The sequence below is a fragment of the Macaca nemestrina genome, chromosome 18 (genome assembly GCF_043159975.1).
Source record: "Macaca nemestrina isolate mMacNem1 chromosome 18, mMacNem.hap1, whole genome shotgun sequence".
Lineage (NCBI taxonomy): Eukaryota > Metazoa > Chordata > Mammalia > Primates > Cercopithecidae > Macaca > Macaca nemestrina.
In genome coordinates, this window is record NC_092142.1 from 83,045,348 (window position 1) to 83,186,164 (window position 140,817).

General features: G+C 49.0%; 5 protein-coding genes across 12 annotated transcripts; 2 read left to right on the top strand and 3 right to left on the bottom strand.

The window, feature by feature from the left end:
• Nucleotides 1–461: 461 nt before the first annotated feature.
• Nucleotides 462–23,236, bottom strand: LOC105496767 (hydroxysteroid dehydrogenase like 1). The gene is made up of 6 exons (XM_011767355.2): nt 23,093–23,236; nt 13,709–13,770; nt 9,425–9,650; nt 8,312–8,757; nt 7,874–8,101; nt 462–2,950 (listed from the first exon to the last, which is right to left on the bottom strand). The coding sequence occupies exons 3-6, from the start codon at nt 9,642–9,644 to the stop codon at nt 2,852–2,854; spliced, it is 993 nt and encodes a 330-aa protein (XP_011765657.1). The 5' UTR covers nt 9,645–9,650; nt 13,709–13,770; nt 23,093–23,236; the 3' UTR covers nt 462–2,851.
• Nucleotides 23,237–23,307: 71 nt separating this feature from the next.
• LOC105496768 (dynein axonemal assembly factor 1) lies at nt 23,308–55,994 on the top strand. Its single transcript, XM_011767357.3, is given in 13 exon segments — nt 23,308–23,573; nt 26,759–26,894; nt 28,003–28,094; nt 32,345–32,566; nt 33,029–33,195; nt 37,498–37,619; nt 44,004–44,170; nt 47,721–48,221; nt 50,421–50,536; nt 52,511–52,564; nt 54,083–54,449; nt 55,810–55,870; nt 55,872–55,994. Coding segments are annotated over 13 exon segments (2,175 nt in total). The 5' UTR covers nt 23,308–23,449; the 3' UTR covers nt 55,918–55,994.
• Nucleotides 55,995–56,454: 460 nt separating this feature from the next.
• On the bottom strand, nt 56,455–65,425 carry LOC105496769 (TATA-box binding protein associated factor, RNA polymerase I subunit C). 4 transcript variants are annotated; one of them, XM_024797595.2, is made up of 16 exons: nt 65,275–65,425; nt 63,856–63,959; nt 63,232–63,280; nt 62,117–62,198; nt 61,830–61,927; nt 61,664–61,753; nt 61,496–61,569; nt 60,623–60,861; nt 60,365–60,481; nt 60,164–60,281; nt 60,009–60,080; nt 59,734–59,869; nt 59,449–59,592; nt 58,555–58,729; nt 58,331–58,468; nt 56,455–58,235 (listed from the first exon to the last, which is right to left on the bottom strand). In XM_024797595.2, exons 4-16 carry the CDS (start codon nt 62,133–62,135, stop codon nt 57,325–57,327), a joined length of 2,331 nt encoding a protein of 776 aa, XP_024653363.2. In that variant the 5' UTR covers nt 62,136–62,198; nt 63,232–63,280; nt 63,856–63,959; nt 65,275–65,425; the 3' UTR covers nt 56,455–57,324. The 4 variants fall into 4 exon arrangements, with proteins under 4 accessions (XP_024653363.2, XP_024653362.2, XP_011765661.2 ...); XM_024797594.2 differs by lacking the exon at nt 63,856–63,959; XM_011767359.2 differs by lacking the exon at nt 63,856–63,959 and having other exon boundaries at nt 58,331–58,465; nt 63,232–63,441.
• A 4,071-nt stretch (nt 65,426–69,496) lies between these two features.
• Nucleotides 69,497–75,817, top strand: LOC105496770 (adenosine deaminase domain containing 2). 5 transcript variants are annotated; one of them, XM_011767360.2, is made up of 11 exons: nt 69,505–69,980; nt 70,681–70,776; nt 73,107–73,247; nt 73,598–73,645; nt 73,732–73,857; nt 73,952–74,102; nt 74,187–74,354; nt 74,472–74,701; nt 74,783–75,026; nt 75,284–75,425; nt 75,519–75,817. In XM_011767360.2, the coding sequence occupies exons 1-11, from the start codon at nt 69,572–69,574 to the stop codon at nt 75,621–75,623; spliced, it is 1,860 nt and encodes a 619-aa protein (XP_011765662.2). In that variant the 5' UTR covers nt 69,505–69,571; the 3' UTR covers nt 75,624–75,817. The 5 variants fall into 5 exon arrangements, with proteins under 5 accessions (XP_011765665.2, XP_070941127.1, XP_011765662.2 ...); XM_011767361.2 differs by having other exon boundaries at nt 69,506–69,980; nt 75,305–75,425; XM_011767363.2 differs by lacking the exon at nt 70,681–70,776 and having other exon boundaries at nt 69,497–69,980; nt 75,305–75,425.
• Nucleotides 75,818–97,076: 21,259 nt separating this feature from the next.
• On the bottom strand, nt 97,077–116,385 carry LOC105496772 (potassium voltage-gated channel modifier subfamily G member 4). Its single transcript, XM_011767365.3, has 4 exons — nt 116,189–116,385; nt 115,602–115,810; nt 113,239–114,035; nt 97,077–99,602 (listed from the first exon to the last, which is right to left on the bottom strand). Exons 3-4 carry the CDS (start codon nt 113,992–113,994, stop codon nt 98,799–98,801), a joined length of 1,560 nt encoding a protein of 519 aa, XP_011765667.1. The 5' UTR covers nt 113,995–114,035; nt 115,602–115,810; nt 116,189–116,385; the 3' UTR covers nt 97,077–98,798.
• Between the last annotated feature and the right edge of the window lie 24,432 nt (nt 116,386–140,817).

The window sequence follows — 140,817 nt, forward strand, 5'->3', positions numbered from 1 at the left end:
ATAGACTGGAATAGGTTTTGAGGACATAACCACCTAACCCTCTGGTTCCCAAATGTGATTAGATTTTAAGTAATTGAGGTTGAAACACAGGAAAATCTCCTAGGAGCTGTCTCTATCTGCTCTCTTCCCTTTTTTTCTTCCCACTCTTTCTTGAATCCATTACAATCTAGCTTGAAGACTGAAATGGCTCATGGAAAAAATCACCAATGATCTCCCTCCACACAGCCAAATTCCACGAGCAAATCAATCTTCACCTTACTCAACCTACCAAGAGGCAGAGATCCAGAAGTCAACTCAGCAGCTTCCAAAGACTAGGTACATTGTTCTCAACAATTTTGTTACTGACTTGTCAGCTTTTAACCAGTTATGACCACTGGTGTCCATAAGTTAATTTCTTGTAATCACTTATAAGAAAAAAAAAATTCTCTCATTCCAAATTACAAACATCTGGAACAAAACACTTTCAAAGGAAACAGAAACAACTACTTTTATTGTTAAACTTTCGATTCACAGATTAAGTTTCAAAGGTTCATATTTCCCATGTTCTTTTTCTTTCTTTTTTTTTTTTTTTTTTGAGACAGGGTCTCGCTCAGTCTCAAGGCTGGAGTGCAGTGGCACGATCTTGGCTCACTTCAACCTCTGCATCCCGGGCTCAAACGATTCTCCTGCCTCAGCCTCCCAAGTAGCTGGGACTACAGGCATGCACCACCATGCCTGGCTAATTTTTGTATTTTTTATAGAGACAGGACATGTTGCCCAGGCTGGTTTTGAACTACTGGGATCAAGTGATCCACCCGCCTTGGCCTTCCAAAATGCTGGGATTACAGGCGTGAGCCACCGTGCTTGGCCCATATTTCCCACATTATTAATGAGACCCCATCCACAGTGGTCCAATCAACTTTCAGATTAGCTCTGGGGAAAAAAATATATTTAATGAAAGCTAGAAAACCTAGAGAAGGTCTTGCGCTTCATCTTTCACTACAGCTACGGACAGCTCTGCGCCACACTTGCACCAATCAGCATGTTTGCCCATGTCCTGCCAAGGAGAGAATTTTACATCATCACTGACACGGTGCGTTCACCTATTCTCATCACGTAACACTGATTCTGATTCCATACCTAATTTATCAATCTAAGACATTACTGGACCACGCAACCTTACATATAACTACCTCACAATATTTTCACACGAAGTTGCTGCTGCTTATGACACATCAAAGTTCACGTCAATGTGGCATGAAGTCAAGAGGATTCCAAGTTAACTCCATCAAAACCTTGGGGGTCAGACAGCATCTCCCAGTGTGTAGACGTTCACATCTAAGTTCTGAAGACATGATCTGAGCATGGAAGAGCTTCTGGAGTTGGCTGCTGATCTTCTGAGTGCAAGTCCCATCTGGAAATCCTGTAGGCAATGCCATGGGCAAAACTGTGTCCATAAAATTGTGCTCAGGTCTGCTTATGACAGATAATCATGCCACAAAAAAAATGCCACAGGAGTCCAGACTTTCAACCAATCTACCAGCTTCTGCATCAGTATCACAATGCCAAGCTCTGAATTTTAAATGTGCACATATTGTCATATTCATATAGTGATTTATAGTTTTCAAAGCACTAGGTACATGGTCCTCAAAAATGGTTGGCTTTATAAGACCCAAACTAAGGACATTTCATAGGTTTCAATGTTAACGCATATTGTGAGGGTTTGTGCATAATTATCTTCACACCAATAAAGGTATTCACTACAATACATAAATTCATTACACAGACCAAGAATAAGCTTCTAACTTATTGACAGATATATCATGTCACACACATAATTTGTCCATATTTTACTATTCCATAAATACTTACTATTTCTATCAATAATGCTACTGGAATGGAATAATATTACATAGAAAAATGTAGGAAAACCAGATATAACAAGCTGCAAAGGGCTAAATTTCAGTTATAAAATGGGTCAGAGGCTGAGAAATCACTATTTATCCACAAGGATTGCCTTATAAATCAAAAGATGACTGCAGGTTTCTCTTACATATCCAAATCTAGGAATAAGTTCATTCCATAGCAGATTTGAAAAAACAAAAATATAATGTAGGAAGTAATATTATTCACGGCAAACCAACAGCATGAAATTTGGTAGGCTTATCTAGGATGAAAAGGAATAATCTAGATTGTTTTAATACCCTCTAAGATTCCATGTTAAGTCATCCTGACAAAAAATCTTTTTAAAAATATGGTAACCATAAATAAAGTTGCTCAAAGACACCACACACGCACACACACACACACACGTACATACACACGGTTCTCTAATGAAATACCAGTTGAAGTGCAGCATTTTCATTACAGATAGTCAAACAGCTAGACCTATACAATACACACAGATTCTTCCTAATAGTACCAGCAATCTTAGTTATAAAATAATACTTTTCAGTAGTCTTTCTTGATGCACATTTAAAAACTAGTACAATTCCTCCAGTGTAATGGTCAATTTCCCTTAAAAAACAACATCTGAAATTATACGAGGTGACAAATCACATTATATTTCAATATTAGACTGCTGTGGCTCTAGAACAACAGAAAAGCGTAACTTTTGAACAGGTTAGGGAAAAAGCATGAAATGTAGATGTCTTCAATCAGCCTCAGGCATTACTGATCCTGTGGCATCCACACACCCTTGAGGTTTTTCACAGCATTCTGACAGTATGATGTCTGCTTTGCAAATGACGAATCAACAGTATGCTGAATAATCAGCAATAAAACACAGGAGATAAATTAAATGTGTTTTTCCAAATGTCGGAATACCAAGGTTCCCAGGAGTTGGCAAAACTTCTCAAGCGGCCATCCAGACTCAGGCTGTGCAGGACAAGGCCTCCTTACGTAGTGAACGGTTGAGAATATTTGCTCCCCACACCCAGAGCCATTCAGGCATATACTGTGCAAAAAGAAACTAAAAATGAAAGAGAAAAAGGTTGTAAGGTTAGAACCAGAAATCAACACTGAAGGAAAAAGTACACAGACCAATGCACGAAATCCACCCATCACAACAAATACTCACCAATCAATCACAACAAATACCAATCAATCACAACAAATACCCACCAATCAATCACAACAAACACCCACCAATCACAACAAACACCCACCAGTCACAACAAATATCCACCAATCAATCACAACAAATACCCATCAGTCACAACAAATACCCACCAATCGATCACAACAAATACCCACCAATCACAACGAATACCCACCAGTCACAACAAATACCCACCAATCGATCACAACAAATACCTACCAGTCACAACAAATACCCACCAGTCACAAGAAATACCCACCAATCAATCACAACAAATACCAATCAATCACAACAAATACCCACCAATCAATCACAACAAACACCCACCAATCACAACAAACACCCACCAGTCACAACAAATATCCACCAATCAATCACAACAAATACCCATCAGTCACAACAAATACCCACCAATCGATCACAACAAATACCCACCAGTCACAATGAATACCCACCAGTCACAACAAATACCCACCAATCGATCACAACAAATACCCACCAGTCACAACATATACCCACCTATCAATCACAACAAATATCCACCAGTCACAACAAATAGCCACCAGTCACAACAAATACCCACCAATCGATCACAACAAATACCTACCAGTCACAACAAATACCCACCAGTCACAAGAAATACCCACCAATCGATCACAACAAATACCCACCAATCGCAACAAATACCCACCAATCACAACAAATATCCACCAATCACAACAAATACCCACCAGTCACAACAAATACCCAGCAGTCAAACAAATACCCACCAATCGATCACAACAAATGCCCACCAGTCACAACAAATACCCACCAGTCACAACAAATGCCCACCAGTCACAACAAATATCCACCAGTCAAAACGAACACCCACCAGTCACAACGAACACCCACCAGTCACAACGAATACCCACCAGTCACAACGAATACCCACGAGTCACAACGAATACCCAGCAGTCAAACAAATACCCACCAATCGATCACAACAAATATCCACCAGTCACAACAAATACCCACCTATCAATCATAACAAATATCCACCAGTCACAACAAATGCCCACCAGTCACAACAAATATCCACCAGTCAAAACGAACACCCACCAGTCACAACGAATACCCACCAATCACAACGAATACCCACCAGTCACAACAAATAACAATGGAAAAAGCCGCCAGGCACTACTGTATTGAATATCTAGTTTTGCCTAAGATCTTACCCTAGATTCTACAGGGAATAGAAGCATGACCACCACCCACCTACCCTACTTTCTGTAATGAGGCTGGACTGTCCTGCATGTAAATACAATTCTATCTTTACTTAATGTGATACAAACAGAATGTTCACTGGTTAAGAACCACAAAATCGGCAGGCCACAGTGGCTCATGCCTGTAATCCCAGCACTTTGGGAGGCCAAGCAGGGTGGATCACAAGGTCAAGCGATCGAGACCATCCTGGCTAACAAGGTGGAGCCCTGTCTCTACTAAAAATACAAAAAATTAGCCGGGCGTGGTGGCGGGCGCCTGTAGTCCCAGCTACTTGGGAGGCTGAGGCAGGAGAATGGTGTGAACGCGGGAGGCGGAGCTTGCAGTGAGCCGAGATCGCGCCACTGCACTCCAGCCTAGGCGACAGAGCGAGACTCCGTCTCAAAAGAAAAAAAAAAATAAAACTCAAAATCATTATAGGAATAAATCCGTTGGAACAGACAGACGCATACGTGGTTAGTACTCTATGAGAAAAGTGGGGCTTGTCAGGTAGGATGGAACAAAGTTCAACAAGAAAACAATCAGAAACACCAGGACGTTGGGATGGTATCTTGACCTATGATGAGGGGTCTCAGGGGACCAGGGGAGGGAGTCCTGCTGATGCTGCTCTGCTTCAGGGTCTCATTCAGGGCCTTTGTGCTAGCAGCAGACATACAGCAATGTCTGAAAACAGATTTGGTTGTCACACTGGGAGTGGATGCTACTGGTATCTAGTGGGTGGAGGCCCAGGATGCTGCTCAACATCCTACAATACACAGGACACTCCCCATGACAAGGAATTATCCACTCTCAATGCCAACAGTGCTGAGGTGGAGAAAGCCCACACTCCTCTAACAGATTTGTCCAGAACTGAATGAAAGTTCTAATACCACATATATGAAAGAGAAGAGACAGGCCCTTGGCAAGTACTGACATTCTAGCCTTGAACTGAACTGATGCATGATAATAAAGGTTATCCAATCCTCTTGTCAATAAATGGACACAGGTTACTCTCCAGGGAGGACACACACACACACACACACACACGCACACACACTCACGCACTCTGTGAACAAAGAAAATCACAGCAGCAAAAGCTACCAGAGAAATATGCGACGGACAAAAAGCAAAGGATGAATCAAATCTTTGATGTAAAATTGGAAATAAAAAATGATAGTGTTGAAAATAATTTGAGTAACATAAAATGAAAACAGAAAGTTTTAACAACTTTATACAGAAAACTACTCCAGGAATTAAATCAGCTTAACAGAATTTCTTGGCAGAAAAATACATTCTCAAGGAAAGTTTATCAATGTGAACAAAATTTAATTGTGAGTAAAATGTTCGTGTTTTATAAATACAGTCAAAATATCTACTGCATCTAAACCCCATCCTCATCATATCTTTATTTCTAAAAAAATTTTATGGTCAGTGACTTCTAAGACTACTTTTTTGGTTTCTCTGCTTTTCTCAAGTAATTAAAGGACCTAGAAACAACTACTTAAATAAAACTACTTCTTTTTTTTTTTTTTTTTTTTGAGATGAAGTCTAGCTCTGTTGCCCAGGCTGGAGTACAGTGGTATGATCTTGGCTCACTGCAACCTCTGCCTCTCGAGTTCAAGCGATTCTCCTGCCTCAGCTTCCCAGGTAGCTGGGACTACAGGCGTGCGCCACCATGACCAATTAATTTTTGTATTTTTAGTATAGACGGGGTTTCACCATGTTGGCAAGGCTGGTCTCGAACTCCTGACCTCAGGTGATCCACCTGCCTCAGTCTTCCAAGGTGCTGGGATTAGAGATGTGAGCCACCGCCATGCCCGACCAAAACTGCTTCTTATTAAGCTCTCATTTTCATAAAAGTAATAAGTAACTGTTGATATACGTATATGTTTATTTGGTAGTGGTAAATCTAATACTCTTTATGCAAACAGTCCCAAAAATATCTGTTTGGTAATTAAGAAAACTCCGAATATTTTAAAAAAAAAATTGGACCAGGTGTGGTGGCTCACACTTGTATTTTATTTATTTTTTTTGAGACGGAGTCTTGCTCTGTCATCCAGGCTGGAGTGCAGTAGCACAATCTCGGCTCACTGCAAGCTCTGCATCCCGGGTTCACGTCATTCTCCTGCCTCAGCCTTCTGAGTAGCTGGGACTACAGGCACCCACCACCACGCCTGGCTAATTTTTTTGTATTTTTAGTAGAGACAGGGTTTCACCGTGTTAGCCAGGATGGTCTCAATCTCCCGACTTTGTGATCCGCAGCCTTGGCCTCCCAAAGTGCTGGGATTACAGGCATGAGCCACCGCACCCAGCCAGCTCATGCTTGTAATCCCAGCACTTTGGGAGGCTGAGGCGGATGGATCACCTGAGGTCAGGAATTCAAGACCAGGCTGACCAATATGGTGAAACCCCATCTCTACTAAAAATACAAAAAATTAGCCAAGCGTGGTGGCACGCACCTGTAATCCCAGCTACTCCGGAGGCTGAGGCAGGAGAATCGCTTGAACCCGAGAGGCGGAGGTTGCAGTGAGCCAAAATCGCACCACTGCACTCCAGCCTGGGCAACAAGAACAGAACTCTATCTCAAAAAAAAAAAAAAAAAAAAAAAAAAAATTCTAAACTAGGGCACAACTCTTTACTAGACCAGATAAAGGAACTCAAATATATTATAATGAATAATGATGCATCCTCATATGAATACTTAGGATCACAATTTCAAATATCTGACCCACTTACTTTCCAAAGTCCTAAAAGGTCCCAATCCTTTGTCACGCCTAAACGATAAACTTAAAATAAAAGTTCTATGCTGCTTGAAAAAATTAGTCTAAGACTATATGGATATATTATTTGATAAAATGGTTACATGAAATATAGCCCTATCTTGTGGTTTTGTGGTTTTTTTGGATTATATTTTTAACTTAGAGGTAGTCCTCAAGCAGTACTAGAATCTTTTACTTTGAAATTCCCATGTAAATACTTAGCATTTTTATAGTCCTACCATCCACTTACAGCAGCATATTTCTTTTTTTGAAACAGAGCCTTGCTCTGTCGCCCAGGCTGGAATGCAGTAGCGCAATCTCAGCTCACTGCAACCTCTGCCTCCTGGGTTCAAGCGATTCTCCTGCCTCAGCCTCCCAAAGCAGCTGGGACTACAGGTACACATCACTAAACCTAGCTAATTTTTGTATTTTTAGTAGAGACGGGATTTCACCATATTGGCCAGGCTGGTCTCAAACTCCTGACCTCAGGTGATCTGCCCACCTCAGCTTCCCAAAGTGCTGGGATGACAGACATGAGCCACCACACCCCGGCCAAAGCAGTATATTTCACCTTTGAGGTGCCACATAGATTGAACTTTGAAAGAATTTTGAAAATTCTTAATGTAATAATCTCACAAAAGAAAATTTAGTGTCTTAACCAAAATTATTAAGTGTCAGGCTTCAAAGTCAGAATTTATAATTCTCATCTTAGGCTTTAATCAGATTCCTCTGTATCACTGAGAAAGGTTCAGGATGCATTAATCTAATTATGAGACCTGAAGCACACTCCTACCTGAATAGAATGGGACCAGTACCCTGTGGTCCTTTTGGAAATTCCAAGAGTAGAAACAGCATGATGTGCATAGACTTTTGGCGAAGGCACCAACCATGAGCACCTGTGCAGAAAGCTGCTGGGTGCTGTCATGCTGGTGGCTACGTAGAAAGGGATTAGACTCTGTACAAAGATTCCTTTAGAGGCATATTCATACTGCAAGGCTCTGCTGAAGTGGTCTAAATAAGCCTGTTGAGACAGAGGGAAGGAAAAGACTTTTAATTCTGGGTGAACTTGAAAATCCAGGAGAAAAAAAGATTTGCTTATTATCAATTCAGGAAAAAATACAGGATAAGCAAATGTGAGTTGCTGACAAAGAGTTCAACAAATCAGACCAAACAATTGTTAATAAATGTTCTGTGGTATTAGGATTTCATCTTCCAGTAAGTAATATCTGACCTTAGAAGCAGAAAATGCAGCCAGCTGAGGAGTGGGTTTGCAGCAGGAGCCAGAAGAGATCGTGACGATGGCACCTTTCTTTCTCTCCACCATTCCGGGTAACACGACATGGACCATCAAACTAGCGGCGGCTATGTTCACATTTATGATGTCCCAGAGCTTGTCCTCAGAGAGCTGAGTGAAATACTGCGGGTACGGATAAAACACACCCACGTTATTTACCAAGATGCCAATGTCTCTGTCCTTCAGGGCTTCTCGAATTGGAAGGTAGATCTCACGGCCGCTGCTGAAGTCCGCAACTATAATATCAGTTTCCACTTTGTACGTGTCGGCTATGTCTTTAGCAACACCCTGCAACTTCTCCTCATTCCGACTAATCAGGATGATATTGAGACCTCGGCTTGCTAACTCCTCAGCGTAGGCTTTTCCAATCCCATCTGTTGCACCTAGGATGCAAGTCAGGAAAAGTGAGCATGCGCATTTCATGGTGTGACCCTTAAAATGGACCTGAAGTACCCCCTGTCAGGTTTAGTCAGAGAAAAATTCACACTAGACGTCAAGTGAGTTCTAATATCTACGAGTCAAGGGCACTGTTGCTGAGTCAGGAATGTGAAGGGCGCATGCTAAACACTCTCCCAGACATCCTGACACGCAGACAGGGAGTTATTTTACATTCACCATATTGATTAGGAGACACAGTAGGAATTTGTTTTCAAACTATTATCTGGCTTGAATGAGTGGCAGGAGGTGCTTTTCTGGGAAATCTTCATAAATTAAAATGAAATTCAAAATACGTGAAGCATTTCTGAAAGTGGTGACAGTTTCTAAAGACGATTTTAAAACAGAGAACAAAAAGGAAAAGCAAGTGGTAGGAAGTGGGTCTGGAGGAGGCCTGGGAACAGGAGAGAGCAGGATAGGAAGGATACCAATCATGAGGCAAGTTCTTCCTAAGATGAGAACAGTAAGAAAATGTGAACATAATCATGGCAGGAGCCATAAGTTTTATTTTTTTATCAGCATGTTCCCATAAAAACATCACATTAAATTCAATAGCTCCTTGAAAAATGCATCTGACTTCATAGAAAAGATTATTTTGATTATAAAGTAGGTTACCACTGACAACGGCCCATCTTCCATACTGCTTGATCAAGTCTGCTCTGCTCCCCAGGCGGGGGATAAAATGCAGCCTGATCAGGCTGTAAAAGTCACAGATGACAGTGATGCTTTTTCTGGCCGTATACCAGGCTCCAACCAAAGCTAGAGCTTCCATATAGCAATTGCAAGACCTGGCGATTTCCCTGTACAAGAGGTAGAAGCTGTCAACAGCAGCCATGGCAACCTGCAGGGAGAAGGAAAGAGAGAGAGCCTCTTTGGTTAATAAATTAAAGGAACATACACAGTCTGAGTGAAGACATCCAGCTGAGGGCATCAGATCTTGTCAGTTGTGCATTCAAATAACAATAACTTTTCAAATGCACGTGACCCATGGATTCAGTCTGTCTGTCTGTCTATCTATCTATCTATGAGACAGAGTCTCACTCTGTCGCCCGGGCTGGAGTGCAGTGGTATGATCTTGGTTCACTGCAACCTCTACCTCCTGGGTTCCAGCGATTATCCTGCCTCAGCCTCCCAAGTAGCTGGGACTACAGGCACATGCCACCATATCTGGCTAATTTTTTATTTTTAGTAGAGATGTGGTTGCACCATGTTGGCCAGGATGGTCTCGAACTCCTGACCTCAGGTGATCCGCCCCCACCTTGGCCTCCCAAAGTGCTGGGATTACAGGCGTGAGCCACCATGCCTGGAGATTCAGCCAATTTATGATCTCATCATTTAACATCTGTAGCTTATAAAGTTACTTTCTTCCAAGGAGACTAACCAAGATAACTACCAGAAGTTACCAAATTCCCACTAAAATCAGGTACTACACTACATGCTGTGGCTACAGAGACAAACACAATATGCTCTGCACCTGAAACACGCTCCTAGTCTAATAATAACAAACACAAAGCTTCTAATTCATACAGCAGAGGTACCTGTATTTCTTTGCTTTATTCACAATCAGCAAGTACGGAGGACCTGTGTAGGGACAAAGGAGATGAAACAGAGGTGGCACTAAGACATGGCCTTGGCCTCAAAAGCTTACAATCCACTGGAGACAAAACTCGGCTTTCAAAAACCTTTACATCAATTAAAAAAAATTTTTTTTTGTTTAAAGAGATACCCTCCAAGCCTGGAAAAAATGGCTTCTCAAATGACAATAGAGTGAGCACTCCTCCATCTTCTAACTTAATTTGTAGCCATCATGTTGCCTGGTCCCTTACATCTGAGGAAAGAAAAGTCCAACACAACTCTGGTGAGTGTCCACATAGCAAGCACATACTAAGCACCTACTAGGTTCTATGTACTGTGATTCGAAGGATTCACAGATGAACTAAATGACCGTCCCTAGGTGAAGACACAGACATTTAACAAAATAATGTAAAATGTCACATGATCTGGTAGATGTGTGCCTGCAATCAGAGATAACCCTGCAGAAGTGGACCAAGGCCAGGCATGGGGGGCCCTGGCCACAGACCGAGTGAGTGGACTTCATATCAGGCTAAACCAACTGTGTTCATCCTGTGAAAGACAAAATATCAAAACGACTGCAATAGACTACACTTATATTACAGGGAACTCAGATACACACAAACCCAAGGACACAGCTTATATTCTAAAAAGAACATTGATTTTAAGCCAAAAGAAAAAGAAATATAAAACTTCTGGGGGTGGCCACTTTTAAAGAAATCCCTTTAAAATAGAAAAAAAAAAAAGTCTGGAACCTAAGAAAATACCCAACAGTAGCAGCAAAAATTAGCATAAGTTTAAGAAAGAATGGGCGAATTACCTCCTACTCCACTGCAGTGTAATTTGAGCTCAACCAAGTTTTGCACAGTAAAAAAGGAATCAAGCAGAAGAAAACAAATTAACCACTGAAATGGAACACGCACAGGAACGGCACCATATTGTGACAAAAGGCATATAAAATAATTTAAAAACTGTTGAATAAATATATATAACTGTGTAGTGTTAATTACAAATCAACAAAACATACAAAATAAATATGACTGAAAACTGAAGAAGTGGAGAAACAGTAGGATTCCTAAATGCCCTACGGTAAGGAAACAATCTCTCAAAAACAGAAAGTTCCATAGTGGTACCGTGTGAAGTTGATATTGCTACCATATGAAGTTACCAAATTAAGCTAATGTGGCATTAAGTTTAAAAAATGTTTTCCTCGGCCGGGCACGGTGGCTCATGCCTATAATCCCAGCACTTTGGGAGGCCAAGGCGGGTGGTCAGAAGTTCAAGACCAGTCTGGCCAAGATGGTAAAACCCCATCTCTACTAAAAATACAAAAATTAGCTGGACATGGTGGTAGGCGCCTGTAGTCTCAGCTACTTGGGAGGCTGAGGCAGAGAATTGCTTGAACCTGGGAGGTGGAGGTTGCAGTGAGCCAAGATCGGGCCACTGCACTCCAGCCCGGGTGACACAGTGAGACTCCATCTCAAAACAAACAAACAAACAAAAAAGTTTTCCTCAAATGAAAAGTTGGGCCCCTTTATTCCCTACAGGTAAAATGCTGCCCACTGGGGCTCTGTGCACAGAAACTCACCTCCCGCAATGAGAATGCCAAAGTTCATCAGGAAAAGGAAACATTTGAAATTTGCCTAAGTACATAAGCCAAATACTCAAGCTAAAAACAACTAAAATAAATGCTCCTTTGGGGTAATTTTTCTTTATGAACCAGATTGCCTGAGATCACCTAAAATATGAGCTGTCTAGTTCAACGAAGTCTTTCTTTTTTCTGAGCAATCTTCCATACAGCAGTCACCAATACCCCTTACTGCTCCCAAATCCTTTGATTGACAATCCTTTGAAATATATTCAAAGTTAGGGCCCCCCTTCTGGGTAGCAAATGAGCATGCCTGTTTCCAGATGTGCATGACAGGAAGCCGCGCCACCGCCCCTCCCACAACCCTCCTGCTGCTGGATATGCTGATGACGGGGCAGGTATCAGAGTTTTCACACTGGCTGCAGCCCTTGAACAGTCATAATTACTGGATTCCCAAAGACATGCCCAAAACAGATTCCCAAAGACATGCCTAAAACATTAATATCCTATAAGACCAGTAAAAACTGAGATTTCAGCCAGGGACAGTGGCTCACACCTGTAATCCCAGCACTTCGGGAGGCCGAGGCAGGCAGATCACTTGAGGTTAGGAGTTCAAGACCAGCCTGGCCAACATGGTGAAACCTGATCTCTACTAAAAATCCAAAAATTAGCTGGGTGCGGTAGTGCATACCCAACTTGGGGGTTGAGGAAGGAGAATCACTTGAATCTAGCAGATGGATATTACAGTGAGCTGAGATTTCACCACTGCACTCCAGCTTGGGCAACAGAGTTAGACTCCATCTCAAAAAAAAAAAAAACCCAAAAAACAAAACAAAACAAAAAAACACCTGATATTCTATGTTAGACCATACTAAATTGTGAGTTCCAGAAATAACTCATAAAACATGTGTGTGCCTTTTGTCATAACTAATCAAACACATGGCCATGAAGAAAGTAAATGCAAAAACAATGACCTATATGTAATTACCTGTATGTACCAGGACTTCTCAAGCAAAACGTAATAAAACTGGGAATAACAAGCTATGACTAAAGAAACCTAGACACTTGGAACATTAAGCTTATTCTTCTAATAACAGGTAGGCATACATCTAGGCTGTTAAAACAATGTTTTCAATGAAAAAATAGATAACTACGGGCCGGGCACGGTGGCTCATGCTTGTAATCCCAGCACTTTGGGAGGCCAAGGCGGGCAGATCACGAGGTCACAAGATCGAGACCATCCTGGCTAACACAGTGAAACCCTGTCTCTACCAAAAATATAAAAAATTAGCCAGGCGTGGTAGCGGGCACCTGTAGTTCCAGCTACTTGGGAGGCAGAGGCAGGAGAACGGCAGGAACCCAGGAGGCAGAGCTTGCAGGGCACCACTGCACTCCAGCCCGGGCAACAGAGCAAGACTCTGTCTCAAAAAAAATAAATAAATAAGAAAAAAAAAAGAAAAAGAAAAAATAGATACTACATATCAAGATCAATGGGTTGTAGTCAAAGCAGTATTTGTGGGGAAATTAGTTGCTCCAAGTGTACAGAGTAAGGCTCTCGCTACAAAAAGGTCAGGCATGCCTCATGGAGGGACCCCACACTGATGGAAGCTTCCTCCTTCAGCCTGATTTTTTTCAAGAATCTGAACCTTTTTGAAGTAAATATCTAGCAAAAGGTGGCTGACAACACAGGGGGCCCCAGTTTCTCTGCTGAGGTCGTTACCAGCCCTGGGGTCTCTTACCTTCTGTCTGCCAGTTCTGGGTCGTCAGCAGTATACGGCTCTGTCCTTCTCTTAAGGCCAATCTGTGAATAAAACCAACAAGAAACAAATGCTTTTCTTTTCCTCTTAGTTCAGCTGGGAAAACTATATTAAACTAACATCCAAGTGCTCAAAAATCAAGAAAACACAAAAATTTTTACGCCATGAATCTCCGTACGGCAGCACACCATGTACTAAGCACCAAGTACCCTCCTCTCAGACTAAGAAAAGCGCCTGGCGTCTGCTGGGGACACAGTGCATGTGTCCTCAGGAACAGCTGGAGGATGCCCCCCTTTTCCTATGCCTTTTTTCTTAGGGAACATTTCATCGAATGGGACAAAAGCCCATTCCAATCCCAGGGACCCTTGGGGAACCACCACCCAGGCACCACGCCGGCGTCGGGGAAGGGAGCAGCCACAGCTGCCCTCGGTGCCTTTCTCTGCCTGGTGCCTGTCTGGGTTTCACATGGGCCTCCCGCTGCCTCGCTCTGCACACCCCTTCTTCAGTTCCACCTGCAGCGTTCCCTGGAACATCCACATTGCCACAGGCTGTCCTGGCCTCTCTTTCCAAATTCCTGGCAGGGATTCTGGCTGGCCTACCTGAGTTCAGGTGTCCACCACCTGTCTAATCTCCTGGCACGGTGGCAGGGAGGAAGGTGTCCCACTGTGTTTGGGCGCAGCCCCCTGAGGCTGTGAGTGGGTCAGGTGCTGAGGAAATGAAAGGAAACCTCTGGTCCACATTTTCCCTCTCCTCCACCACGCACACCGCGCTGTAACTGTTCTGTCTCTGACCACCCCAGCAGGCTGCAGTCCTCCAGTGCAGAGGCCAAATTCTACTCCTCTCTGTTTCTCCAGCACCTTCCACAAATCCTGGCACAAAGAAGCTCAAACTACCACATCTCTGGCTGCAGCCCACAGGCAGAGTCTTTTCCTGTCCGGCTCTCGGTCTCCGCACGGCAGGCTCCATCTCAGCCCCCAGCTCAGGAGCAGACCACCCACAAATTCCTTTGATCCTTTACAGAAAGAAAAGCTTGTGTGCTAAACCCACCAGGGACCTCCCACTCAGGCCAGCAGAGGAGACACACCCACTGCAGAGGTGAGTACAGGAACCTGGGGCTGAGAGGCTTCAAGCCCATCATAGCCCAGCTTCTCAACACCCCCACTAGACACCCCTCACCATCTTGTCAGGGGACGACCATCATGTGCAAGTACCTTAAACATGTGTTAATATTATGGTTGCCACGTATATTTTAAAAATCACAGACATCAGAGGGGGTGATGGCATTCAAGGTCTGGTCCTCAGCCTTGATGGACAGAAACGCAAGTTTTTCATTCCTCAGAGGCAGCTCAAGACAAAGAGATCTGACTCACATCCACAAAACCCACAAAAGACTGATACATTCAAATGCCGATTTAGGAATGGATAGTGAACACACAGCGAAGGGGCCTAAACACACATGGTCACTGGTCCCACAGTCTCTCGGGATCTACATGGAAAACCAAACTTCTAGAACAGCAATGAAAAATACAAAGCGTTAGAGACTGAGGACACCATCATGAATAAACCAGGACTCCGTGCCACCCGGTATACACGGAAGTCAGAGAAAGATACACCGAGCAACTGCAACATAAGGTGGCAAGGGTGCCACTGGGGTGAAATGGGTCTTGAAGTGTGAGTAGAATCTCTGGGCAGAGAGGAGGGAAGGGGCCTCCCAGGCCTGGGCCCACGGAGAAAGGCTCGGCACTGTCAAGGATCTGGCCTGTTCAGGAAACACTGGGAAGTCCCCCGCGCGGACAGCACAGGCTGTGCCATCCTGTGTGAGGCCCCATGTGTGCAGGCGTACAGGCTTGAAGGAGGCTGGGAGAGGCAGACTGGAGACGCCTTCACACCAGACTGGAGTGCTTGGACCTCCTCCTCGAGCACCAAGGGAGGGAGCTGGTGGGGCTTGTTTGGAGGTAACGCAGCAGGGGAGGGGAGGAGTCCTGAGCCCTTGTCGCCCAGCTGGGGATGAAGGTGGGCCACACGGAGAGCACAGGCTCTGTGGCCTCTGCTGCTCCTCAGCCTCACCAGACACTTCACATATTCTCTCACACCCTGATGGGCCAAAAATGTTAGAGAATTGGAAATTAAAACTCATTCCCTCCTCTCGATCTTCTTCCCTACCCTCTGTACATGATGGAAAACGTTTTTCTCATGACAAAAGAAAGCCACCACATTTCAAAAGCTCATGGCCTCTCACTGAAACTTGCAAAGGAATTTATCACACATTTAAGCCTAGAAGCCCACTAAGGCATATGTAGATATCAAGACTTGTCAAAGTTGCTTTAGGTGTCTGGCTCGTTACTGTTTTGTGGCTTGATTAGTGAAAGATATTAACCTGTGCTACGGTCTGGTCTGAGCATTCGGACCCACTACCCGATTCTTGGTCTTGAATCTTAACCCCCCAGATGATGGTTTAGAAGGGAGGGCCTTTGGGAGGCGATCAGACAATGAGGGCTCCACCTCCTTGATCTTGGACAATTCAGCCTCCCAAACTGTGAAAAGTGTTCGCTGTTTCCAAGCCACCCAGTTCATGGCATTTTGTTATAGCAGCTCAAAACCGACTAAGGCAGCCTACAACCTAGAGAAACCCATGATGTGGAAAGCAATACTAAAACACAGTAAAATTCTGATTCCTGTACAATCTACCTGCAAAAAGTTATTCTAAAGCTTTGTTTTCTTAAACAGAGAGTAGAATGGTGGTTGCTAGAGGTGGGGGCATGGGTGAGAAGTTTTGGTCAAAGGGTATAAACTTTCAATTACAAAACGCATGCGTCTGGAGATCTAATGTACAGTGCGGTGAGCGTAGTGAGCAATACCGAACTGTAGGCTTATAATCTGCTTAGAGGGTAGATCTCAAGTGTTTTCACCATAAAGAAATAAAAAAGCAACTGAGGAGATGAATGTCTTAACTAATTTGGTTGTAGTGATCATTTCACAAAGTATATACATATCAAATCATGTTGTACACCTTAAATTTATATAATTTTCTTTGTCATTTATACTTCAATGAAGTTGGAAAAATATAAAAAATTTTTTTAAAAAATTTTTAAGCTTTGTTTTCTCATCTCTGCAGAAAACTAAAACATCTGTGAACAAAACAAAACAAAACCAGAACTGTCTCCAAACTAGAAAAAGAAGAGCAATTCACTATTATCTTTTAAGCATTTTCTACTTCTACAGGTCAAGAGTCATCAAAAACCTACAGGAAACATTACAACTGCAAAAGCGTCATGGGACAATTATGGTCATAACTGCAAGGAGCAAAGTCACCTCTTCAAAGCACCACTGCTGTGGCCTGTAACCCGATCCCACTCCACAGTGAAGGGGACTCCGCTCCACCTAGCAGTGTAAAGGGCAATCCAATCAAATACAAAAACCTTCACGAACCAAGAGTTCTGGGAGGAAAGTCCTGGCTGAAACATGGACATCACCAAGCTATCCAAATGCATGTGACGTGGGGCGGGTGGTAAAAGAACACAAGGCAGACTGGCCAGGGTTTTAAAGAAGACAAAGCAAGTAGGACAGAAGAAAGACAATCAAAGCACCAGTGAACAACAGTGTGCTGGGCAGAGTAATGGCCTCCAGGGATATCTACAGCCTAATCCCCAGACCCTGTAAATACGTTACCTTAAGTGGCAAAAGGGACTCTGTAGATGTGATTGAGTTAAGGACTCTGAGCTGGGGAGGGTGGGTCCAATGTCATCATGTGTCCTTGTAAGGGGGGCAGGAAGATCAAAGACAGAGAGCAATGTGACTACAGAGGGAGAGGTCAGAGAGCGCTCGAGTTGAGGGCGCTCTGTGCCGCTGTTTCGATGATGGACAGACGGGAGGGTCACCAGTCAGGGACGGAGGGCGGCCTCTAGAAGCTGGCAGAGGCCGGGAAAGGGATTCTGCCCTGGAACCCGCAGAGGAAGACAGCCCTGCTGGCGCCCTGACTTTGGCCCAGTCAGAATGATCGCAGATTCCCGTCTCCAGGAGGAAGAGACATCTGGGTCACTTTAAGCCACTACCTTTGTGGCCATTTGTTACATCAGCCACAGGGGATAAGGACAAACAGTGGGAGGAAGGGATGGATGAACAGTCAGTTCAGCTTTCAGGACAGCGAAGAGACAAGCTGAAAACTCTGCAGCCTCCCTTAGGCTAAAACCACTATGTGTATTCAGGAGCCAGAAAGTCTGAGAGATTCCTGTCATCTTCGACTGACCAGGGTAGACCTGAGGTCCCGCTCCTTACCCGCTGGGATTATCCAGCTTTTCAGTAAGGCTCCAGGGCTATGGCTGTTTTCATTGAAAACATTTTTTCAAAGAAATCTTACTTTTTTTCAGAGTGTGAATCTGCCTTGTACTCAGCACTCCAAATCCTCTGTTCTTCCTAACCTTTCAAGTCCCATGCCTTCTCCTCAGTTCAATCACTTCCTGACAAGCACCAACAGCATGCCAGCCCTGGGGAGAAACTTCCTTCCTGTCTCTTCCCTTCCCAGGCCGTGGCACTGCCCCCGCCTCTGAGTTCCTCTCCATCTCTCTCACCCATGTGGCACTTAGCACACACTGCTCTGGATTCTATTTAAATACTCAACTTGCTTATATCTTGGTTTCTTGGTTGTCCAAGGAGAGCACAGGCCTCTGGAGGGCAGGAGATGTATAGAAAGCAAATCTTTCTGTAACCAAAAAAAAATTTTGTTTTTAGACAGAGTCTTGCTGTGTCTTCCAGGCTGGAGTGCAATGGTGCCATTTCTGCTCACTGCAACCTCCGCCTTCTGGGTTCAAGCAATTATCCTGCCTCAGCCTCCCGAGTAGCTAGGACTACAGGTGCCTGTCACCATGCCCAGCTAATTTCTGTATCTTTAGTAGAGATGAGGTTTCATCATGTTGGTCAGGCTGGTCTTGAACTCCTGACCTCAAGTGATCCACCCATCTTGGCCTCCCAAAGTTGCTGTGATTACAGGCGTGAGCCACCGCGTCTGGCAAAATTTTAAAAATATATACAGAAGTATGTAAAACGTATTATGCACAGTTCAAAGAACAATAAAACAGCCACTTAGCCACCAGTCTACTTAACAAAACCAGTGTCCTGGAAGTCCTGTACGCTGCTCCTCTGATTACAACCCCTCCTCTATCCTGGAGGCAGCCTCTCTCCTAAATTCTGGGGTAGTCACTCTGACTTTTTTAACAAAACAGCTGTATACCCCAAGCATGTATTCTGAAACAGTAACAGTACTGCCAAGTTTTGCCTGGTTTTGAACCTCACGTAAAGGAGCCACACTGTATGGACCCTTTGGTGACTTCTTTCTTTCACTCAACATTATTCCCAAGACTCATCTATGCCCCTGCAGCTGTAGTCCATCCTCCTCTGCAGCTGCACAGCATCTCACGGTTCGGATGCACTGCAGTTCACAGATCCCCCTGCTGCTGGTGCTGGGCACATGCATTGTTTCTGTTGGTTTTGACTTTACAGTAAGGAACAGCACTGCAGGGAGCACTTGTCCCCATCTCCTGCACACCTGTTCAAGAATTCTCAAAGGCATCTGCCCATGGTTAAACTGCTGGGCCACATGCATTCCACTGCCAAATGCTTTTGCAAAGCAGAACCCATTCACACTCCTGCCAGCAGCAGGTTTGTGCCACTCCTCAATGTCACTGGCTGGTAGCATCCAAAGCTTCACCTTCTGCCAACAGGGTGGCTGTGAAATGGTATCTCGTTATGGTTTTAATTTACATTTCCCTGGTTACTAATAAGGCTACAGTCCTTTTTATACGTATGTGCTGTCTGTGTTTTGTAATCTTTGAAACGCCCATTCCTATCTTTTGTCCTTTCCTTCTTTTTCTCTCAGAATTCTAAGAATTCTTTAAATAGTCTAGATACTAGCTCTCTGTATGTTTTGTGTCTCATTACAGTGTCTTTGATGAATTAAATGTGCCATTATTATTTTGAGACAAGGTCTGGCTCTACTGCCCAGGTTGATGTGCAGTGGCATGGTCACAGCTCACTGCAACCTCCGCCTTCCGGGCTCAAGCCATCCTCCCACCTCAGCATCTCAAGTAGTTGGAACTACAGACATGTACCACCAAGCCTGGTTTTTTGTTTTTTGTTTTTTTTCTTTTCTGGTAGAGATGGGGTTTCGCCATGTTGCCCAGGCTGGTCTCGAACTCGTGAGCTCAAGCCATCCACCTGCCTTGGCCTCCCAAAGTGCTGGGATTACAGGTGGGAGCCACTGCACCTGGCTGAATATCTTAATTTCGAAATAGACAAATGCATCAATCTTTCTGCTTTAGGGTTTGTACTCATTACGTTTTCTTTCAGAAATCCCTCCTTAGCCTCAGGTCATGAAGAAATTTTTTTGAATTATTTTCTATAAATTATACACTTTTGCATTTTCAGTTTAAGTCTTTAATCCTCCTGGTGTTTTGTGATGGTGTGAGGCTGGGATCTCACACAACTTCTTTTTTTTTCTTTTTGAGACAGAGTATCTCTCTGTCACCCAGGCTGTAATGCAGTGGTGCGATCTCAGCTCACTACAACCTCTGCCTTCCAAGTTCAAGCGATTCTTCTGCCTCAGCCTCCCAAGTAGCTGGTACTACAGGCGCGTGCCACCACGCCTGGCGAATTTTTGTATTTTTTTTTTTTTAAGTAGAGACGGGTTTCACCATATTGGCCAGGCTGGTCTCAAACTCCTATCCTCGTGATCTGTCCGCCTCAGCCTCCCAAAGTACTGGGATGTGCCCGGCCAGATCTCACACATCTTTATATTCCTCCTCAGCACCTGACACGCTGCTGTAAACAATTTTATTTAATAAATAGAACCAAATACTGCTTTGTGTTCAAAGCTTCAAATTTAACTCTTGAGAAAAAATCTAAGAAGCTTCTCATACTCTGTGTCAGCAGTTTGACAAAGTTAGTCATTGGTGTATCATGACTTTTTGGGATTTATTTGCCTTCACTGCCAATTTTTGGTATAGGACTAAACGCACAATGAAGCTGAGCCTAAGAGCAGCAACATGGAATCAGAAATCTGGAATCTAGTCCAAGATCCAATACTCCTCACTGTCATGTCTGTATTTGTGCAATAAGAATTAAAATATTCAGACTACCCCACTCCTAGGCGGATACCTAAGATAATTAGAAACTTTTGCTCACATAAAAACTCCTACTTGCATGTTCACAGCAGCCTACTCACAACTGCCAGAAGGCAGAAACAAACAAATTATCTATCAATGAATAAATGAATAAGCAAAATGTGGTGTTACCCATACAAAGGAATATTATTCAGCCATAAAAAAGCATGAAGTACCGATACATACTACAACATAGATAAACTTTGAAAACATTATGCTAAAGGACAGAAACCAAATACAAAAGGCCGTATGTTGTATGTTTCCACTTGTATGAAATGTCCAGCGTAGGCAAATCCACAGATAGAAGATAAATTAGGGCTGCTGAGGGACAGGGGGAGAAAAGGGGTATGACTGTTAATGGGGTTGGGGTTTCTTTTGCAGGTGATAAAATGTTCTGGAATTAGTTACCGGTGATGGATGCATAGCATTGTGACTATAGTAAGAACTACCTAGTTATACACTTTAAAATGGCTAAAATGATAAATTTTATGTCATGGGTATTTCATTTCAATTTTAAAAACCTACTTAAAAAAAAAAGTACCACCAATTTGTTCAACTCTGTGCCCCTGCAATATTCCTGCAGTAATTAAAACCAAAAACAGCCAGGTACAGTGGCTCATGTCTGTAATCCCAGAACTTTGGGAGGCCAAGGCGGGCAGATAACCTGAGGCCACGAGTTCAAGACTACCCTGACCAACACAGTGAAACCCTGTCTCCACTTAAAAAAAAAAATTAGCTGGGTGTGGTAGCACACGCCTGTAATCCCACCCAGCTACTCGGGAGCCTGAGGCACAAGAATCGCTTGGGCCTGGGGCGGGGGGGACGTTGGTAGCAATGAGCTGAGATCGCAGGCACCACCGTACTACAGCCTGGGCGACGGAGCGAGACTGTCTCAATAAATAAATACACACACACACACACATTCTGAAGGGGGCCTGCCTGGGTTGGAATCCACCTCTCCATTTAAGAGCTGTGTGTCCTGAATGAAGTTACTTTGCCTCTCTCTGCACGTTGCTCACATCACCTGTAAGAAAGGGGATAACAGTTTCTGCCTAAGAACTACAAGAGGAATAAAATGACGTGGTCCATAGAAAGCACTCAGAACAGTGCCCGTCCATGAGTGTTCAACAGACCTAAGCTATTAGCCACAATTATTGTGTTTGATATTAGCTACTGGATATCTGTGGCGGTCAGAGTAAAACTGAGAACTCGCTTTATGCAAAAGATGCTGCTAAGTGCTTTATTCCTATTGTCTCACTTTATTCTCTCATTAACCTTATAAAGCGCAGCCAGATTCTCCTGTTTATACATGGGGAAACTGAAGCTCACAGAGGTAAAGTAGCACACCCAACACCCCACAACTCAGAAAGGGCTGCTTGCAATTCAGATGGAGGTGTAGAAAGAAGCAGAGTCCTGGCCAGGAAGCCCACTGTGAGACCCCTAGACTGCCTCGCAGTCAACTGTACACATCCTGCTGGGATCACCGAGGGGCGCTGCAGCGATCTGGTTTCTGGGGCTGTGTCTGAGTGGCACGTTTTCAGAACAGGGACCTGCCTGGTTCGTCTTCCAGCCCTTCCCCTCCAGCACCCGGCAAGGCCCAGTCAACACGAGCAAACTCGGAAATCCTATCTGAACCCAGGACCGCTGCATGAGGAATCGGCGTGCCCTTTCTTTAGGAGCTCAATTCTTCTGAATTATTTCCATTTTAGAAAAACACGGCAACAACAACTCAAACCAAATCGTTTAGAAAGGAGAATAAAGAAGCACCGACAAAGGAGGCGATTGCTGGGGTCGCTCGGGGGAGGAGCCGGGTGAGAGGCTGCAGGGAGGGCAGGGCACCCGCCGGCGACAACGGGGTTCGGGGTTTGGGGGGAGAGGCCCGGGGGAAGGGAGAGTATGGGGGTGCAGCGCCGCGGCGGGGGGCGTGGGGATGAAGCCGGCGGAAGGAGGGCTCTGAGATGTGAAGGGGCGGGGCTGGGGGTGTTTGGTCTGAAGGAAGGAGTCTCATGGGACGGAGGGACGAAGATTTCCCGGGGTCAGGGGCGCCGAGGGGCTTCGGGGCCGGATGCCGCGGAGGGGGCTCGGGGCCTGGGGGGCGTGGTGAGAACTCAGAGGGGTCCGGCTAAGCAGCCGGCTGGCGCAGAGGGGTCCAAGGCGGGGTCTGGGGCGGAAGGGCCGCGAGAGGGCGCCCAGGGCGCTGGGGGCGCGGTACCTGCAGGACGGCAAAGTCTTCCAAACGGGTCCCGCCAGACCCGCGCGGCCACCGCCCACGTCTCTGCCGCCGCAGCTACTGCCGCTCCGCGCCCTCACGTGACTCGCGCACGCGCCGGGGGCGGAGGCGTCTCAGGGCCCCCCCGCCCGGCGTCCCCAGCGCGGCGGCCCGACCCGAGTGCGCGTGCGCGGCAGTTGCCTTGGCGACCGGGGAAGCGTTGGGCTGCAACGACTAGGGCGCGAGCCGCTGGCGAAGAAGGAAAACGGGGAGTCTCTGGCTGGGCTAGGGCCGTAGCGACGTCCACCGCGGACCGGGGCTCCCCACAGCTGCAGGGCGTTCGGTGTCGCCGAAGTAAACATGCACCCTAAACCCTCGGAGCCTGCGGCAGGTGGGGCAGCAGAGCTGGATTGCACGCAGGAGTCCGGCTTGGAGGAGTCTGCGGGTGACCACGGGAGCGCAGGCCCAGGGGGCTGCAAGGAAGGTGCCGACTGCCCCCCACGGAGGGTGGTGGGCAAGGGGCCGACACGGCTGGGCGCTCCAGTCCCCTTCCCACACCACATACCCGATCTTCACAGCCAAATAACAACAACAATAGTAACGGTAGCAGCCAACGCTCTGCAGTAGGGGCTTCTCTCCCCATTTCGTACAGAGGAGGAAAAACTTAAGATACTTAAGGGGTTATAAAACTTTCTCCAAACAGATAACCCTCGGCTAGTCAGTGACAGAATAGACTCGGCCGGGCGCGGTGGCTCACGCCTGTAATTCCAGTACTTTGGGAGGCCGAGGCTGGCGGATCATCAGGTCAGTCAGGAGTTCGAGACCAGCCTGGCCAACATTGTGAAACCCTGTCTCTACTAAAAATACAAAAAATGAGCTGGGCGTGGTGGCGGGCGCCTGTAGTCTCAGCTACTTGGGAGGCTGAGGCAGGAGAATCGCTTGAACCCAGGCGGCGGAGGTTGCAGTGAGCCAAGTGGGACGCTGAGGTTGCAGTGAACCAACATCACACCACTGCACTTCAGTTTGTGGGCAACAGAGCAAGACTCCGTCTCCAAAAAAAAAAAAAAAAGGAAGGAAGGAAGGAAGGCCGGCTTCAGCTTCTGCTCCCACTAGACTAGACTTGGTGCCCTAAGGGAAACCTTTCAGTGATTAGATTAAAAAGCCACTTGATTTGTGTTCCAGTTTCTGACCCCAGGCAACAAATAAACCAGCTGATTTGTGTTCCAGGGGACAAATGTATCTTAAGCATCAACTGTCCAGATGAACCTTGTATGAGGAGCCATAGGGAACTGGCATTGCTCAGTGGAAAGACACTGACCTTGGAGCCATTGACACTGGGTTCAGGTTGAGGCTTAGCAGTTGGTCAGTTTTATGGCCGTTGGCCCAGAGCTTAACCTCTCGGAGCCTTAGTCTCCTCATCTGTAAGCTGGGATAATTATACAGGAGTATATGGAGAGAATTGCAATTAAATGCTCCAGCATATAGTGGGCCATTATTAAATGGTAGCTCTTGTTATTAATTACATATTAATATTTATATATCGAGCGCTTATTCTTTATTTTTTCCGCAAACATTTATCTGTTGCTTCCTGTGGCTGGGCATTCTATGCAAAATTGATGAGTTTAAGAATCAGTCCCCCCACACACAGCCTTTAGTCTTGTTCAATAGACCACACAAACACAGAAAGCAGTAGACAACCGCTCTTAAAGTTAAGTGCAGTTGAATTGGCCAATTTTGAATGACCTTTAAAAAAATTATTCATTTGAATGTGCTTATGTTATTTTTATCAAAGATATTCTCACTATTTTTGTTTCTTTTCATGTGATTTTCCTTTTGAAGATTTTTTTTAAGAGATAGAATCTCACTGTGTTACCCAGGCTAGATCTTCCTGCCTCAGCCTCCTGAGTAGCTGGGACTACAGGCATGCTCCACTACACCTGGCTTGAGAAATTTTTTAAAAGGCAAAAGAACAAAGAACATTAAAACAAATACCCATGTTTTGCCAGCAAGAACTGAAAATGATTAACATTTTATCATATTTACTTGAAGTCTTTTTTAATTAAATAAGTTCCCCCCAAACAAAAAATAAATAAAAATAAATAAGGCCGGGCACGGTGGCTCACGCCTGTAATCCCAGCACTTTGGAAGGCCAAGGCAGGCGGATCACCTGAGGTCAGGAGTTTGAGACCAGCCTGGCCAACATGGTGAAACCCTGTCTCTACTAAAAATACAAAAAAATTAGCTGGGCGTGGTGGTAGGCGTCTGTAATCCCAGCTACTTGGGAGGCTGAGGCATGAGAATTGCTTGAACCTGGCAGGCGGAGGCTGCAGTGAGCTGAGATCCCAGCACTGTACTCCAACCTGGGGGATAGACCAAGACTGTCTCCAAAAAAAAAAAAAAAAAGAAAGAAAACATTTCACATAAAGTTGGTGTTCCTTTTGTCCCCTGTCCCCCACCTGATTTCTAATCCCATTCCTTTCCTCCCTTGTCCAGAATTTTATATGGATTCTTGCAAGCACTTCTCTATACATATATACCCTGAAACAATGCGTAGCATTGGTTTGCATATTTTTACTTTATATACGGTATCCTGTGCTTATTGTGAAACTTGCTTTTTTCACTCCTTATACGTTTCTGAGAATTATCCCTATGGATAGATGTAGTTCTAGTGCATTCTTCTCAAAGGTAGAAAAGCAAGTCATTGTTTTTTGTAACCAGTCCCTATGGATGGACATTTACATTGTTAACAGTTTTTGGCTTTTACAAAAAATGCAGAAACAAATCTCTTTGTCCATGTTTTCTTGTGCACCTGTACAAAAGTTTTTATAGAGGACTACCTACAAGTGAAATTTACATAGTCTTTGCCAGTGCTTTAAAAATTGTTATACCTTTAGGCCGGGCATGGTGGCTCACGCTCGTAATCCCAGCACTTTGGGAGGCCAAGGTGGGTGGATCATGAAGTCAGGAGATTGAGACCATTCCGGCTAACACAGTGAAACCCCATCTCTACTAAAAATACAAAAAAAAAAAAAAAAAAAATTAGCTGGGCATGGTGGTGAGCACCTGTAGTCCAAGCTATTCAGGAGGCTGAGGCAGGAGAATGGCGTGAACCCGGGAGGCGGAGCTTGCAGTGAGCTGAGATGGCACCACTGCACTCCAGCCTGGGCGACAGAGCGAGACTCGGTCTCAAAAAAAAAAAAAAAACAAACAAAAAAAAAACAATTGTTATGCATTTAAAGATTACTAGTGTTCTTTTTTTTTTTTTTTTTGGAGAGACAGGGTCTCATTTTGTTGCCCAGGCTGGAGTGCAATGCTGTGAACACAGCTCACGTAGCCTCAACTTCCCAAGCTTGAGTGATCAACCTGCTTCAGCCCCACAAGTGGCTGGGACTACAGGCACGCACCACTACATCTGGCTAATTTTGTATTTTTTGTAGAGATGAGGTTTGCCATGTTGCTCAGGCTGGTCTCAAATACCTGGGCTCAAACAATCCACCTGCCTCAACCTCCCAAACGGCTGGGATTACAGGCATGAGCCACCATACCCAGCCGCTAAAGGATACTGGTGTTCTATAGTAAAAGTGGATGGTCATTAACCAAGCTGAAGTTGGGGGATATTTTTTGGTATATATCTTGATCTCTACAGACCTGATCTCTTTTATTTTACAGAAATTAATGATCCTAAGGAAATATGTGTGGGTTCTTCTGCCACATCCTACCAAAGCCAGCAGAAACAGAGTGGTGATAATGGGTCAGGTGGTCACTTTGCACACCCAAGAGAAGACAGAGAAGATCGGGGCCCCAGGTATGTGGGCAGGCTGCCATGTAGTGCACATTTACGGAGTAAGGTGGATGATGTAATCTCTCCCTTGTACAATAAGGAAATAGAGGCTGGTAGAGGTTGAATTGCCTGCCTGGTGTCTGAGAATGGAGTGAAGATGGCACTGCTTCTGCTGCACAGCTGAGCGCATATTCTATTCAAGTTTAATGCCAGACCTGCAGAGAGGAACAGCAGTAGTTCCTGATGACACCATTTAAAGTATTTTTTATTAGAACATACATTGCGATTTTTAGGCTGGGCACAGTGGCTCACGCCTGTAATCCCAGCACTTTGGGAGGCTGAGGCAGGCGAATCACGAGGTCAGGAGTTTGAGACTGGCTTGGACAATATGGTGACACCCCGTCTCTACTAAAAATACAAAATATTAGCTGGGCATAGTGGCGGGCGCCTGTAATCCCAGCTACTCGGGAGGCTGAGGCAGGAGGATCGCTTGAACCCAGGAGGTGAAGAGTGCAGTGAGCCAAGATCGTACCACTGTACTCCAGCCTGGATGACAGAGTAAGACTCCATCTCAAATAAAAAAAAAAGAGCATACATTGCAATTTTTAAGAATGCTGAAAATAGGCCAAGCACAGTGGCTCATGCCTGTAATCCCAGTACTTTGGGTGGCCGAGGTAAGTGGACCACCTGAGGTCTGGAGTTCAAGACCAGCCTGACCAACATGGTGAAACCCCATCTCTACTAAAAATACAAAAATTAGCCGGGCATGGTGGTGCATGCCTGTAATCCCAGCTACTTGGGAGGCTGAGGCAGGAGAATCGCTTGAACCCAGGCGGTGGAGGTTGCAGTGAACTGAGATTGTGCCATTGCACTCCGGCCTGGGCGATAAAGTGAGACTCCGTCTCAAAAAAGAAAAAATGCTGAAAATAATACTGGATGAGGCCCTAAAATCTATATAAAAAAGAAGAAGAAAAAGAAAAGGAGAAAGAGAAAAAGAAGAACTTAAAATAGGTATCAGGCATATAGGATGTTATAGAATTTTGGGCAGGAATGGATGTGGTAAAGAACTGTGAGAATATATTTTACAGCTGACAATTTGCAGTAAGCTTATTCATATTTTACATTTTAACAGAATGACTAAAAGTTCCCTGCAAAAACTCTGCAAGCAGCACAAGCTTTATACTACCCCAGCATTGAATGATACGCTGTATTTACACTTTAAAGGTAAGGACCTAAGAGAGGAAGTGCTTCATGTCAGGTGGAAGGATTCTGTCTAGCGGTATAAAAAATTACTTGCAGGGATCATCTTTAGTTCTCAGAATGTATCTAAGCAGCAAATTTCAGAGTTTAGTGGAGATTTATGGAAAAGGAATAACTTTTATTTCAAGAAAAAGTCTTGCCTGACCAGAGTTTACAAAGGAGCCACTGGCTCTAGGAATACCAAGGAAACACATTATCTTTTATTGTTGTTTCCTAAGGAATTTCTTTTCTTTTTTCTTTTCTTTTCTTTTTTTTTTTTTTCAGATGGTGTCTTGCTCTGTTGCCCAAGCTAAAGTGCAGTGGCACAATCTCTGCTTATTGCAGCCTCTGCCTCCAGGTTCAAGCAATTCTCCTACCTCAGCCTCCTGAGTAGCTGGGTTGCAGGTACCCGCCACCACACCTTGCTAATTTTTGTATTTTTAGTAGAGGCGGGGTTTCACCATGTTGCCCATTCTGGTCTCAAACTCCTGAGCTCAGGCAATCCACCTGCCTCAGCCTCCCAAAGTGCTGGGATTACAAGTGTGAGCCACTGTACCCAGCTAGGACTTTAATTTTTCATACCAGAAAGTTAGTTTGTAAGTACTTTGGGCTTGGGAAGTATATGTTGGGAAGGATTGCAGCTTGATGTTGGAAACAAATAATGAGGATCTTTGGGTGCCTCTTAGAATGGAGAGGCATGAGCAGGAGCCTGGGTTGGAGTCCAGTATCACATATAAATGGAAGCTCAGGTTCACAGACAGGGCTTTTCCCAGCCTGAGGGCTCCCAGCCTGTGCTGATGGGGTGACCAACTTGCTCATCAGTCCTCTCATTGTTCATTTGTTTCTTCGGTAGCTGTTTGCCGAGAGTCTACCGTGTGCCCAGCACTGCTCAGCACTGAAAATGCACAGAGGGAACCGGCAAATGTGTCTTTGGTGTCCTGGGGGATGGGAGCAGCTATTATGAGGATGGTGCCCTGGCAGGGAGACGCCCAAAGGGATCCAGGAGCACAAATGCCTCAAGGGATCAGAACAACTCCTATGGGTCTCCTCACCTCCACTTTTGCCCACTCCAAAATTCCCCATCCAGCATCCAAGTGTAGCAGTGAGTAAGATGATATAGGCGGACAGACCCCCGGGGGACTGATACTTAAGAGGCGGGAAGGAAAAAGGAACCAGTAAGTTTGACTAAGTAGAGACAGTCAGAGAGGTAGAAGAGCTAGGAGAGAGAGGTGCCCATATTAGTTATCTATTGCCACATAATTAACTACTCCGAAACTTAGCAACTTCAACTCATGATCTCACCCAGTTTCTGAGGGCTGGGAACTCGGGAGTCATGAGCTGGGTGGTTCTGGCTCAGGGTCTCTCATGAGGCTATAGTCAGACTGTCAGCACAGCCTCACTCATTTGATGGCTTGAGTGGGGCTGGAGAATCCGCTTCCAGGCTCTAGGCCTCACCCTCATAGCTGTCAGCCAGAGGCCTTAATTTCTCACCACATGAGCCTCCCCATGGGAGCTGGCTTCCCTTAGAGCAAGTTACCCAAGAAAGGAAGCAAGGCCAAGACAAAAGTGGAAGTGACACTTCATCACTCCATTGTATGCTGTTGGTGTCAGGATCCACTCCTGTCTTACTGCATTGCTAACATGAAGGCATCGATACTAGGAGGGTGATCCAGAGAGCCTGAGGAGGAAGCTGGGAAAGGGGTGCAGGGCCCATGGGCCAGATGCGTTGGAATGGTCAAGGGCTAAGAGGACTGCCAATAGCATGTAGCAATTAGGATCTTAGGGAGACTTTAGCCAGGTGGTTGCAGTGATGGGGGGATCCAGTGGGTAGCAGCAAGTTGGAGATGGCTTGAACAGCAAAGAGGGAGGAGATGGGGTGAGAGCTAGAGCAAAGACCAGGGAGAAAAACTAGAGTGTCAGAAACCAAGGGGAAAATAATCCAGTTTCTTCAACAAAAAACTGCAATGGAAGAAAGAGAGAGACACACACACACTCTAGGTTAAAAGTGATGTAAGGCCAGGCGTGTGGCTCTTGCCTGTGATTCCAGCAATGTGGGAGGCCGAGGCAGGCAGATCAGGAGTTTGAGACCAATCTGGCCAACATGGTGAAACCCTGTCTCTGCTAAAAATACCAAAAAAAAAAAAAAAAATTAGCCGGGTGTGGTGGTGCGTGCCTGTAATCCTAGTTACTTGGGAGGCTGAGGCAGGAGGCGGGCTGCAGTGAGCTAAGATTGTGCCACTGCATTCCAGCCTAGGCAACAGAGCAAGATTCTGTCCAAAAAAAAAAAGGGTGGCTAGGCGCGGTGGCGCACACCTGTAACCCCAGCACTTTGGGAGGCCGAGGCAGGCAGATCACCTGAGGTAAGGAGTTCGAGACCAACCTGGCCAACATGGTGAAAACCCATCTCTACTAAAAATACAAAAATTAGCCAGGTATGATGGCAGGTGCCTGTAATCCCAGCTACTCAGGAGGCTGAGGCAGGAGAATTACTTGAATCTGGGAGGTGTAGGTGTAGGGTATAGTGAGCCAAAATTGTGCGATTGCACTCCAGCCCGGGTAACAAGAGCCAAACTCTATCTCGAAAAAAAAAAAAAAAAAAAAGTGACTTAAGAGACATCCACTAATTACAAGGTTCGGACCTTATTTGTATGTTGATTCAGACAGTAAACAGTTTGGGAAAAAAAGATAACAAAGAAGTGTGACCAGTTACTGGCTATTTGATGACATTGAGAAACTGTTGTTTAGACGTCACAATGGTGTTGTGCCTATCTTAAAGACGTAAAGACAAAAAAAAAAAAAGTTCCTATCTTTCATAGATACTGACTTCAGCATGAAGACCTTGGAGCAACATGACAAACATTTTCGCTACAAAAATTTTTGTGGAGAGTTTACAAGGAGGGAGAGCATCAGGAAGAATAGCTAATGGATGCTGGGCTTAGTACATAGGTGACGGGATGACCTGTGCAGCAAATTACCATGGCACACACTTACCTATGTCACAAACCAGCACATCTGGCACAGGAACCCATGAACTTAAAATAAAACTTGAAGAAATAAAATAATCAAATTTTTTTGTGGAAAAAAGATAGGATTAAAAAAGTCTATCTATACAATACCTATGTTTAAGTGTATTCTGTAACTATTTTAAATATTATGTATGCTCATAGCAAGCTTGGCAGGCGAGAGAGAAAAATGAAAACGATTATCTGTTGGCAGGAACATGGGTGCATTTTTGCTCACCACTGATATGAAAAATTTGTAATAAAAACTTTTTCAGGCAACAAAATAAAGAACTTTAAAAAGTGTTGGTAATAGTAGGTAAAGCGTGAATTACACATTGATGATGAGTACTACACATTGTGAATTACACATTGATGATTACTAAAGGAAACTAAAACGTTTGTTTTCCTAACCCTAAATTTGGCTCATAAAACTGAGAAAGAGAACAAAAGAAGGCCTACAGTTTGCACCAGGGTTAGGCCTGGTGGGGACATTTTCAGGGCAGGTTTACCCCCACTGCACCCCCACCTCCATCCACTCCCTACCATGAAGGCAGCAGTAGGCTCCACCCTTTCAGGTGGGTGATTCCAGCAGAAAGACTATCCGTCTTTTCAGCAAGACCCCCTGGGCTGCATCAAAGTTGGTCTTGCTTGGCTAAGTGTGGCCACCCCCGAATGAGTCCCCATGACTCTGACCGGCTGCCCAGAGAGCCATCATGTGGTATTAGGAGAAGGAAGGTTCCTCCAAGAAAAGTTGGTACTGGAGGAAGGAGGTGTGGATGCCAGGTAGGCAGGTGTCTTAGTCTGTTTTGAGCGACTAAGATACAATAGCCTGTGTGACTTGTAAACAACAAAAATGTGTTTCTCACAGTTCTGGAGGCTGGGAAGTCCAAGGTGAAAGGACTGGCAGGTATGGTGGCTGGTGAGAGCCTGCTTTTTTATTCTCAGATAGCACTTTCTTGCTGTATCCTCATGGAGTGAAGATGGCCAAGGAGCTCTCTGGGGCCTCGTTTATGAGGCCACTAATCCCATTCCTGAGGGTTCTTCTCTCATGACCTTATCACCTCCCAAAAGTCCCACCTCCTAATACGATCACATTAGGGGTTAGGATTTCAATGTATGAATTTTGAAGGGACACAGACATTCAGTCCCTAATAGTAGGCAAAAACAAGGGTGACCATGACCCCTCTGCCCTGTGAGTGGGAGCTGAATTCCCATGTGCTTCCTTCTTGTTAGGTTTTGATCGCATTGAGAACCTGGAAGAGTACACAGGGCTGCGCTGTCTCTGGCTGCAGAGCAATGGAATACAGAAAATCGAAAACCTGGAGGCGCAAACCGAGTTGCGTTGCCTCTTCTTGCAAGTGAACTTGCTCCATAAGATCGAGAACCTGGAAGCTCTGCAGAAACTGGATGCTCTTAACCTCAGCAACAATTACATCAAGACCATTGAAAACCTCTGTAAGAGTACCCAGCAAGCAGTGTGCCTATTTGCCATATGTCCATCACTTTCCCCTGAGGGAGCTTCTAAGATTTTATATTATGGGCAAGAAGTGGTTTTGGTTTTGTTTTGCTTTGCTTCTTTTTGAGACAGGGTCTTGCTGTGTCACCCAGGCTGAAATGCGGAGGTGCAGTTACAGCTCACTGCAGCCTTGACCTCCTGGTCTCAAGCGATCCTCCCACGTCAGCCTCCCAGGTAGCTGAGACCATAGACGCATGCCACCAGACCTGGCAAGTTTTTCTACTTTTTATAGATATGGGGTCTCACTGTGTTGCCCAGGCTGATCTCAAACCTCCTGGGCTCAAAAGATTCTCCTGCCTTAGCCTCCCAAAGTGCTGGCATTACAGGTATGAACCACTGCACCTGGCCCAAGAAGCATTTTTATGCCTTTGTTTTTGACTTCTGCTGACCTTACCTTCCAGCCTGCCTCCCAGTCCTGAACACACTGCAGATGGCCCACAATCACCTGGAGACCGTGGAGGACATTCAGCATCTACGAGAGTGTTTGACGCTTTGTGTCCTTGACCTTTCACACAACAAGCTGAGTGACCCCGAGATCCTGAGCATTCTGGAAAGCATGCCCGATTTGGTAAAAACAAAAAAACAATGAAAAAGCACCACAGGAAACTACTTCTATTATTTTCATCAAATATCAAGTCCTTTTGTCTTTTTTCTCCTTCCTGGCTTCCTTCCTTCCCTTTTTCACACTTTTTTCCTCTTTGTGTTTTTAGCTGGAATATCTGAAATGCCAGATGTCATATTATTTTACCCTCAAATAGTTCAGTGTGTACCTCTGACAGATAAGGACTTTTTTTTTTTTTTTTTTTTTTTTTTTTTTTTTTTTGAGACGGAGTCTCACTGTTGTCACTCAGGCTGGAGTGCTATGGCACAAACTCGGCCTACTGCAACCTCTGCCTATGGGTTCAAGCAAATCTCCTGCCTCAGCCTCCCAAGTAGCTGGGATTTCAGGTGCACGCCACCACACCCAGCTAATTTTTGTATCCTTAGTAGATTCAGGGTTTCATCATGTTGTCCAGGCTGGTCTTGAACTCCTGACCCTAAGTGATCCACCCACCTCAACCTCCCAAAGTGCTAGGATTACAAGCATGAGTCATCACGCTCAGCCACCACTCAATTGATTTTTCAAGGAAACCAGGTCCTCTGTCTGGTGTTATCCACATTCTGGATTTAGCTGATTGCATCCTTGTGGTGCCACTTAACATGTTCTGCTGGCCCTGGTATTTCCTGTAAAATGATATCAGAGTCAGAGACTGGATGGTATTCGGGCTGAGTATTTCACCTTGAGGTGTGCCGGGTCCTTCCACTGCCGGTTCCTCACATCAGGGAGCATGTGATGCCTGCTTGCTTTTCCTTTTGTCATTTTTTTTTTTTTTTTTGAGATGGAGTCTCGCTCTGTTGCCCAGGCTGGAGTGCAGTGGCCGGATCTCGGCTCACTGCAAGCTCCGCCTCCCGGGTTTACGCCATTCTCCTGCCTCAGCCTCCCGAGTAGCTGGGACTACAGGCGCCCGCCACCTCGCCTGGCTAGTTTTTTTGTATTTTTTAGTAGAGACGGGGTTTCGCCGTGTTAGCCAGGATGGTCTCGATCTCCTGACCTCGTGATCTGCCCATCTCGGCCTCCCAAAGTGCTGGGATTACAGGCTTGAGCCACCGCGCCCGGCCTCCTTTTGTCATTTTAATTCACTAGTGGGTTCAGATGTTGTCAGCCTTGTCCAGCCATTATCAAGTTTCTCATCAGTCCTTCTCCCAGTTATTTCAGCAGTCACTGATGAAAGTTGCCTAGATGAATTATTTAATGAGGAGTCACACAATGACAACTTTCCAGTTCTCTCACTCTCTCAGCATTTGTCAGCTAGAATGCTTCAGCTAGAATGCTTCAGCTAGAATGCTTCCACAAAGAGCTTTCACTCACCAACTAGCGGTTCATGCAGTTCATGCAGAAAAGGCCAGGATCAATGTTTGGCCCTTTTATTTATCAATTTTCTTTTTTTTTTTTTTTTTTTGACAGGGTCTTGCTCTGTCACCCAGGCTGGAGTGCAGTGGTATAATCATGGCTCACTGCAGCCTCGACCTCCCGGGCTCAAGCAATTCTCCCACCTTAGCCTCCAAGTAGCTGGGAGCACAGGTGCACACCACCACATCCGGCTAATTTTTATATTTTTTGTAGAGATGGGGTTTTGCCATATTGCTCAGGCTGGTTATTTATCAATTTTCAGTAAAATGAATTGAGACCCTAGCAACCTTTCATGGCGACAATGAAGCCTTTCTTTTTTTAGTATCATTATGAATGCATGCATTTATATATACAGTATTTGACAAGATTTAACTCTTGCAGTCACTTTAATTTTTCATGTTCAAATTTTCCCATCCAGGTGAGGTATGGTGGCTCACACCTGTATCCCAGCACTTTGGGAGGCCAAGGTGGGCAGATCACTTGAGGCCAGGAGTTTGAGACCAGCCTGGTCAACATGGTGAAACCCTATCCCTAATAATAATACAAAAATTAGCTGGGTATGTTGGTGCACGTCTGTGATCTCAGCTACTTGGGAGGCTGAGGCATAAGAATTGCTTGAACCCGGGAGGCGTTGCAGTGAGCTGAGATCTCACCACTGCACTCCAGACAGAATGAGACACTGTCTAAAAAAAAAAAAAATTCTCATCCTTTGGCTTGCTTCCCAAGTCCTTTTAAGTCCTCTCTAGTACCTTTGACAGCTTCCTTGCTTCTTAGTGTCTATGTGTTAACGTGTACTAGGAAAAAAATACTAAAACTAGCACACAAAACCCTTGAGTTTATTGTATACCGCTTAGTGCATTGATAAACACGGAGAAAAGCGAGTCAACTGAAAGCAAATCATAGTTCAGGAACAATCTGTAGCATGTACCATCAAAAGACTAGTTTAGAACTGCAGTGCATGGTGAGAATAGAAAGCTCTATTATATTACAATCCTCCCATTTGTTCGTTTTTGTTTTGACTGGGGTTGCCATAAGTACCCGGTGGCTTAACCAATAGAAATGTACTTTTTCGTGGCTGTGTGTGGTGCCTCATGCCTGTAATCCCAGCACTTTGGGAGGCCGAGGCAGGCAGATCACAAGGTCAGGAGATCGAGACCATCCTGGCTAACATGATGAAACCCTGGCTCTACTAAAAATACAAAAAAGTAGCCAGGCATTGCGGTGGGCACCTGTAGTCCCAGCTACTTGGGAGGCTGAGGCAGGAGAATGGCGTGAATCTGGGAGGTGGAGCTTGCAGTGAGCCGAGATCGCGCCACTGCACTCCAGCCTGGGCAACAGAACTAGACTCCATCTCAAAAAAAAAAAAAAAAAAAAAAAAAAGAAATTTATTTTCTCATAATGCTGGAGACTGAACGTCAAGAGCAAGGTGTGGGCAGGGCTGGGTTCTCCAGAGTCCTCTCCTTGGCTGGTAGAGGGCCGTCTTCTCTCTGGGTCCTCACACGGTCCCTCCCTATGTGCTGTGTCCTACTCTCTTCTTCTAAGGACACCAGTAAGATTGGATTAGGGCCTATCCTAATGGGCTCATTTCAACTTCATCATGGCTTTAAAAGTCTTATCTCCAAATACAGTCACATTCTAAGGTGCTGAGGGACTTTAACATGTGAATTTTGATTAGGACACAATTCAGCCCAGAAGGAAAGCAGGTTGCTTTATATTAATAGTTATTTTGTGACTGCATTTAAATCCTCCCCACACCGTGTACCCCTTTATTGCTGTCTGGGTGTATTGCTCCCACCGCCCCACCCTGTGCAGGGTAAGTCACTTGAAAATAGAGCAAGAATGGTAAAGACAGCATGAGAATGAAGTTTGGGAAATGCTAAACTAACTCGTTTATGATATCTTCAACAAAGAAACACTTTAGATATGAAAAATATTCCATCGGTTTAGGCAGACAGATTTTGAAATGGTTCACCCTCATGTTGCCTTAAGCGTTCAACTTCTTTTTTTTTCTTTTTTTTTTTGAGACGGAGTCTCGCTGTGTCTCCCAGACTGGAATGCAGTGGCGTGATCTCGGCTCACTGCAAGCTCCACCTCCCGGGTTCACACCATTCTCCTGCCTCAGCCTCCCGAGTAGCTGGGACTACAGGCGCCCGTCACCACGCCTGACTAATTTTTTGTATTTTTAGTAGAGACGGGGTTTCACCATGTTAGCCAGGATGGTCTCAATCTCCTGACCTCGTGATCCACCCGCCTCGGCCTCCCAAAGTGCTGGGATTACGGGCGTAAGCCACCACGCCCGGCCAACTTCTTTGAGTTTCTTAAGGCAGTAGAGGAGGTGACAGTATTTAAAAATGGGGGAGGACGGCAGGTGGGATTGCTGAACCCCTTCCTCCTCCCTGGTCCTAACTGACAGCAGGGAGAGCTGTAAGCTGAGGGAGAAGGGCCCTCCATCCTGTGGCACTCAGCAGAAGTAAGCGGGCACTCTCCATCCTTTCCCTTAGTCACTGCTGCTTCTCTGTCTAGCAGCTGTGTGCGTTTTCTTAAAATGGATCCTGGCTGGGAAGAAAAGAAAACAATCAATTAGGCAGAGATTCATTTCAGTAAAAGAGGTTGGGTAGCAAAACTAATATAATCAACTGCTCTCAGAAAAAGCCTCAGAAAATGTTTTCCAGTATTGTTCTGGAGGGACAATGAGATCTAAGATCTGAAGTTCAAGTGGAGGAAAGGGCTGCTGAATGATCTAGACAGCTCTGATAGCGTGAGAGCAATGGAAACCTTCTGATTTCTCCCATCAAGTCACCAGGATGTGATATCGGCACTTCTCTAGATTTTGTTCATTTATTCTTAGTGCACAGCACATATCAAATAATTCAGTCGCATCCTTCAGTAATCATTTTGGTTCTGCTTGTCTTCTTGCAGCGTGTACTGAATTTGATGGGAAACCCGGTTATCAGACACATTCCTAATTATAGAAAGACAGTCACTGTACGACTAAAGCACTTAACATACCTGGATGATAGACCAGTGTTTCCAAAGGACAGGTAAGAAGAGAAAAGCCTTCTGATCACATTTTAATATTTAATAGTTGACCATGCTTAATATTAAACTTTTTAAATTTCTGATTCTTGAGCAATTTCACATATCAAAAACGTTCTTTGGAAATAGGCTTGATGGCGACCTAATTGACTATAATGGGAATTTAAGCACTTATTCATAGATTTTTATATTCCTTTGATAAGTATCTTTGTATTGGTGGTTTACCTCTTTGCTGATGAGTTCCTTGGAATGGAATTTTGGGAGTAGCATCACTGCATTGAAGAATGCGGTTTCAGACTTTGTAAAAACTCTTACAAATATTTTCTAGTTGTTTTCTAGAGAGTTTGTACCAGTTTACAACCTCACAGAACATAACCATGAAAAGAAATCTTTGCCAAGTTAGTTAATGGGTGAAGATAGTACCCTGTTGTTTTAAATTGCCATTTTTGGATAACTGATGAAGTTGGGCATTTTTTTCATTGTTACTGGACACTTATATTTCCTTCTTTATGAATATTCTGTCCATGACTTTTTCCAAGTTTCTTTCTGAAGTGATTTTCTGACCGATTTGTAAGAGCTTCTTTAATATTAGGAACATTGCACCCTGGACTGCCATGTTTATCGTCACTGCTTTTATCTGTGTTTTTAACTTACTTTTAAATTTAGATCAATTTAGTAATTCTAATTAGAATAAAATATCAGTCATATAGGCTACTTGATGAGAAGTACAATCTGAATTTTGCATTATACAACATTTAAGATCAATGTAGCTTGTAATATGTTTTTAAACTCACAAATTTAAATCAAACTAATAAATATTTCCAATAGAGCTTCCACTTTAGCCAGGTAAGAAAATAAGACCTGCTTCTGGGAGGTTCAACAGAAATTGACCCAGCTCCCTGGGCCCCAGGTCTGGGGGTGGTGAGGACGGGGAGAGCAGCCAGTGTGCAGGGGCCTGACTCCCAAGCCAGCTCTGCAGCCACGTGCTACATTATGACCTTGGGGGAGCTCCCTAACCTCCCTGGGCGCACGTTCCACATCTGCAGAGTGGGGATGAGAATATTGTTGCCACAGGGTCCTTGTGAGTGCCTATGAGCAACATGCAGGACTCTGAGCAGGTGCTGGGCTCCTAGGAGTGAACCAGTGGGAGCAGCTGCCACTGAAGAGGCTACCCCCACCCCGGGGGCCATGCTGAGGAAAGTAACGTGGATGTGAGCAATAGGAGCCACCGTCCTTTACAGCATAGCCCAAGACTCCAGCTCAGGAGTCAGATTAACCTGGCTTGAATCTTTTTTTAGAGACAGGATTGTACTCTGTAACCTGGGCAGGAGTGCAGTGGCACCATCACTGCAGCCTCAAACTCCTGGGTTCACACAAGCCTCCCAAGTAACTGAGATTACAAGTGTGCATCACCAAACCCAGTTAATTTTTAAGTTTTTTGTAGAGATGGGGGTCTCACTATGTTGCCAAGGCTGGTCTCAAATTTCTGGCCTCAGGTGATCCTCCTGCCTTGGCCTCCCAAAGCTCTGAGGCTCCCAAAGCCTCACAGGCATAAGCCTCCACACCCCTGGCGTTGAATCTTAATCCAACCACTGACTAATTGTTTGACACTGGGTACTTGCTGTCATCTAGGATACAGCAGGCATCTGCTCATCTGTCATTAATGCACTCTCCATAACGCATGTAAATAGTGCCTTCTCCACTTGATGTCTCTTCAGCCTGATTTAATTTCCTCTCAGGACACATCAGCCTCTAACATACACTCATTTCTTTGTTTAGGATCTGTCTTCCCCAACTAAAAGGGCTCCTCTAACAGAGATGAGCTCTTACACTCACTGCTGGGTCCCCAGCCTCTAGAACGGTGCCTGGCACATAGCAGGCAACAGATAGGCCTTTGCTGGCTGTCTGCTCTGAGATCAAAGGGTCTGAGGTTTTCTCACTGAGTGGTAAATGGACTGGAACATGGTTTATTTTCCTTAGCATTTTCTGTCTCAGTGACTCGTGGTCTTTCTCTGCTATAGTATACTTTGCAACACCCTGTCCGACTATTTCCAAACACCTGTACCTTTGATTTTACAGCAGGGATCTGCTGCTTCTCTCTGAAGGTAAGCCTCCTGTTTTTAAACCACCAGACTTTATTTTTCAAATAACAACTTTGTTGAGGTATTATTCACATACCATACAGTTTATGTATGTATGTATTTATTTATTTATTTATTTATTTATTTTTTTTTTGAGACGGAGTCTCACGCTGTTGCCCAGGCTGGAGTGCAGTGGCGCGATCTCGGCTCACTGCAAGCTCCGCCTCCCAGGTTCCCGCCATTCTCCTGCCTCAGCCTCCTGAGTAGCTGGGACTACAGGCGCCCGCCACCGCGCCGGGCTAATTTTTTTTTTTGTATTTTTACTAGAGACGGGGTTTCACTGTGGTCTCGATCTCCTGACCTTGTGATCCGCCCGCCTCGGCCTCCCAAAGTGCTGGGATTACAGGCTTGAGCCACCGCGCCCGGCCAGTTTATGTATTTAAAGTGTACAATGTGGCTGGACGCAGTTGCTCACGGCTGTAATCCCAGCACTTTGGGAGGCTGAGGTGGGTAGATCACTTGAGGTCAGGAGACTCCCTCTAAAAAAAAAAATAAATAAATAAAATAAAAATAAAAATAAAAAACAAAGTGTACAATGCAATGGCTTTGAGTATATTCACAGAGTTATGCAACCATCACCACAATCAATTTTAGAACATTCTCATCACCCTAAAATGGAAACACTGGGCCAGGCATGGTGGCTCACGCCTATAATCCCAGCGCTTTGGGAGACCGAGGCAGGTGGATCATGAGGTCAGCAGATCGAGACCATCCTGGCCAACATGGTGAAACCCTATCTCTACTAAAAGTACAAAAATTAACTGGGCGTGGTGGTAGGCGCCTGTAGTCCCAGCTACTCGGGAGGCTGAGGCAAGAGAATCGCTTGAATCTGGGAGGTGGAGGTTGCAGTGAGCAAAGATTGAGCCACCGCACTCCAACCTGGGTGACAGTGCGAGACTGTCCCAAAAAACAAACAAAAAAACAAAAAAACACCATCCCCATTAGCAGCCCACCCCCTATTTCTCGCTCCCTGAAGGCCCTGGCAGCTACTTCTCTCCTTTTCCTCTCTGTTGATTTGCCTGTTCTGGACATTTCATATAAATGGAGTCACCCACCATGCGGCCTTTTTTTTTCTTTCACTCAACGTCGTGTTGTCAGGGTTCATCTGCGATGTGGCATGCTCCATCCAGTACTTCACTCCTTTTTATTGACACATGATACTGCATTTTGATACACTACATTGTATTTGTCCATCAGCTTTTGGAAATTAGGGTTCTTTTCACTTTTTGGCTATTGTCAATAATGAAGTTTTTGTGTGGACAGCTGTCTTCTTGTGGGTACGTATCTAGGAGTGGAATTTCTGGGTCACACAGGGACTTTATGTTTAATTTTTGAGGAGACACCACATTGTTTTCCAAAGCAGCCGCACCATTTTACATCCCCATCAGCAGTGTAGGAGGGTTCCAGTTTTCCCGTATCCTCACCAATACTTCTGATTGCCTGTCTTTTTCTCTCTTTTTGTTTTTTTAAGATGGAGTCTCACCCTGTCACCCAGGCTGGAGTGCAGCAGTGAGATCTCAGCTCACTGCAACCTCCGCCTCCCAGGTTCAAGCGATTCTCCTGCCTCAGCCTCCCTAGCAGCTGGGATTAGAGGCATCAGCCACCATGCCCAGCTAATTTTTCTATTTTTATTAGAGACAGGGTTTCACCATGTTGGTCAGGATGGTCTCAATCTCTTGACCTCGTGATCCACCTGCCTCGGCCTCCCAAAGTGCTGGGATTAAAGGGGTGAGCCACCGCACCCGGCCCTGTCTTTTTATTTCTAGTCCCCTGGATGGTATGAAGTGGTGTGTCACTGTGGTTTCCATTTGCTTTTCCCTGGTAGATAATGATGTCGAGCATCTTTCATGTACTTATCGGCAGTTTTTATGTCTTCTTTGGAGAAATGCCTGTTCAGTTTCTTTGCTGATTTTTAAAAAATTAATAGACTTCTAACAGACTTTTTTTTTTTTTTTTTTTTTTTTTTTTTTTTGGGACAGCGTTTTGCTCTGTTGCCCAGGCTGGAGTGCAGTGCTACAATCATGATTCCCTGCAGCCTCCACCTCCTGGGCTCAAGTAATCCTCTCACCTCTCAGCCTCCTGAGTAGCTGGGACCGCAGGTGTGCACCACCACGCCTGGCTAGTTTTTGTGCTTTTTGTAGAGATGGGGTCTCGCCATGTTGCCCAGCCTGGTCCGGAACTCCTGGGCTCAAGTCATCTGCCCACCTTGGCCTCCCAAAGTGCTGAGATTACAGGCATGAGTCACTGCACCTGGCCTAGACTTTATTTTCAGAGCAGTTTTAGATTTACAGAAAAATTGAGCAGAAAGTAAAGAGAGTTCCCATATACCACCCACCCTCACAGTTTCTCCTATTTGTAACATGTTACATTCGCGTGGGACATTTGTGACAAGCGATCAACCAATGCTGGTACCTTATTATTGACTGAAGTCCATCATTTCTTTAGGGCTCATGCTTGGTGTTGCACATTGTATGGATTTGGACAAAGGTATCATGTCATGTATCCCCCATCACAGTATCTCACAGAATAGTTTTACTGCCCTAAAACCCTCTGTGCTCTGCTTATTCATCCCTCCCACCTCCTCAGCCCCAACTCCTGGCAACACTGATCTTTTTGCCGTCTCCGTGATTTTGCCTTATCTAGAAAGTCACATAGCTGGAATCATACAGCATATAGCCTTTATGGACTGGCTTCTTTCACTTAGCAATGAAGTTAGGCTTCTTCCATGAATTCGTGTGGCTTGACAGCTCATCTCTTTTCACTGCTGAGTGATATTCCTCCATCTGGGTGTGCCAGAGTTTGTTTATCCATTCACCTACTAAAGGATATGTTGGTCGCTTCTAATTTCTGCCAATTAGAATAAAACTGCTGTAAACATCCATGTGCTGGTTTGCGTGTGGACATAAGTCTTCAATTCATTTGGGCAAATAATTAGAAGCACAATTGCTGGATCATATGGTGAGAGTATTTTTAGTCCTGTAAGAATCCGCTACACCGTTTTCCAAAGTGGCTGTACCATTTTGCATTCCCCCTAGGAACAAGTGAGAGTTCCCAGCACTCCACATCCTCATTAGCACAGCATTGCCAGTGTTTTGGATTTTAGCCATCTTATAGCCACATCATGTTATCTTATTGTTCTAATTTGCATTTCCCCAGGACACGTGATGTGGAGCATCTTTTCACAGGCTTATTTGCCATCTGTATATCTTTTTTGGTGAGGTATCTTGATCGTTTGCCCGGTTTTTTATTGGGTTGTTTCCTTATCTTTGAATTTTAAAAGTTATTTGTATGTTTTGGAGCCAAGCCTTTTTTTTTTTTTTTTTTTGCAAATATTTTCTCCCAGTCTGTAGCCTGTCTTCTCATTTTTTAAAACTTTGCTCATTTTTTTTGGGGGGGGGTAGAATCTTACTCTGTCACTCAGGCTGGAGTGTAGTGGTGTGATCTCAGCTCACTGTAACCTCTGCCTCGTGGGTTCAAGCGATTCTCCTCCTTCAGCCTCCCGAGTAGCTGGGACTACAGGTGCGTGCCACGACGCCCAGCTAATTTTCGGATTTTTAGTAGAGACGGGGTTTCTCCATGTTGGCCAGGCTGGTCTTGAACTCCTGACTTCAGGTGATCCACCCACCTCCTCTTCCCAAAGTGCTGGGATTACAGGTGTGAGCTACCATGCACAGCCTAAACTTTGGTCATTTTGAAATTGTGTCATCTTTCTATTAATGAGTTGTGAGGCTTATTTATATTTTCCAGGTACAAGACCCTTATCAAATATATGATTTGCAAATATCTTCTCACATTCTTTGAGTTGTCTTTTTACTTTTTTTCGGTAGACACAGGGTCTCGCTATGTTGCCCAGGCTGATCTCAAACTCCTGGGCTCAAGTGATCATCCCACTTTGGCCTCCAAAGTGCTAGGATTACAGGCGTGAGCCACTGTGTCCTGCTGGCTTTTTTTTTTTTTAAATAATACTTTATTTATGGTATTCTTTGCATGACAAACATTTTTAATTTTGATGGAATCCGATTTCTCTATTTTTTCTCTTGTCACTTGTGCTTTTGGTGTCATATCTAAGAAGGCTGTGCAGACTGTTCCACCTTAAATAATAAAATTCACACGTGTAACTTTCATCCTTGCAGTCACATGTCTGATGCTCACTTTGCTTTGATTTTGAAGAAAATGAGCAAGTTGATCAGAGAGTGTATGTTTGGAGTTCACCTCCCCTATTTATGTTTCTTTGTTTTTTTTAAACAGAGCTTGTGCGGAGGCCTGGGCTAGGGGAGGGTATGCAGCTGAAAAGGAGGAGAGACAGCAGTGGGAGAGCAGGGAGCGGAAGAAGATCACAGACAGCATTGAAGCCTTGGCCATGATCAAGCGGCGGGCGGAGGAGAGGAAAAGACAGAGAGAGAGTCAAGAGAGAGGTATGCGCTGGGTCGAAGACAATAGCCCCAGAGTTCCTTTGAGATTAGGCGAGTCTAAGCTGTCAAACTTACTCTTTAATCTTGGGGATTTTTTTTTTTTTTTTTTTTTAAGACAGAGTCTCGCTCTGTCACCCAGGTTGGAGTGCAGCAGCGTAATCTTGACTCACTGCAACTTCTGTCTCCCGGGTTCAAGCAATTCTTGTGCCTCAGCCTCCCCAGAGCTGGTATTACAGGCACGTACCACCATGCCTGGCTAATTTTTGTATTTTCAGTAGAGAAGGGATTTCGCCATGTTGTCCAGGCTTGTCTCGAACTCTTGACTTCAAGTCATCTGCCAACCTTGGCTTACCAAAGTGCTGGGATTACAAGCATGAGCCACTGTGCCCAGCCTTGGATTTTCTTTTTTCTTTCTTTCTTTTTTTTTTCTTTTGGTGGGGACAAGATCTCACTCAGTTGCCCAGGCTAGAGTGCAGTGGCACAATCTTGGCTCACTGCAACCTCCACCTCAAGTGATCCTCTCACCTCAGCTTCCTAAGTGGCTGGGACTACAGGTGTGCACCACCATGCTTAGCTAATTAAAATTTTTTTTTTTCCATAGAGGTGGGGTCTCACTATGTTGCCCAGGCTGGTCTCAAACTCCTGGGCTCAAGTGCTCCACCCACCTTGGCCTCCCAAAGTGCTGGGATTATAGGCGTGAGCTGCTGCACCTGGCCAGGGATTTTTTTTTAAACCATTTCCTCAACCTGCAGATCCATCTGCAGTTGGCCTCACCCACCTGCCAGCACCAGTGAGAACCTGGAACGGTGATGAGCTGTTTCCAACCACTTTTACTGATTGAAACACAGATTTTCAAAATAAATGACCTATTAGTTTTCTGCGGCTGCTGAAAGTAGGAAAACTCAAATAGGTTGTTTTCTTCTACCACACTCTCAACACCCGGCAGACTTGTGCTCACCAAATGTGCAGGGTGTCCCCACACCCACCGGTTCTCTGACACCAGCCGGGTGTCCTACAATTCATTTCCATCCTGATACTAACCCCACAGGTGATGGACAATGGTCCTGTGAGCTTACTCCCCACTTCTGATGCAACTGCGAGTCCCAGGGTGTCGCCTGTACTTCTAACAGAATGGCCATAAAATTAGGGTTCCCGTGACACTCCCTTTGGGTTTGACACTTTGCTCTGATGGCTCACAGAACTCCAGAGAACACTTATATTTTCTGGGTTATTATATTAATAAAGGATACGATAAGGGATGCAGATGAACAGTGGGATGAAGCGGAGCTTAGGGAAGGGCCTGTGTGAAGGGGCGGAGCTTCACGCCCTCTCTGGCCACACCCCACTCCAGATACCTCCAGTGTTCAGCAACTCGGAAGCTCTCTGAACCCCACAGTTCAGGGGGTTTTCCGGAAGCTTCAACACGTGGGCATGATGGATGATTAACTCCATTTCCAGCCCCTCCGCCCTCTCTGAAGGACAAGGGTGGGGCTGAAAGCTCCAAGCCTCTCATCACGACTTGGTCTCTCTGGTCTGGAACCACCCCGCCCCCAAGGGCCCCTTCAGACAAAAGATCTCCCTGTCACCCTGGATGAAGGTCTTAGGAGCTCTGTGCCAGGACCTGGGCTCGAAGATAAAATATTAGAACAAAACAGCCTTCTAGCACCCCTATCTACCGGGGTTTTAGGAGCTCTGTTTCAGAGATAAATGTATCTTGTAATTTCATAGCAGCCACAACAAATTACCACAAAATTAGTGGCTTAAAAAACACAAATTTGTTACCTTATTGCAGTTCTGTGGGTCAGAAGCCCAAAATGGGTTTCACTAAGCTAAAATTGAGGTGTCTCAGGGTTGTGCTCCTTCTGGGGGCCCCAGGGGAGAACCCGCTTCCTTGCCTTTCCCACCTCCTAGAGGCCGCCTGCGTTCCCTGGCTCGTGGCCCCTTCCTCCAACTTCCAGGCCAGCAATGTGGCATCTTCCAGCCTCGTTCTGGCTCTGACACGCCTGCCTCCCTATTCTGAGGGCCCTTGTGATTCTTTTGAGTCTGCCTGGATAACCCAGGACAATTTCCTGATCTCAGGGTTCTAGATCCTAATCACATCTGCACAGTCCCTTTGTCCGTGTAAGGTAACATATTCATAGTCTAAGATTAAGGTGTGAACATCTTTGGCTAATATTTTTGTATTCCTTTTTTTTTTGTAGAGACAGGGCCTTGCTGTGTTGGCCAAACTGGTCTCAAACTCCTGGCCTCAAGCAATCCTCCCGCCTCAGCCTCCCAAAGTGCTGGGATTATAGACGTGAGCCACTGCACCTGGCCACATACACATTTTTATGTAAAAATGGCATAATTATGTTGCTTCCTGTCTAGTCTTTTGAATTAGCATACTATAACTATTTTCCATACAATAGATATTTTCTTACTACATATATTTTGTCTTTTCCCAACTTTTTGTTTTGAAATGTTAAAAATTTTCAGAAAAGCTGAAAGAATAGTAAAACATAGTTGTATGTCTGCATTTATTAATAGATTCTGTGGTTTTTCATAATTTGCTACACATATTTGCCACACACACACACACACACACACACTTTGCTTTTCCCCTGAACCATTTGAAGATAAAGGCAAACGTCATAGCCTTTAAATCCCCAGTGCTTCAGCATGCATCTCCTAAGAACTTCTTGTGTTCTGTTTTCTTGATGGCTGTGACTTGTTCCATTAAAGGGCTGTCATTATCCACTGTAAACAACACTAATGAACATCCCTCAAGGATACTTCTTTTTTTTTTTTTTTTTTTTTTTTGAGACAGAGTCTCACTCTGTCACCTAGACTGGAATGCAGTGACTCACTGCAACCTCTGTCTCCTGGGTTCAAGCGCTTCTCCTGCCTTGGTCTCTCTAGTAGCTGGGATTATAGGCATGTGCCACCCCACCCAGTTATTATTATTATTATTGTTATTATTTTAGTAGAGACGAAGTTTCACCATGTTTGCCAGGCTGGTCTTGAACTCCTGACGTCAAATGATCTGACTGCCTGGGCCTCCCAAAGTGCTGGGATTACAAGCATGAGCTACCATGCCCAGCCCCTTGAAGAAACTTTTTAAACTTTGTTCCTTATTTATTATTATTGTTTTGGACACCGAGTCTTGCTCTGTCTTCCAGGCTGAAGTGCAGTGACACGATCTTGGCTCACTGCAGCCTCCACCTCCCAGGTTCAAGCAATTCTCCTGCCCCAGCCTCTTGAGTAGCTGGGACTATAGGCGCGTGCCACCACGTCTGGTTAATTTTTTGTATTTTTAGTGGAGAGGGGGTTTCGTCATGTTGGCCAGCCTGGTTTTGAACTCCTGGCCTCAAGTGATCCACCCTCCTTGGCCTCCCAAAGTGCTGGGATTACAGGTGCGAGTCACTGCACCCAGCCCCTCGAGGACACGTTTTTAAACTGTGTTCCTGGCCTCTTTCCTGGTCTCAGAAGTTTGCTGTGAGCCCTTGAAGTATGCATGAACACCCTTGTCCTCCTGGGACACTCCCACATTCACCTTTGCATTTTCCGCCAGTAGGGGAGACGACATCTTCAGACGATGGCGAGAACGTGCCTGCCAGTGAGGAAGGCAAGGAGGAGCCTCCCGGGGACAGAGAAACAAGGCAGAAGATGGAGCTATTTGTTAAGGAAAGCTTTGAGGCCAAGGATGAGCTCTGCCCAGAAAAGCCAAGTGGAGGAGAGGAGCTGCCTGTGGAGGTTAAAAGAGAGGATGGAGTTCGAGAGCCAGAGGGAACCCTCCCAGCTGAGACCCCACTACTGTCGCCACCTGTGGAGGTTAAAGGAGAGGACGGAGATCAAAAGCCAGAGGGGGCCCTCCCAGCTGAGACCCCACTACTGTCGCTGCCTGTGGAGGTTAAAGGAGAGGACGGAGATCAAGAGCCAGAGGGGACCCTCCCAGTTGAGGCCCCACTACTGTCGCTGCCTGTGGAGGTTAAAGGAGAGGACCGAGATCAAGAGCCAGAGGGGACCCTCCCAGTTGAGGCCCCACCGCCGCCGCCCCTCGGAGCTGCCGGGGAAGGTAACGTGAGCAGAGAAACACACACAGACATACACGCCCCTCAGGGAGCCCCAGCCTTTGACGCAGGCCTCTGTGGGACCTGAGGCCTGAGTTTCACTTCTTATGTATTGCTGTTTCTAGAAGATAATGTACGCAAGTTGTCTTGTTATCTAGAACAGTGCTGCTCAACAGAAATGGAATAGGAGGCTGGGCGCGGTGGCTCACACCTGTAATCCCAGCACTTTGGGAGGCCGAGGTGGGCGGATCATGAGGTCAGGGGATCGAGACCATCCTGTAACACGGTGAAACCCCGTCTCTACTAAAAACACAAAAAAGCTAGCTGGGCGTGGTGGCGGGCGCCTGTAGTCCCAGCTACTCAGGAGGCTGAGGCAGGAGAATGGCACGAACCCGGGAGGCGGAGCTTGCAGTGAGCTGAGACCGCACCACTGTACTCCAGCCTGGGCAACAAAGTGAGACTCTGTCTCAAAAAAAAGAAAAAGAAAAAGAAAAAAAGAAATGGAACAGGAGCCACTACTAGATTCTCTAGTAGCCCTATTTTAAAAAGTAAAAGGAACTTTGGGAGGCCAAGGCAGGAGGGTTGATTGAGGCCAGGAGTTTCAGACCAGCCTTAGAAACATAGTGAGACCTCATCCCTACCAAAACTACAAAAATTAGCTGGGCATGGTGGTGTGCCCCTGTAGTCCCAGCTGCTTGAAAGGCTGAGGCAAGAGGATTGCTTGAGCCCCGGAGGTTGAGGCTGCAGTGAGCCAAGATTGCACCACTGCACTCCATCCTGGGTGACAGAGTGAGACCCTCTCTCAAAAAATAAATAAATAAGTAATTTAAAAATTAAAAAGAAACAGTAAAAGTATTAATGATATATTTGATTTAACCTAATATATAAAAAATACAATCATGTTAACATGGAATATAAAAATTATCAATGAGATATTTTACTTATTTTTAAAAAATTAAGTCATCAAAATTCACTATGTATTTGACATGGCCGAATGGTAACTTTTTAATGGTGAAAAGTGGGCCATTCATCTCTGACATAAATGAAGCCCAGAGAGCAATGGCGGGATCAGAGTACAGGAGGACCCAAGGATACAGCCTGGGGGAAGAGTAGGGGCAGGCCCTGCGAGGTGGCTCACTCATGTAATCCCAGCACTGTGGGAGGCCGAGGCGGGCAGATTGCTTGAGGCCAGGAGTTCAAGACCAGCCTGGCCAACATAGTGAGAAATCCCCCTCCCTGCAACCCCTGAGCATCTACAAAAAAACACAATAAATTAGCCGGGCATGACGATGACCACTTGTAGGCTGAGGTGGGAGGGGTAGGGGACAGGAGGTTGAGGCTGCAGTGAGCTGAGCTCACACCACTGTACTCCAGCCAGGGTGACAGAGTGAGACCCTGTCTCAAAAAAATAAAAATAAGTAAATAAAAAGGAAAAGTAGGGGCCTGGACGAGGACGGGGCCCATCACGATTCCACATTCCTCAGGCGATCTTGCAGTTATGAAATTGCACAAGCCCTGACCCTTGTGCAGCAGGAGGGGCGTGTGCCTGGCTGAGGGACCGGCCGGCGGTGGGCTGTGAAGCCTGCCCCTCCGTCTCTGAGCGAGTCGCCCCTGCTGGCATCACTTGTCGCCCCACAGCGGCTGCCGTTTCCAAGATTCCTGTGGCTGCTGCTTTGACTCCTGGATGGTGCTCTTCATCTCATGGGATTCGCCTCCAGGTTATAGAAAGGGGTAGCTGTTCCATTCTTTTCCCAGCAGACGGAAGCCTGTCATGAGCTGAGGCCTCTGTCATGGAGGCTGGCCTTTGGGCCCGGAAGAGGGTTTTTGTCTTTTTTTTTTTCCAGAGGAGTCTCACTCTGTCACCCAGGCTGGAGTGCAATGGTATGATATTGGCTCATTGCAACTTCCACCTCCTGGGTTCAAGTGATTCTCCTGCCTCAGCCTCCCGAGTAGCTGGGACTACAGGCGCCCGCCACCACACTCAGCTAATTTTTGCATTTTTAATAGAGACAGGGTTTTTGCTATGTTGGCCAGACTGGACTTGAACTTCTGACCTTGGGATCCACCCACCTTGGCCTCCCAAAGTGCTGGGATTACAGGCATGAGCCACCGCGCCCAGACCCTGGGAGCCCTTCTTCACCGTGGGCTTGTCCATCTGCCTGCTGTGTGTTCAACTAACTCCAAGACTTGTTGTTGCTCTTTAGAGTGGACTCCCCAGGCTGTGGCCGCTGAGGGTGGATTCGTTACAGGACCTGATGGGACGAGAATGGAAGATTTAGAAACCGTTAGACTGGAGACAAAGGAGACATTCTGCATCGATGTACGTGAAGTATTTAATCTTGGAGATAAGTATCAGTTTTACTGTTAGTAAAATAGGTGATCAGATGCAAACTCTGGAGATCCTCGATACCCCAAGTGTGGTCCTTGGGCCGGCAGGCCTGGCATTGCTGGGGCGCTGGTTAGAAATGCAGACTCCCAGGCCTCACCCCAGGCCCACTGATCAGAATCCAACTTTAATGCACTGCCCTAGGTGATTCGTGCACGTGCATGCTCAAGTTTGGGGAGCCTGGGCCCAAATCACTACCCTTGAGCCATGTCTACCACAATCGATTCGTTTTTGCTAAAGAAGCTACCTTGCTAAGCAGTTCTGACTAGTTGCCTTATCCAAATTGGTGGTGAGAGTTACATTGTATCATCAGAGTTACATTGTATCATTATACATTGTATCTTTTTCCTCCTCCTTGGACACCACCCGGCAGGTAGCTCAGGCTCTCACTGGCCTTCTGACTCATGGAAGTGTGACGGTTCAGTGTCCCATTCCTTTGAGTGAATGTTTGATCGCAGCCTTGCCTGTCACTCTTCCCTGAAGCTCTTCCCATTTTGATGACAGTACTAAATGCTTAGGCCCACAAGAACGGTACCATGGGAATTCACACATTGTGTCACAACCCCTCAAGAACTGTCCTTTGATGGGGCAGGAATAGGAGAGGCATTTCTGGGCACCTCTGACCTCATACCTTGGAGAGGTGGCCCCCTCACCACTTCCTTGTTAAACTTCTCCTAAACTGGTGTTTCTAATGTCCAAACTTCAGGACTTCACATGGCCCAGTAAGAGTTAAAGTGATCACAGTCAGAATTCATAGTGGGTTTCTAGTTTTCTGGAGCTATGTAAAAAAAGAAACAAAGGCCAGGTGTGTTGGCTCACACCTGTAATCCCAGCACTTTGGGAGGCCGAGGTGGGTGGATCACATGAAGTCAGGAGTCAGCCTGGCCAACATGGTGAAACCCCATCTCTACTAAAAATACAAAAAAAAAAAAAGAAAAAAGAAAAAAAATTACCTGGGCATGGTGGCAGGTGCCTGTAATCCCAGCTACTTTGGAGGCTGAGGCAGGAGAACTGCTTGAACCCAGGAGGCGGAGGTTGCAGTGATCCAAGATCTCACCACTGCACTCCAGCCTGGGCAACAGAGTGAGACTCTATCTCAAAAAAAAAAAAAAAAAAAAAAAAAAGAAAAGAAAAAGAAAGAAAGAAACATAATTGGGCAATTTATCTCTAACATTTGAGAACTGACCATATAGATAACTACAACACTAATAGCTAATATTAGTTGGTTTCTTATTATATGCGTGACACCATTCTAAGTACGACTTGTATTGATTGATGTAACCCTTCCTACAACTCTAAGTGGTACATACTATTATCATCCCAATTTCCCAGATGAGGAAAATGAGAAACAGAGAGGTTAGGCAACTTGCCCAAAGCCACACAGCTAGAAAATGGTGGTGGGGGAGTAACAACCCAGGCAGCGTGGCTCCAGTTAATGCATACAACCACGCACTGGTTTTTATGGACAAAGACACCAAACAAACACCCACAATACAAAAAAGTCCTACCAGTTTTGGGGAGATACAAAATATATTACTTTTATACCACATAGAGTTTTTGGACTAGTTTGTACAGAGGTGCATTTGGTTTGGGTCCCATTATTTCCCCTAAGATGAACGGACTGTATCTCTTAATAAAGAAACAGAAAAAAGATGTGGAAATTCTTTAAATATGTCACACCTTGCAAGTTCCCTTTCTTTTATTAGATCCAGACACCTGAAGTGGCAACGCTTGCTTTGTGTGTGCCTAGAGTTTCTTTGGGTGGGGAACAGGCAGAGGAGTCACCCGAGTGATTTGAGTACCTTTAACTAAGGCTGGGTTGACTGTGTGTTTGCCTTTATCGTGCCTATCAGAACGTTGACAGCGCATGTGCCTCCCTGCTGATGTGCGGCTCACTTGCTCTTTCAGGACCTACCTGACTTGGAAGATGACGATGAAACAGGCAAATCTCTGGAAGACCAGGTTAAGGTCATTAGTCCATTTTCCCACAGTCAGCTTAATTCCACCTTCATTCTTGTCGTTTACAGTCTCTCTCCAAAACTTGAAAGTAAAATGTTCCCTGTGCATAAAGCATTGAATCCCCCATATTCTCTTTTTTTCTTTTTCTTTTCTTTTCTTTTTTTTTTTTTTTTGAGACGGAGTCTTGCTCTGTCACCCAGGCTGGAGTGCAGTGGCCGGATCTCAGCTCACTGCAAGCTCCGCCTCCCGGGTTCACGCCATTCTCCTGCCTCAGCCTCCAGAGTAGCTGGGACTACAGGCATCCGCCACCACGCCCGGCTAGTTTTTTGTATTTTTTTTTCAGTAGAGACGGGGTTTCACCGTGTTAGCCAGGATGGTCTCCATCTCCTGACCTCGTGATCCGCCCGTCTCGGCCTCCCAAAGTGCTGGGATTACAGGCTTGAGCCACCGCGCCTGGCTTTTTTTTTTTTTTTTTTTTTCAGGCAGAGTCTGGCTCTGTCACCCAGGCTGGAGTGCAATAGCCTGTTCCTGGCTCACTGCAACCTCCACCTCCTGGGTTCAAGCGATTCTCCTGCCTCAGCCTCCCATGTAGCTGGGATGACAGGCATGTGCCACCACGCCCAGCTAAGTTTTGTAGTTTTAGTAGAGATGGGATTTCACCATGTTGGCCAGGCTGGTCTCGAACTCCTGACCTCAAGTGATCCATCTGCCTCAGCCTCCCAAAGTTCTGGGGTTACAGGTGTGAGCCACCGCACCCAGCCCACATCCCCCATATTTTCACCTTGCTGAAGGAAATGCCATTTGTTCTTGTTCAATTCTTTAAGATTTTATGATTAACCCCTTGAGAATCTATTGCTGGTTTGTAACAGCTGAGCACGGTGCAGAGTTACCTGAAAGCACTTTCTGTGGTTAAGATGTATTTCTGTGTCCATCCTATGAAAGTCTGTCTGAATATAGCTACACGTAGAGGGAAAGAAATGAAAACAGGAGAGAGGAAAGAAAGGGGTGAGTCTGTGAGGCACGATGGGGAATTCTCTCAGAGTGGCGTGACCCTCTGCCCAGAGGCCATGACTGGGATTACCAGGAGCCCATATGTGCCAGACCCGTGCCCTGAGGGAGAAGGCGGCATCAGCCAACATCTCTGTGCGCGAGCTCGGTGGCAAAGAAAACAGACACAGTTATTGTGGGGGGGGCTGCTGTCCAAGGAGCTAATTCTAGAGAGTCTGAGGGAAGCTGGTTTCAGGGGTGTGCCCTCCCGGGTAGCAGGAGGGTGTGGAATAGCCAGTGGCTGGGGGAGCAGAGGCCGGAGAGAAGGGCATGGACATGAGCTGTGCCCAGGGAGTGGCCACCCCACCCCCAGGCCTAACTTTCAGAGTCCTGTGTTCCCTTGGGCCTTTCTTGGATGTGGCAACAGAACAGTTTGTGACATTGGGTGAAAACGCAGAACTGGCGTGGTGCATTGTAGAGTGACTCTGCTGTGAAAACAGAAACTTTCAAACACATCTTTTCTTCTGTGAATAGAATATGTGCTTTCCGAAGATTGAGGTCATCTCGAACTCGAGTGATGACAGTGACCCTGAACTGGACTACACGTCACTCCCTGTGCTGGAAAACCTGCCCGCAGACACTCTGTCAAATATATTTGCAGTCTCTAAAGACACCTCAAAGGCGGCTCGGCCGCCCTTCACAGGCATCTTTATAAAAGAAGCTAAGAGGGACTTGGAAATCCCAAAACAAGACACCGAGTCCCCACGGCCCCTGATCCAGGAGCTCAGCGATGAGGACCCCTCTGGCCAGCCACCGATGTCCCCCACCTGCCAAAGAGACGCCGCACCACTCACTTCCAGTGGAGACGGGGACAGCGACTTCCTTGCAGCCTCTTCTTCAGGTAAGAGCATGGGGCCAAGAGCACAGTGGAGATGGTGTTGGCTCCCCGGCCTGGGATGGGTGGGGCAGGGCAGTCACTCAGCCTTACCCCAAGCTTTCATGTTCCTGGAGGGGTCACCTAGGACAGACCACACAGATCCTCTGAAGGTCCCATTCCTGAGTTCACGGCTCTGAAGCTGCCACTTGCTGGTAGCCAGCCTGGGCCAGAAAGCTGCCGAGCCAGCCTGTTCTTGGGCAGCCAAGTCTGACTGTGTGTGAGGGTCACAAGGCACCTGTGGTCATGCAGATCTCCTGGGGCGGGGGCCTAACGACCCTGCATTTCCACCCCCTCTTCACCATCCCTGGCCTCAGCCTTTCTAGACCAAGGCTTTTGGAGGGGACCACCGACACCACTGCTGGGGAGTGTGGGGCAAGCGAGGTGACAGCCGCAGAGGGCGTGGCTGCTCCACAGTGACCCAGGCCTGGGTGAATCACAGGCCAGTCCTACTGGCCTTCAAGGTGGGGAAGGCAAAGGGGCACCAGGCAGGGAAGGCGGCCAGAGGCCTGGCTGCAGAAGACCCAGAAAAACATGCTGAATGTACTGAGGCCTCCCCTCATGCTGCAGGCTGGCACATACGCCTGGCAGATGTGGTTTGGGGGAACAGCTGGTTAGTGCTGAGGACAAGCAAGCTGGGCTGTTTTTCATTCAGCACCTGCCTTCAGGTGCACCCCCAAATCAGGGGTTGTGTGGTGCCTGGACCATTCTACTCTCACCCAACACGCATCAGTGGCCGGGCTTTTTTCTGAAGACAGCTGCCTGGCTGACTCCAGACTTGCAGGCAAGAAGCAGGGAGGGCTTCAGTGCATTTCCCGGGAACACTGAGTGGCCTTCTCTTTCACTCTAGGAACCAGCACAGAAAAGAGAAGTGCAGTCTGAGCTGGAGCCCGTGGAGCCTCGGGTGGGGGCAGGCCTGGAGGACACGGAATAATTTTTGTTTTGTTTTGTTTGAGACAGTCTCGCACTGTGGCCTAGGCTGGAGTGTAGTGATGTGCTCTCGGCTCACTGCAACCACTGCCTCCTAGGTTCAAGCAATTCTCCTGCCTTAGCCTCTGAAGTAGCTAGGATTACAGCGTCACAACGCTGACTAACTTTTGTATTTTTAGTAGAGACGGGGTTTCACCATGTTGACCAGGCTGGTCTTGAACTCCTGACCTCAGGTGATCTGCCTGCCTCGGCCTCCCAAAGTGCTGGGATTACAGGTATGAGCCACCACGCCCAGTCAAGGACACTGAATTTGGCCTGGACTGAACCCCAAGGCTGCCCCCCTGTCCTTGGAGTCACAGTGACAGGGAGAAAGCACAGGTCACCCTTCCTTCCACAGTGCCGACTGAGAGCGCCACCACACCCTCAGAGACGTGTGTCGGAGTTGCCCAGCCCAGCTCGGCCCACGTGGGACCTCACTGCATTCCCAGCACCGAAAGCATCATAGTTCCCCCCAGTTATATGTAGCATAAATGGTTTAATTATAAATGTCTCCTTTAGGCATGATAAACATTTTAACACCCACGCGAGTCGATGTATGGTTGGGCTATCTCCTATTTGTGTGAGTCACATGCAATTCCTTTCACCAGCCACCCTGAAAAAAGACTTTTCTCTTACTGTGTCATCAGAAACCAGACAGACCCAGGTCCCTGCAAAATCTCCAGTGGGCCTTTTCCCCACAGGAAAGCAGAATCTTCCACTGCAGCTAGAGAAACTCAGAGGATAAGGGACTTAATGCTTCAGACGTCAAAATGAGAAGGGGAGAGAGGAAAGAAAGGGGGGAGTCCGTGAGGCACAACGGAGAATTCTCCCAAAGTGATATGACCATGACCCTCTCCTCAGAGGGCACTATCAAGAGCCCACAGGTGCCAGACCCACGTCCCGAGGGAGAAGGAACATCAGCCATCATCTCTGTGTGTGAGCTCAGTGTCAGATAGTTACTGTGGCGGGATGCTGTCCAGCCTAAAAAATGTGACCATTCCAATTCATCTTCAGCTGACAAGTTTATTTAATCCCTGAACCTGGATCCAAGGCATCTCCCTGTACAAAACATCAGACCGTGGCAGAGATTGACAAAGCAACCCAAAACAGCAGCTACCGACGGCCGCCGTGCCCACCTCAGCAGCAGCTCTGTGGGGGCCTCACTCCACCCTCACCAAACACAAGGAGGAGCCAGCACTACTGACCCATTTCACCAGACAGGAAGGCACGAGAACTGAGACCTGCCTGAGGCCCCCACAGCTGGGGGGCAGCGGAGCCCTGTCTCCCAGCACAGACTAGAATCCCAGTAACACAGGCCTGCCAGCACCTCCAACCTGCCTTTTGGGATGATCCTCAGGCGAATATACAAAATACAGAAGAAACTACTATTATATTTTGTTGCCCTATCCCTTCAACTTGGCTCCAACTTGCTTGGCTCATCATCACAGTGGCCTCCAGAAGGTGGCGAGCTCTGCTTTTTTTTTTTTTTTTTTTTGAGACAGAGTTTTGCTCTGTCGCCCAGGCTGGAGTGCAGTGGCCAGATCTCGGCTCAGTGCAAGCTCTGCCTCCCAGGTTCATGCCATTCTCCTGCCTCAGCCTCCTGAGTAGCTGGGACTACAGGGGCCCGCCACCTCGCCCGGCTAGTTTTTTGTATTTTTAGTAGAGACGGGGTTTCACCGTGTTAGCCAGGATGGTCTTGATCTCCTGACCTCGTGATCCGCCCGTCTCGGCCTCCCAAAGTGCTGGGATTACAGGCTTGAGCCACGGCGCCCGGCGAGCTCTGCTTCTTAAGTTTCAACTGTGGAAGGCACATCTGGTCCCGGAGGAAGGATGAGGGGCTCTCTGGGGCTTGAGGGCAGGCCACCTTGTGTCCTCAGAAGCCCATTCGAGGCTTCTTCCGGGGGCGCTGAGAGCCAGAGAGGATGGGTGTGTGCTGCTGGGAGCGGGTGGTCCAGACGCTGGAGGCCTGGGAGGAGGGGGGTGTGGCGGCACATGCTGGGGTGCCCCTTTGGGGTGGCAGCTTAGCCATGTAGTCATGGAGCATCTGCCGCCGCTCTGCGGGGACGCCCTGGGCACACGCATCCGGAGTCAGCTCCTGGGAGGGTGGGGTCACGGGGGGCTGGGGCAGAGCATCAGCAGGTGGCCACTCAGGGCTCTGAGGGGGGCTGGTGTCCTCTGAGGGGTCCACATGGCCACTGAGCGAAAAGGTGCTGGACAGCTGGGTCCGGCGCTTGGGCCGCCTGGGCTGTCTCCCGGGCCCTGAGGTCCTGCCCTGCTGCCTCTCCCACCAGGCAGCCCCTCGGCCTGCCCAGGCTTCCCCCAGGCGCTCACTGAGCTTGTCCTCTGGGCCCGACTCGGGTGCAGGGGGTGGCTCTGCCGCAGGGAGGGAGCCCAGGTCTTTCTGCAGCAGGAGCCGCCCTTGGGCCATGGCCTTGCGGAGCACGTCCGGCCGCTGCCCTTCCTCTTCCTCCCGCCGCAGCTCTATGCTACCCAGCAGCTGGCGGTGGGTGAAGGTGGGCGCTGTCCACACAGGAGGAGCCAGGGGCACTTTTAGCAGGGCCTTCAGCCACTGGCTGCAGCCGGCAGTGTCCTGGGAGGTCCAGGAAGCAGTGGGGGCACGACAGTCAGACTCGGTGTTGCCGCGAGGCCCGGAGTCTCTGCGGTGGTCGGAGTCCGCCTGGGGGCGGAGCTGCTGGTAGAAGACGTCTCCCGCCGCTGAGAGCTGGAAGAGCACCAGGCCTGGTGTGGGCGCCGAGGGCAAGGGTGGGACGACGGCAGCCAGACCTGGTGACGGGAATGACAATGACCTCCAGGGACTGGCGGGGAGAGCGGGTATTTTCCACTGCGCCCCCCAAGCTCACTCCCCTGCCCCAGCACACCTATGGTTGGTGCTTTCAGGCGCTCCTGCAGCCGCCACTGGATCTTAGGCTCCAGCAGAGGAAATGCAGGGAGGGAGTCAGTCCTGGAAGGAAGAGACTGGGGGGGACCTGCCAGGCGAGGCACCGACGCCCCTTCTCCTGAGGAAGGACAGACAGCTGAGGCCCCATCCAGGCTCCGACCGCCCCACCTCCCACACGCCGCCCACCCTGGCCTAGACCCTCACCAGCCAGGTGCAGCAGTTGCAGCTGCCCACCCTGGCCTCCGAGGAGAAGGGGCTGCACGCAGCCGGGTCGGGGCGGAGGCAGCAGTCGGGCCAGCAGGAGTGGGGAGGGGAGGCCATGGTTCCACTTCAGCATCGGCACCAGGGGGAGGCGCTCGTCCACTAGGTAGAGAGAGAACTGGGGCCCGAGAAAGAAGGGGGATGTGGCCGAACCTGGGAGCTGAGCTGTGTAGCGGCCCTCCAGGCCCCATGTGGCTCTCCGGGTGAGTACAGAGCCCTGAGGGGCAGCAGCATCTCCCATCAGCCTCCAAGTGCCTCTCAGACCTCACCTGCCAGCCCTGAACAGGAGGTGCTTCCCGAGTGGGTGGCACCTTCACCGATTCTGACCAACAGCCAGGTGGACAGACAGAACAAGTGGGAAAGGTGTGCTCGGAAGAGGTGTGGGGGAGCCTTGCCAGCAGAAACCTGCCTGGCCTTCCCGCAGCCACCCCCACACTCTCCTGACCCCAGAGCCTATGCTGGAGGCATGCCTACAAACGTCCCCAGGAGGGCAGGGGGAGGACGGACCTGCTCCCTCAGAGCCCCTGCCTCCTGCACAGCAGAAACTGTCCAGCTCTGCATGAAAGCCCCACCCCGAGGCTGCTCCTCCCCCACCGCTCCACCCCTGGCTGTACCTTGAAGCCCTTACCAAGGGGAGGCCCTGGGAGAGCTTCCCCACCTGCCTGTTAGCACCGGCTGTGGGATCCACTGCGTGCTGGGGCCACAGATTCGTCCAGGGTTGAGTCTGGTTTGCTGGGTGGTTATCTGGGCCCAGCAGAGCCACTGGTAAGCAGCAGCCTCTAGTGCCCATCTGAGACAGAGCAGAGGTGGGGCGGGGCGGTGGTGTGTGCCACTCACCTGGGTACAGACGAGATGGAGAGTAGGGGGCAGGCATTCAGAGCTGGAGTGCCCCAGGTACTGGGTGAGCAGGACACGCTCCCCTTTCTGGCACGAAGCCTCTGCGCCCACACGAAAAAGCAACAGACCACAGCCCGGCGGGCCCTGGAAGAGAAACACAGGGTCAGCCCTCCCCACAGTCCCAGGCCCATGACGCCATCCTCGCCCAGGCCGCAGCCAGCCTGGGACTCACTGCTCTGCGGCTGCTCCCGCAGTCAGGGCAGATCTCCTGCCGCCACCCCATACCTGAGTGTCAACCATCTTCACTCCAGTGCGGTCACCCACAGTCAGCACCCGAGGGTGGGCGGTGAAGTCTGCCCAACGCCAGGAAGAGGAGTCCCGGAACACAAGGGTCTCGGGGTCCTTGTAGACTTGTTGCAGCCTTGGGGAGATGGGCAAGCCATGGGTAGGGGGGACAGGCTGATGTGGAAGGGAATCAAGGGTCGCGACATGCTGAACAGGGAGTGACGGGCCAGAGTTCAGTGTGTTAGGGTGGGGGGTTTCATGGGAAGTGGCAATACCCATCCTCAGGGCTCCACAGGCAGACGGCTCCTGAGCGGCTGCAGATGGCCAGCTCCCCGGGCAGGTGAGGGCTACAGGGCAGGAACGCATTCACATCAGGCTGCTCGCCCCTGCCCCCAGCCCCTCCTCACTGACCAGACTGACTCCCCCTCACCTGAGGCTGATCCCTGTGGCCCCCTTCTCCACCTGCATTGCCTGCAGAAGGGTTGGCTGCCACTGTTTACCGAACTTCCACACGGCACAATGGTAGTCAGAGCGGACGGCCAGCAGAGCTGAGGAGGGATGGAAAGGGTCAGGGGTCAGGGGTCAGGCAGCAGGTCAGCCAGTGAGGGAGGAACATGTGTAAGGGCCTTACTTTCTCCCTGGACAGTGCATGTCACCACCTGCCGGACAGGTCCCTGGAGCTGGATGCGTCCAGGGTTCCCAAGGAATTGGGGACTGTCACCTGGGCTCAGAACCACCTCTTGAAAATCTGGGCCTCTCACTAAGGATCAGTGCACGAGCTGTGGCCACTGCAAGCCCCACATTCCTGCCCTTCCCTGGACCATGCCAAGAGCACCTCCTCCACCAGACGGGAGCCCGCTGGGATCGCCTGTCTCGCAAGAAAGGATACGCAGCCTGTCCAGGGCGCCTCCAGCAGGGTAGACCAGCTGCCCGAACTGGGGTGTCCTTCCAGGCACCCAGGCCAGCGCACCCCCAGTGCAGGCCTCATCCAGAAGCAGCTGCTCCCACCGCAGCACCAGCTCCTCGTGCAGCAGCTCTGCCAAGTGGCTCGCCACCGATGTGCCCAGGATGGGGCCCCCAAGGATGGAGAAGCGGCGCTGTCGGTTGCTGAGGTAAGCCCAGGGACACCTGGGGACCAGAGAACAGCAGGAGGATCACTCAGTGGCACTCAGGGGAGGACAGGTCCCATCCCAAGGAGGCCAAGTGCAGTGGACACATTTCTTATTTACCTAGAATTTCTTCCTTTGGGAAACCACCCCATCCTGTTCCCATGCCCTGGAAGCAATCATGTGACCCAGACCTGGCCATCAACAATATTCCATTGCCCTTGCCACAGCGACTGGTTCACAGACGGGTGTGAGACCCAAGCCAAGCCAACCAAACTCCTTTCTGGGACTTCTGGTGCCTCAGGAAGGACACTGGCTCTTTCCTTAGATCATAAGCCATCTTGCTGCTACCTACAGACAGCCTGTCTAGGAACTGTGCAGGAAGAGGCAAGTGGACGACAGAGTAAAGAGAGACACAGCTCTACGAATATTATTTGAACACCTGGATGCAGCCATGCCTGAAGCCCACAAATTTAAATCTGCTTTCCCCTGAGATGATTTGGAGTTGGAAGTCTGGTATAAGAAAGTACAGCTCAGACTGCATGGAGCAGGTGGGAAGTGGGTATGACAGAAACCTGGATGTGTGTCCTAGCACCTCCTATATCCCCACCACCAGCTACGTCTATCCATCTCCTCCTTTCTCATTAGCCACTTGCCCCCAGGGCTGGTGTCCACCGAGGTCCTGGAGCAGTTTCTTCACACTGACCACTGTCGTCTTCTTAGTGCGGCTCTGCATGGAAAGGCCTCGTCAAGCTCACACACCCTCAAGTTCACCCCTGAAGGACAGCAGGGAGTCCCTACCCCTGGTGTCATGGGCCACTCACCCCTGCTCCCTCCAGCTTGAAATTCTCCAGCATCAGCTTCCCCAGGGGTGCAAAGGCTACGTCTCCATGATCCCAGAGGAACCGGCTGATCTGGGGAGAGGAGGAGGCCAGGTCACTAAGCATAGTCTCCAGGCTACGCAGCACTGTCCCCCGTGGGCCCACTCACCTGCTCAGTAACATCCAGCACGACTCGGGGTCGCCTCCGATACCGGTACCCTCCGCGGAAAAGCAGGTCCCGGGCAGTCAGGCCAGGGTCCCAGGGATCTGAGGAGGAGGTTACGGAAAGGGCTGGGGAGGGCACAGGAGTGCAGCCAGATGCCCTGGGCGGCTGGAGGCATCCAAGGGCCCTGAGCGAGCACAGGCTTAGCAGGGAGAGGAAGGTCTCAGGAGTGGGAGCTGCGGGAAGAATAGGTGGAGCAGTGTGGAATGAGCCCGGAGGAATGAGACTCTCACCGATGAGGGAAGGCAGCATGGGGAGAGGCCCAGGGGTCGCCGGCTCCCACAGCAGGTCCTTGGTCACATGCAGTGCCCCGTTCTGAAGGGAAGACAATCACAACGACAGTATCATGATGAGTGCCTTCCCCGGGCCAGGCTCTGCGCAGGCATTCATCTTTTATCAACTCATCCAATCCTCACAACAATCCTGCGAAGTTGGGATGACTGGCATTGTCACACTACCACCTGCCCCAGATGACAGAGCTGGTAAAGAGAATAGCTGGGATGTAAACCAGGCAGCCTGACCCCAGAGTTCACGTTTCTGACCTCCGCCTGTGCTGGCTCTCAAAGAAGGAAGCCCCTCATGCCACCAGTGGCTGGTCCACATCCCACTTAACCTCACTTCCATTCAGGAGACCTTGCAGTCACTCTGGGAGCCTGGCAGGCGGTTCCACCTCCCTTTGCTGGGCTGGCCTGAGATGTTTCAGCTCAAATGACACAGATCTAGCAAACCAGACTCCTCGAGGAGCCCCAATTTGATGTCAGACCTTCCCTCATAAGGAAGCTATCCCTGACCCCTGTTCCCCAAGCCCCCACTCCACTCTCTTTTTATTTGCTCATCCATTTGCCTCTGCCAGGCCTCATTCCTAGACAGGGTGTTTCCAAGGGGAACTAGGGGGCTGAGGATTCTAAGCAAAGGGCCAGTGTCCCTCCAGAGGCACCAGAAACCCTGGCAGGTCTATCCTCCCCTCTCCCAATCCTACTACGCTGTTTCAGCATCCTTCTGGTTTCATTCCAAGCTCTGATCACATTTTGTAAACACCTTATCCATTGGATAAAGTTCACTTGTTTATTCTCGCTCAACTCAGCTCTCCGTTCCAGGAAGGAAGGGGTCAACCGACTGATTCAGGCAGCATTTCCAGGGTCTCACATGGCATCTGGCATAGTGGGGGCATCCGTCTAGGGATGGCAGGGTAGCCCACGTGCCCCAGAGGAGGTGGCACAGCCTGTGTCTCAGCAGACTTGTGTGAATGCCACCCCACTCTGTGGCCTTTCAACCGGTATGAATGTGAGACAGGGGACCCAGGAAGGGGTGCCCCTGGAGCTGCCAGGGCCCCTGCCTCCATCCTCACCTCTGAGTTCTGGGGCTGGGTCTCTGGCAGAGTCAGCGCATGTTGCCAGCTGCACATGAAAGAGAGATCAGGGATGTCGCTCAGACCAAGGGGTCCAGTCATAAACAACGCGGGGCGGAGGGAGTGGGGGAAGTCCATCCCGGAAATAAGGACCAAGCACCACACTGGCCACCTCGAGAGACTGGAAGCTGGTAAGGGGCGCCAGGGTTCCTGCGGAGAGAAAAGTGCACGATGGGAAGCACATGCTCTTTGAGGAAGCAGATAACAAACAACAAATATGTAGCCCAATGCCAAGCAGTAATGAGAACTGTATTAAAGCAAACCACCCGTCCAGGAGAAGGGGATCTGGTAATGGGCTGAGGGCACGGTTTCAGCAAAGCCCGCCAGGAAAAGCCTCGTTGAGAAGGTGGCGTTTGAGCACAGCCTGAACCCAGTGAAGGAGAGAACCACGTACACAAATGGGGAGAGGGTTCCAGGCAAAACGATCAACAACTGGGAAAATCCTAGAGCAGTGAAGTGTGTGAGAAACGAGGCAGCCAGAGTGAGCGAGGTGGAGAGCGGTAGAGATGGAGTCAGATAGACGGCAAGGGGCAGCCTCTCTCACAGCTCAAAATGTCATCATACATTTACAGACTACACCCCCAAGACGCTGGAGTTACTCCACAGCCACGGACTGCATCTCAGCATTGTCTTCCTACTGTCAACCACAGTGCCTCCCAGAAAATGCACTACGGGTTGAAAAAAAATAAATTTCTATCACAAGAGGCCGGGCACGGTGGCTCATGCCGGTAATCCTAGCACTTTGGGAGGCCAAGGCGGGTGGATCACCTGAGGTCGGGAGTTCGAGACTGGCCTGACCAACATGGAGTAACCTGGTCTCTACTAAAAATACAAAATTAGCCAGGAGTGGTGACGCATGCCTGTAATCCCAGTTACTCGGGAGGCTGAGGCAGGAGATTTCCTTGAAGCCGGGAGGCGGAAGTTGCAGTGAGCTGAGATCGCGCCATTGCACTGCAGCCTGGGCAACAAGAGCGAAACTCCATCTCGAGAAAAAAAAATTATATCACAAGGCTTTGGTAAATACAGTCCTCTAGAAGTATGAGCAGCCATAGCATCCCTCCTTTTTAATTAACAAAACAAAACAGGGGCAAAAATAACAGCAGCTCTCACTGACCAAGCGCCAGCATCTATCTGCCAGGCGCAAGCTAAATGCTGCACTCTTCTACCGCAGCCCCTGTCACGGAGTTCAGGAAACCAAGGCTCAGCAAGAACTTTAATTCAACAGCTCTTAGCTGCCACATCCAAGACTTGATTCCCATCCGATTCAGAGGCAGAGCTCTGAACCACTGCTCTCGCATGCACCCAAATGCAAACGCTAGCATTAGAGTCTCGCGAAACAAAAATCTTTTCCCTTCGGCCGAGTGCGGTGGCTCCCGCCTGTAATCCCCGCACTTGGAGAGGCCAAGGCGGGTGGATCACCTGAGGCCAGAAGTTTGAGACCAGCCCGGCCAATATAGTAAAACCTTGTCTCTACTAAAAATACAAAAATTAGCAGGGCGTGGTGGTGCACACTTGTAATCGCAGCTACTGAGGAGGCTGGGGCACGAGAATCGCTTGAATCTGGGAGGTAGAGGTTGCAGCGAGCTGGGATCATGCCACAGCACTCCAGTCTGGGCGACAGAGCAAGACTCTATCTCAAAAATAAAATAGAAACAAAAATATTTTCTCTTGGAACCGCATAGCCTGAAACGATCCTAGGCAGGCGGAGAGGGCTGGTGGAGCGCACGACCCCACAGAAGCCCTCAGACAAGGCAGCCTCGACATCCCCGGCCGGCTTCCCGCCCTCGCTGCGGGCTCTCCAGGCCCCTTTAAACCTCCCAGGCTACAGGACTCAGTCGGGTCCGCACTAACGACAGGCCGGGGACTGCGAAACGTGAGCCAGCCGCCAGGACGGGGGATTGAGGGAGTCCCTCCCCTCCTACATCTGCGGGTCCACTCCTCTCGAACATGCCCAGTCCGCGCGGAGGGGGCGCATGCACTTACGTGACCCCGGTCTCGTCGTGGTCGTCTGGAAAATGGGCTTCGGCGTGATGCTCGCCGGACCCTGACACCACGAGGGAAATTTTAAGCAGAACCCCAGCTTTGGCACTCAGGATGGGTCAGCCCCGCCGCAGCTACTCACGGTCTTCCGGTTTGGACCGGAAGTGCCTGCTGGTGAGGCAGGAAGTCCCACCTCCCAGCCAGGCCTCTTAGGGTCCTGGCGCGCCCCCTCCCGGGAGGAGAGGGAACGGGCGTGCAGGCGGCGCGTGGGCTGCGGAAATAAAGCTCCCTCGAGTTCCAATAGTGGAGGCCGGGTGGACTTAGGTTCGAATCCCACATCTGCTTCATCAATTTCCTCAGCGTTGTATTAAATTAATCATTTAACGAACTCTCACGGAGCACCTACTATAAGCCAAACACTGTATTAGTCAGTAGGTATCCTACTGATTGTCCTTAAATCCCAAGAAGCGGGCTTCACAAATAAGGGTACAAATAACTCCTAAGAGTGAGGCTTTTCCAGGGGTGGTCGTGCAGGGAGAGCTTTAGGCAGCGGTCCTCAAACTCTAGCTAGTGTGCGTCAGCATTAGCACCTGGGGGGCTTGTTAAAACACAGTCTCCAATTCGGTGAGTCTGGGGTGGGACCTGATAATTTGCCTAAGTTCCCAGGTGATGCTGATACTGCATATCTGGGGCCCATGCTGTAAGAACCGCTGTCCAGTCATAAACCTTACCATTATCCTAACATAGTAGTTCTCAAACTTGAGTGAGCCTTAGAACCACCTGGGGGACTTGTTATAAGTATGCTGGGCTCCACCCTACCTCTGCCCCCCGATTTGCTAATTCAGTAGGTCTGGGATGTGGCCCAAGAGTCTGCATTTCTAGCAAGTTCCCAGATGGTGCTGGTCCAGGGGCCATACTTTGAGAACCGTTGCTTCAAATAATCAATTTCCAAATTCTCAGCTGTCATCTGTATCTTTATTTATTTATTTTTTTGAGATGGAGGCTAGAGTGCAGAGGCGTGACCTCGGCTCACTGCAACCTCTGCCTCCTGGGTTCAAGCAATTCTCCTGCCTCAGCTTCCCGAGTGGCTGGGATTACAGGCCTGCAGCACCATGCCCGGCTAATTTTTGTATTTTTAGTAGAGGTGGGGTTTCACCATGTTGGTCAAGCTGGTCGAACTCCTGACCTCAAGTGGTCCGCCTGCCTTGGCCTCCCAAAGTGCTGGGATTACAGGATGAGCCACCGTGCCTGGCCTATATATTTTTTTTCTGGAAGTTTTTACCTGGACTAAAAGTGTCAGCAGGGCTGTGTTCCTTTTGGGAGGTTCTAAGGAAGAGTCCACTGTGTTGCCCTTTCTGGCTTCGGGAAGCTGCCTGTGTTCCTTGGCTCATGACCCCTTTCCATCTTCGAAGCCAGCAATGCCAGCTGGATTCTTCTCATGAGGCCATCTCTCTGGTTTTGAATCTTCTGTCTCCCTCTTTCCCATGTAAGGACCCATGTGATTATAGTGGGCCCACCCAGGTAATCCAGGATAATCTTCCTATGTTATTTATTTTTTTGAGACAGGGTCTCACTCCATTGCCCAGGCTAGGGTGCAGTGGTACCATCATGGCTCACTGCAGCCTCAACTTCCCAGGCTCAGATGATTTTCCCACCTCAGTCTCTCGAGTAGCTGGGATTACAGGCACGCGCCACCATGCCTGGCTAATTTTTTTTTTTTTTTTTTTGAGACAGAGTTTCACTCTGTCACCCAGGTTGGACTGCAGTGGTGCAATCTTGGCTCACTGCAACCTCCGTCTTCCAGGTTCAAACGATTCTCCTGCCTCAGCCTCCCGAGTAGCTGGGATGACAGGTGCCCGCCACCACACCCAGCTAATTTTTCTATTTTTAGTAGAGACAGGGTTTCACCATATTGGCCAGGCTGGTCTTGAACTCCTGGCCCTTTGATCCACCCGCCTCGGCTTCCCAAAGTGCTGAGAATACAGGCGTGAGCCACCGCGCCCAGCCTAATTTTTGTAGTTTTTGTTGAGATGGGATTTCATTATGTTGCCCAGGTTGGTCTTGAACTCCTGGGCTCAAGCTACCCTCCTACCTCGGCTTCCCAAAGTGCTGGGGTTACAGGCATGAGCCCTATTTTAAAGTCAGCTGATTAGCAACCTTACTTCCACCTGCAACCTTAATGCCCCCTTGCCAAATAATATACTCATAGGTTCTGGGGATTAGGCTGTAGGCATCTTTGGGGGAACGATTATTTTGCCTACCACACTAATATTCTATATTACCCTTATAAAACACCTATCCAGCTCTGGCACTGGGAGGCCAATTCCATTTCTTCCTTCCCTCCTTTCTCTGAATAAGCCATTATCAATTTGCTTTTGTAACTGACATATACTTAACATGCAGTAAAGCACACAAGTCTTAAATGTACAACTCATTGAGTTTTTATTAATACATACATAGAAACCCACATAAACACCACCCAGATCAAGACAGAGAACATTTCTATCACTCAAGAAAGTTCCAGCCAGGCACAGTGGCTCATGCCTGTAATTCCAGCACTTTGGGAGGCTGAGGTGGGAGGGTTGATTGAGTCCAGGAGTTCAAGACCAGACTGGGCAACATAGCAAGACCCCCATCTCTACAAAAAAAAATTTCTTTTAAAGAAAATTCCCTGGCACCACTTTCCGGTCAATACTTCCTTAAAGAAGGAACCACTGTTTGGACTCTTATCACCATAGATTAGTTTTGCCAGTTCAAGAACTTTACATAAGTGGAATCATGGAGAGGATGTGTCTGGCTTCTTCTGCACCCTGTGCCTAATAGATTCACCTGTGTTGTGCACGCAGCTGTTGGTTCCTTTTTAAATTACTGAGTCGTGTTCCATTGTATGAATATACCACCATTTACTTGTTCACGCAACCTCCTGTTGGTGAGCGCTTGGGGCATTATTGGGTTTGATGACTTTGTGGAAGTCTCTCTGTGGATATGTGCAGCCCTCAGTCCATTTCTGGACATCTGCTGTGCTGTCCCTTCACTCTCCTGGGCCTCATCCCACTCTCTGGGCTGCACACACACACAAAATAGAATTGTTCTTCCTGATGTCAATCCTTGACATGTTGAGGAGGCTGACTACCCAGCCCACCACACCTGCTCCTCCCAAGTCAAAGGTTCTGGGAGGATTCCACCACCTGCTCATTATATGCCCCAGCATGCTCACTGTCACAATCCTGGTGAGCGCTGATAGGCCCAGCTTCAGCAGCAGCAGCAGCAGCAGCAAGCACTGTGACAAATCTTACAGACAGCGGTCATGCTTTCCCAAGTAAGTGGCTACTGTAAGACTCAGTTAAACGTGCAGCCTCCTTCAAGCAAATACGCGTTGCATCACAGTAAGCCTCGTGTAAATTGTCTTCATCCTTGTATTCATCTTATTTTTCCTATTTCTCTTGATCTCTAGCTCCTCACTTTAAACAATTGTTATCTTGTGGTATTTTTATGAATCAACTCAAAATCCCTTCTTGGGGGGAAAAAGGCAGAGTGTCAAATGGCTATTTAATTTTTTTTTTTTTTTTTTTTTTGAGGCGGAGTCTTGCTCTGTTGCCCATGCTGGAGTGCAGTGCCACAATCTCAGCTCACTGCAGCTTCTGCCTCCCAGGTTCAAGTGATTCTTCTGCCTCACCCTCCTGAGTAGCTGGGACTACAGGTGTGCGCCACCACGCCAGGGTACATTTTGCATCAAATGGCTAATTCTTAGCTTGAGAGCACTTCTGTTTGACTTCAGAAAGGCCTGCAGTGAAATTTTATAGCGTGGATTCCAATGACCCTGCTGACAGTGTGAACCCGAATTCCTGTGTTGAAGTCTCCAGGCTCAGCCAGTGAAGCAGCTGAGCAGCCTATGATGTGGAGGTCCCTAGGGGCCTACGGCAGGAGCCAGAGAGTGGAACTGGACCTGAGGCCCCCAGATCCTCCTCCCCCGCCTTCAAGGCTCCGCGACCACCCACGGTTAGAGAAGCAGCTGCTAGAGCAACCCCTCACCCACCTGCCGGAACTTCCGTTCAGGCAGTGAGACGTTGGCCTCAGCCATAAGCATCCAAGCCGCCGCGGTTGGGAGACTAGCTTTCCCATTGGCAGGATGCACTGTCCGTCAGAGACCTAAGGGCTCTCATTGGCCAGCGGTGTGGCAGGGGTGGAGCGCACCATGCTTGTCCACGTGGTCCCCACGTGAAGGAACCCGCCCTGCGCGTGTGAAAGGGCGAGAGCAGCGCGAGATAGGGCCCAGCGCCTCAGATCTTTGTTGGCGACCATGGCTTCGGCTTCTCAAGGCGCTGACGACGGCAGCCGCAGGAAACCCCGCCTGGCTGCCTCGTTGCAGATCAGCCCCGAGCCCCGCCCCTGGCGACCGCTACCCCCTCAGGCCCAAGGTGCCTGGGAGCCCGCGCCCGCGATGGACCACGCGGAGGGCGGGCAGCCCCAGGTCTCGGTGTTGAGGGACAGTGGGCCTGGGGCAGGGGCCGGAGTCGGGGAACTGGGGGCAGCCCAGGCGTGGGAAAACTTGGGGGAACAGATGGGGAGGACCCCGAGGGTCCCTGTGCCCCCCGCAGGGCTGAGCCTGCCGCTCAAAGACCCACCTGCCAGCCAGGCCGTGTCCTTGCTCACGGAGTACGCGGCCAGCCTGGGCATCATCCTGCTCTTCCGGGAGGACCAGCAACCAGGTGAGGCCGGGCCGGGGCGTGGGTGTGCCAGAGGACAGAGCCGCGGAGGGCTGGGTCCCAGGACGTGGGGAGGGGGTCTGAGGAAGGTGGGCCTTGGTCCCTATGCTCAGAGACACCGCCAGAGCAGGACCTGGCCTGAGCCTGAGACCTCGGGGTGGACCCTGCTGTGAGCAGCGGTCTCCAGGCATCACCAGCCACACCAGATGCTCAACTGTGGCAGGGTCACGGCAGGTGAACGTTCTCTCCACCTGAGGTCCAGGGAGACTGAGGCCCCTTGGTATTTCTGCATACGTTTTTAGAGCCACTTACACGCAATTTAAGTTGCCATGCCGGCATTGGAGATACTGGAACGAGAGCCACTCCCCTGACTTAAAGTTAAGCAAAGCTTGGTAAATGTAACACCGTGTGTATGATACAGAGGGAAACCGTTATTTCCTCTTCTTCAGTACATACCCCTCAAACTCCTTGACTCAGTGTTTGTGTGTGTGTGTGTGTGTGTGTGTGTGTGTGTGTGTGTGTGTGTGTTTAAGCTGGGGTCTTACTCTATTGTCCAGACTGGAGTGCAGTGGAACCATCTTGCCTCACTGTAGCCTCTGCCTCCTGGGCTCAAATGATACTCCTGCCTCAGCCTCAGCCTCCCGAGGAGCTGGGACTACAGGTGGACTCCACTACACCTGGCTAATTTTTTTTTTTTTTGTAGCGATAATGTGGTTTTACCATGTTGCCAAGATTGGTCTTGGAAATCCTGGGCTGAAGCTATCTGCCCGCCTAGGCCTCCAAAGTGCTGAGATTACAGGTGCGAGCCACCACACTTGGCCCAGGGTTTTAATTTAAAAGTTAATTGCAGACATTATGCTCCTTACCTATAAGACATTATGCTCCTTACCTGTAAATACGTTCACGTGTTTGTGTGTGTGTGTGTGTGTTTTGTTTTTTTTTTTTGTTTTTTTTTTTTGATACGGGGTTTCACTCTTGTGGCCCAGGCTGAAGTACAGTGGCATGATCTTATCCCACTGCAACCTCTGCCTCCCGGGTTCAAGAGATTCTCCTACCTCAGCCTTCCAAGTAGCTGGGATTACAGGTGTCCACACCAAGCCCGGCTAATTTCTTTTTGTATTTTTGGTAGAGATGGGGTTTCACCATGTTAGCCAGGCTGGTCTCAAACTCGTGACCTCAAGTGATCCGCCCACCTTGGCCTCCCAAAGTGCTGGGTTACAGGCTAGAGCCACCTTACCCAGCCCTCTTTTTTTTTTTTTTTCCTTTGAGAGAGTCTTGCTCTGTTGCCTAGGCTGGAGTGCAGTGGTAAGATCTCAACTCACTGCAACCTTTGCCTTTTGAATTCAAATGATTCTTGTGCCTCAGCCACCTGAGTAGCTGGAATTACAGACTTGTGCCGCCGTGCCCAGCTAATTTTTTTTTTTTTTTTTTTTTTTGAGACGGAGTCTCACGCTGTTGCCCAGGCTGGAGTGCAGTGGCGCGATCTCGGCTCACTGCAAGCTCCGCCTCCTGGGTTCACGCCATTCTCCTGCCTCAGCCTCCTGAGTAGCTAGGACTACAGGAGCCTGCCACCGCGCCCGGCTAATTTTTGTATTTTTAGTAGAGACGGGGTTTCACTGTGGTCTCGATCTCCTGACCTTGTGATCCGCCCGCCTCGGCCTCCCAAAGTGCTGGGATTACAGGCTTGAGCCACCGTGCCCGGCCGCCCAGCTAATTTTTTTGTGTTTTAGTGGAGATGGGTTTCACCACGTTGGCCATGCTGGTCTTGAATTCCTGTCCTCAGCCTCCCAAAGTGCTGGGATTACAGGAGTGAGCCACTGTGCTCGGCCTCATATATATTTCTTAAGAACAATGGCATCTATTATGTAACTACAATACGATTATCAAATCCTGGAAATTTAACATTGATATACTACGATCTTCTAATTTCTATTCACATTCAAATTTTGCCAGTTGTTCCAGTAATGACCTCGTGGCCATTTTCTCCCACCCCAGTATGACATTACAGTTAGTTGTCATGCCTCTTTAATCTCTTACCTGAAACAGTTCCTGTCTTTGTCTTTCACAATATTGATGTCTTTGAAGAGTAAGGGCTGGTAGTTTTGCAAATGTCCTTCAGCTTGGGTTTGTTTTCTTGGGACTGAGTTCAGGTGATGTGTTATTGAAGTGATGTCGAGTCCTTGGCCACGCATCTCACCGGGAGGTTTGTAATCTTGGTTTGTCCCCTGGCTATGTGACCTGCGGGGATTTGACTCGGGTTGCATCTACCAGGTGTCTTCACTTTCTTCTTTGTGCTAAATAAGTCATCCAGGGGCATTTGGAGATCTTGTAGATATCCTGTCCCCATAACATTGTCACTTGTGGTTTTAGAAAATCATGCTTTGATGGTTCTCCCCAGATTCAGTCGCTGTTAGGATGGCAGCCACGTGCTGGTTTTCTAAGGTCAACATCCCTTCCATGTCTGTCTGTGGTTGCTGGTTGTGATGCCCGTTTAGAGCAGAGAGATCTCAGTGCTAGTGAGGAGTGCTGAACTGGGCTCCCTTCCAAAAGGGAAGTCCCCAGAGGGGCAGTGCTTGGGAGAAACAGTTTAGCAGCAAGTACTGTAAAATTAAATAAGCCTGCACCTTTGACCATGTGATCCCAGCTCCAGATTTTTCATCTATCTCTTTTGTGTTATAAGTAACACCCAAAATGATACTGTTTCATAGAAAAGGTGTTCAAATACAGGGCCACTGGAGGAGAGGAAATAAAATCAATGTGTGTGTGGCAGGTGGAAGTGCTTGGTGGCTTCCTCCTGAGAACAGGGTGGCGTGGGCTCTGGAGAGGGGACCTGGATATGGGTCCTGACACAACTTGGGCAAACTGCCTGCCCTTTCTGCTCATCTGTGAAATGGAGTCACGCATCCCTGTTGTAGAGGAGTTGGGCGAGGACTTGGTTGAGTCAGCGATGGGTCACAGCCTGCAGAGGCACTCAAGGGTGTGCGGGGCATGGGGTGGAGTAAGGGAAGGGCAGTCAGGGTCTCGTTACTCTGGCTGTCCTCAATGTCAGGTGTCAGGAGGAGGCAGAAGTGGTACCTGTCACAGGGCCAAAGGCCGGGTGGCTCCTTCCTCACCTTGCTCCTTCCCCAGGTCCCTGCTTCCCCTTCTCTGTGAGCGCGGAACTGGATGGGGTGGTCTGCCCTGCGGGCACTGCAAACAGCAAGACAGAGGCTAAACAGCAGGCAGCGCTCTCTGCCCTCTGCTACATCCGGAGTCAGCTGGAGAGCCCAGGTAATGAAGGGAGGGCCAGGCAGCTGAGCCGCAGCTGGGGACAAGAGGCCCGAGGCCGGCAGTCCTGTGGGGAGGCTGAAGTGGCTGTGCGTGTGGGCAGGAGGTGGGTTGCTGCACGAACCATCTGGGCATCAGGACATCCCCTGCAGGGAGCTGGGGCGGGGGACAGGTGCCGGTCCCTGCTTTCATGTCCTCTGGGGACACTGGGGGTAGGGACTGCTAGAAGAGCAGCTCATGGAATGTCCTGTGTCTGGAAGATGAAAACTTCCTCTCCCCTGTTCCTCGGCTTCCTGAGGGATGGAGGGTGTGCCTTGGCACCCACACCAGCCCATCCTCCTTGTCTCTTCCAGAGTCCCCCCAGACCTCCAGCCGGCCTCCACCGCCCCCCCTGAGCGTAGGTAGGTGAGCTCTTGCGGACACAGGCTCTAGTGTTAAGGGGAGTGGCGTGGGCTCCCTTCTACTGCACTCTCTTGCCCCGGCACAGACAGCATCCTGACCCATGGGCAGCGCTGCGCAGCCTTGGTGAGCGCCGGCTTTGACCTCCTGTTGGACGAGCGCTCGCCATACTGGGCCTGTAAGGGGACTGTGGCTGGAGTCATCCTGGAGAGGGGTAGGGATCGCCCCAGCCCCAGCCCTGGTCTCCTGGGAAGGGCCCCCTTGAGCTGCTTGCCTTAGGCTGGGCCCTCTCTGCCCTCCCTGCACAGAGATCCCGGGTGCCAGGGGCCATGTGAAGGAGATCTACAAGCTGGTGGCCCTGGGCACCGGCAGCAGCTGCTGTGCCGGCTGGCTGGAGTTCTCGGGCCAGCAGCTCCATGACTGCCATGGCCTGGTCATAGCCCGCAGGGCTCTGCTGAGGTGAGGGGCTGTGGAGTGGGCGCCTGACAGCAGCCTTTGCCAGGACAAGGTCGTCCCCAACCACCCTCTACCTGTCACTCCTAGGTTCTTGTTCCGGCAGCTCCTGCTGGCCACACAGGGGGGCACCAAGGGCAAGGAGCAGTCCGTGCTGGCCCCCCAGCCGGGGCCCGGACCCCCATTCACCCTCAAGCCCCGCGTCTTCCTGCACCTCTACATCAGCAACACCCCCAAGGGCGCGGCCCGTGACATCTAGTATGCAGGGCCCCTGGGGCAGGTGGGGGATGGGGTGCCCTCGGTTGGGCTGCTGGGTGGGGGCCAGGGTCAGAAGAGTGGCCCTGATGCTGGTGTCTGTCCCCTCCCGGCCTGCAGCCTGCCCCCCACCTCAGAAGGCGGCCTCCCTCACAGCCCGCCCATGCGCCTGCAGGCCCACGTGCTCGGGCAGCTGAAGCCTGTGTGCTACGTGGCGCCCTCACTGTGTGACACCCATGTGGGCTGCCTCTCAGCCAGTGACAAGCTGGCACGCTGGGCCGTGCTGGGGCTGGGTGGTGCCCTGCTGGCCCACCTGGTGTCTCCACTCTACAGCACCAGCCTCATCCTGGGTGAGCACGTGGCGAGGGCTGGAGGGTGGGAGGGGAGGGCAGGGAGGTCACTCACCTTGTCCTGTCCCTTCTGCCCTACAGCTGACTCATGCCATGACCCTCCGACTCTGAGCAGGGCCATCCACACCCGGCCCTGCCTGGACAGTGTCCTGGGGCCATGCCTGCCACCTCCCTACGTCCGGACCGCCCTGCACCTGTTTTCAGGGCCCCCAGTGGCCCCCTCTGAACCTACCCCTGACACCTGTCATGGCCTGAGCCTCAACTGGAGCCTGGGGGACCCTGGCATCGAGGTTGTAGATGTGGCCACTGGGCGCGTGAAGGCCAAGTGAGAAGGGCTCCGTGGGGCCGGGCTGAGAAGGGGTCCTGGTGATGGAGGGCTCCATGCATGAACTTCCTCACCTCAGGTCTAACCCCAGCTCAACCCCTTAGCTCAGCCTCTTGGCTCAACCCCTTACTAGCTCCGTAGTGGTGGTGACACCACTGCCTGTCCTGTGACTCCTGTGACAACGTCACAGTGTGAGAGGAGGTAGTGTGAGGTGTGTGGCAGGCCTGCTGGTCCAGCTTGTATCTCTCTTATCTCAGTGGCATCCTCTCTTCATCCAGTGCTGCCCTGGGGCCTCCCTCCCGTCTCTGCAAGGCATCCTTTCTCCGGGCGTTTCACCAGGTGGCCAGGGCTGTGGGGAAGCCCTACCTCCTGGCCTTGAAGACCTACGAGGCTGCCAAGGTCGGTCCCCATCAGTCCTGGTCCCTCTCCAGCCCTGCAATCCCTGCCCCCTGCAGGCACCTTCTCTCACCCACCTCTCATCTCCTGCCCTAGGCTGGGCCCTACCAGGAGGCTCGCAGGCAGCTCTCTCTCCTCCTGGACCAGCAGGGCCTGGGGGCTTGGCCCTCGAAGCCACTGGTGGGCAAATTCAGAAACTGAAGCCGGCCTCGGCGGGCCCAAGGTCCCGGAGCCAAGCTGTACCCCTGTTGGGGGAGTGCCCTGTCTGAGGAGGGTTGTGGGGGAGAACGTGGGTTGTGCAGGGTGAAACTGGGGCTGGAGGGAAGGAGGAGCCTGCTGTGGTTGGGACGCTGCTGCTGCACATTTGGGCTTGAATAAAGAAGTATTTCTGGTGACTGTGTAGTTGGCTGTGTGTGTTTTGGGGTGGCCAGGGGCCTTTTGTTTGTGGGTAGAGCCCCTCACGCCTCCTTTGGGAAGCCCTGTGTTCACTGGGCTCCCACCTGGATCCTCTCACTGAGCCACTGAATTGTCACCCCAGCCCCTGTTCACAGGGCTGGAGGCAGGTTTAGGAGGGGAGGTGACCTCCCCTGGTTCCTCCTGTTTTCCAGCCTGTGTGCTGGGGGAGGCCACTGAGGCCATGGGTTGTGGGGGTTGTAAAGGGCGGGAGGAGGGCAGGCTGCTTGGATATGTGAGCATTTTGTCCTCTCGCCACGACTGGGGCTCCAAATCCTTGCCTTTCTGGGCCCCTAGGATTGGGGGGAGTGGCAGAGAACACCCTTCCCTGGTCAGAGCTTCAGCTGCCGTGGCCCTCGATGGTGCTGTGGGTGTCGGGGCAGCCCCGTGCTGAAGGATGTGGGGAGGGCATGAGCAGAATCAGTCCTTTCCCTGGACTGCCTGACTGTTTGACCTGGGCAAGTCATTGGACTGCTAGATCCTGTGTCTTCCACTGTGGAGAGGGACAGTGCTCCTGCCCGGTGTGGGCTCGGCAGTTCTCTCTCCTTTTCCCCCAGGGTAGCATAGTAAGCCCACATGGCAGTCAGGCACTCTGTTGACTCTGGATGGGGAGAGAAGATGGTAACACTAAAAGCATGCGCGTGTGCGTACACATACACACACACCCCTGGAGCTTCGCCGGCATGGGCATTATATCCGTTGAGCGAGGAGCACAGCAGCTTTGAAGTCCAGGGACCTGGGGCCAGGGATGGTAGAGGACCATGGCCAGCCCTGTGACCCCCACCCCGTGACTCCCTCCCTGCATCTCCAGCAGTTGCAGGGTTCAGAACCACAGGCTGCTCTCCCCTGTGGGCCTTGGGACACTGGTCAAAGATGGTGTGATGGTTAATTTTGTGTTAACTGGGCTAAGGGATGCCCAGATGGCTGGTAATGCATTATTTCTAGGTGTCTGTGGGGTGTCTCTAGGAGGGATTGACACCTGATCATTGGGCTGAGTAAGGAGATTGCTCTCCCCAGTGCAGGCAGGCACCATCCAATCCATTGAGGGTCTGAAAAGAACAAGCAAGCAGAGGAAGGTGAATTCACTCTCTCCGCTGGAGCTGGGACATCACAACTCCTGGGTCTGTGGCCTTCAGACTTGGACCAGGACTCACCATTGGTTTTCCCAGTTCTCAGGCCTTTGAGTGTGGGCTAGAACACCATCACCCGGGCCCCCAGCACTCACAGCAATTGGTGGGGCTGCTTAGACTCCATATCGTGTGAGTCAATGCCTCACAGTACAACTCTATATATCCTGTTGGTTCTCTTTCTCTAGAGAACCCTGACCAGTGCAGACAGCCCCCTCCAGAGCTGTCACTCAGGGCCAGGCCTGATGTTGAAGTCGTGAGATTGGGTCCTCTCCCTCCAACCTCTCTTGTCTCTGCCACTGGGCATGTGTGGCCATGGCCATGGCCATGGCCAGCCACTTAACCTCCGTGCATGTGCGTCGACTCTTCTAGAGAAATAATCAGAGGGCTGGTCCCAGGGGTGTGTTCCTGGCCAGCCTGCCCGTCTGCAGGCCTAGGCTTTCCCTCTGCTTTCACTGGGCTCATGCTGTCTTCTTTTCCCACAGTGATGATGACATGGGAGAATCTGAGAGAGGTGGGGTGGAGGAAACAGCACCAGTGGACAGATCAGATAGCTCCAGCAGGCCTCAGCCAGAAGCGTGGTGTATCTGTGCTGTTTTAACCTCCCACAGCTCGCCATGATAGATGCAATCATTGCCTCAGTGTACAGGTGAGGAAACTGGCAAGGTGCAGTTAGGTAACTTCTGGAAGAGCACCCAGCACCTGAGGTGGGCTGGAGCTGTGGTAATGTGCAGGCCAACGGCCTTCCAAGCCGTTCAATTGCAGTCACCACCCACAGCTGAAGCTGGATTTCCTTACATGACCTTGGATGAAACTCTGAGCCCCAGTTTGCTCATTTATAAAACAAGGACTAGGTGATATCCTTCCTAACGTTCCCTCGTGTTCTCTGCTCTGCTCTTTCCCGACTGCTGCAGGAGGTCAGGAGGATGCCCAGAGCTGCAGGCTGGCAGGCTGCAGGGGGGCGAGGCTGGAGCTGGGAGCATCAGGTTTCGAAAATGGCAGCAGGGAGGGCCGGAGAGGGGAGCTGAGGCAGGAGGAGCTGCAGTTCACATGTGCAAAGGACAGGAGGTGAGCCCTTGCCGAGGGAGGAGGACTACAGAGAGGTGTTTGCACCAGCAGGAAAGGTCCGCAGGGCCTGGAAGGCCAGGAAAGCACCAATTTCTTGTTTGAGAAAACAAAGATTTTTACCTTAGGTTTTGCTTTTTTAAAAAAACAAAAAACAAACAAACAAACAAAAAAACCACTTCTCAGGCCAACATTGAAATAATTATTTCTCACTCTTTTTTTTCAGGGATGGAGCAGGGGGTTTAAAAACACCCAAACCTATTAATTAGCCTGTGTATTACACATTGTTTTCCCCAGGAAATAATTTAAATTGATTTTCTTTCTGTACTGCAGTAGTAACTACAACCAGATCTGGAAATATACCAGCCATTTCAAACTTCAGTTGGATGCAATGAGCCTTTTGGTGTTCATTAATCACATAATCACTGGGTAAATCAGTTATTCAAATTGGCATTAACTCTGTTGTGTTCCGCCAAATAAATAATATTTGTCCCCACATTGCATAAATCTGCTTGTCCAATCCTTTCCTCCCAAGACAGTCTTTTCACGACACCAGAGTCGCTCGGTTCTTTTGACTCAGCTTGTTCGTTACTGCGGGGTGATGATGAAAGCTACTTTTGAAATGCAGATCTGTTAATGCCTAGTTGGCCGTATCTCCTCTGGGTGAAGTTTTGCCAACAGCAGCATATTCAAATTGGGAAGTGATGTAATTTCACTTGGCACAAGTCAAATTACCTCCGAGTGCCATCCTGTCACTCCATCCTTCCTCCTGCAGCCCAGGGCACCCTCTGTTCCGTGCTGACCCGTGCGTTGTCTTCACTCCGGGACAGAGTGTGCCAAGTGGAAGTGTGGACCTGGAAAGTCTCTGGGAGGCCAGGGCGCCGCTCTGTCTCCCCAATCCTCAGTTTCCCCACTTGCCAACTGAGACGGGGTCACAGACATGCAGCCTGCAAGGCCATGGTGAGATGAGGTGGGAAGTGCACGCTGCACTGTTCATGGCTGTCTCGGCAGCCCTCAGCAGTGACTGTCATCAGTCCTGTCTGCCATTAGCTCCTAGCATGGGGCCTTGTCCATTTCTCTCCATCTCCTCCTGTGGGGCCTCCCACATAGAAGGTGCCCAACAAGCAAGCACTGAATGGAAAATTAGTTAACTAGAGGATCAGTTGCAGGAGTGTAACCCACCCCTATATAGAGAGAGACCAGAAGCCCTGTCCTCAAAACCCTTTAGAAGACAATTTGAAAATTTCAGTTGTGCTCTGAGCCCTTTTCCTCTGCCCTGGAGCAGTCAGTGAGGACCTAGAGAAAAATTAGTGAGTGTCTAGAAGAAAGTAAATTGTTACCTTGCCTCATGGTTTAGTGGTGAAATTACCTTTTAAAAATTACAGTTTTAAAGATACATATATATTTTCTGTCACCCAGGCTGGAGTGCAATGGAATGATCTCATCTCACTGCAACTTCAGCCTCTCAGGTTCAAGTGATTCTCCTACCTCAGCCTCCTGAGTAGCTGGGACTACAGGTGCCCACCACCATATCTGACTAATTTTTGTATTTTTAGTAGAGATGGGTTTTCACCATGTAGGCCAGGCTGGTGTCAAACTCCCGGCCTCAAGTGATCCACCAGTCTTGGCCTCCTAAAGTGCTGGGAGTACAGGCATGAGCCACCATGCCTGGCCTAAAAGATATTTTTTAAATCGATTTTCCTGGGTCTCCAGAGGCAGCAGGATGAAGTACCCTTCCCTCTGTGCCATGCAGAAATATTAACTCAAATTGGATCGCACACCTGATGCAAGAGCCCAAACTGCAAAACTCTCAGAAGAAAACACAATAGTACAACTTTATGACCTTGAGTTAGGCAAAACTTTCTTAGATATGTCATCAAAAGCATCATGACAAAAGAAAAAATAGAAAAATTGGGACTCCATCAAAATAAAAACCTTTGTGTTTCAAAGGGCATCATCAAGAAAGTGAAAAGAAAACTCACGGAATAGGAGGATATTCTTGCAAATCATGTATCTGATAAGGGACGTATGTCTACAGTATATAAAGAACTCTTACAGCTCAGTAATAAATTCAACCCAATGAACGGGCAAAGGATATGAATGGACATTTCTCCAAAGAAGATACTCAGGCCAGGCACGGTGGCTCAGGTTTGTAACCCCAGCACTTTGGGAGGCCAAGGCAGGTGGATCACTTGAGGCCAGGAGTTCGAGACCAGCCTGGCCAACTTGGTGAAACCCCATCTCTACTAAAGATATAAGAAAAAATTAGGGCCAGGCGCGGTGGCTCAAGCCTGTAATCCCAGCACTTTGGGAGGCCAAGACGGGCAGATCATGAGGTCAGGAGATCGAGACCATCCTGGTTAACACGGTGAAACCCCATCTCTACTAAAAAATACAAAAAATTAGCCAGGCGTGGTGGTGGGCTCCTGTAGTCCCAGCTACTTGGGAAGCTGAGGCAGGAGAATGGTGTAAACCCGGGAGGCGGAGCTTGCAGTGAGCCGAGATCACACCACTGCACTCCAGCCTGGGCGACAGAGCGAGACTCTGTCTCAAAAAAAAAAAAAAAAAAAAGAAAGAAAGAAAGAAAAAATTAGCCTGGCGTGGTGGCAGGTGCCTGTAATCCCAGCTACTCAGGAGGCTGAGGCAGGAGAATCACTTGAACCTGGAAGGCAGAGGTTGCAGTGAGCCGAGATCGTGCCACTGCACTCCAGCCTGGGTGACAAGAGCAAAATTCCATCTCAAAAACAAATAGTATTAACAAAGAAGATACTCCAATGGCAATAAACACATGCAAAGACACTCAGCACCATTAGCTATCAGGGAAATGCACATCACCATGCTAATGACAGCTGGAGGTGTTGGTGTGCACATGTGGTCCCAGCTACACGAGAGGCTGAGGCAGGAGGATCACTTGAGCCCAGGGGGTTGAGGCTGCGGTGAGCTATGATTGTGTCACCTTGCACTCCAGCCTGGGTGACAAAGTGACATCCTGTCTTTAAAAAAATGCAGTATCACTTTACCCCCACTAGGATGGCTATAATAAAAAAGGCAGATAATAGCAAGTGTTGGTAAAGATGTGGAGACATTAGAATCTTCGTGCACTGCTAGTGGGAATGGAAAATGCTGCAGCCTCTGTGGAGCACTTAGGCAGCTTTTCAACTGATCAAACATGGTTAATATGTGACCCAGCCATTCCGCCCTTAGGTGTAAACCCAATAGAATAAAATATATGTCCACTCACAGATCTGCACACCAGAGTTCACAGAAGCACTATTCATAATAGCCCTCAAATGGAAACAATTCAAGCGCCATCAGCTGATGAATGGATAAAGGAGATGCGGTTCATCCATATCATGGAAATTATCCAGTCATAAAAGGAGTGAAATAGTGACACATGCTACAACATGATTAAACCTTGGAAACTTCATGCTGAGTGAAGAAAGCCAGATACAAAAGGCGATGTATTAGATGATTTCATTTACATACAATATTCAGAGTAGATAGACAGATTTGTGATGGCCTAGGTCTGGGGAGAATGCAGGAATGGTGTGTGTGTGTGTGTGTCTGCTAATGGATGTGGGATTTCTTTTTAGAGTGATGAAAAATGTTCTAAAATTGAACATGGTGGTGGCTGCACAACTCTGAATATGCTGAAAACCATTGACCTGGAGTTCAAGACCAGCCTGACCAACATGGAGAAACCCTGTCTCTACTAAAAAATACAAAAATTAGCCTGGCACAATGGCTCACATCTGTAATCCCAGCACTTTGGGAGGCCAAGGTCGACGGACCACGAGGTCAGGAGTTCGAGACCAGCCTGGCCAATATGGTGAAACCCCCATCTCTGCTAAAAATACAAAAAAACTAGCTGGGTGTGGTGGTGCATGCCTGCAGTCCGAGCTACTCAGGAGGCTGAGGCAGAAGAATTGCTGGAACCTGAGGCAGAGGTTGCAGTGAGCCGAGATCGTGCCACTGCATTCCAGCCTGGGTGACAAAGAAAGACTCTGTCTCAAAAAACAAACAAGGCGGTGGCTCACGCCTGTAATCCCAGCACTTTGGGAGGCCAAGGCGAGCAGACCACGAGGTCAAGAGATCAAGATCATCTTGGCCAACATGGTGAAACCCCATCTCTACTAAAAATACAAAAATTAGCTGGGTATTGTGGCACGCACCTGTAATCCCAGCTACTTGGGAGGCTGAGGCAGGAGAATCACTTGAACCCAGGAGGTGGAGGTTGCAGTGAGCTGAGATTGTGCCACTGCACTTCAACCTGGTGACAGAACAAGACTCCATCTCAAAACAAAACAAAACAAAACAAACAAACGAAAACAAAAATTAGCTAGGTGTGGTGGCAGGTGCCTATAATCCCAGCTACTTGGGAAGCTGAGGCAGGAGAATCACTTGAACCTGGGAGGTGGAGGTTGCAGTGAACTGAGATCATGCCACTGCACTCCAACCTGGGCAACAGAGCAAGACTCCATCTCAAACAACAACAACAACAACAACAACAACAACAACAACAAAAACCATTAGCTTGTACACTTGGGTGAATGGTATATGAATTATATCTCAGTAAAGTGGTTGTGTGAAACATCTTAAAATTCCATTTTCTTGAAAGTCAGGGTTTCTATTACCACGCATTGCTATGTTGAAAGACCTGATCTGGGCCGGGCGTGGTGTCTCATGCCTGTAATCCTAGCTCTTTGGGAGGCTGAGGTGGGCAGATCACCTGAGACCAGCCTGGCCAACATGGTGAAACCCCATCTCTACTAAAAATACAAAAATTAGCTGGGTGTGGTGGCACATCCCTTTAGTCCCAGCTACTTGGGGGCTGGGGCAGGAGAATCACTTGAACTTGAGAGACGGAGGTTGCAGTGAACCAGGATCACACCACTGCACTCCAGCCTGGGCAAAAGAGTGAGTGAGACTCTGTCTCAAATTGAAAAAAGACCTGATCTTCCTGATGTCCTTGTGCCCGCCTTGGCTGCATGCTCAGACGCTATGGCAACAAAAGCCAGGTGCTGCGGCTCTCATAGGAGTTTACTCCCCACAAGGCAGTCTGGCGTAGATGGCCCGGGACTGGACGGGTGTCTGCCGCCCTCACCTCGAGGGGAGGTGGCCTCCTCTTGTAACTGACCCACAAGTTCCTCATCCCCTCTGCTCACTTTCCTTTTGGTCCAGACTTAGTCACAGGCCACACCTCACAGCAGAGGTGGCTGGGAAATGAGTCTGGCTGCAGCTCCCTGTTTCTTTACTAACAGGTCGGTGCGGGGTGGTGGGGAATGGTGGTGTCAGGGTCAGTGGCCTTTTTCACAGGGTGCTGGGCAGGACCGCCAGGCCCCACCCCGCTGTACCCCCGAGAAAGGCCTGGCCATGGCAAGGGAGCCTTCTGGCTGCATGGACCCAGGCCACATGCCCAGCATCACCCTGGGGAGTTCCACCCTCTATCCCCTCCTGCCCTGACCACATCTCCTTACTCTGCTCTGTCACTTTCTCTGCTCCAGACATAATGGCCGCCATGATCAAGTACGTTCCTACCTCTGAACCTTTGCATGTGCTGTTCCTCCTTCTCCAAAGTGTGTCCTCCAGAGGCCCTCACACCTCACTGCCCCTCCCTCCTCCAGGAATTCTCGAATGTCATGGCTCAGTGAGGCTTTCCAGGGTCACCCTCTGCAAAATTGCAACCTCTCCTTAGCAACCCCCACGTGCCCCTGCTTTCTTCCTCATGGTTATTTGTCTCTTCTGTTCCTGGCCAGACCACCCAGGACCTGGAACCATGTCTGGCACAGTGAAGACTCTGGGTGAACGAATGCAGAATACATTTGGGAACACCACCAGCCAGCAGTGCCGGGAATGCCGCAGCCCAGTGGCCACAGCCTTACACCCCAGCCACTTTCTGCAGCCTCACCCATACCCAGTATCCTCTTCCCAATCTGGAGTCCTCTTGCCAGCTAGTCCTGACACTCTTCCAGGGACCCCGGAGCAGGCTCATTTATTTTCCAAAGATCCCAGGGTCTCCAACTCAAACACAGGCACCTAGCACGCAAGAGCGTGTATGAGGCTTCCTAGGCAGGTGGGTAGGAAGGCAGGGGCCAAACACTCCTTGTGAGCGAGACCGTGTCCATCCCCCTGTTCACTGCCTTGTCCCTGGTGCTGACCACGGGGCTGGTGCACAGTGGCACTTGGCAAGATGAGGGAAGCAAGTACCTCTCCAGGGAAAGGATGGGCACGTACGTTCACAGCACACCTCCTGCGCGTTGGGCCCTGAGGGGAGAAGGCTTTAGGACACATACATAGGGTTGAACAATGATTCCCAAGGTCACTACGAAAAGGAGATGTTTCACTGCATTATAGAGGAGGTGTTGGCTGACAAGACATCAAGTGTGGATGTCAGGGTGAGGTGGCGACTGGGTCTGAGTGTGTGTTTCTCTCTGTGAGTATTTGCTAATGCACTTTGGGTGCAGATTCTTCCTCCCAGGATGGCAGACCAGCAGGGCGGGCCAAGGCGGCTGGAAAGCCCAAGCTCCTCACCCCCCCAGGGCCGGAAGCCAGTGCTGGTCTGGATGGCTCTGTGTGGCAGGCCAGGTGTCACTAACGCAGGCCTCCATAACAACGGTTTCGGCACTGACCGAGTGGTTCCGTGAAATATTGGAAGCTGAGAGAGCCCGTGCCCTTCTGCAAAGGCTGGACTGTCACAAAAGCCCCCCGAGAGCTTTGCCTGGGCTTTTCCTGGGCCTTGAAGCATGACAGGATAATGAAGGAATTCTTAACGGGACCCGTTTAGATTTAAACAAGTGTTACTGAGGGTCTGAAGAAGCTCCCCAGGCCTCCACAAACAAGCCTTATTGGGGACTAAAGGAACTCCCCAAACCTCCATGATTTAGCAGGAAAGATGAGGGTAATCACCCCAGCACCTGGACCCATGTAGATTAAGTACATTTACTGAGGCTCCAGAGGAAGAGCTTCAAGACTCAGATCTTAGTTATACATTAAAAGAAGTTAATCACTTATGTCTTTAGATGAATGCACACTTACACGTAGACCTATAGCTGAGAAGGTGTATAAGGTCTGGATAACTCTGTAGTTTTGAGTTGGTCTGGCGATAATTTCCAGGCTTTCTCTCTGTAACTGGTGACAGAAATAAAAATTCCCTTCTCTCCAGTTCATCTGCATCTTGTTATTGGGCCATGAGAAATAATCAGCCCAACGCGTGGTTTGGTTTGGGAGCACTTGGAGCCTCTGTGGGATGTGAGCCCTTTATCCATGACATGCAGGGTCACGCTAGTCAGGGTGGACCAGCTGCTGCAACAGACAGCCCACAGTTTCAGGGACTTACTACAGGCGTCATCTTGCTCAGGCCACCCACCAGCGCAGGGGATCAGCAGCCAGGCTGCCGCCTCCCTCTTGCAGCCCTCCTCCCTTAGGGCAGGCCTACAGACGTTTCTGTAAAGGACCAGAGAGTAAACTTTTTCAGCTTGCAGTGTAGGCCATAGACTCTAAGTCGTGACTGCTCAGCTCTGCCAATGGAGCGCAAACATAGCCAAAGACGATACCCAAATGAAGAGCCGGCTGTGTTTCAAGAAAGATGTATTTATAAAAACAGGTTGCAGATGGGAGGCAGTTTGCTGACCTCTGCATTAGGGCTTTGGAGCATTTGGAAGGATCCTCTACATTGGGCTGAGGCACGTGGAGGGGAGGAGGAGGGCAGAGGGTCATGCAAGAGATGTTTGCAGCCAGTCCTGGCAGTGCCCTGTACCCTTTCTGCACACCCCACTGACCAGAACCCCTACCTGCAGGGAGGATGGAACCGTGGGCCAGTGGTGGCACAGAGGAAGAAGAACCAGGTATTGGCAAACCCATTGCACTCTCTGCCACCAGGAAGGGAAGAGAACAGCCTCACAGTGTATAGCAGCTGATACAGTTTGGCTGTGTCCCCACCCAAATCTCATCTTGAATTATAGCTTCCATAATTGCCAGGGGTTGTGGGAGGGCCCCGGTGGGAGATAATTGAATCATGGGGGCGGTTTCCCCCATACTGTTCTCGTGGTAGTGAATAAGTCTCACGAGATCTGATGGTTTGATACGGGGTTTCCCCTTTTGCTTGGTTTTTAGTCTCTCTCTTGCCTGCTGCTGGGTAAGACGTACCCTTTGTCTTCCGCCGTGATAGTGAGGCCTCCCCAGTCACGTGGAACTGTGAGTCCATTAAGCCTCTTTTTCTTTATACATTGCCCAGTCTCAGGTCTGTCTTTATCGACAACATGAAAACGGACTAATACACCAGTGCAGTTTGATGACAAGGGGACAGGCCCTGGAACCAGCAAACGTGAGTTCGAATCCTGACTTTTCTCTTACTATCAGTGGAACATTTTGTGCCTTGATTTTCTCATTTGTAAACTGAGGGCCTCCCTTGAAGAGCTGCTCTGTGGATGAAATGAAATAAGGTGTGAAAAGTCTTGTGTTGGGGCTTTATGCATGGGAGACTCTCAGATTGGTCATTTAAAAAAAAGACTTTATAGGAGCAGTGTTAGGTCCACAGCGAAATGGACAGGCAGGTATAGAGATTCCCATATACCCACATACCATGGCGGTATATTTGTCACAATCCATGAACCTACATTGACACATCATTGTTACCCAGAGATTGGGTTCGCTCCCGGTGGTGTACCTGCTATGAGTTTGGATAAATACATACAGACATGGACCCACCATTATAGTGACCTGCAGAGCAGTTCCGCTGCCTAAAACCCTCCGTGCCCTGCCTATGTATCCTTCCTCCTACCAACCCCTGGCAACGCTGACCTTTTGTTTTTCTGAGACAGAGTCTGGCTCACTGCATCCTCCGCCTCCCAGGTTCAAGCAATTCTCCTGCCTCAGCCTCCTGAGTAGCTGGGATTATGGGCACACACTATGCCTGGCTAATTTTCATATTTTTAGTAGAGACAGGGTTTCACTATGTTGGCCAGACTGGGCTTAAACTCCTGACCTCAGGTGATCCACCTGCCTGGGCCTCCCAAGGTGCTGGGAGTATCGATGTGAGCCACTGTGCCCGGCCCAACACTGACCTTTTTACTGTTGCCATAGTTTTACCTTTTCCAGAATGGCCTAGAGTTGGAATCATACAGTAGGTAGCCTTTTCAGAGCTTCTTTCACTTGGTAAAACACGTTTGTCAAAATAATTAATTGTGAGGCCATCAGGCCAAGTCAGTTCCAGTGCTTGGGGTTCCTACATAAGCGAACCAAACCCTGACTCAACAGAAACAGTAAAATGAAACTTAGGCCCACCTAACCAGAAACCACCAATTAACCTCTCACTGGAGATTTCACCAATCAGATGCCTCCAAGTAACCTCTAACTAAGGACTTGCCATTTTAGCCAATCAAATATTTTCTTTGTTTCGCTTCTGTGAACATCTCTAAAAAAGTGTCCTACCCACAACAACGCCTCCTGGGGAGAGCCCTGAGCCACCGGGGGTCTGGAACTGCCTGATTCCTGAATCGTCTGCTCAAATATACGCATGACAATTTTAACGTGCCCGAGTTTATCTTTTAACACGTTTATGTTCCCTCCATGTCTTCTCAGGCTTGATAGCTTATTTCTTTTTGTTGCTGGGTGATATTCCGCTGTCTGGATGTGCTATAGGTTTTAGATCCATCACCGACCGAAGGACATCCTGGTTGTTCCCCAGTTTGGCAGTTATGTAGAAAGCTGCTATAAACATCTGCGTGCAACCTTTAGTGTGGATAGAAGTTTTCAATGCCTTTGGGCTGGTGGCTTTTTTTTTTTTTTTTTTTTGAGAGAGTATCAGTCTCTCACCCAGGCTGGGGTACAGTGGCAGAATCTCGGCTCACGGCAACCTCCGTCTCCCAGATTCAAGCGATTCTCCTGCCTCAGCCTCCTGAGCTGGGATTACAGGTGTGCACTATCACGCCGGGCTAATTTTTCTATTTGTAGTGGAGACAGGGTTTCACCATGTTAGCCAGGCTGGTCTTGAACGCCTGACCTCAGGTGATCCACCTGCCTGCTGGGATTAGGCATGAGCCACTGTGCCCGGTCAATCTTAACATCATTTTTGTAGTGAGAGACAGAACCCCAAAGAGCCCACTGGGTAATATAGGTGGATGAGGTGGGGGGTTCCGAGAGGGAGTAGGAAGTAGAGGTTAAGAGCGTGGAGTGTGGGGCCAGACAGGCTGGGTTTGAATCCTGAATCCATCACTGAGAGCCAGGTGACCTTGGGATAGTTACCTAAACTGCCTGTGTCTCTTTCATCATCTGTAAAGTGGGGATAATAGTACCCTCCTCAGACGGTTGCTGGTAGGATTAAGTGACGCTTGTGAAGCCATGAGAGGGGAGCTGACATGCCGCCAACACTCCACAGATTCTGTGATCATTGCCTTGAGTTGCTGCCCTGCGCGTTTCCCTCTCTCTTGGGACAATGTCCCGATTTTCCACTGGGAAACTTCACCCTCTCCATTTTTTATTTTTTATTTTTTATTTTTTTTGAGATGGAGTCTCGCTCTGTCACCCAGGCTGGAGTGCAGTGGTGCAATCTAGGCTCACTGCAACTTTCGCCTCCCAGATTTAAGCGATTCTCCCACCTCAGCCTCCCAAGTAGCTGGGGTTACAGGTGTGAATTACCAAGTCTGACTAATTTTTGTATTTTTAGCACAGATGGAGTTTTACCATGTTGGCCAGGCTGGTTTCAAACTCCTGACCTCAGGGGATCCACCAGCCGCAGCCTCCCAAAGTGCTGGGATTACAGGCATGAGCCACCGCGCCCAGCCTCACCCTCTCCATTCTTACCCACAGTGTTTAGGTGGGATTGAACCTGTTTCCTGCTCCAGGGTGAACCCTGACTCCCAGAAATCGATCAGTATAGCAACAGTGGTTGGTTTAAGGAGATGTTTGTAACCCACTGCAGAACCAATAAGGCCAAAATCACACGCTTGGAATTCTTGGAAAAAGAGACTTTGTGGAGTGACAGTGTGAAACTTGGAGCTTGTGCAGTGATCTCGTGGCCATGAGGAGAACCTGGGGGTGAAGCTGACACACCCAGGGAGGCAGGAGAAAGATGCAAATCTAAGCTTGCTTGTTTGACATTGATGACATTGGCTGAACTCCTGGATTAAACCACACCTGAACTCCCATATGGATGTTCAGTTACAAGAGTCAATACTTCTTTTGTTTGTTTGTTCATTTGTTTAATGAAGTCTGAATAGAGTTTCTTCAACTTGGAAACAAATCATTCCTAAGTGATATTTACAGGTATGTTTTAGAAAGAAAGTTCTTAGAGCTATTACCCTTGGACATTGGAATGGGAGTCTTGTATGAGAGTGAAATTTACTTTGGTGCAACAAGCCCTTGGCATTTCCCCTGTGTATTCTGTCTCCCTGAGTCCCCACAGGAGCTCCAACTGTAGTTGCCCATGTGGTCTACGGGGTTGATCACACCTCTTGTGTACTGACTGCCTTCCTTTCCCTGTTGATACGGTGTGGCTATGTTCCCACCCAAGTCGTGTCTTGAATTATGGTCCTCATCATCCCTATGTGTTGTGGGAGGGACCTGGTGGGAGGTAATTGAATCATGGGGGCAGTTACCCTAATGCCATTCTCATGAGAGTGAGTGAGTTCTCAGGAGATCCGATGGTTTTATAAGGGGCTTTTCCTCCTTTTGGTTGGCACTTCTCCTTGCTGCCTCCATGTGAAGAACAATGTGTTTGCTTCCCCTTCTGCTATGATTGTAAGTTTCTTGAGGCTTCCCCAGTCATGCTGAACTGTGAGTCAATTAAACCTCCTTCCTTTATAAATTACCCGGTCTCAGGTATGTCTCCATTGGCAGTGTGAGAACAGACTGACATACCTGGCTCAGCTCCCTCTCCCCTACTAGTGTCTCCTGGGATCATCTTCAGGTGAAATGCCTGCACTCAAATCCTTGCTCCAGGGTCTGCCTCTTGGGGAACCCCAAGATCTGGGAGAACCAAGAAGCACCTCCTCAGGAGCCTGTGCAAAGGTGGCAACCCCCACATATGATGACTCTGAGTAATCACTTGGCCTCCTTTCTTCCTGGGACTTGTCACAAGCCATGCTTGTCTTTTTTTTTTTTTTGAGACGGAGTCTCGCCCTGTCACCCAGGCTAGAGTACAATGGTGTGATCTTGGCTTACTGCAACCTCCACCTTCTGGGCTCAAGAAGTGATTCTCCTGCCTCAGCCTCCTGAGTAGCTGGGATTACAGGTGCACACCACTATGCCCAGCTAATTTTTGCATCTTTAGTAGAGACGGGATTTCACCATGTTGGCCAGGCTGGTCTTGACTTCCTGACCTGTGATCCATCCTCGACCTTCCAAAGTGCTGGGATTATAGGCGTGAACCACTGTGCCTGGCTGCTTGTCTTGTTTATTGTCTTTTTTAAAATAAAGAAGAGTTTTAAAAATAGAGATGAGTCTTGCTATGTTGCCCAGGTGGGTCTCCAACTCCTGGGCTAAAGTGATCCTCCTGCCTTGGCCTCCCAAAGTCTTACAGGTATGAGTTACCGTATGCAGCCATTGCCTTCTTCATGTATTCGTGCCCTGCCTTCCTACTTCCCCTCCATCTGCCATCCTAGGTCCACACAGGCATCTGTCTTGCTCATTACGGTCTCCAAAGTGTGAGAATATCTGGTGCATGGTGGGTACTTAAGAGATGCTACCCCAGAAATCAAACATTGCCCCACCAACCTTATTTTTTGTTTGAGACAAGGTCTCTTTCTGTCGTCCAGATTGGAGTGCAGTGACATGATCCCGGCTCACTATAGCTTCAAACTCCTGGGCTCAAGTGATCCTTCTACCTCAGTCTCTCAGGTAGCTAGGACTGTGACAAAGAGGCCACAGGGCCTGCAGGTACAGCTGGGCACCACTATGCCCAGCTAATTAGAAATAACTTTGTTTTCTTTTTTCTTAGGGAGGGAGTCTTGCTGTGTTCCCAGGCTGGTCTTGAACTTGTGGGCCCAGGTGATCCTCCTGCCTTGGCCTCCTAAAGTGCTAGGATTATAGGCCCAACTTTTTTTTTTTTTTTTTTTTTTTTGAGACAGGGTCTTGCTCTGTCACCAGGCTGTAGTGCAGTGGCGCAATCTTGGCTCACTGCAACCTCCGCCTCCTGGGTTCAAGTAATTCTCCTGCCTCAGCCTCCTGAGTAGCTGGGACTACAAGCATGCACCACCTCGCTCAGCTAATTTTTTTGTATTTTTAGTAGAGACAGAGTTTCACCGTGTTGGCCAGGATGGTCTCTATCTCCTGACCTCGTGATCTGCCCGCTTCGGCCTCCCAAAGTGCTGGAATTACAGGTGTGAGCCACTGTGCTCGGCCTATAGGTAACTTTTGACTCAAGTCTTGGTGGTGGGCTGAGGTGAGTGATATCTGGCCCCTGCCACCCCCTTTCCAGGGAGAATCTCTCACATCCTCAAGGTCAACCCCAGCTGGCCTCATGAGTGGCCCCACCCCAATATACCAAGGATGCCACAGCATCACTTCTTAATATCGTTTAATGTTTCTCTGAGGTTTGCAGGGAGGTGGGGGCCCTGAATGCTTCGTTAGGAAGGTGCAAGGCGAAGCTGCTGAACTTACCAAAGGGGATCTTATTTCAGGCTGGTCATTGGCCAAGTACAATGGAAACCTTTGGAAGTAGTAAGATAGGCTAATTTTAGCTCAGGGCATCTGAATTCATTCCAAGTCACATCACATGGACCCCAGCGTTCCCCTCGACTTTGTTCCCCTTACAGCAAAGGTGAGTTATGAAAACCGCACAGCAGCTGAGCCACTGGCTCCACGGCTCTCCACGTGTCATCTGGAAGTAGGCTGCCGCAGAGGCAGGGCTGGGCTCTGTTCAACTCAGCAAAGTCCACCTCAGACCAGACAGCTGCGGACGACAAGGAGGCCATAGGGCCCGGGGGGACAGTGGCTTCCCTTTGTTTTATTTTTAACCGACATTAGATTCCTGGAGGTGCCCCTTGGTTAGACATCACGTACAGACCTCAGCACTGGATAGAGGCTGGTGCTGGGCGGGGGTTGGGTGGCACAGAGTTAAGAACACCAGGCTAGGAGTTCAGAGCCTGGGTTTTGAGTCTTGGCATGGCCACCCTTGGCTGTGTGGCTTGCCAAATTATGCCTCCTCCCTGGGCCTCCACACCCACACCTGTAAAATGGGCAGGATGGAGCCAGTGACCATTAAGGTCCTTTTAGCTCAAAGAATGTGTGAGACAGGTCATGCCTAAGCTGGACAGGGTCCGGAGGGACAGCGGAGGGTCCCCTCCTTGTCACAGCTGGAGAGAGATGACGTGCTCTGAGCCTTGGGGACTTGTTTGTCTGTAAGGGGGAGATGCTGTCCTCAGAGGTGGTCTGGGTGGCTGGCACATACCCGGCCTGCTGTACATTCTATCTGCCTGCTGGAGCGGGAGCAGGCACAACATTAATTTCATTTTTTAGTTGAATGTCGTTAGGCCAGGCTGGCACTCCCCCAGTCCCTGTTTCCTCCCCTCTGTCAATCTCCACTCCCCTGCGAGCATGTCCTGGGGTCACTTCCCCAGTACTCCTGGGCTCACCTGAATAAACAACTCATAGGACATGGCACTCCCAGACACAATGCCCTGAGAGGGACACAGCCTCACTTATGTAATGTCCTGGCCAGGAATGCATGGCCTCAAAGCACCAGGAGACAGTGGACGAACACAAAATGAGCGCCTTGTTTACGTGCTATATTTGACTCACAATTTCAATGCCATCTAAGTCAAAAGCTGGGGAAATGGTCCAGATTACAGGAGACGAAAAAGATAGGATCCACGCATATAATATCTGGTATATTCCATCCTAGGCTGGACCCTGTACTGGAGGAAAAAACGCTATAAAGGATATTATTAGGTCAGCTGACAAAATTGGAACTGACAGTAGATTAAAGTAGCGCATGGAAGTTAATTGTGCTGAAGTTGAGAAATGCACTGTGGTTCTGTGAGAATCTCCTTATTCTAAGGATCTATACGCTGATGTATTTAGGGTCTCCTTGGGCTTTCCATCCTAAAATAAGGCAACTGGTTTACTTTAGAGCTTCCTATCCTTTTGCAGGGGCAGGGAGAGGAGTCAAGGATTCCTTTGAGAATCTGATGAAATTGTTGAACACTTAACATTTTAAAGTGCACCTACCCCTAGAGGTTCATAGACCTCTGGAACCTCGTGGAAACTCCCAGCTAAGACTCCTTGGGCTGAGAGTCTTCTGCTGAGCCTTCTGGTCACCACATTCTAAAGTGACAACGAGGCTGGTCATGGTGGGCTCACACCTGTAATCTCAACACTTTGGGAGGTTGAGGCAGGAGGATTGTTTGAGATCAGCCTGGGCAACATAGTGAGACCCCATTTCTACAAAAAATAAAAAACATCAGCCAGGCACGGTGGTGCATACCTGTGGTGCCAGCTACTCGGAAGGCTGAGGCAGAAGGATTGCTTGAGCCCAGGAGGTCAAGTCTGCAGTGAGTTATGATTGCGCCACTGCACTCCAGCCTGGGCAACAGAGCAAGATCCTGTCTCAAAAAAAAAAATCAGTCAATCAATTAATCAAAAATAAAGGTGCACGTAGAAAGCAGAGGGCCATGATGTGGGGAACTTAATTTCAAATGGTTCAATAAACCCATTATTAACAATACCATGTAGATATGACAAAAATATAGATGGAGCAAAGGAGAAAGCAGATGGACAAAATGCAAAAAAAAAAAAAAAAGTGGCATTCAGGTGTTTTATGCACTATTTTTGTTCTTGCAACTTTTTTGTGGGTTTGACATATTTTCCAAGTAAAATGTTAAAAATATCAGTTGCTTGGTGACGAGTAATCTTTCATTAGGTGATCCCCAGGATTAACACGTCACTGTGAGGAAGAGGAGGCAGGGAGTTTAATATGCTGCTGGAGAAAGGCAGGCTGCTGAGTGTGTGCAGCCAGATAGCCAGGCGCTTCCAGAATGAGGCCTCATGGTGGGCGGGGTGCCCTGATGCAGTGGGCGGGTGGTGGAAAGAGAGCTCAGTGAACTTACATTCAGACTTGGACTACTTGCTGATTTTTGCCAAGGGGGCAATTTTGTGGATCGTCAAGGGACAGAGTCTGTTTTCCTTTCTCGTCTCTCTCTGTGTTCTTATCTGCCCCTCTCCATGGTATCAACTGTGGCAATGAGCTTTCCTATCCAGAGTCACAGACTGTCCAAACCGGGAAGGACTTCAATCCTCTCGTCTAAACTCTCCCTGGGATAAATGAGAAAACTAAAGTCTGGTGAAACTGATCTGTGTAACTTTGTTACACAAAGTACCTGGGACACCCTGAGACATCTGGTCAGGACAGCATGGCAAAGTGTTATTACAATCTCATCTTGAATCTTTTCTTTGAGGGCTTGGATGCTGTTTCAGATGAGCCCAACAGCAGCAGCATGACAGAGTGATCTGCTGGAAACTGGGATACTTGGATCTAACTAGATGACCTGGCTATGTGGCCTTGGGTTGGTGACCCTCCCTCTCTGAGCCTTAATCGCTCCATTTTTTTTTTTTTTTTGACAGGGTCTTACTCCATCGCCCAGGCTGGAGTGCAGTGGTGCCATCATAACTCACTGCAGCCTCGACCTCCCAGGCTCAGGTGATCCTCCCACCTCAGCCTCCTGAGTAGCTGGGACTACAGGCATGCGCCACCACACCCCACTAATGTTTGTATTTTTTGTGGAGACTTGGTTTTGCCATGTTGCCCAGGCTGGTCTTGTGCTCCTTGGCTCAAGTGATCTGTCCACCTTGGCCTCACACAGTGTTGCAATTACAGGCATGAGCCACTGCGCCGGGCTTAATCTCTCCATTTTAAAATGAGGGAGTTGATTTACTTAAGAATTTGTTATCTTTCTGGAGGGGTCATTGATTCCCTTGAGAATCCGATGGAATCACTGGACACTTTGCACTGTGAAATGCACGTCATCCGCAGAGGTGCATGCGTCCCTCGTGGAAACTCCCTGCTCAGATCGACGGTCTTCCAGTGGGACTTCCAGTTTTACCATATTCTAAAGTCCTAAAGCCATTGAAATAGAGTCAGTGGTCCCCAGTACAGTCTTGCATCCCTCTCATGCCATTGAAGAATTAATTCACCCTTTCCCAGCTCACTACTTGGGCTCAACTCTGTCTGGCTAGAACATGCTGAGTCAAAGTTTCCCAGTTACCGCTGGCAACCACGTCCACAATACAACACAAAATGGCTTGCCGTGAAGGGCTGTTTTCTCTTTGCCTTCGGCTGGAAGATGTCCACCTTTGGCTACAGTCGTGCCCACTGGCCTCAGAGAACACAAGCGCTTCTGGGTAACATAAGGGGCCTTTCAGCCAACAGGGGTGAAGAAACTGCCTGGTAACTTGCTTGTCACTTCCCCCCTATTCAATCAGCACAAAGGAAAGGCGGTTCGGCAAGGCTAGACTAAAACAATGTAGACCCGTCTCCTGGGACATTACCAGGCAGAAAAAATAGAGCATTTAATTAAGCCCCACATGCGAGCAATCAATTCCAATTTTCCATGTCTATTTTAGCAGAGCATCTCAACTGGGTGAACAGTAAGACTCTATAGAATCTCATAACGGTGGTGGTGCTTCACCTAATTTTGATTTTAAATGTTTCTTTTAGCGCTGGCACACTTTGGTGAAGATGCCTGCTAGGTGAAGTAGAGGAGAAGGGAGATGCCTGGGTAGAAGAAGCCAGTTACAGGGATAGGCAGAGCTGTCATTAATACGTTTTGCACCAGGCATGCAGCACGAAAAATGTCTTCGGTGAGAAGGCAGGGTGGATGTGGGGGCTGATGTGGGTCCCAGACCTTCCAGTGGCTGTTTAGGCTTTGTCTCTGGTTCCAGAGTGAGCTTACCACCCAGTTCAAAGGGCTGGGCTGGACACTGACTGGAAGGAGAGGGGACTGGGAACTCGTACATTCTTTTCAGCATTATTACTTGCAAATGTTTTGCCCCAGGAGGCAGAGCCCTGCCTGCTTCGCTGCGGGTCGTCTTCATCCACAGGACAGTCCTTGAGCTTGCTTTGTGGAACCCAGGTCAGAATCCCACAGGTCTAGCCCAACACCTGCCTGCAGCTGCCTGAGGGGGAAGGGGCCTGCCCGAGGTCACACGGACAGTGGAGACACTGGGTTCCAGCCAGCGCCCAAGCCAGCCAGCTCCCAGAGAGAAAGTGGGAGCCTTTGCCCTTTTACTATTTTGCCTAAGAGTAGTTATTAAAATGTCAGTCTGGGCCGGGCGCGGTGGCTCGTGCCTGTAATTCCAGCACTTTGGGAGGCCAAGGCGGGTAGATCACCTGAGGTCAGGAGTTCGAGACCAGCCTGGCCATATGATGAAACCTTGTCTCTACTAAAAATACCAAATTAGCTGAGCATGGTAGTAGGCACTATAATCCCAGCTATTTGGGAGGCTGAGGCAGGAGAATTGCTTGAACCCGGGAGGCAGAGGTTGCAATGAGCTGAGATCAAGCCACTGCACTCTAGCCTGGTGGACAGAGAGAGACTCTGTCAATAAATAAATAAATACATACATACATGCATACATAAATACATAAATAAAATGTTAGTCCGGAACAGAAATACTTCTATGGCTACTGTCCAAGGTGCCTGTCACATGGAATTTCTATCCAAGGTTTATGGGAATCTGCCTGTCACTTTGTGGAATGGAGTGGCCGTCCAGGCTGGGGATTTTAGAGGGTGCAGGGGCTTTCCTTGTGTCATGGCCACTGGACTACTCTGTCACCTGGTGACATGTCAGCTTGGGAAAGATTGGGGTCTAAAAGAATAGGGACATGTGCCCGCATCAGCTGGGGGGATACCCGGAGGTCTCCAAGGAAAGGTGGGCTCCCCAGGAGGCCAAGGCTCCCTGGACACTAGATGCTGGTGCAGGGCGCTTCCTGGGCCAGAGCCCTCTGCCATGCTGCTGCCTGGCATTGCCATCAGTGGAGGACTGTGCCTGACACATAGCAGGACATTGTGAAAAACTAACAGAATGAATGAACAGCAAGGGACTTGTTAGCAGTGGTAAAATGCTGACTACTCTCATATGTACACTACATCAGATTGGCAGGGCCTAAACCACTTCTCTGTCATCCGTTTGGATCTCGTGCACTTTCTCCAGGGGTCTTAGAGCCAACCGCAAACTCCTGTGCGGGCCAAGCCACTCTGGGGAAGTGCCCTCAGGATGTCTCCCAGGTGTGCTCTTCTGGGAGAAGCCAGGATTTGACAGAACCTTGTACGATTAATCCTAGGAAGGAGGCAGCGCTGTCTTGCCTGAATGGCTCAATGGCTCCTCATCCCAAACTGGGCTTCTGACGCCCAATCCAGCCTCGTCATCTCCCTAACCCACAGCCTGTGCACATCACTCTGCCCTCCATAGAGCATGCAAGGCCCACGCCTTCTCATCCCAACCCACCTGTTCAGCTTCATCTCCCAAAATACCCCTCTACTCTCCAGCCCTGCCCATGTCTCTGTGAAGTCTTTGGGAGCCCACTGCTTGGAATTCATTGCTCCTTCCTGCCTGCTCTCAGAATATGCTGCTTTATCTCCAGTGACTCAGGCCTCCATCTGCCTCCTCCCCTGGATGCAAAGGACAGACTCTATTCACAGATGAATGGACAAATAAATAAATACATTGAAATGTGAGCTAAGAATGTCTATCTCCAGCATGGAGAAGACTAGTCTGGGAAGCCAGCAAGGAGCAGCGCCTACGATTCCCCTTGTGTCTGTGCCAAAGCTACACTGAGTCCATGGGGGCTCAGCTGTGGATGAAAAGCCAAGGTCCCCTGCAGTGTGGGAGGAAGCAGCAGCAGGAACGATCTTCTCAAGGGACAACGTGGACCCTGAAAGAGTTTGTCTCTGTAAGGCTAAGGACTGGATAACTGGAGAACACCACACCAAGAGTCCAGGCGGCCAAGGAGGGCCTGGCTGTGCTGGCAAGTGGAGTTTCTGCCCAGGTCTCAGGTCCCAGGTCCCAGGTCCCAGGTCCCAGTTCCCAGGTCCCAGATTCCAGGCATGCCTGGGGATGCCTGCTCCTTCTTGAGCTCCAGGTGGGGGATGGCAGGCTTGTGGGCATCAGCCTCAACATGGGATTTACTGCAAAACAGCTGATTCTTCCTTCTTAGCTACAAGTGTTCAGAGCTGGCAGGAGGCAGCAGCATTAGGGAAATACCACTGGTGGTGGTAAGCGGAAGGAGAACATACTGATCCCTCTGGAACCCGTGGAAAAGTTGGGTGGGAGAGTTTGATCAGTGGGGTTTGCAGTGACTGGACCTTTGATTTCCAATGGTGGCATGGCCCAGGAAAGATGGTCTTAGGGAAATCATGAAATTCTGTAGGCTCAGTATGCAAATACCAATGGTTACTAGTTCTGTGGGCATCCAGAACCCAGCCTGGGATGTTAAAGCCTCTGCTGGGAAGGAAAAGAGAATGAAAGAAGACTGAGCTACTCCAGCAAGATTGGACGTGCTCAGTAGATGGCCAGAGAGAGGAAAAGGCAAGCAGGCTGGACACAGTCAGCCTGGGACATCGGGCCCCCAGGGACAAGGATCACAGACACACAGCCTCTGTGGTCTTATGCCCCTCCCGCTTTGGGAGTCCTCCCTGGGCTCTAGAACATCACTAGGTGGTCTATGTGGAGTACCCTTGAGTGTGTTTCAGGCAGGGCGATGGGTTGAGGTTACTATGTAGTCACAGGGAGTGCTGAGTTACATGTGCATGATAGGCAAGGCTGGGCCCTCCAGGATGAGGTCATTGACATCGTTCATGAGCTCATGTTCACTGGCCATGTGGGGGTCCAGGAGTTCACATTCACTGGCTGGACCAGTGCTTTGGAGGTGGCGGAGACGGGCCTGAAGCTGCTCCTGCTCCTTCTTGAGCTCCAGGTAGGAGTGGGAGAAGGTGTGGAAGATAGACGTGGCCGGGAAGGCCATGATGAGGATCCCGCTCAGGATGCTGCTGAGGGCCACCATCTGGCCTGGCACACTGCGGGGCACCATGTCCCCGTAGCCCACCGTTGTCATGGAGATGATGGCCCACCAATAGGAGGCGGGGATGCTGGTGAACTCCAGCACCCGCCCTGACTCCTTCTCGGCCACGTAGACCAAAGGGGAGAATAGGGTGACGGCCACGGCCAGGAAGAGAAGGAGCAGGCCGAACTCACGTGTGCAACGGCGCACAGTGAGCCCCAGCGTCTGCAGCCCCAGCGAGTGGCGGGCCAGGCGCATCACGTAGAGGATGCGCAGTGCCCGCAGCACACGCAGGACCAGCCCCACCTTCTCCAGGTAGGAGCTCCCACTCGGCCTCTCGCCATCCTCCGGGGACTCCTCAGACACCGCCAGTGACACGTAGTATGGGGAGATGGCCAGGATGTCGATGATGTTCAGGGGCCCCTGGAAGAACTGACACTTGTCTTGGGCCTGGACAAACCGCAGGCAGAACTCCAGAGAGAACCAGGCCACGCAGACGGTCTCCACGATGAAAATATAGTAGCACTTCCGAGAGCATTCGCCCTGCGGGGAGAAGAGGCAACAATGCGGGGTAGAGAGTGGACCCGCAACAGCGCTGGAAATTGGGGGACGACTTCATGCCCATGAGCTTTGTGCTGTAAACTTAGTTGTCCACCAGAACCTCCTTTTACACAGTTTTCCAGTTGTGGCTGGGTATACAGCAGATCGGCTAGGTCAGAGACCGTTCTTTCTGGCTTCCCTTGCCACTAGGTGTGGCCAAATGACTAAGTCCTCACCTCTGGACTGGAAACAGAAGTGATGCAAACCACTTCTGGATCTAACTCGCGCACACTCTTTTCATCCTTCGTGTGAGCCGGGACAGCACAGATGGGCCTGCAACCCAGCTAAGAAGAGAGGACTGGACCAGTGCTGCAGGCCAGGAGGGAACATCAAGGCGGGAGAATCTGGAATAAGAGTTGTCTATACTCACCCACATCCCTCACCTTGGGACTATTGCACAAGAGAGAAATTTGGTTTAAAACTATTCTAGTGTGCGGTCTCTTTGTTATAGCTGCCAGCCTCTACCTTAATGACATCAGTACCTCGGGGGACCATGCAATGCTCTGCTGCTGTTACTCGAGCCACATAGCACTATCGTGAGCAGGCAGCATGACCCCATTTGACGGCCCAGGAAGTTGGTCACAGCAGTGAAGTGACTCGCCTGAGCTCACATATCTAAGAGGTGGTACCAGGACTCTTAGCTGCTGTTGGCTATTTTGTAACTTTGTTGTTTACCACCCCTCATTCATTTAGCCAACAGAAATGTATGGAGGGCCCACTTTGTGCCAGGCATGGTGCTAACCCCTGGGCATACTGTGACTAGACAAACAGATATCATTTCTGATGGTTTGAAGGCTGGTGGGGCAGAGAGGGCTCCCAAATCCCCAGGACAGCCCTTGGGATGTGTAATTGCTGCCCTTGACACGCGGGATTCCAGCTGGGCAGTTCCAGCCACGTGGGCGCCATTCTGGTTTCTGTATTTTGTTCTTCCTCCCGAATAGTTCAGGGTAGTTCCACCAGCCCTTCTGCCACTCAGAGTGTGGACCTTGAGCCAAAACCATCAGCCTCCCTGAGGAGCTTGTTAGAAACAGAGCATCTCAGGCCCCACCCCATCCCACGGAATCATATTCTGCAGTTAACAAGATCTCCAGGTGACTCATGCAAATTGAAGTTTGACAGGCACTGTTCTAATGTGTGGTTCTCAACCTTGGCTGCAGATTAGAATCACCTGGGGGTTCCTTGAAACATTCTGTTGCCTGGGCCAGGTCCTCCCAAGATTCTAATTTAATTAACCTAGGTTTGAGCTGAGCAGTAGAATTTTCCAGAACCCCCATGGATAATTCAAATGTGGAGCCAGGGTAGAAAACGTAGCTATAAATATTTTACACACACACACACACACACACACACACACACACACACACACGATACATATACTTGATGGATGAATGGATGAATGGCCAAAGCAACTTGTCTGTGTTAAAGGCAAGATGTTGACAACCACAGTTTTCTTTGGATTAAAGTGCTCTGAAGTGGAAAAAGAAATTATTTCCAGTGCCCACAGAAATCATAAGCGGAAATGTTCTTTATGCCTGGCTGCTGGAGGAAGAGAAACAGGCTGAACCATGCCAGTCTCTATTTGCCTGTCCAGGGCAGGGTACCTTTCTGGCTGGACTTCTGTGTGGACTATTGCAGGGGTGGGAGTCAGAGGCAGCACTGCCAAGGGGTGGAATCCAGAGTGTTTCAGCCTCTTCTTTGGAAACTGAAGCTCAGAGAGGGGCAGGGGTCACTGCGAAGCCACACAGCAAGTTTTTTAGCAAGATTGGAGAATCAGGAACTTTCTGTGCCCTGCCAGCTTTCAAGCCCTCCAGAAAGCATGTCTGCTTGTCTAGTTACAATACTCCCAGAGCCTAGCACAGTTTCAAATCCCACCTCTTCCACTTACTTGGGCAAATCACTTGTCCCTTCTGGACTTTCAGTTGTCTAAGCTCTGAAGAGCTGTCGTGATGAATAGAAATTACGCATATAAAGCCATGAACAGGACCGTGCACCTCGCAGGCACAGGATGCACTGTAGCCATTTTAACACAATCATACATTGGTCATGGACCACAGTCTGCTTGGTCAGTGTAAGGGTAGCAATGCCTTCTTCCTATGGCTAGATATTACAGGAAGGTGAGGGGATTCTCCAGCCCACTGAGAGGTCTTCGCCACGACTACCCAGGGTTTGCTTCAGGATCCTGAAGGGCTCGGAAGATTTGGGTTCCCATTCCCCAGCCCTGCTACAAACTTGCTGTGTGACTTTGCAGCGGCCACTGGCCCTCTCTGTGCTTCAGTTTCTAATACAGAGTTTGGAACAGAATTGGCATTTCTCAAAGCGGATTTGGAAACCCCGGCACCAGAAGTCCCCAGGGTGCTTGTTGTAAATGCAGATTCTTGGGCCCTCATCACAAAATCCAGACCTTAGGGTGGCGCCCAGAAATCTACATTTGGCAACTGCCCCCATTCACTCTGAGGCACCTGGAAGGTTTTCAGGCTCCGAGCTAGGTTCTGTCTACAAGGCCTCTTTCTTTGCAGACATCCTGGGAGTTTCTCCCTAGGCTCAAAATACTCACAGCCTGGGAATAACTTCCACACTGATGACCCAATAGCTCAGGAAGGTGACTCCTGAGAGGCCGAGAAGGCTCTGCCGGGTCCTCCTGCCTGTGGGGCTGGCATTTGGACATTCAAGCCATGCACACTGACTGCTCCCCTCCCACGGCCTGGCCCTCTGGCCACCTCTCTGGACTGCAGCAAGGGCTCTGCTCTGCCGCGTCACTGCACCTGCATCAGGCTCTGCTCTGCATCCTAAATCCAGCCTCCCAGCACTGGTCCCTCAGAAATGCCGGCATTGGGCAGGGGGTGTTTATGGAGCCTGGGCAGAGGAAATAATTCCCAGCTTAGCAAATATTCGAAGAAAAGAGAAAAGGGGGAAAGAAGGAAAGAAAAAAGTTATCCTTTCTCCCTTTGTGGAAGTTCTGTGCTTAAACCCAGAAAGTTCCAGGTCCTAGGAGCCCCCTGGTCCCTGGGCATACCGGGATGGTTGGTCACTCTATTCCTGGCCCTTGTCACAGGCACAGCGAGGTGTGTTCTGGCTCCTTCCTGTAATGAGGAAGAACAAGTGTCGGCCCGGAGAAGGCCCAGGGCGTGAATGATGAAACAATACGGATGAATCCCACGGGCCTGGTGTGGAGCAAAGCAAGCTGGGTGTGTGTTTCCATTTGCAGGAAGCTCGAGATCAGACAGCCTCATCTAGGGTACACAAAGTGATCAGAACAGAGGCTGCCTCTGGGTAGTGTAAGGATGGCCTGTGAAGGGCCACAAGGGAGCTTTCTAGGGTCACGGAAATATTCTGTACTCACAGGGGAGAGGCTGACATGGGTGCATCCGCTTATTAAATTCTGCACCTAAGATTTGTGCATTTCAGTGTATGTACATTTTACCTGTAAAGCTGTAAAAGAAAAATAGTAACAAATGATACGTGATTTGAGGTGGAGAGGGGATAGAAAGAGAGAGGAAACAAGAATGGCAGAATATTGGCTGGGCACGATGGCTCACGCCTGCAATCCCAGCACTTTGGGAGGGCAAGGCGGGTGGATCACCTAAGGCCAGGAGTTCGAGACCAGCCTGACCAATGTGGTGAAACCTTGTCTCTACTAAAAATACACAAATTAGCCAGGTGTGGTGACACATGCCTGTAATCCCAGCTACTTGGGAGGCTGAGGCAGGAGAATCGCTTGAACCTGAGAGGTGGAGGGTGCAGTGAGCCGAGATCGCACCACTGCACTGCAGCCTGCGTGATAGGTGATAGAGCGAGACTCCATCTCAAAAAAAAAAAAAAAAAAAAAAAGTGGCAGAATATTGACCATTGCGTGTAGCTGAGTCATGGTTTCCCAGGGGTTCCCTATATTATTCTATTGACTTTGTAAATGTCTGAAATTCTCCATAATGAAAAGTTAAAAAACAAAAATAAAGGATAATCAAAACCACAGTAAGACACAATTTGACATCCACTAGGATGGCTAGAATCATAAAGACAGACAATAGCCAAGTGTTGGTGAGATTGTGGAGAATCACTGCTGGTGCAGATGTAAAATGGGGCAGTGGCAGTGGAAACAGTTTGGCAGGTCCTCAAAAGGTTAAACAGAGTTAACATGCAACCCAGCTGTTCCACCCCTAGGTGTATAGCTCAGACAAATGAAAACATATGTCCACACAAAAACTTGTACGCAGGCCGGGTCTGGTGGCTCATGCCTGTAATCCCAGCACTTTGGGAGGCTGAGGCGGGTGGATCACCTGGGGTCAGGAGTTTAAAAGCAGCCTGGCCAACATGGTAAAACCCCGTCTCTACTAAAAATACAAAAATTAGCCAGGCATGGTGGTGGGCGCCTGTAATCCCAGCTACTCAGGAGGCTGAGGCAGGAGAATCACTTGAACTCAGGAGGTGGAGGTTGCAGCGAGCCAAGACTGTGCCACTGCACTGCAGTCTGGGTGACAGCCTGAGATTCTGTCTCAAAAAAACAAAACAAAAACAAAAAACTGGTACACAAAGTCCATGGTAGTATTATTCATAATAGCCCCAAAGTAGAGACAACTTAAACATCCACAAACTGATGAGTGAATATATAATATGCGGCCTATTCACACAATGGAATAGTAGGCAGCCATGAAAAGGAATGAAGGGCTAAATCATGCTACAACATGAATGCACCTTGAAAACACGATGCTGAGTGAAAGAAGCCAGACACAGACACCCTATGTTGGATGATTCCATTTAAGTGAGATGTCCAGAGCAGGCAAATCCACAGAGACAGAAAGCAGAGGGGTGGGTGTCCGGGGCTGGATGGAGGAGGAAGGGAATGATGGCTTCGCAGCTCCATGATGATACTAAAGACCACCGAACTGCGCACTTTAAAAGGGCGAATATTGTGGTATGGGAGTTACAGTCAGTTTGAGCTGGCTGCGTACTCCTGGGGGAGGCAGCAAGTGGGAGTAGTGGGGGTCCCAGAGCCTGGCCCGCACCTGTTTCACGCAGCAGCACGGCGGGTTTCCTGAGGGCAAAGCTGCTGCCCTGGGGGCCCTGCAGGTGCAGCGAGGGCCAGTTCTGGAAGCTCCATCTGGGAGGGGCTCAGGGTCCACATGACCTTGGAGGCTTCCTCGCCCTCTCTGTCCCTCCCAGCAAGTCCTGCCAGTCCCACTTTGGAACGTGGCCACCTCTCACTTTTGCTGCAGCTCCTTAGTCAGGGCTGGTCCATTCCTCAGCTCGGCATCCCTTCCTCCCCTCCCTCCTGCGGTGAGTTCACCATTTGTGCCTCTGGCCCTGGCCTGAGGCCCTGAGCTGTTTCCTCTGAGGCTCTCCTGGGGCCTGGATGTGCTGACTCACTCCTCCCACTCCTTTAGCCACTTTTCTCTCCTGCCCGTGCCCTCTGCCACCCTCCCCTCCTTTACTCTGCTCCCATGGGCCTCCCCCAAGCCCCTCCTCACCATGAGCCGCAATCCCTCCTCCCCAGGTCTCCCCTCCCGCCCACTCCCAGCAGCTGTCCCCTCTTCCCAACACTGGGACACAGGGACTCTGAAAGTGTTGGAACCAATTGGACGGGGTCAGCCCCATCATGGGACCTGGCCCATGAGTCATCTAACTGAAGGCGTCTTCCCTTCTGTGAAATGGGGGAGGTGATTCTCATCCCGCAGGGCAATTGTGGGCACCGGGGAGACCTGCTCAGGGACGCTGTAGTGTAGGAGCTCCTCAAATCTACGTTGCTTGTCTTCCTCCTCAATCCTCTCCCCGCACTGCTGTCCGGTTCAGGCCCTGCAGCTGATCCACCATGGGCTCTCCCTGGCCTTCACCTTGGGCAGGTTGGATGGCTGACTTCTCTTCTAGAGCTTCCAGCAAATTCTTATTAGAAAGCAGCTGCCACTGGGCTGGGCATGGTGAGTCACGCCTGTAATCCCAGCACTTCGGGAGGCTGAAGTGGGCGGATCACTTGAGGCAAGAGAGTTTGAGACCAGCCTGGACAATGTGGGGGAAACCCTGTCTCTACTAAAAACACAAAAATTAGCTGGGCCTGGTGGTGCATGCCTGTAATCCCAGTTACTCAGGAGGCTGAGGCACGACAATCACTTGAACCCAGGAGGTTGGAGGAGAGTCGAGACTGCACCACTGCATTCCAGCCTGGGCAACAGAGCAAGACCCTGTCTTGAAAAAAGAAAAAGGAACTGCTGCTGAGGGAGCATTACTAGCTTAGCGGCTATCAGGCAAGTTACGTAACTTCTTGAGGCCGTTTTCTGATCTGTAGAATGGGATTGCGGTGAGGATTAAATTAGGAAACAGGGAAATGACTAGCACAGGGCCAGGAGCCCAGCAAGGGTCTAAGAAGTATCCACTGACTGTGAGTCTCACAGTGGTTCTCCCTGTGCAGAGATGACAGGCCGCCATCCCATCGTCTCTGTACTAATATCCCTTCAGCAGTCACTGAAGGAGAGACCTAGGGACCCTCCCAGTGTCCAGCACAGGTCCAGCCTGCAGGGGCCCTTCCTCAACGACTCATGAATGAGTGTGGGTGGCGGTGTCTGCGCGGGGCATTTGCAGGGGGCTGGGAGTTGGACACGCGGAGGCGGGGGGAGTGTGAGGAGGCAGAGGAAACTGTCACCTGCAGAGCATCGGGGAGGCCCCAGGCCAGGAAACAGGGAATATTGATTCTTGGCCGGGACACAGGGAGAGACACAGCTGCAGGAAAAAAACAACCAAAAGCAACAAAACTAGGATAAGAAGCATTTGCTAGAGCAATTACTAAATGCCACCGAGCACAGAGAAGCTCCAGAGAGCAGGCCAGTTCTTTAGGAAGCTGATTCATGGTCCGAGAAAGGGACAGAGGAGGAGGCAGGAGCTGGATCTTGCGCAGGGCCTCTTACTAAAGGGTGAGGAGGCAGGGAGGTGGACATGGCAGCCCAAAAGGTGAGCTGCATCCTGGGGAGGGGGGCCCAAGAGTCCCAGCTGGTCTTTTAAGAATCTTTCTCTGTGGGCTGGTCGCAGTGGCTCATACCTGTAATCCCAGCACTTTGGGAGGCTGAGGCTAGTGGATCACCTGAGGTCAGGAGTTCGAGACCAGCCTGGCCAAAATGGCAAAACCCCGTCTCTACTAAAAGTACAAAAATTAGCTGGGCATGGTGGCGGGCGCCTGTAGTTCCAGCTACTCTGGAGGCTGAGGCAAGAGAATCACTTGAACTCAGGAGGCGGAGGTTGTGGTAAGCAACCTGCACTCCCGTCTGAAAAAAAAAAAAAAAAAAAAAAAGCCGGGCGTGGTGGCGGGTGTCTGTAGCCCCAGCTACTTGGGAGGCTGAGGAGGCAGGAGAGTGGTGTGAACATGGGAGGCAGAGCTTGCAGTGAACTGAGATCGCACCTCTGCACTCCAGCCTGGGTGACAGAGCGAGACTCCGTCTCAAAACTAACAAACAAATAAACAAACAAACCACTCTCTGTGCCTTCCTCCCCCAGCCCTCCACCTTAGTAAGACGCTGAAATGTCTACAGTCTAGGATGAGAAGGAAGGCGAGAACCGAAGAGCCCACGTGGTTCTGCTCCCTAACCCCACCATGGTTCTGCAGAGATATCACCAAGGGCGCTTTACTCGGTTGCCATAGGGTGTACATGTCCCTTTGACAATATCCCTGAAAGCCCCAGGCAATGTTGTGGGGCAGGAGTAGCACCCAAGGTGGGAGGAGAACCGTGGGAAGGCCGGCAGGGATGGTCTTGAGCGTGGTGAGTTCCCTACTTCTCCTACCGAGTCTCCAGCCAGAGCAAGCCCTCAGAAAAGACACGCTGAAAGCCAGAGCAGAGGAGGAATGAGGGCAGGCACTGGAAGGGGATGGAGAGGACATTTGAGTCACCGGCCCCTGACTTGGCCATTGCGATTCAGGTTGGAGGGAGCCAGGGACGGAGGCTGGTGAGCAGAGCAGCAGAGCAGGTGCAGAGGTATGAGCCCAGCCCCAAGGGGGAGCAAAACAACAAGCGTCCACTCTGTGCTGGTGCCTGATATACAGGTTTTCATTCAGTCCTCAGCACCGCCCTCTGAATAGTGTTATGATTGTCCTCTTTGATGGGTGAGGAAATAGAGGCACAGAGAAAGAAAAGGACTTGTCTGAGGGCAGAGCCAGGGAGTAGGAGAGCTGGGACTCAACCCGGGACGAGCAAACTGAAGATGCTGGTCCTTTCCATGACCTGATACTATCTGCAGTGGTTGGGATGTCTTAGTAGCAGTAAAGAGGAAGAAAAATGGTCCTGGCCAGTGGTGTTCAGGCTGCCCCGGAGGGAGGTAAAAGGCAGAGCTGCCCCGCCAGGTCTGAGGTCACGTAGAGAGGGCGCGTGAGATGAATGGCAGGGAGGACAATGAAGGCAGAGGGAAAGAAAGAACCTGGAAAACTGCAGCAAACACACAAGGACATGAGGCTGCAGGTGCCCAGGGCTGGAAGGACGCTAGGGACCAGTCAGCTGTAAAATGACAAGTCCAGACCATCATTTTACCAGCAGGAGTTTGAGGTCCAGGGGCAGATGTGACCTGCCCTGGATCTCCCAGTGCATTCAAACGAGAGTCAGGGTCAGGCGGGGTGGCTCAAGCTTGTAATCTCAGCACTTTGGGAGGCAGAGGCAGGTGGATCACCTGAGGCCAGGAGTTCGAGACCAGACGGGGCAACATGGTGAAAACCCATCTCTACTAAAAATACAAAAATTAGCTGGGGATGGTGTTGCGTGCCTGTAATCCCAGCTACTTGGGAGGCTGAGGCAGGAGAATCGCTTGAACCTGGGAGGTGGAGGTTGCAGTGAGCTGAGATCGCACCACTGCACTCCAGCCTGGGTGACAAGAGCAAAACTCCATCTCAAAAAAAAACAAAAACAAAAACAAAAAAACGAGGGTCAGGACTAGATCTTGAATCCTGCCTATTGAAAGGGGTCTGTGTGGCAGCCGTGGGGACAGAATCCTGGCTTCATGTCTCAAACTCATCTTGTTCCTTGGAGGTGGGGGTCGGTCTTTGGAGTGTGTCTCTCTATCTTCAGCTGTCAACGTGGAGTAGGCCGTCAGTGCTGGATGGATAAACCAATAGTGGCATATACATACAGTGGAATAGTATTCGGCCATGAAGAGGAACGAAGGTCTGACACATGGCACAGTGTGCATGGACCTTGAAGACATGATGCTGGAGCAGGAAGCCAGTCACAGAAGACCACACCTGGCATGGTTCCATTTCTATGAAATGTCCAGAATAGGCTAATTCATGGAGACAGAAAGCAGATGGGTGGCTGCCAGGGGCTGGCGGGAGAGGGAGGAGGAGGGACTGCTTAGCTGGGACAGGGTTTTCTTCTGGAGTGCTGAGAACAAGTTTTGGAACTAGATAGAGGTGGTGGTGGCTGCAGAAGATCGTGATTGTACTAAATGCCACTAAATTGTTTCCTTTAAGGTGCTCGATTTCATGTTTTGTAAATGTCAACGCAGAAAAATGGAGCAGGGGGCTGGGGTGCAGTGGCTCATGCCTGTAATCCCAACACTTTGGGAGGCCGAGGTGGGAGAATCATTGGAGCTCAGGAGTTTGAGACCAGCCTGGCCAACGTGGTGAAACCCATCTCTACAAAATATACAAAAATTAGCCAGGCGTGATGATGCCTGCCTGTGGTTCCAGCTACTCAGGAGGCTGAGGCGGGACGATCGCTTGAACCCGCGAGGCAGAGGCTGCAGTGAGCTGAGATTGTGCCACTGTACTCCAGCCTGGGTGACAGAGTGAAACCCTGTCCAAAAAAAAAAAAAAAAAAAAGGTATGAGCAGGGCTGCTCAGAATCTAAGCTCCAAGGAAGTAAGAAATTTGTCTTCTCTCCAGCACCCAGAAGAATGGGCTTTAGTAGGCAGTCAATGACTGTTGCTGAAGGAAGGTAAAGGATGAATGTTTGGTCTCCTGTTAACTACTACTGAATGAATGAATGAATGAATGATGATCAGTATGACGGATGTTCGCTGAGCACCTCTGAGTGTTGGCACTGTCCCAGCTGCTTTATGCACCACATGATCCCTTGAGGGAAGCGCTTAGAGCACCCTCATTTCACAGAGGAGGAAACTGAGGCTCAAGGAGATTAAGCGACTTTCCCAAGATCACTGGGTTAGTCACGGGTGAGGCCAAGGTTGAAACCCAGGGCGTCTGGCCTTTGCACCATCTTGCTGGCCTGAGAGCTGTTTCACAAAGTCTGGCTGCCTCAGAAGCACAAAATGCCCCTGAGGCTGAAGTTCTAGACTACAGGTGAAGTGGCCCAGAATTGAAAGTTAGGACTGGGCACGGTGGCTCATGCCTATAATCCTGGCACTTTGAGAGGCCAAGGCAGGCAGATCGCTTGAACTCAGGAGTTTGAGACCAGCCTGGGCAACATGGGGAAATCCTGTCTTTACAAAAAATACAAAAAATTAGCTGGGTGTGGTGACGCACACCTGTAGTCCCAGCTACTTGGGGGACTGAGGTGGGAGGATCACTTGAGCCCAGGAGATGGAGGCTGCAGTTAGCTACCAAGATCGTGCAACTGCACACTAGCCTGGGTGACAAAGTTAGACCCTGTCTCAAATTTAAAAAAAGAAAGAGAGAAAGAGAAGGAAAGAAGGAAAGAAAAAGAAAAGGAAGGAAGGAAGAAAGAAAACAAAGGAAAGGAAAGGAAAGAAAGATGGTATCAGTGTTGTGTAGTCATAGGGGGTTGGATTTTAGAGCCAATCAGAGGTGAGTTCAAATCTTAGTGCTGCCACTTACTGGGAGCTTCAGAAAGTGATAAAACCTCTCTGAGCCTCAGTTTCCCATCTGTAAAATGGGGGTGGAAGTGGTATTCACTTCCCCATGCTGCCACAGGGATGAAATCAGTCCACGGTGTGAAATGCCAACCTCATGAATGGCACTTAGGAAACATTGGTTCTTTGATCCTTTTGGGGAAAAATCCCCCAGGGAAATCCAGAACTTTAAAATCTGGTGCCCCTTAGAAGAGCTCAGGCGCTGGCTTGGTCCTTCCTGTCTACACTGCCTCTTCCCTTCTCCAGTGTAATTTTTTTTGAGATGGAGGTTTTCTCTTGTTGCCCAGGCTGGAGTGCAGTAGCACAGTCTTGGCTCACTGCAACCTCTGCCTGAGGGTTCAAGCGATTTTCTTGCCTCAGCCTCCCAAGTAGCTGGGATTACAGGTGCACGTCACCACACCCGGCTAATGTTTTTTGTGTTTTTTAGTAGAGATGGAGTTTCATCATGTTGGCCAGGCTGGTCTCGAACTCCTGACCTCAGGTGATCCACCCACCTCGGCCACCCAGACTGCTGGGCTTACAGGCGTGAGCCGCTGCACCCAGACTCCATTGTAATTTGCAATCCCTGGCACAGACCTTTACCCCACTATCAGGTTTACTCCAAGGGATGTTGCTATGAGAAGGTAGAAAAATGGAAAACTGTTTACAGCAAATGTCCGTCCATTGTTTCTGTTTCTGATGGAGGAGTTCTGTGGGTTATAGCCCTGGGTCTGTTCCCCCACCCTGCCATTGTGACATTTCATGTGCGTGGATGCCATCAGGGTCAATTTGCAGGACACTGGCCCCACACCCAACGGGCACTGCCTGACCCAGAAGCAGCCGGTCCCTCTCAGAGTGACATTCCCTGAGGGCAAATAAGGAACACAAAGCACGTGTGGCCATCGTCCTTTTACGTAAATGTAAGGTCACCGTCTTGGGAGAACAAAGACTGCGTCGTCCTCAGCCTCCCTGCTCTCTGAATTATTATCTAAACAGGAACACAGACACTCTCCGGGCAGCACCTCAGCCTGTCTCTGGGCACACACACAAAGGCGCTTTCACTCAGGAGAAAGCATAAAGATACTGTGGCTGGGCCCGGGCATAAATCTCTCTTGTCCCAGGAGGAGACGTGGCTGCCTGATCCTCGGCTGAAACTTTGGACTGCGCAGGTCTGCAGGCCCACCTCTCCCCTCTAATTTGATTTCCCTAGTCACTGTTAAGCTGGGCCTGGGCTCATGCCCTTCGTCATTTTCAAAGCATTGGATTTTGAAAAGATCTTGGCCGTCTGCACAACCGAAATCCTGGCTCCTACACAATTTCTCCCCTCTCTGGAAATCTCTAAGAGGGAACAGGTTTGTGGGCATCCAGGGGCCTTTCTTTATTAATTGCAATCAGGGCACCCTTAAGAAATGGGGTAGGGAGGTCACTTGTTTTATCTTAATCTCTGTACTGCGGAGTCCACACATAAATATTTCTGTGAACAGGCAGGCGCTGAAATCACATGCTTTCATGCTGTAGAATGAAAAAATGCCTATGATTGGCATTATCGTCTTCTCCATGGGAAAATAAGCTGTTTAGAGGCCCAAGTATTTCGTGGGGTTTTTTTAGGGTCAAACTTTTGTAGGTTGGACAAGACACATTTTATTCAACCCATATTTACTGGGATCCTACTGTGTGTGAGGCATGGGCTGGTTCTCCATTTAAGTCCTTTCTATCTGGCAAGTTCTCTGATCCCGGTGTCTTGCCCTGGGACATATCTTTAAGCGAAGAGAACTTAGGTGAGCTGGCAACTGTTATGAGCCAAATAGAGCAAGCACCATCTTACGTATGTGTTTAGTTTCTCTCTCTGTTGATTACAAGGTAAGCTCCAAACGTCAGGATGATGGGCAGCCCTGGGGAGCTCGGTGCCGGGAGGAGTGATCTTTTACATCAGGAAACAATCTAGTTCTCTGAAGCTTTCCAATAACCCTCTCAACCAAATGCTAGGTTCTTATTTTGCTTCTCAGACCATCTGGCTCCCGGTTGGAGGGAGGGTATCTTGGGGTCTCCTGTAACTCCCTGGAAAGGGGATGAAGGTATGGGCAAGCAGCACTTTTTGCTCTGGCCTCCTGGGGCGGGGTGACTTACATATCAGCTCACCTGTGAGTTTCCCATCCAGTGAGACTGGCCCAGACACTGAGCACTGCAGGGAAACTGAGGCCTGGGGACCTTTGCATCCTTGGTGTCCTTACTGTGGAGCTCCGAGGAAAATAAATGGCCCGTGCCTCAGTTTCCTCATCTGAAAACGGAGTGGGGATGCCCAGGAGAATGTTAGCTCAAGAAGGCAGGGATTTCATGTTTTTGACCTGGTCTAGGGCTTAGCACAGAGTGCTGCTCAGTAAACACATGTTGAGTTCACTGGGTGAGTAAACCTTGGTGGTGACATTACCCATTTCACAGAGGGGGAGACAGGCTCAGAGAGGAGGTGGAGTGATTCGCCTGTAGTCACAGAGTGGGGAGAGCCTGGAGAGGTGACGCTGGGTCTGTGTGGCCCACTGAGTCCGTGCGTGACTGAGGGCCACTGAATGACTTTCACGGTGAGTCGTAGGCACTTTTGCCTTTGTAGGACTCCAAAAAAAAAAAAAAAAAAAAAAAGATGAAAAATTGTCTTTTATCACTGATGGTCTAATAATGAATATAATCCACGTTGGATAATATTCATGTTTTTTCTTCTTATTTTAAGACCTGAAGACATTTTCGTGGGCCCCTAAAAGACACCTCTGCCCGGGCACCCTGCGGGATGGAGCCATGGGCCCCATCAGAGGCCACTCACCTGGTCCTCCTCCGCCCTGAGGTCCGGCATGGTGCTGACGCACAGGCTGACGGCGGTGGTGGCCACGAAGAGGATGGAGAGGCAAGCGAAGACCTTCCCAGGCAGCCCGGACTGCGGGTTTTCCACCATCTCGCGCAGTCGGTTCATGCAGAGGCCCCAGCGCGAGGAGTGCGAGGCAGGGCGGCGTGTCTCCCTCTGCTGCCGCAGAACCTCCTCCCTGTGCAGCTTGGCCAGCTCCTCCAGCTCCTCCAGCTTCCTCAGCAGCTTCCGCAGGCAGCACCTCTCCAGGTGGGCCTCCTCGATGCCCCAGTAGGCCAGCTCCTCCTGGAAGGACAGCGCGCACATCTCCTGCAGCAGCACCAGCTTCCCGGCCGCCAGGAAGCTCACGATCACCCCGAAGGCGCTGGGGCTCCTGTCAAAGAAGAACTCCCGGTTGTCCTCGTCGTAATCATCGCAGAGCTGCGCGATCTCCTCGTAGCTCCGACAGAGCCTGAGTTTGCTCAGGCGGCTCAGCGGGAACTGGTCTAGCGTGCTCCAGGGAAGGCGATACCTCCTGCCCCCCACGTTGATCAGGATCTCCTTCTTCAGGTCCACCGGGGAGGCGTCCAGGGCGCCCACCTTCCGCACCCTGCGGTAGTAAAGGCCCTTGATGGACGGCATCTTCACCGGGCTGGACAGGAGCTGACTCCAAGGGCTGTGGGAACCATAGTGGTGGTGTCTGGGATGCAGGCCCCGGTCTCCGGAAGGCATGGGCATTGCCGAAGATCGCAAGGCAAGGAAGTGCTGGGTTTACCAGTCTGACACCCAAGGGACAAAGAGCAAGAAAAAGGAAGGGAAATCAGCCTTGGGGCAAAGAGTCCTGGATGTCGCGACTACAGATGTTCTTACATGTGCTTTCCTGCAACCGCATCTGCATGGCTTGTTCTTTTAACCTTTAGCTCAACACATATTTATTGGGCACCTACTGTGTGCTTGGGATACATCAGTGAACAAAGCCCTTCCCTGGTGGAACATCTACTGGTATCGAAGAAGAATGTCTCCAGAACAGACGTTGCATGGATGGGGACTGAACTGCATGGATGAGTAATTCAGTCCTGAGCTGGACAAATCAGAGCGGTGCCACTTCTGGGCTCTGTGGTCTCAGGTATGTGGCTATACCTCTCTGATCTCAGCATCATTCATTCAAATGACAAGACTTGTACTAATCTTGCAAGGTACAGTTGGTAAAAATAGAGCTTAAGAATGTAGGCTCTCAAGTTCACTGGCAGGGCCGAATCCCTTACGGACTGCCAGCACAGGTGGGTTACTCAGTGTCTCTGAGTCCTTTGCTTTATCTGTGTGATGGGGGCAGTTTGAGTACCCACACTGTAGGGCATGGCAAGGGTTATATGCAGTAACATACAAGAAAGTGTGTATTAATAACACTTCTAGATGCTTCTGACATGCCTGGCTTCCCCTAACTCACCTCAACAACCTCATGAAGTAGACATAAGATCTCCACTTTATAGATAAGGAGGTTGACGCACAGAAGTCTTGCGTGTCTTGCCTACGGTTTAGCAAGCACCTGACATCAGGAAGTTCAGTGAGGGTCTGTTATTAAAAGTTGGAACAGACCAGGAATGTGACTGTCCTTAGCACAGCATCTAAGCATCTAGGTCTCAGGAGGAACTCCACCAGTCTCACTTAATCACTCTTGGTTGCTTCCTCATTTGGGGAGGCCTTTGCTAAGGGGACAGAGGAGCATGGCATACTTGTAATCACAGTACTCCTCCATGTTCATTGTGCGCTTGCCTTAGCCATCCTTGCTGTGTGACCTCCAGCCAGTTACTCCCCCTCTCTAGGGCCATGGTCTTTTATCTGCAGAATGAAGGAGGCCTCCGGGCACAGTGGTTCATGCCTGTAATCCCAGCACTTTGGGAGGCCGAGGCAGGTGGGTCATCTGAGGTCAGGAGTTTGAGACCAGCCTGGCCAATGAAACCCCGTCTCTACTAAAAACACAAAAATTAGCCAAGCATGGTGGCATGTGCCTATAGTCCCAGCTACTTGGGAGGCTGAGGCAAGAGAAAGGCTTGAACCTGGAAGGCGGAGGCTGCAGTAAGCCGAGATTGCGCCATTGCACTCCAGCCTGGGCAACAGAGCGATACTCTGTCTCAAAAAGAAAAAAAAAAAAAAGAAGGGGCCTCTAATGCTCTCTCCATTTCAGACCTATATGAGATGCTTGACTTAATGTGAGTGTTTTAGATTTAGCCAATTCACATATTTAAAAAGGCCTTTCCATAATATTTCTAACCTTCAGATCCTGCAACCATTTCTTATGCCATTCATTCTAGCCAGAGCCATTTCCAAAGCATCTATAAGCTTACATTTTCAGATGCACTCCACTCCAATCAAGAGAGAAACTCGGCAGCTGAAAGGAAATCAAAGTTCCTCTCAATTTCAGAGCCAGTTGGATTCTGGTGGATAGTGGAGAGTGAATTGCAGCCTATTTCACACTCTTGCTCCCCACACAACATTCTGTTGTTCTGAGTGCATTACTTTGCTCACAGGGGACCGCCAGAGGAGGATGAGGAGCCTGCAGAGAGAAGAGTATTTTGAAATCCGGGGAGCCCTTTGCCAGCTTCCTCATTTTCCCAGTGCAAAAACCAAGACCCAGCGAGGGGAAGTAACTTGTCCAAGGTCACACAGCAAATCCAAATCCAACCCAGCACTCTGTCCCCCAGCCTGGGGCTCCTTCCAGAACCTGCAAACTGCCCTTTCTGCATTCACTGAATAAACCCAATTTTGCAATCTACGGCTTTCCAAACAGCTGGCAAGCAGCTCCTTCCGGAGCACGGGAAAGGAATTCACTGAAAACAGCACTTTTGCCAAGGATGTTTAACAGCATCAACCTCCCCCCGGCCCCCGCCCGCTCTGCAGCAAGCATTAACTCTTCCCATCAAGTTTCACTCACCCTCTTGTCTCAGGGAGCCAGTTTCCAGCTGTTTCTCTGCCAAGCAAGGGGAGCCCATGTCTTGGTGCCCAGGGAAGGGACAGGTTTGTAGTGGAGATGAAGGGGAAGAAAAATAATTCCCAAAACAGCAGTTTCTGGCAGAGTTAGTTTCCAGTCTTTCTTCCCGTGCCGCCTCCAGAAACCAGAAGTTCATTCATTCTGCATCTCTCTCCAGCAGCTGCAGGAGAGCCCTGGGGGATTGAGGTGGGATTGTTTTAAAGGACCCAGAAGTCCTTTTCCTTATGAGAGATGAGAGTCTGGGGGTTCTTGCTGGGAGGGAGCCAGGGCAGCTGTTCTGGTTGAGCAGCGGACTCTGCACTTCAAGTCCCACAGGGACAGCCAGTGTGGTCCTGCAAGAGAAGCCAGTGTGTGTGTGTGTGTGGGGGGGGGGGGTGGAATGGGAAGGGCTTAGAAATAATCTCTCCATCAGCCAGCAGCAGGAAGGAGCAGCAGCCGCTGCCACTCTGCCAACCGCCTAGGAGGCAAGGGGAGCTGTCCTCCCTCCCCTGGCATGGAGGAGCACAACTCAGGAGGGGCAGAGGGCAACTTGGGGCCGGAGGCATCTGCAGCTACCTGTCTCCAGCCACCCCAGAGGCTCTTGGGGTATGCTGATGATGGTGACAGGCTCAAGCTGAAGCTGCAGAAGGAACTTTTTGCTGCTTTTAACCAGCCCAGGCCTGGGACAGGTTCAGACAGAAGCCCAGGCTCTGAGCCCTGGGTGGGAGTCAAGGGGGCCGTGTTAGAGAACAGGGATAGGAAGAGGTGTGAGCTTGGAATTCACGCACACGCCTGGATCCTGGCTCCTATGTGAAAGGCTGGGTGACCTTGGGCAGGTGAGTTACTGCTTCTGAGCCTCAAATGTCTTGTCTTTAAAACACAGGAATGAGAGAGGGTTCAGGGAAGATCAGAACTGTAAGTGCAAGCTCCTGTGCTGGTTGACTGGTTGGCTGGGTGAAAAGGAAGAGGCATCGGTCCAGGGCCTGGGTGTGGACTTGGACTCTGCACTGCCTGGCTGTGTGTCCTCGGTCAGTCACTTCACCTCTCTGGGCCTTGGGTTTCTCAGTCAAATGAGGACAGTGAAACCAGTGATGGCTGCAATTGCAAAACCAGCATCTTGTAGGTGCTCACTGTACGTTGACTGTTCTTCATTTTCTTGAGAGGTTCTGAAGCCCAGGCTCTTGGCTTCTGAATGTAAGTTATCTTCACTGCATTTGATAGTTGAGGCCCTGAAGGTCTGAGAAGAGGTTTGCTCAAGGTCATCTTGCTGGTTAGAACCATCACTTAGGCCGGGTGTGGTGGCTAACAGCTGTAATTCCAGCACTTTGGAGGCAGAGGCGGGCAGATCACAATGTCAGGCGTTCGAGACCAGCCTGGCCAACTAGTGAAACCCTGTCTGTACTAAAAATACAAAAATTAGTTGGGCATGGTGGTGGGTGCCTGTAATCCCAGCTACTAGGGAGGGTGAGGCAGGAGAACTGCTTGAACCCAGGAGGCAGAGCTTGCAGTGAGCGGAGGTCGCACCATTGCACTCCAGCCTGGGTGACAAAGTGAGACTCTGTCTCAAAAAAACAAAAATAAAAACGATCACTTAACAGACCCTTGAGTTTTGATGTGAGGATCCAGGAGTGAGAGAGATTAGAGGGTGAGCCTTCCACAGCTGCCTGCAAGGGGATGACAGGTGCTGCTGGCCTAGGTGGGCTCTCTGTGGACTTGGCAATGGGAACAAATCCAGGCAGAGCAGAGAACTGACTGAATGGAGGTCTGTCTGGTGCTGTGGTTTTCAAATGGTATTGCTTGAATCCTAAGGACTCTGCAGAAATGATTGAGGGGCCTGGCCTGGGGCAGTGACGACGGGGAAGACAAAAGGATGAACCCCTGGCCTGCTACCTCAACCATGGCAGCTGCACTGATCTGTTTCCATAAAACTGTAAATGTAACCCCAATAAAGGCTGTGACCCAGCGTGGTCCAGCGTCCACACAGAGCCACTCAGAGAGATCCCGGGGCACCTGCCAGTAGCGGAGAAGCTTCCCTCCTTCTTCGGACTCCCCTGTTCCTCAGACCCCACAGCTGCTCCAATGGTGTTCTTAGAAGAGACTTCGGAATTGTCTTTCCATGGCCGGGCGCGGTGGCTCAAGCCTGTAATCCCAGCACTTTGGGAGGCCGAGACGGGCGGATCACAAGGTCAGGAGATCGAGACCATCCTGGCGAACACGGTGAAACCCCGTCTCTACTAAAAATACAAAAAATTAGCCGGGCGAGGTGGCGGGCGCCTGTAGTCCCAGCTACTCGGGAGGCTGAGGCAGGAGAATGGTGTGAACCCGGGAGGCGGAGCTTGCAGTGAGCTGAGATCCGGCCACTGCACTCCAGCCCGGGCGACAGAGCGAGACTCCGTCTCAAAAAAAAAAAAAAAAAAAAAAAAGAATTGTCTTTCCAGCTCATGGTCCTCCTCCTACCCCAGCTGTCTCCCCACCTCTCTCAGCTGTGTCTTATTTGTCTGGATTTAGCCTGTCTGGTTAAATCTCCCCTAACTTACCCCCTTCCTCTCAGTTCTCTCTGGATCCTGAGTATACGGGTTCAAATCAAGAATTTATCAATTCCCTGCTGGTGACCTTGAGCAAATTTCTTAACCTCTCTATGCCTTAATTTTTTTTTTGTCTGTGACCTGAAGATGATGGCACCTATCAATTTGCTGTGATTTTTGAACAAATCAATTTACATTGACAAGGCTCTTAGAAGACGGCCTGTCACAAAAGTGAGTCCTATTCAAATGCTTGCTATTATTATGATTATCATCTTTTTGGTTTGTTTGTTTGTTTGTTTTGAGATGGAGTCTCACTGTATTGCCCAGGCTGGAGTGCAGTGGCGAGATCTTCGTTCACTGGAGCCACCGTCTCTGGGTTCGAGCAATTCTTGATCCTCAGCCTCCTGAGTAGCTGGGATTACAGGCACCCGCCACCATACCCAGCTACTTTTTGTGTTTGTAGTAGAAACAGGGTTTCCCCATGTTGGCCAGGCTGGTCTTGATTTCCTGGCCTCAAGTGATCCACCCGCCTCTGCCTCCCAAAATGCTGGGATTACAGGTGTGAGCCACCGCGCCCGGCCATGATTATCATCTTAGCAATTTCTTTCCAAAATTACGCAAGAAAGATTTAGTGTAAATACAGCAGTCTGCTGTTCAAAAACTTTTCTAAAAGAAGGCTTGATTTACTGACCTAGTGCAGGTCCCTCATTTTGAACCCTCCAAGTCAGTGGATGGCACTGCCAGGCTCAGTGTGGACTTGCAGTCCATTGCTCTTTCCACACTTTGGCGCCTTCTGTCAATATGGTCACTTTTCCCAGGTTGTGGGACCTTTCCCTCAGCCTGGTGTTCAGCCCCGTCAGCCCCTTCCCCAGGGCATCCACTCAGCCTTTCTTCAGGTCTCTGTGAAGTCCCAGTCACCTTTTGGCTTAGTGCTACTGTCTTCTTGTCCCTAGTGTCCCTCCCCAGTATGGACACTTGACCTCAGCTAATCAGGGCCAGTAACACATCTCCCATCCTCTTGGCATCCTGGAAGTCTGGAACTCGAGGCATACATAGAAATGCCCAACCCAGATGTCTTCTGCCACATTTTTCTGATCAAGGGATGAGTCACAGTGACCACACGTGAATTTCTTATGGCTGCGGTAACAACCCCGATGTAGAAGCTTTAAATAATGCAAATTTGGCTGGGTGCAGTGGTTTCTGCCTGTAATCCCAGCACTTAGGGAGGCCGAGGTAGGTAGATCACGAGGTCAGGAGATCGAGACCATCCTGGCCAACATGGTGAAACCCCATCTCTACCAAAAATACAAAAATTAGCTGGGTGTGGCGGTGCGTGCCTGTAATCCCAGCTACTTGGGAGGCTGAGGCAGGAGAATTGCATGAATCTAGGAGGTGGATGCTGCAGTGAGCTGAGAACATGCCACTGCATTCCAGCCTGGTGACAGAGTTAGACTCTCTCTCAAAAAAAAAAAAAAAAAATTACAGTTCTGGAGACCAGAAGTCTAAAAGGGGTCTTACAGTGATTAAGTCAAGGTGTTGGTAGGACTGAGATTTTTCTGGAGGTTCTAGAGGAGAATGTGTTGCCATACCCTCTCCAGCTCCTAGAGGCCTCTTGCATCCCTTGGCTTGTGGCCCCTTCTCCATCTTCAAAGCCTGCAGTTACACCACTATGACCTCTGCTTCTGTGCTGTCATCTCCATTTCTGACTCTCCTCCTCCTCTTTCCCTTGTAAGGACACTTGTGATTACATTGAGCCCCGTGGATAATTTGGGATTGTCTTCCAGCCTTAAGATTTTAAATCACAACTACAAAGTCCCTTTTGCCATGCAAAGGAACTTATTTCCATATTTACAGGTTGCATGGGCCTCTTTGCAGGATTGGAGGTAGGCGGCATTAGTCTGCCTATCACAGATGGTATTTATATCCTGTACACCTCCTCCTGGCCCCAGCCAGTCAGATAGGACCAATATTTTTTTGTCCAATCAGACAAAGGAAGGACACCTACCCTAAGAGTGCTTCACCCATAGGCTGAGATGAACCAATCAAATTTGCTCTCTCTCTTTCCTGAGAATTTGGACCCAAAGACATGGAGACTTTGGCATGGGTAGTGGGTGCTGGCCCCGTAAGATCATCTAGCAGTGGGGCTGGTGGCTGCACTGGGCTATGGGTGAGGAGGAGTAGCAGAGGAAGCCACAGGAAGAAGAGTTCCTATTGACCCAGAGTTAGTTTCTGTAAAGCCCATAGAACTCGGCCCTGCTCTACCTAATACATCAACCGTCATCATCATCATCATCATCAAAATTAGACTGAGCACATCTCTCTGTACTGTTTTGGTAGAAGGAGGACCCCAAGTCCCCAAACTGGTGGATGTGATCACATCTAGCTTTTACTTTCTTAGATGTCACCAAGGCCTGGCTCTTTCTAGAAGTGTCCTTCAGAAGAGGGAGTTGTCTTTGTCCCACAAAATGGAGCAAGAAAAGGGGCAGCCCTGTGAGAGGCAGAATATTGACCTCCAAAAGATGCCTATGTCCCAGTTCCTGAAGTTGCACGTGTGTTACTTGATATGGCGAAGGGGAATTAAGGTTGCAGTTGGAATTAAGGGTGCTCATCAGCTGATCTGAAGTAGTGAGAGTATCCTGAATTCACCAGGTGGGCCCAATGTTTTCATGGGTCCTTAAATGTGGAAGAGGGAGGCAGAAAAGAGAAGAGGGTGAGAGAGTGATGTGAGGAAGCACTCAATCAGATACTGCTGGCTTTGAAGATGGAGGAAGGGGCCGTGAGCCAGGGAATGCAGGTGACCTCTAAAAGCTGGAAAAGACAATGAATAAATTCTCCCGTGGAGCCTCCAGGAAAGAACATGGCCCTGCAGATACCTGGATTTTAGCGCCATAAGACTCACTTTAGACTTCTGGCCTCCAGAACTGTAAGATATTAAATTTGCATTATTTTAAGCCACTAAGTGTATGGCTTTTGTTATAGCAGCCATAGCTAATTAATACTGCCCTGCCTGAAGGAGGGGATAGGCCAGTCACAAACCATCGGGGATATTTGCAATTTGCTGAGGACAAGGCCCTACCTTGTCTATCTAGCCAGGCCGCCCAGCACCTGCTTGCAGAAGTTAGGATCCCTCCCTCCACGGGACAAACATTGACTGAGCATCTACTGTCACGGCTGTGTTGCTCACTGGCTGTATGACCTCAGGCAAGTCACTTTTCTCCTCTGTGCCTCAGGACAGTGGAGGTCACCACAGTCCTCGCCTCTCAGGGTTATTGTGAGGAGCAAATGAACGCACACACGTAAGGCTTTCATTTCAGTGTCTGGCACACGCACATGCTCAGTAAGAGTTAGCCATTATTATTTTCATCATCTTCACTGCTATCTATTATTACAGGGGCTGAAAGTCTCCTGATAACAGCATGAGAGGAGCTGGAGTCAATGAAATCCCTGGCTGCCATGAGCATGCAGAGGAGCTTTGTAACACCTGCGTGATGTTAATTGATAATAGCTGGCTTTCTGGGGAAAAAAGTTTCTGATATGTGGTGGTTGCCAGTTGCTGTGGCATAAGTACCCCTGCCATGGCCAGTGTCAAGCTAACAACAGCATCATTGAAGAGGGAGTTGGGAAGAGAAGCTAAGGATCGGCTCTTGCAAGCCTGTGCCTGTGGCCCCCAGTACATCACTGTGACTGTTGCTCCCCAGGAAGGTCAGGGAAGGCTCCTAAAGGTAGAACCCCTGGTTAATCAAACCTTGAGGAGTGAGTAGCAGCTAGCAAGGTGGAGAAGCGGGTACTGGCAGAAGGGGCAGGTTGGGTCAAGACAGATGGGCTGGAGAACACCATGCTTCTGGAAGTCTGAAACGGATTCAGCAGGAACAGAGAGTTGGACATGAAGTGGCAAGTACCAAGAAGGAGGGCAGAGAGGCAGGAGGGCATCAGAAAATGAAGGGCCTTCTCTATTTTGCTGAGGAGGCTGGACTTTATGTGGTGGGAATAGGCATGGGGAACCACTAGTGAATTTATAGCTGTGGTTCTCTACGCTGGAACGTTCTAGAATCACCTGGGGAGCTTAAAAAAAATCTCCAATGACTGGGCCACATGTTAATTAACTCAGTCAGAACCTCAGGGGTTAAGGCCTCACTTACACGGTTGCTTTGAAGTCTCTTTGGGATTCTGCCGTGCAGCCAGCATTGGGGACAGGTGGCTTTAAATTAGGAGGATGGTGATCAGATAGGCATTTTCAAGAGCTCATTTGAGCTGCTCAGATATTGCTGGAGGCAGTGTAAATGGGTGCAGTCCTTTTAAAGGGCAATTTGGTGCGGTTGATCAAAATAAGAAATGCAGACCTCCTCTGACCTGCAGTCACAGGTCTAGGGATTTATTTTGCAGCTATACTTGCTCATGTGTGCAAAGACGTGTATAACATTACGGTGTTGTTTGTGATTGTGGTGGGTTGGAAATGACCAAAATGTCCCTCATTAAGGGACTGGCTAAATAAATGATGGTCATAAAGGCAAGAGAAAACTCTGCAGCTGTTCAAAAGAATCAGGAGAATCTATATACACACCGCCGTCAAGGCCCAGCAAGACACACAGAGCAAGCCGCAGCACAGACCTCACTGCATGCACCAGCCTGCATCAAAATAGACAAGGGTAGTGAGTGAGTTTATTTGATTTCTGAAAAAATGGTTAAGAAACTAGAAATGGTGGTTGCCTCTGGGGAGGGAAACTGAGGAGCTTGGGAGAGGAGGTGAAAGGGAAATTTCCTTTTCTCTCTATATATCATTTTATGTGGCTTAAGTGAAATTAAAAGTCATCCTGAGAAGGAGATAGCCTGGAAGAAAGAGATTATGTATCAGGACAGCCTGGAGGTGATGTGAGTGTAAATAAGGGCCCATCTGTGTGGCTAGAGGGTTGGGAGGGTGGGAGGGGAACTGGAATAAACAGGAGGAAGGTAGAGAACGTGCCAAGTAGATAGCAGCAGCTGGGGGGGGCCCTGACCTGCCCTCAGCTGTTTCAGCTTTAGTTACACCACATCAGGGGAAATTATGCTGGAGTACAGTGGCGAAATATTGGCTCACCACAACCTCTGCCTCCCGGGTTCAAGTGATTCTCCTGTCTCAGTCTCCCAAGTAGCTGGGATTACAAGCGTGTGCCACCATGCTTGGCTAATTTTTGTATTTTTAGTAGAGATGGGGTTTCACCATGTTGGTCAGTCTGGTCTCGAACTCCTGACCTCAGGTGATCCACCCGCCTCAGCCTCCCAGAGTGTTGGGATTACAGGCATGAGCCACCATGCCTGGCATACATCAGGGGCAATTGATTCCTGCTCAAGGCCTCAGACTCCACTGGAGTAACATGAGCGCAGTCCTCAGGCCCCCAGGATCATTCAGAATGGACTCATTGGGGAAACTAAGCTCAGTAATTTTCATTATGCACTTGAAGTAAAAGCACACTCAGATCATTTACCATGGAGAGTCCCAAAGTCACGATGCCTCCAGGAGCTGGGAAAATGACACAAGGCAGGCTGGGTTGGGCTTGGCAAAAGAGGGAGCCCAAACACCCAACTCATGACGGTGGAATGTGGGTCTAGTGTTGCAATGTTTTTCCATTTGCCTGATTTTTATGCTAAATCTCAAATTCTTTTTGAGACAGGGGCTCACTCTGTCACTCAGGCTGGAGCAGTGGTATGATCTTGGCTTACTGCAAATTCCACCCCCCAGGCTCAAGCAATCCTCCCACCTCAGCCACCTAAGAAGCTGAGACTAAAGGTTCACACCACCATGCCAGGCTAACTTTTTTTGTATTTTTAGTAGAGATGGGGTTTCACCATGTTGCCCAGGCTGGTCTCAAACTCCTGGGCTCAAGTGATCCACCCACCTCGACCTCCCAAAGTGCTGGGATTACAGGCACGAGCTACCATGCCCTGCCTAAATCTCTCAAATTCTAAATGTTACTGACCAACTCCGAAATTCACAAGGCACCATGGAGCTGAACATGTGTGTTTCTGATGACCCAACAATTCCGCTCCTAGGTGGATGCCCATGAGAGCCGTGCACTTTTGCTCACCAGTTAGGTGATTTGTCACGCTGCTGTTTCATGACCGCTGCAAATTGGAATGCCCACTAACAGGAGAATGGGCAAATCAATCATAGCAGAGCCACACCACGGAATATCACATGGCAATGAGAATGTGTGCACTACAGCCATTTGCAGCAATGCAGAAGCATCTCCCAGTCAGCGTGCTAATGGAAGACACCAGACCCAAAAAGGACACAGACAGCCTGTGATTCCATGTATGGGAAGTTCAGAACCAGGCAACACTACTCCACAGTGATACAAGTCAGGAAGATGATTCCCTTTGGGAGGGCATAATGACTGGGAAGGACACAGGAGCGGGGTCAGGGGGCTGGGCCTGTTGTTTTTGGGGGCTGATGACACAGTGTTCAATTTGTACAACTGATTTGTGCACTTTAGTATGTATGTTATATTTCAATTCAAAACAAGCACAGCTGTGGAGGGTCGAATAAGACATATCAGTGGGCTGATTCAGCCTTGGCTGCAGGTTAGGATCAGGTATCACAGTGAGTGACTTCTAAGCAGCTGGGCCTTTGAAGCTGCTTGAGCCCCAAAAGCCCCATTTTTTTAATCAGTCACCACTGCAACTATACCCAGCTCTGTGTCCAACTCTTCCCCTGTGACTGCCCTTCCTCCTCCTCCGCCTCCCTTCCTGGTGGAATGCTGAGGTCCTGAGGATGGAAGAAAGGCAGAGATCAAGGTTAGCCCTGATACTTTCTGCCCATGTTCTGTCTTCCTTTTCTGGGAAGGAAGAGGAATCTGGTTGAACCATTTACAGCCGCTTAAACTTCCTGTTTAAAAATATTGCTCAGGATGTAATTATCCCCATTGAAAGGTGCAAGCTCTTTTCTGAGAGTGAGTCTGTCCTCAGGCAGTTGCGGGTTGTCAGGGACAGCCACTGCTACAAAGGGACATGTAGTTGAGTTAAAACTGTGAATGCCAGGCAGCTGAAGCTCTGGCCGTGGCAGAGTCCTTTTTGGAGCAAGGCGACTCTCTAAGGAGATCTGACATTCTTAGATTCTGATTGGAGGGTTACCAAGCAGACCAAGGACTGGGGGTCTCGGCCCCCCAGATCCTATTATCTATTTATTATGAAATGTTTTCAAGCAAGTGGAAAAATTACAAAACGAGTGCAATGAATATCTCTATTCAGTACCCAGACTTATCGTTATTAGCGCTTTGCCATATTGACTTTATACATGCATATATATATAGAGATACATATAATTTTTTTTCTTCTCAAGGTGCTTCAAAGTAAGTTACAGACTCTGATATTTTACTCTTGAATTCTTCCTCATGGACATTCAGAAAAATAAGGATAACTTTCTACATAACCACAAAATCCTCATCAAGTTGAACACAATGAACAATAATTCCCTAATACCATCTTATATCCACCCCGTTTCCAAATTTCCTTGTCTCCAAAAGGTCTCTTATGGTTGTTTTTATTTAAAACAAACAAACGAACAAAGATCCAATTAAGGATTAATTGAGGGTTATATTTCTTTGCTCATTTAATCTCAAATGCTCCTCTGTTCTTTCCAGCACCTTCCTTTGTCTCCCCTATGACACTGACTTTTTAAAGAGATCAAGCCAGTTGTCTGGTAGACTGTTTCTCCTTCTGGATTTATCCGATTATTGCCAGCTGTCCCTCTCTCCCCTCTGTGTCTGGAAATGAGGTCTAAAGTGTTGCCCGCACTTGATTTCAGCAGTTTTGGCAAGAACGTTCCCTAGGTGGAGACGCTGGGAGCTCAGTGTGCCTGGCTGTCTGCCCTGGGTGAGGCTGGGTGCCTGGCTGGGTTAAGGTGGTCACAGCAGATGTCACCACTACAAGGGAATGCTTTCTCTTTGCCATGAACAAGTATTCTGGGGGTGATATTTGGCCCTAAATCTTGTGATTCTTTGGTCCTGTGGAGGAGAAGGTACAGGAACTCAGGGGTTTTGCACACAGATTAGGAGTGCTAATGTGCCCTCCACAGGAGGCTGGCTCCCAGCGCTCACAGTCAAGAGACAACACATCACTTTGTTTCTCCTTTGCTAGGTTGGGGTATCAAGAATGGCCAGTGCAGCATCACGATCACTTCTTATGGCTTCTTTCTGCGTACTCATCTTTTTTTTTTTTTCTTGAGATGGCGTCTCACTCTGTTGCCCAGGCTGGAGTGCAGTGGTGTGATCTCGGCTCACTGCAACTTCCGCCTCCTGGGTTCAAGCGATTCTCCTGCCTCAGCCTCCGAAATAGATGGAATTACAGGTGTGTACCATGACGCCAGGTTAATTTTTGTATCTTTTTTTTTGAGACAGAGTCTCGCTCTGTCGCCCAGGTTGGAGTGCAGTGGCTGGATCTCTGCTCACTGCAAGTTCCGCCTCCTGGGTTTACGCCATTCTCCTGCCTCAGCCTCTCGAGTAGCTGGCACTACAGGCGCCGCCACCTTGCCCGGCTAGATTTTTTTGTATTTTTTTAGTAGAGATGGGGTTTCACCGTGTTAGCCAGGATGGTCTCGATCTCCTGACCTTGTGATCCACCCGTCTCGGCCTCCCAAAGTGCTGGGATTACAGGCTTGAGCCACCACGCCCGGCCAATTTTTGTATCTTTAGTAGAGATGGGGTTTCGCCATGTTGGCCAGGTTGGTCTCAAACTCCTGACCTCAAGCCATCTGCCCACCTCAGCCTCCCAAAGTGCTGGGGTTACAGGCGTGAGCCACCATGCCTGACTTCTTCGTATTCATCTTAATTAACCCTTCCAGCAGCCTTTCAGGTCAATCTGATTATTCTCCCGGTTTAGAGATGGAGACACTGAGGCTTGGAGAAGGTAAGGAACTTGCCCACGACACCCAGGATTCAAAACCAGGTGGTCTGCTCCCAACCATTCTTCTGCACGTCGCCAATATTTTAACTTCCACTAAGACTGCATTTCTGGGGCTGTGTCCCTGCCTCAGGAGGCAGCAGAGGCCAGGAAAAGGGTTCGTGGCTGAGTAAGAAGCATGAGACAAGATGGCGTATAGACTGAGCTGCGACTGGTAACCTTAAGGTTAGTAAGATCCTGAATTTTACTTTTAACCTGTTTTTAATCTTCGTGTGTCATTTTGAAACCCGCTTACGGTCATAATGATTTAATAGGACATATTGGCAACTATAATAAAGTTATAGCTTTTTAAATAGTTTTTGATGGCTGGGAGAGTTGGCTAGTTTATTAGGTCTGTTGCAAAGATGACCACAGTCATGTTGGAGGTACTGTCTCCTGCGGGATATCTACTTCCTGCTGAGTTCTGCCATGGACAGAGCATGACTGTGGAGCCCAAGGAGTGTTCAGAGTGAAAAAGACACGGCCCTGTTGGATGCAGTAGCTCACACTTATAATCCCAATACTTTGGGACGCTAAGGTGGGCAGATCGCTTGAGGCCAGGAGTTTAAGACCAGCCTGGGCAACATAGCGAAACCCTGTCTCTACAAAAAAGCAAAAATTAACCAAGCTTGGTGGTGCACACCTGTGATCCTAGCTACTCAGGAGGCTGAGGTGGGAGGATCACTTGAGTCCAGAAGGTTGAGGCTGCAGTGAGCCATGATTGCAACACTGCACTCCAGCCTGGGTGACAGAGTGAGATCTTATTTCAAAAAAGAAAAAAGGAAGAAGACACAGCCCTGGCCTTAGGACTTCACATGGGGAGGAAGACTCATAACTGAGCCCATCATAACAAAGATGAATTTAGAGTAATAAGAATGGAGTGTAACCATTGAGTCTGGGGAAGACAGGGAAAAACAGATTTGTTTGCACTGGGAGAATCCAAGGAAGATTTTTGGAGGAAGGGGCATTGAGCTGGGTATGGACATATGGGTAGGAGGTTGGACAGTAGCACTGATGAAGGCATTTGGGCTGAGGGGAGTGCAGGAGTGAGGGTTGAGGTGTACAGGGTGGGGCATGCCTGTGTGGCTGGCACAGGACAGCCCGGGATTAGGTTAGAAAGGAAAATGGGGTTAGAGCAAAGATGACGCTGAATCCTGGGTTGGGCACTTGGATCTTATTCCAAAGGCATCGCAGAATCGTGGAAGGGATTCAAGAAGTACTTGGCCAGATCTGACATGCGCTTGGGGAGGATTCATCTAGGGTGGGACTTGAAGACCCGGTGAAGGCAGAGACAAGACAGCGGCCCCAGTTAAGAGACCACAAAAAGAGTGTGTGAGTGAGATAAGAACCTGAACAAAGGAGGCAGTGGAAAGAATGCAGGGATGTTTCAGGGAGAATAAACGTTGACAGGGCTTGGGACTGGGTGATTGGAGGGAATGAAGGGCCAGAGGAGGCTATTGTGGCCCCAAGATTTCCAGTCTGTGTGGCAGAGTGGATGAAGCGGGCAGCCACTCACACAGAAAGCTGTGGGGGAGGAGAGGTTGGGCCAGAGGATGTCGGCCTTGCGCATGCTGGGTTCAGGGCATCACTGGGGATGTGGGGATTTTGAGTCCGGAGCACACAGAATTGTACAGTGCTGGAGTTCAAAGGCACGTCTCCCCAGCACCTTTGTCCCTGGATCAGAACTCACCTTCAGAGGGGTGCAGTGAGAAGGAGAGAGGTGGGGGTGTGTGCAGAATGGGGGTCATACAAGAATGGACAGGGAGGCACAGCTGGCACAGGACTCTGGGCAATTAGAAGGTCAGTGGTCACCTTTCAGGGTGGTTTCTATGGCAACAGAGGGACGTTGCAGTGCCGAGGGGAGGGGAGCCCAGGAAGCTGGAAGTTTGGGAGTGAATGAATGAAAAGGAAGGTGGGGTGAGAGGTGAGGGGGACAGGGTGGAGGCCAGGAGGTAGGGAAGTTAGGATCCAGTGGAGAGGGAGTGAGGGAAGAGGGAGACACAGGCAAATGAGGGGCAATCCAGAAGGCAAAACTATGGGGGGAAAGCAATGAATTTCCCCTTGGCTCTGTGAGATGGGAGGCCTGGAGGGAACCCTGGAAAGAGAACTTCCCACAGTAGGCCAGGTCCTGGCTGACAGGCAGGGAAGGAGCCAGGATCTGGGGTTCGTTGGATGTGGAAATGGGCTGGTCCCTGGCGTGTCCTAGACTCTGATGGGTAGGGACCCTTTTAAAGTTTCCCAGGGTTTCCAAAGAACAGCCTGGGTGAGTCTGTGTAGCCAGCACACGAAGACCCCACTGGGGCAGCCTTGAGAGCCGTAGACTGCCTCCAACTATTCTTTGTCAGTTGCTAATTATTTCCTGCAGAAGAGTGTGTGTGTGTGTGTGTGTGTGTGTGTGTGTGTGTGTGTGTGTGTGTGTGTGTGTGGCGGGGTAGGGGTGTTAGTTTCTTCCTCCTCACCTCCTTCCCCTTTCTCCTCTCTCCCTACTCCCTGGTGACCTCCTGGGAAACATTTGTGCTGTGCGTCTGTCCTCAATGGCCTGCCATCTGCTGAGCCATTCCTGAGTATGAGTGATACCAGCTGTCCAAGGAAAAGAGTATTGTTCCAGTAAGTTTGGGGAAAGGAGGGCCAAGCAGGTTCCCTTCTTGCAGAACTGCTCAGCTCCTTTGAGAAGTTGATGGAAAAGGGCAACACTGGGGTTGCAGTGGAATCTTCGGCATGGCGCAGGACGTTTTGCACCAGCCTTGTTCACAGGAGTGGAGTCTACTCAGGGGTGACAATGATGGGACAAGAAGGCCAAATGGCAGGAGATGGGAATAGGAGGCTTGGGGGTAGGGCACAGTGATGGGGAGCAGCTGGCCCATTTCAGGGGGTCTTACTCCTGGAGGCCTCACCTCACAGCCTATCAACCTTCTTATGTGCACCCGCTTTTCACATCCAGAAACTGTTTTGCTCTGCAAAGATGTGGGTACATATTTATTGTTTTGCTTTGCAAATCTTTTGGCTATGAGGACCTTGTTTAATGGATGATTGGCACTGACTCCTCAGCAGACATTGTACCTGCTTCAGAGAGGTCACTTCAAATGTGACAGGGAAGCCGACATGTGCTTTTCAATGTAATGAAATATTTTGGATGCAAAATTGACTAATGAACAAATGGATGTATTAAATATCAAAGTCTATATTAATAAGAGATTTTTCTTCCTCATGATTTGGAAACTTTGTATGTTTTCAGAATCATCCATCTTTTGGTAGGTCTTTGGGAAGCTTGACGGTCCTGGATCTTGGGGGCTAGGGGTGCCTAGTGGGGTCAAGAGAGGTCTGGGGGTCTTGGAAAGCCAGGAGGGGTGGGAGCCTGAGGTCTCCAGGAAGACAGAGGTGAGGTGGAGAGAAAGGAGATTGTAGGCAGACATTGGCATCTACGTTCAGGATGTTGGAATTGCAGCAGTGTTGGCGGAGGGGTGTTGGGGTCCCTTGTGTACCTGATGTGCCTGGGCAAGAGAGAGTTTCTGCTACCAGGACTCTCCTGAGGAAAAAAGATGTAAAACTTGGGAGCAAGGCAGACATGTGCGTCCTTTCAATGTCATGCTGTAGCTTCTGTGAACAGGCCAGCTCGGGAGTTATTTATATTTAATTATCTGGGGGAATTGTGGCTTTGTTTGACTCTCTTTGTACTGTTGAGTAGGGCCCCTGGAGTCTGAGGTTAACATGTTAACTTGCAAATTTTTGTGTGGTAGAAATGAGTCTGATTGCTGTCTGTTAGTGAAGAAACCCCAAGGTCACGGTTTTATTGTCCTAAAGAATGTTCTCCAGTTTTGTGTGTCACCCAGGATCCCTGTCCCAGCATTCTTCTCCCATGCCTGTAAATACTCAGGATGGTCACCAGCTTTAGTGTTCTTGGTCCCTTCACTCATGAGAATGAGGGATTTTTGACACATATTCCTTCATTCTATATTCGTGGGACAAGTTTTTTTTGTTGTTGTTGTTTTTGTTTTTGTTTTTTTAGTAGAGACAGGGTTTCACCGTGTTGCCCAGGCCAGTCTCAAACTCCTGGACTCAAGAAGTCCACTTGCCTCGGCCTCCCAAAGTGAGGGGATTACAGGTGTGAGTGATCGTGCTGGGCCTCATTTTTAAAAACTTTTTGAAAATTATATTTTAATGCCCTTTCCTAGTAGAACACATCTCCTGGAGGCCCAGGAAGGGAAGGTGGAGACTGGGATCATTGGGATCGTTGAGAGATTTTTGGTCTCATGGCACGTGGTGGTGCCTCAGATGCAAGTATAGCAACCTCTGAGCCCTGCTCCAAGTTCATATAGGTCAGTCCCCATTTCCAGGTGCCAAATTCTGTCCCAGTGATCTTTTGCTCTGCAATAAGCCATCTTGAACATATTGGCATAAAATAATGATTATTTATTACAAATTAAAAAAAAGAGAATGCTGGCTTCTGTGGGTCAGGACTTTGGGCAAGGCACAGCAAGAACGGCTTCTTTCTACTTCATGATGTCTAGAGTCTCAGCCAGAGCCCCACAGCTGAGGGTGACTCTAGTATCTGAGGGGGGCGCTAGAGGATCCACTTCTAAGGTATCCTTTTTAGTGCTGTGTCTGACATGCTGGCAGCGATGGCTGGAAGGCTGGGCTCAGTGGGGACGGTTGCTCAGAGCACCTCTCTGTGGCCACTTCAGCATGGCAGCCTCCATGGGTAGTGAGACTTCTAAAATGGCGGGTCAGTGCCTTGTGAGTAAGGTAGTTGCTATATGGCCTTTTGTGGCCCAGCCTGAAAAGTCACATAGTGTCATGTCTCCTGTGTCTAAGCAGTCAGAAGCCTGCCCACTCTCAAAGGGAGGGGACCCAGGCTCCACCTCTCAGTGGGAGGAATGTCAAAGAACCTGTGGTCATGTTAATGTTGCTGCTGCCGCTTCTACAATTTCCATCCTCTTTGGTCCTTTCTGATGACTCCTAACAACCCACATCTCATCATAAACCACAAGACTTTGCCAGAAGCCAAGGAAAGAGCAGCCCTCCAAATTCCACCTTTGTTCCCGGTTCCCACAGGAGTCCCTGGAGATTTTATCCACTCGTGGTATCTTCTTTCTCTTGGTTCTTCCAGTCTTAGGGGTGGAGCTTCCAGTAATGTATTTGTGTTTCCAGAGAGCTCAAAATACAGCTGAAAATATGCCTGTTGGCCGAGGGAATGTTCATGCTACATTTAGTAAGTGAAGAAAGTAAAGGAAAAATCAAGTGGAAGAATATAGATCAAGGTGCTAAGTGGTTATCTCTGAATGGAAGATTTAGACATAATTTCTATTTTGTTTTCGCATATATGTATTTTTCTTTTTATACAAAGCCCAACTATCTCGTGGAAATTAAGCATGTAGGCTCTGAAATCAGACCCCTTGGGTTTAAATTTCCATTCCTTCAATTTCCAGCTTTCTAACCTTGGGCAAGTTACTTGGATTTTCTAAAACTCAGTTTCCTCATCTCTAAAATGGGGCTAATGATAGATCAATAGTTTCTACTCAAAGGGCTGTTTTAAGGATTAAATAAGATTATGTATGTAAATGCTTTGCATAATTTTTGGCATAAAATAAGCAGTAAAGGTTAGGGATTATTTTTAGTGGTTTTATTAATGAGTTTTAAAAGAGATAAATGAGTCTTGTTTCTAATATCTTGACAATGGCTCTTTGTATGAATGAATCTGTATGTTTTACCAGAAACACAAACCCAGTTTTATTGCTGGAAATATCTCATAATTTGCTTTCACACCTTTTAAGAGCTATTTGCTCCAGACATACTGTGCTTTTATGAAGATTTTGAAAATCTAGGGCAGTGATTTTCCTTAGAGGGGAGCAAGAAGGTCACCAGGAAAGTCTGCTGTCCTCCCCTGGATCCTCAATTTTCTAGAGTAAGTATTTAATCAGGCAAGATTGAGAGGCTAAAAGCAATAGAATAATTGACCTGATTTTTTTTTAAGTGCAGAAGTTTTGTTCTTTGCCTGGACACAAACATATTTCTTATCCTAAAAGGATTTTTAAAAATTTGTTTTGCTGTCAGCAAAAATTTAGGCTTTTGCACATAACACTTTTGCTAGCTAAGTAAATAGAAAGGACAGACAGGACTATCCACTGTATATTTAGTCTGAATGAGCAAAAAGTGGTGGAGAAGCGGGGGTTATGGTCTCCTTGTCCCAGTAAAACTAGGAGACTGAGACCCTCCAGTAGTGTTATGCTGTGGGAACAGGGCTGGCCTGGATTTAAGAAGTCAGAGTTGAGCCAGAGCTGGAAGTTTGTCAGTTAGGCACCTGGCGTAAGAGCTAACGTGGAAGAAAGATGGATGATGAACAGACAGATGGATGGGTGGTGAATGGATTGATGAATGAATAGACAGATGATGAATGGATGGATGGATGATGGATGGATGGATGATGGATGGATGAATGAACAGACATTAGAATGGGTAGATTTCTTTCCACTCTCCTAGGCTGCCTGAAGGTCTCGACTCGGATCTTGTGAACTATCAAGTTCTTGCTCAATAGTTAAATACCAGTTGAGACAAATTGGCCATGAGAGACATTTTTGAGTAAATTGAGATCATTTGAATTTGGTCTGGGTATTAGATGAGGTGAAATCTTACTGGAATGAGAAGGTGAAATTTATCGACCAAAAAAAGCGTGCACAGAATGTTGTGTAATCTTGTTTGGTTTGAAAAACTACGTATATGTATAAATCCAAATGCTGGCTCTCCCAAAACACTATCAAAATGAGCTCTGGAGAAGACAAAGCGGAGTGTTCCGCTAGACTGCATCACCCTTTTCCCCACTGTGGATCTCTGCTTATGCTGTTCCCACTGCTTGGAAAGTCCTTTCCTTCCCACCCTCCACCTTCCCCAGTTCCTACTCTTCCTTCCGTGTGCAGCTTCACCGTCTCTCCCTCAGGGAGCCTCCCCCGCACTCCAGGTTAGAAAGCCATATGCACGCTCTTGGCTCTCATTATTTTCTTTCCAACACTTACCGTAATTTTTTAAATGTTTGAAAATGTTTGTAGCTAGCACAACACAACACATTCCCTGAATGTGTACAGTAGGCATTCAGAAACGTATTTCTAGGTTAATTATGTAGACAGAAATGTTATGGAATGTGTTATTTTTCCTCCTTCCTTCCACAGGATCCTGGCATGTTCCAAAAAGAGAATTTTGCTAATTTGACAAAATGCTGGAAGATACAGAAATTCTTTTTTTTTTTTTTTTTGAGACAGTGTCTCACTCTGTCACCCAGGCTGGAGTGCAGTGATGCGATCTTGGCTCACTGCGCCCTCTGCCTCCCGAGTTCAAGAGATTGTCATGCCTCACCCTCCTCAGTAGCTGGGACTACAGGTGCCCACCACCACGCCTGGCTAATTTTTGTATTTTTTGGTAGAGATGGGGTTTCACCATGTTGGCCAGGCTGGTCTCGGACTCCTGGTCGCAAGTGATCCACCCACCTTAGTCTTCCAAAGTTCTGGGATTATATGCATGAGCCACTGTGCTTGGCCTGGAAGAGATAGAAATTCTTTCAGCAAAGTAATACCAAGAGCTGGGTTAAGAGGAGCCCTATTTAGCAGTAATGCGGCTGGAAGGTGGTGTTGGTGAACTCCCTATGAGAGGGGAAGCCACTTGGACTTCCTGGGTCCAGTAGGGACTTGGAGAACTTTTCTGTCTTACAAGAGGTTTGTAAAATGCACCAATCAGTGCTCTGTAAAAACGCACCAATCAGTGCTCTGTAGCTAGCTAGAGGTTTGTAAAATGGACCAATCAGCACCCTGTAAAATGGACCAGTCAGCACTCTGTAAAATGGGCCAATCAGCAGGACATGGGCAGGGACAAATAAGGGAATAAAAGCCGGCCACCCCAGCCAGCAGCGGCAACCAGGTTGGGTCTTCTTCCAGGCTGTGGAAGCTCCGATCTTTCCCTCTTCACGGTACATCTCGCTGATGTTCACTCTTTGGGTCTGTGCCACCTTTAAGAGCTATAACACTCACTGCAAAGGTCCGTGGTTTCATTCTTGAAGTCAGTGAGACCACGAATCCACCGGAAGGAACCAACTCGGACACACCTACAGATGGGAAGCCCCACCCTTTGGTCCACGCAGACCGAGAAGCACTGAGAAATGGAGAACCCTTGGGGTAGGGAAGGAGGTCAAGGGTCCTTGAAGAGGAGAAGGGAGAGGGGATCTGAAAGGGAGAAGTCATGGTGCCCTGTGACACAGAACTGAGAGCGATCGGGGGAAGGACCTTGATAGTTTCAGAGGAGTTGAATGATGCAACTTTCTAGACCCCCACGCCCTCCAAATCCCCTGGGCACTAGATTGGAGGCTGTGACTAAAATCCAAAAGAAAGGACACTTTTTATTTTTTTTTCCCATTCCAAGTAGGACTTGCCTAGCTAAAAATGAGAGCATTTATTACTGACCCACCATCTCCTTGTTACTGACCTACTATCTCTCTTTTGGGAATAGGATGGTAGGTTATAGAAAACAAGGTTTATTTTTCTTCCAGATAACTTTCCATATTTTCTCAATGTTATATGTATATGTGTAAATCCGAATGCTGACTCTCCAAAAATACTATGACAATGAGTTCTCTGGAGAAAACTGAGCCGAGTGTTTTTCTCTACTGCCCCATCTTCCCTCCTCTGGTCTCTGCACCCACTGCATGAGCATGTGGTGTTGTCTTAGATAATTTGAGCTGCTGTAACAGAGTACCATAGACTGGGTGGCTTATAAACAGCAGAAACGTATTTCTCATGGTTTTGGAGAGACTGGAAGTCAGATTAGGGAGCCCGCCCACATAGTTGGGTTCTGGTGAAGGCAAGCTTTCAGGCAACAGACTGCCAACAGGGAAGAGGGCAAGAGAGTTTCTGGGGTCCCTTTTATAACGGCACTAATCCCTTTCATGAGGACTCCATCCCCCTGACCTCATTACCTCCCCAAAGCCCTTCCTCCTACTACCACCCAACTGGGGGTTAGGATTATAACATATAAATGAAGGTGGGGAGAAATACAAGCATTCAGTCCATAACCATTGGTTTGTATATTTGTACAAAATTTATGTCTACAGAAGATATTCGAATACACACGCTTATCTCAAACAATCACTGTTTCCATCTTGTCATGCATATTTCCAGACCCATAGAGTAGTAAATGGTTGAGAGCTGATGCCATCCTTTCCGTCATGACCTCAATGAGCCTCCCAGCAACTTTGAGATAGAGACGCTTTATATTATCTTTTTACAGATGAGAAAATGGAAGCTCAGAGAGGTCAAGCAATTTGTCCAAGGTCACACAGCAGTGAGGAGAATGTGGGTGAGATTTGAATGCAGGCATTCTAAGTTCATGCTCTTAAATACTCTACTGGACTGCCCCATCTTTATAAACCTAGCAAAATTAATTTGCAAGTATATTTTTTGTGATTTAAAGGTGAATTTATTATTTGTGGGTTTTTTTTTTTCATTTTTTGTATGTGAATTTTTCTTTCTTTTTTTTTTTTTGAGATGCAGCCTCACTCTGTCACACAGGCTGTAGTGCAGTGGTGTGATGTCGGCTCACTGCAACCTCTGCCTCAGCAGTTCAAGCGATTCTCCTGCCTCAGCCTCTTGAGTAGCTGGGATTACAGGCGCCTGCCACCCCACTCAGCTAATTTTTAAATTTTTAGTAGAGACAGCGTTTCACCATGTTGCCCAGGATGGTCTTGAACTCCTGACCTCAAGTGATCTGCCCGCCTTGGCCTCCCAAAGTGCTGGGATTACAGGCATAAGTCACTGCACCCGGCCAAATTTATTTATTTTTTTATAAGGAAAGGAGAGGACGATGGCCTGCTGACGGGTGCAGAGGTGCCTGATGACTGACGTTTCCTAACTGGCTTATACCATGTAACTAAGAAGGTGGCAGAAGTGACACCACCTGTCCCGGGGAGTTTTCTGGTACATCCTGGGAACTGGTCTTTTACAATCATGGCGGAAAACACAGCTCTGGTGGATTCAAAAGACCCCTATGCTCAGTGTATGCTCCAAGTATGGAAATAAACATATCCATGGGCCTGGGAAGTCCAGATGGCCATCTCTTCCAGGGATCCTGCTCCCTCTGGCATACCAGGCTGTCTTTTGTCACCTTTGTGTCCATGTCAGAGTACATCTCGCCAGGTCTTCCTTTGCTCATGGTTGCCATCTCAGCCCTGATGCATCTTGTGGTCCTTGCAAAGACGAAGCATGATGATGTCGCAGGACACCCTTTGGCAGGACCCTCTCTGGTGGCCAGGAATGTGAGTGGTGAAGACGGGAGCTTTGCTGGTAAGGTGTGCATGTGCTGTGGCTCTGCTGTGTGGGAGGAAGAGACGCCATTCAGTCCCATGCCCAGCCCCTTGCAGACCTCGCCCAAGCAAGGTCTGAGCTCCGGTTCCAGCAGCTCATAATACAAAGGGGCCACACCGCATCCCTCGACTCCAGGACCCCCAGCGTCTAGCCTGTCCTCTCTGTGTCATGCAGAACTCCTTTTCAGAGAGGCAACAGCCCATTTGACACCTTCCGATTCTATTTTCCAAGCTGTGAGCGCATAACCACCAGCCCGTTTGGTTGTCACAGGAATTTCATTGCTTTTGGTGGCACCGCCTCACTAAGACTACAGCCACTGAGGCTTTGAAGATTAGAATATGAAGAGAAATGGCCGGGCGCGGTGGCTCACGCCTGTAATCCCAGCATTTTGGGAGGCCGAGGTGGGTGGATCACGAGGTCAGGGGTTCAAGACCAGCCTGGCCAACATGGTGAAACCCCATCTCTACTAAAAATACAAAAATTAGCTTGGCATGGTGGCGGGCGCCTGTAATCCCAGCTACTCAGGAGGCTGAGACAGGAGAATTGCTTGAACCCGGGAGGCAGAGGTTGCAGTGAGCCAAGATCGCGCTACTGCACTCCAGCCTGGGCAAAAGAGCGAGACTCCATCTTAAAAAAAAAAGAATATGAAGAGAAATTAATTATTTAAGGACATGCATTTGAACTTGAGACAAACTAAACCTAGATTAAAAACATGGAGGTTCAAATGGTCATATCTTGGCAGTGGGCTCCTCTGCTTGACAAAAGATGAATAGCGGCTGACATCTGCATAACGTGTCATAATCGACAAACTTGCGGCCTGTGATTGAGTCTTACTTGATTTGGTAGCTCTCTGACATGAGTGCCTAACTGCAGCGTCACACACAAGGATGCCAAGCTGCAGAGAGGTTGAGTGCCTGGCCCAAGGCCACATGATTTCAAAGGACTAGAGCAGAAATTTGAACCCAAGTCTCTATGCCATTTTTTTAAAAAAGTTTTAATTTTAATTTTAATTTTTTTGAGATGAAGTTTTGCTTTTGTTGCCCAGGCTAGAGTGCAATGGTGTAATCTCAGCTCACTACAACCTCCGCCTCCAGGGTTCAAGCAATTATCCTGCCTCAGCCTCCCAAGTAGCTGGGATTACAGGGGTGCACCACCACACCCAGCTAATTTTTGTATTTTTAGTAGAGACGGGGTTTCACCATGTTGGCCAGGCTGGTCTTGAACTCCTGACCTCAGGTGATCTGCCTGCCTCAGCCTCCCAAAGTGCTTGGATTACAGGTGTGAGCCTCTGTGCCTGGCCTTTTTTTAAATTTTATTTTTATTATTATTATTTTTAATAGAGACGAGGTTTCACCATGTTGGCCAGGCTGGTCTCCAACTCCCGACCTCAAGTGATCCGCCCACCTCGGCCTCCCAAAGTGCTGGGATTCCAGGCGTGAGCCAACATGCCCGGCCTGTCTGTGGCTTTTAAGTCCAAGGTTCCTCTGGGCCTGTTTAATAGAATGGTGTTTGTTCCTGTAGAAAGTGCTCAGTGAGGCTCTCTGTGACTTTGGTTTACTCTATTCATGATGTATTGATTTGAGGCTGAGAAACAACCATTTGCAAATATATTTAGAAAGAAAAATAAGTCCTGTGATGTCAATGGGGACATTTAAGCCATCAGAAATTACATGGAAGACTCACTATTGCTTCAGGCAGGACATGGGCTATTAGTTAGGGAATCGAGTGATGACAATAGCAGTCTAATGAGGAAATGTAATGGGCTCCCACAGTCTCATTCTCATGCTTATGTACGTGGAGAATCCACATTTCCATTTCAGCTCAATATCATCAAATCCAATAATTTTCTTGGCTTGCTGTTATTGTATGCCTGGGGTTGAGGTAATTTTTAGAGGGTGAGATGGTAACTGTCACTTAATGGGGTAGAATTTGCAACTGTGGTTAAGCCCTGGGTGATTGCACAGACCCAGGCAGAAGCCCAGGTCTGCCCCCTCCTAGCGGCATGACCTCAGTGGGAAGCTTCATCCTCCAGCTAAGCCTGCATCTTCTCACCATCCAAATGGGCAACAGTAGCGCCTCCTCCATTGCACTGTTGTGCGGGGGGTCTACAGGGGGCTTACTAGGTTTGTAGCAAGCGGATCAGTAAACGCTGACCTCCATTATTGTTGCCAAAGGTGGAGTCGAAGGGTGACCCTCAAAACATGTGTCCACCTAGAATGCCAGAATGTGAGGTTTTCCATCCAAGTACTAACCAGGCCCAACCTTGCTTAGCTTCCGAGATCAGATGAGATTGGGCACGTTCAGGGTGGTATGGCCATAGGCCAGAATGGGAGGCTTTTCTTGGGGAGCCAGGAGAGCTGATATAGTTTGAGTCCAAAGGTAGGGGAAAAAAACCCCAAAAACCCCAGTGTTCCAGCTTGAGCAGTCAGACAGAAGGGATTCCCTCTTTCTCAGCCTTTTTGTTCTCGCTGGGCCTACAACTGATTGGTCAAGGCCCACCCACATGAGGGAGGATGATCAGCTTTGCTCAGTGTACTGATGGAATGTTCATCTCGCCCAGAAGCACTCTCACAGACACGCCTGGAATCATGTTTGGCCAAATGTCTGGGTACCTTGTGGCCCAGTCAAGTTAACACATAAAATTAACCATCACACTGTAGAATACTACACAGCTATTAAAAATAGCATGATAGCGTTCTGTATAACAGACATGGAGGGATCTCAAGCATGTTGTTAAGGGGAGGAAGCAGGATGCAGATCAGTGTCTCTGGTGCAGTCCCATTTATATTAAAATCTAAAGCAAAATAAACCAGGTGTC

Coding starts and splice junctions, on each gene's coding strand:
- LOC105496767 (XM_011767355.2), bottom strand. CDS start 9,644: ATGGCTGCTGTTGACAGCTTCTACCTCTTGTACAGGGAAATCGCCAGG. Junction 8,102..8,311: donor CTGCATTTTCTGCTTCTAAG/GTCAGATATTAC, acceptor CTGTCTCAACAG/GCTTATTTAGACCACTTCAG. Junction 2,951..7,873: donor ACTGGTCCCATTCTATTCAG/GTAGGAGTGTGC, acceptor TTTCATTTTTAG/TTTCTTTTTGCACAGTATAT.
- LOC105496769 (XM_011767358.2), bottom strand. CDS start 63,369: ATGGACTTCCCCCACTCCCTCCGCCCCGCGTTGTTTATGACTGGACCC. Junction 61,570..61,663: donor TCAAGCTGGAGGGAGCAGGG/GTGAGTGGCCCA, acceptor CTTTCCATGCAG/AGCCGCACTAAGAAGACGAC. Junction 59,593..59,733: donor TGAAGATGGTTGACACTCAG/GTATGGGGTGGC, acceptor TTTCTCTTCCAG/GGCCCGCCGGGCTGTGGTCT.
- LOC105496770 (XM_011767360.2), top strand. CDS start 69,572: ATGGCTTCGGCTTCTCAAGGCGCTGACGACGGCAGCCGCAGGAAACCC. Junction 74,103..74,186: donor GCCCGCAGGGCTCTGCTGAG/GTGAGGGGCTGT, acceptor TGTCACTCCTAG/GTTCTTGTTCCGGCAGCTCC. Junction 74,702..74,782: donor CAGCACCAGCCTCATCCTGG/GTGAGCACGTGG, acceptor TCTGCCCTACAG/CTGACTCATGCCATGACCCT.
- LOC105496772 (XM_011767365.3), bottom strand. CDS start 113,994: ATGCCCATGCCTTCCGGAGACCGGGGCCTGCATCCCAGACACCACCAC. Junction 99,603..113,238: donor TCAGGGCGGAGGAGGACCAG/GTGAGTGGCCTC, acceptor TTCTCCCCGCAG/GGCGAATGCTCTCGGAAGTG.